Genomic DNA, 108586 nt, shown 5'->3' on the forward strand with positions numbered 1-108586 from the left:
CCTCCAGCTTTTAGTTAGAAAAGCCTTTATTCCCCAAATTCTGTCGTGATGCATTATGCATGAGCTAAACACCCCTCTCCTGCAGATGCTTCTTGCCTCCTTTCACTTTTTTCTTCTTCTTCTGTGTACTATTCTTCTTTTTGGCTCTCGGTATGTATCCTCATCCTCTTTCTCTCCCTTTCTCCCTCTTCCTTTGTGTCTTAGTAAAAAAAATGCCCCCCCCCCCCCCGTCCTTGCTCTCTTATTCTATCCTCTCTGCCCTCTCGTGTTGCGTTGTTGAAACACTAATGGCTTGGTACAAGTCATTTCCTCCCTGAGCGCTAACATGATTACTCTGTTTTTGTACTGTGTTTCTGTATGACAAATTTGTTTATGGGAAGAAAAGGCGTAAGAGAAAAAAACCATCATCTAATGACCCCGCCGAACAGGCCTGCAGCACAAAGAGGCTCAAAGCATCAAACTACTTGCAACAAAAGTCAATCTCTTTAATTACACAGTTCTAGTCAAAGGCTTTGAACATTATGCACGTCATCTGCAACTAATGTGTCTCACACGGACATGAACGCGAGTGGAGCTGAATATTAAACCAGTGATGTGAAAACTGATGATGAGCTTCAGAAACATACTCAGGCAGAAACAGAAAACAGAGTAATGGATTTTAAATGACTATTGCATTCTCAAAAGCTTAGTTAATATCCCAAGTCTGATAAAGTGAACTTAAATTTGAAATCTGCCAGTGTAGATAATGTAAAAAAAAAAAATTACTTTCCTACGTTGCAGCTTTTACTCCTTGACTAGTTGACCAATGGCTGTACAGAAATGAACATATTTCCGTAGATTTGTATACATGCAAGTTGTTCACATTGTATTTCAATTTTCTTAATCAGTTTTTTTTTTTGTTAAAATATCTGAAGAGTATATTTTCTTGACAAGCAAAACTGTGTTAAGTATTAAAATATTGTTTTCGGAAAATACTCTTCTAATTAAATATATTTTTCAGATTGGCTAATTATGTTTTAAGCATAAATATAAATATATTCAAGTTTATAGCCTATGATATAAAAATTAATCTTTTATTGGGATATCAATAACATTTTTTATGTAAAATGTCACTATTAAAGGTTTAAAAAAATATGAACTGGGTCTATAAGTATAAAAATATGAACTGGGTCTAACACACTCTCCCCCGTTTTTAATTTAATAACACACATTGTATTTTGGAACATATGCTATGCATGACAACACTTTTTGTCATTGTTATTGAAAGTAAGATGTGTGGTGTATTAGCTTTATCAAATAGTCCAACAATAGTAGTTCTCTTAAGCACATTCATACACAAGATCCTGACTAGATTGAATAGAGCATTGAGAAAATATATTGAAATGCTGCAGAGCCCCAGCGGTTTGAATGTTGTCTGAGCTGTATTCATACTGCCAATAGCGGATTTGCACTTTAATGAAGTGAATGGAGAAGAGGAGCAGATAATGAAGGTCAGGTGTGTGTGAAGGGTTAGTGTTTGCACATCCAAACAGGCCATGCTCCAGGGACCCTTAAGAATGCGATTTGCAGGTAATATCACATGCGTAAAGAAGGTAAGACTCAGACCTGCCAAAGACTGAAATATTTAATATAGGAAGTAATGCATAATTCCTGCAAGAGAGATTTCATTACAAACCAGTCACTACTCCAAGCCTTGTCAGGCCTTCACACCAGGTGTAATAATAAAAACATTAGCCTTTTCAGGAGTGTACATGCTTCATAGACTGACATTTTTCAATATGCTGTCTTTATGGAAATTAAATCAAAACGTTGACGTGTTATATATTTATATAAAAAAATAAAAAATTTGAAATGGTATCATCAACAGGACCCCTGCAGACCCTCATGACTGTTAGGTCAGGTTAGGTCTTTTAAAATATCAAATAATTTGTCCTTTTTGTGACAATACATGGTTCATGTTGTAAAATGTGATGTGACTCCCGCAAACCTTAATGAAATTTATGAATGGATAATTCATAATAATTTTAAGAATAAATAAATAAGAAAATATATAAAGAAATATTTATTTATTTATTACCTGAAAAAAAATTTTGTTATAAAAAAATATATATTATTAAGATGTGTGCACTCACATACAGTTTATTCAAGATGTGAGGAAAATTGTTATTGAAAAATAAAAGTAAAATGTTATTGAGTCAATACATTTAAACCTTTCTATAAAATGGTATTTAAAAATTAAAAAAACGTGAGTACATTTCTAAAAACTTGGATTATATTTAAAAATCCTTTTCTTCATTGCAACACTCTTATATGTCATTGAGCCAGGCCCCGTCTTAATATACAGTTAATTAGCTATTAAGATTGGTCTATTTACCATAATCATTTGGTCTGCTAAATTATATATATATATATATGATAAATTATATATTATATTTATATAGCCTATATTATAATTATATAGAAAAACTCACACGTTTGTGTAGTGCTGGTAATCCCTACATTGTTGGGACAAAATTTCTCCACAAAGACAGTAATAATGTTTGACCTTGTGGAGAAATTTGTTTGATCCCTAGGAGGAAAACAACTTATAAATCATACTACATGATGTTTTTTGAAAAAAAAAACTTCTTTTTTTTCTGTGATTGGTAGGTTTAGTGGTAGGTTTAGGGTTAGGGGATACAATATACAGTTTGTGCAGTATAAAAATCATTATGTCTATGGAAAGTCCCCATAAAACATGGAAAGCCAACGTGTGTGTGTGTGTGTCTACATGTGCTCCCAGCTGCTCCCTATACAGTTTGCATTCTGAGTCCAAATCCAGCTGTTTCATCACTTGTAATTTGAGTTGCACTAAGTGAACCATTTCCTGTTCACTGGGACCGCTGAGGTTTGAATCTGTTCATATGGGCATTGGAAGCTTGGGTTCATTCCAGTTCAGTTCATGGTGCCAAAACAACAGTCGAACATGGAGCAGCTGAGAGACAAATGGACAAGAATGAAAGACAAAGGACTGTAAATGTGACAAGCAAAATGTTGTCATGAAGATTATGTTTGACATGATCATGTTTGCTCAATTCCTCTGTCTAATGGAAGTACATTACACTGAGAAGATTCATCATTCATTAGTAGATTCAAGGATGGATCTACCAGACAATCTGAATTGAAAGAATATGAACAAATCTTTATCTTCCTGTCCTTTTAAGTGCACTTTTCTCTATAGATATGGAATGTAAACTTCATGTAGTACCCTGTGAGCAGGTTGGTTATTTAGATAAGCAATAATTGACAACAGGCCAATTGAATTCTTACAAAAAGATTGCACATCCGAGGTGGTAATGTGGCCGCAACGCATAACGAAGGCTTGAGCCATTGGTATGCAGTTATAAGAGAAAGAGAGATTGGTTTGTTGGGTTGGTTGGTTGGTTGGGAGGGTTGGTTGGTTGGTTGGTTGGTTGGTTGGTTGGGAGGGTTGGTTGGTTGGTTGGTTGGTTGGTTGGTTGGTTGGTTGGTTGGGTTGGTTGGTTGGTTGGGAGGGTTGGTTGGTTGGTTGGTTGGTTGGTTGGTTTGTTGGTTGGTTGGTGGGTTGTTTGGTTGGTTGGGAGGGTTGGTTGGGTTGGTTGGTTGGATGGGTTGTGTGGGTTTGTTGGTGGGTTGGTTGATGGGTTGTGTGGGTTGGTGGTTGGGTTGTTTGGTTGGTTGGATGGGTTGTGTGGGTTGGTTGGTTGGTTGGTTGGTTTGTTGGTTGGTTGGTGGGTGGCAGGGTTGGTTGGTGGGTTGTTTGGTTGGTTGGGTTGGTTGGTTGGATGGGTTGTTTGGGTTTGTTGGTGGGTGGGGCTGCGTTCAGCCCCGACAAAACGTTGCACAACGTTTTTTAAACAGAAACGGTGATGCATTGAACACACTGTTCTGATGACGCAAGAGTTGCAACTATGGCAGCTGAGAAGGCCATTCTTTGTGTTCTTTGTGAAGAATTTTCGGAGCCTGATGAAGTCGGTATAAATATGTGTTTAATACTACAAAATATGCCCGATGTTACAGTTACTGCACTTGCCGCCCAGAACAAAAGAGAACATCCCAATCGAGTGAAGGGATTACTGAAACTGAAATGGAAGCACACATCTTACCTAATTCAGACTAAAACACATCTATTTTGCCTCACATACTGACTTTATTTGTAGTTCATACTGTTTTAATACCCTGTATTTTATTTCTCATTTTTATGAAAAGCACTTAATTACCATTGTTTATTTCTATACCAAATGTCATACACTTGCAATGAAGCTAAAAATATAAACAACTACATCATTATGTTGATATCCTATATTTTTACAATAAAACTTACGACAAACATGTCTTCTAATATCCTCAGTTGTAGCTGCATCGAACACATTTGTAAATTACTTTCCTTGAACCCACTGTGCGAGTTCCTTTGCGTGCTTTATACTGCGTGCTTTATATACATGCTGCTGCTGATTGGACTGCAGTTCTGACACACGTCAAGTCAAGTCAAGTCATCTTCATTTATATAGCGCTTTTAACAATGTAGATTGTTTCAAAGCAGCTTTACAGAGACAAGCGTATAATTTAAGGTAACAGAGATTGTTTTGGCTTTATAGCGGTTCTTTAATAAAGTTATTTCCGTCGCAACGATCATTTGTTATTAAATTAGGGGCCGCTAAGACGACACCATTCTCTCTACACAGACTTTAAACGCGAACCTGTGAGAAACGCTGATGGCGTTCACATGCGGATTTAGAATTGGTTCTATAGTTATGTGCGTTTGAATATATGTGCGCAGGTTTGGAATTCCCTACAGACCAAGCCTAAACAAAGTACTGGGCTTTCCTTATAAATTTTGATAGAGAATTTTATTTTATTTTGTCACTTCGGGTAGGAACGCGAAACGAAATTTCCCGACAACGCCTTATCTGTAGAGTGGTAAAGGGATCCTCCATAGGGGGAGACTAGTTGGCACTTCAGCACTGCGTTGTCATCGGGTCCAGGTGAAGGTCCTTCATCAGATCTGGGTACGGCCTGGATCCGGCAGGCTGCGGGAAAACCTCGAGATAAACACAGACACTAAAATTAGCGTAGATGCCATTCTTCTCATGATGTAACGAGTACATCAGGATTTATGGGAAGTGTTCCCGGTTCCGGCTGACCTAATCTATGCAGCCTAACATTGAATTACAGAAGTCTATAATGTATTATGTGAATGCAAGGTCACACCCACCAAACAAGAGAAAACGTATCTCAAACCCCATTGCACACTGGTGCACACCGTTTCCAGGAAACATGACGTTCAACCTGGAAACCGTAGCAAAACGTTGCGCACCGTTTTGAACTTGAACATGCCCTTGGTTGACGGGTTGTGTGGGTTGGTTTGTTGGTTGGTTGTTTGGTGGGTGGGTTGTTTGGTTGGTTGGATGTGTTGTGTGGGTTGGTTTGTTGGTTGGTTGGTTGGTTGGTTCGGAGGGTTGGTTGGTTGGTTGGTTGGTTGGTTGGTTCGGAGGGTTGGTTGGTTGGTTGGTTGGTTGGTTCGGAGGGTTGGTTTGTTGGTGGGTTGGCTGGTTGGTTGGTTGGGGGGTTGGTTGGTTGGTTGGTTGGTTGGTTGGTGGGTGGGTGGGTGGGTGGGTGGGTTGTTTGGTTGGTTGGTTGGGTTTTTGGTTGGTTGGATGGGTTGGATGGGTTGTGTGGGTTGGTTTGTTGGTGGGTTGGTTGATGGGTTGTGTGGGTTGGTTGGTTGGTTGTTTGGTTGGTTCGGATGTTTGGTTGGTTGGTTGGTTGGTCGGTCGGTCGGTCAGTCGGTCGGTCGGTCGATGATTTTATCCTATCATTTATTTATTTGCTTGGTCATTGTCTTTGTGGGTTTTGGTTCTTTTGCTTAGGTTAAGGACCTTTGTGATAACTGAAGTTATTTGGCGAAGTGATAAGGAACTGTAATGCGGTCAAGATCTGCCTGCTACTTTAGCTGAGCGTTCACTGAAAAAATAATTGCACACCTTAGAACGTTCGTCAACCAATCAAAGTGTTCAACAGCCCAGTAGTATAATAAAAAGTGAAAATTTTTGGAATGGCTGGGTATTTTTAGTGGAATAGTGTTATATCTTACATTATGGGGCACACAAATAAAATATTGAACTTTCAACACCTTGCAGGTGTTTAAACCCAATGCGTCCCTTGAGTAAGATTGAAATGTTTAATGGTTTGTTTGGTTTGGAGTCTGTCTGGACTATTCTTAGCCACGTCTGGGGAACCTCTCAAGAACTTTTTGGTGTTACACATGTGTGGCGCTTTCTTAATCCCCCCTGTTTTATTAGTCTTTGGCAGGTCTGATGAAGTTCTTTAGAGTTTCAAAAAAACAGCACAAACAGTCGTGGGATTGTTTGGGATGTTGCTAGATGAACAGCTACAACACTGTCATTCCTGCTAATGTTTCTGTAGAAAGTGTTCGGTACAGAAGTTCTGCTGTCAGATCATGTTAGTCTGGATGATAAATTGAAAAATGAGCAAAGAGACTCAACATGTTGTAAGTGTTATTCCAGATGTTACTCAGAGGAAACAATGACCTGCCACAAACATATTCAGCTGTGTGTCTCTTTCTTTCTGCATTTTGGTTGTTTTTATGCATTTTTTATGGTGTAATTATGCTTATCTTTTGGCCCTGTGGACTTTCAGAAAATACACTGTTTTAAAACCCTTTTTTGCACTGTTCTCAACAGTTAATTTAAGCTGAGCTGATACAGTAGTGGCAAAAAGTGATGTCCGGAGGGGATATTTGTTTTTAAAAACCCTACAAGTTCTTTAAACTATCAAAATATGAGGAAACATATTTTATATTTTTTAAATATGGGGAAAGCACAAGCACAGGTATTTATTTGGCAAAAAAAAAGCAAGCTACAGTTTTATTTTATTATGCAAAAATTGCATAGAAAAACAAAAAGCTCAAAGAAAATACATTGACTACAATATAATAAGTTCTGAATGTTTTATTGCTTCTCTCTAGTTTTTGCATGTGTTCATAATTTCTTTGTATGACAGCCTGACCAAAAAATATGGAAGTGCAATTTGACACACACACACACACACACACACACACACACACACACACACACACACACACACACACACACACACACACACACACACAAACACACATATTTGATTAACAGGATATATTTGTTTGACTTATTTATTATTGCATGACATGACATTATATATATATATATATATATATATATATATATATATATATATATATATATATATATATATTGTTTTCCGTTTTTATTTTATTTTAATTTAACATTAAATTAAGTTTTTGTCATTTTGTTATGTGCTTTTGTCATTTTGTTATTTTTTTTAAGTATTTCTGTATAGATTTAATTAATTTTATTTCAGTTTTAGTAACTTTAGTACTTCAACTTAAACTTGCCAAGGCAACTTTCCATTAAGGTTTTCCTGTCCAATGTTTTATGTTTATTGTTTAAACTGATACACACTGATACACACTCAGTTCGTCCCATTCCATCGTCCCAACAGCTCGTCCCATTCCAACTATATACAGGAAACTACAAAAGTGTCCCTAAGTCCGTATAAATGAAGTACCTCTGCCAACGCCCATGTTTCAGCTGCAGCCATTAATGACTGCTGTGCTCTGAGTGATGCCCTGCTGGTCCAGTCCTGCTCAGCCTAATGGACTGGGCCTGACCTGGTTTCTCCAGACCTATATTCTTCTGGGAAAATGCTTCATCTGGCAGGGCCCAATCCTCCACAGCTGCAGCACGAGTGTGTGTGTGTGTGTGTGTGTGTGTGTGTGTGTGTGTGTGTGTGTGTGTGTGTGTGTGTGTGTGCACGCCAATAGCCGTCAGCATGAGTTGAAGTAAGAACATCCTTCAGGGGATTTCCTTGAATATGTGTGATGGAAAGAAGCTGTAAAACAAGTTTGCTTTTATTAAAACAAGTTCCTACGTTTACACTGTTGCATCGTCTTCGTATTGCATGACATTACCACAAAAACATTATATTAAAGCCATAACACTGCGGTTAGCTCAATTGATAATGTAAAATTGGGTTATTTAACTAATATTTACTAACAATGAACATTAGCATATTTATAAATAAACAATTTTATTAATCAAGAAATTCTGTGTTTGTTCAATGTGTGTGCATGTTTAAACCTTACTGTAAAGTGTTAGCAAAATTAAAAATGATACTCCGATTAATCACAGTTGCTCTGTGTATTTTGCATTTTTATCTGACAGTCCAGAATTTACATTAAGTCTGTCTGGAAATTTGTTTAAACGAGTATAGCATGATGAGTCAAGGTTTTGGAGCAGGTGTGGGTTCATTCCCCTGGTGCCATGAGAGCAGTTCCTCGGGTGAGTATTTGATCAGGGATGTGTTGCTGTTAAACATGCATTTCTTCCAGGTGTGTGTAAGCGTAGGCTGATTGGTGAAGCGTGTGACACAGGAGCTCAGGGTTGATAATGATGGCTTTGATCAGGAGAGCACTGGATGTGTTCTCCTTTCTGACAGTGGAAGACTAGAGAGAAGGAGTTGGTATGCCCTTTTTCACCACCTCCGGTGGAGAGGCTCTGTAATCCTGTAAAAGTAAATAAATAAATAAAAATATGATATAAACTTGAGTTAAACTAAATACATTTACCCGTAACAACATATTTTGTCAGGTAACCTAAAGTATGCCTCATGTGGTAACATGTTGAAAATATTATTTAATACAGTTTTTCTCAACCTTTTTGACTCCATTTGTCCACAACAATATTTGAAGGCCCCATGTATTTTCTAGTTGTTTGTGATTTATTGGATAAGAATTAAGGATTAGGATTTTTTTTAAATTGTCGACCATCTTTTCCTCCTTATTGTTACGTATATCTGAGTTAAATGGAAAAGAACAAAAATGAAAGTAGGACTTGATTTGGTTGATTGGGAATTGATTGGATTGTTGGATGGTTGTGGTTTGCTCTTGCTGTGATGACATATGATTGACAGGTCTTCCCGCCCTCACACAGAGAAGAGAAGTCCTTATAAGAGGGAGGGGAAGTAATTTTGATTAAAGATTATGAGGGCACATGAATGTAAAAAAAAAAGATGTGCACGGATAAATGATTTAAGTTACGATAAATACTGCAAGATTCCATAAAAAATTGAATTGTCTATTTTGATATCATGGGGACTTAAATATGTAATACTCTCAATATTTACCCAATAAAATATTTAAGAGTTTTGCATAACTAAGAAATAAAATAAATTCATTATAAAAATGACCATGGAGTTTATGATTTTATTCATTTTATTTGACTTTTCCAAGTCTAGAAATTGCACTTTTAAAATTAGGCTTTCGTATATATTCAAGAATCCTTGTTCTTCAAAGAAAAGCACAAGTTGTATGAAATATTTGATTTGTTTTGGCTTGTTTTACAGTAATGCTTGTTTTGGCTTATTTATAATAATTTTAAGTCATCTTGAGGTCTCCTTGGAAGTTTGCTGAGGCCCCTGGTTGAGAACCACTGATTTAAAAAAAAAAAAAAAAAAAAAAAAAAACTTGACTACATTGGGTTACACCAGCGTTTCTCAAACTCGGTCCTGGAGGGCCACTGTCCTGCACAATTTAGCTCCAGCCCTGATCAAACACATCTGAGCAAGCTAACCAATGTCTTCAGGATCACTAGAAACTCACAGCTAGGTGTGTTTGATCAGGGTTGGAGCTAAACTGTGCAGGACAGTGGCCCTGGGTTACACAAACAAGTCATTTTTGGACTTTAAGGTCTATTTAAAATAGCTCCTTATTAAATAAAAATTCTGTCATTATTTACTCCTAACATATACTGTTATTATTTCTGTAAAAAGAAAATCACTTTCTCTTTTCCAGACAACAACAGTAGATATGGTCTGCCAAAACAAACAAAAAGCTCACTATAAAGCCAAATAACTATTGTGCTATATGTCAGGCCTTCTGAAGTTATGTGATAACTTTGCATGATGAACAGACCAAAATTCAGGCCATTTTTCTCTATTAATATTTACTTCCGCTGCAGCTCTCAAATCAAATATAGCATCTACTGTATGGTGCAGGTTGAACATGTGTGGAATGACATGAGTGTCAGTAAATAATGACAGAATTGTCATATTTACCTTTATTGTACCACATTTTATAGTACATGTAACGGTATTAATTATTGAGATTTTATGTTACTCATTTCTGTCATTTTTATTTATGTTTTGACCCTCCCCTCAGTTTTCCAGTCCGCTCTCCCAAATTAAAGTCAAAGAAAATCAATGTCCCCCAGCACTTTATAGACACGCTATTGATCATCCTCCCTCACCATCCTTACCAATTATCTTCCAGATTATTCAAAAACCCACAATTTGGTTTCTCTATGCCTGTAGGTCATTACTCAAGGTCCCAGTGTAAGACCAACAGTCTCCTTATGTGTAGCTCTTCTGTGGTTATCTATTCAATAAACAATAATGAGTTATACACACAAAATATTTTATTTTATTTATTTTATTATGCAATACTATTATAGTTCTTAATATGTATATATTATAGTATTTATATATTATACAGTTTAATGTGTTTTTTTGCATTTTTTATTTATTTTGTGATTATACAATTTAATAAGATTAATGTAAACACACATATATATAGACAGCATTTAAAGGAGATGTCTGACACTTGCTTCTCTGTTTATGCAGTAAAGTGTAAATCAGACAAAGGGAAGGTTGTCTTAATGAACGAGGGATGAATTTTGAACTAAAGCGAGTGCTGATGATCGGCTCACTGTGCTTTCTCTCTCTTTTGTTTCTGTCTTCCCTCAGATGTGTAGCGCCCCCCTCCTGCTTGTCATACTGCCAACTAGAGGCATCATCCACACCGCGGATCTGTCATGCTGTCAGTGCAGGGGTTCAATTAAAATCCAGGTTTGAATTAAATGATGGCACCACCAGATTTTAAGAGCGATCCCTCCGGTTCATTTATTTCCCAGCTTGACCTTGGTGCAGTGACCTTTAGATGAGCAATAGGCAGCTCTTGCAGTTTTTCATTTCGACTCTCTCTGTCATATTGTGCCCTTCTGCGTCTCTCCCCCGCCTGTGCTGTCAGTGTTTCTAAAGACACAACACACACAATAACGGTGACATCTCTGGTTGAGGTTCATGGCTGCCTCTGGTCCACATCAGAATTGATTTCTTTGTTGTCTCTGATTCCCAGTCATACCTCTGAACCTTGAATCAGCCAAACCTTTTTAGCACATCATTCTTGGGTAAATTACAATTTTTCCGAGAAGCTTTATCTCTTTGCGGACGTTCCTGCACTGCTTTTCTAAATCGTAAGATAAATAAGGTTTTTACGGCAATTATACAGAATAAAAGGGAATTCCTAAGCTGAGAACAAAGAAGGCAGTGCAGCGTAACTCCTTTAATACGGATTTCCTTCATTTCCACACAGACAGAATGATTTTTGACCTATCTGACCATCCTTCTACCATTTTTTTATTGTTGTGGAGATGTATTGATCTACATCACATGGTGAAATTGGCTTTGGTTCAGTCGAAAAACCCATAGTGGTATGGAGAGGTCAGAAAGCCCCCGGCAATTTATTCGTGTTGGTCAAAGGGCACGGTGAAGAGCAACCTTTTGTTTGCGCACCTTTCAAGTTAAGCTCACGTCTATCAAACAAGCCCCCTCATCCATTGTTTGCACTGTATCTCATTCAACTAGCATTTCGTACTGGTGTGCGACAGTGTTTTTTGGTGAGGGAGACCTAGAGCAAAATAGTCTCAACATTGATGACCTTTTTCTAAATTATTCTTGTTAAAATTAATTTCGATATTTTTTGGAGGGCATGTGCAAGTATTTGAAGAGAAATGCCTATCTGAACAAAATATGTATTGATTTATCAAACCTAAACTACCATAAAATGTCATAAAATTTAACCATAAAAATGTCACATTTTCGGATTTTGATTGAGACATACTGACCTTAAAACACAGTCATGGTGCTCTGCAAAGAGTCCAGACTTTGATTTGGTGGACAAAAGTTTTATAACAATCATAAAAAAAATGTTATGATGCTTTTAAACACACACACACACACGCACGCACGCACGCACGCACGCACGCGCGCGCACGCACACACACACACACACACACACACGATTTGGTGGACAAAAGTTTTATAAAAATCATAAAAAAATGTTATGATGCTTTTAAACACACACACACACACCCAGTGGCGGTTCTAGACCACAGTAACTGGGGGGGCCAGGCAGGGGCCACTTGTGCTTTTAGGGGGCACACCTTTAACATTCATCTTAACCTATTTTCAGAATTATTTCAAGTCATTTTTCACCATGTCATGCATGACTGCAATCTCTAGAAAAAGCTAATAAATTATATTAGCTAAGCTAATAAAACAATTTCAATTCAAATGAATGTTTCATTATGTTTAATTGTAGTGTGATATAATGATCAATAATAACACATTTTTAGCATCTAAGCACATCTAGGCACTTTTTTTTACACCAGGGGTGGGCGATATGGCAATAATATCATATCACAATTTTTTTTTTTCCAGGAAAATCACGATTTTATCATGATTCTTTTTTCATGTTGGTTTTACTATTTTGCATGTGACTGAGCATTACAGCCAAACTAATGTCCCTATTTTAAAAGCAAAGCCTTATAGGTAACAAAATATTTTTGTTACCTATAAGGTCATATAGGTCATAACCTATAAGGTTACCATAAGGTCACCAATATATACCTATATTTTTGTTACCTATTTAGGCCAAAGTGGCGAAAATAAAAATCTTTGTCACTATTTTCTTTGTTATTAAAAATTAAGAACAGAGATACATATTACACATACACAACTTAATATACAAATGAAATAAACAGTGCTTTATTTTTTCAGCTATAGGTGTATTTAACAGTAGAATTGAAGAAAGTAATTAAATGAACAAATATGAAAATAAAACACAACAGACTTAAAGTTCTCAGTCAAGAGCAGTGAATGATTTCCTCTGTGTGTTTTGTTGTTTTATTAACATTAAAGGGATAGTTCTCCCCCCAAAAAGTCATAATTTACTCTCTTAAGTTGTTTTAAACCTGAATAAGTTTCTTTCTTCTGTTGAAAATAAACGTTATTTGAAAGAATGTGAGTAACCAAACAGTTGATGTACCCCTGTGACTTCCATAGTATATTTTTTTCCTATTATGTATGGAAGTCAATGGGGACCAGCAACTGTTTGGTTTTGGGTGAACTATCTCTTTAAGGACAAGCGGCAGCATGTTTATTATTAGGGTTAACTGTCTCTTTAAGAACTGCACGCGACGCGTCTAATATACACGCATATGACAAGCAGATTTTAATTAATTTTCTCTGTTTGCTTTCACTTTAGACATAACCAACTTTGTTTATGTAAACATTGTCTGTATTTGACAGTATTAGCGCAATATAAGATTCAAAAGATAACTTAGTCCAGTAACAGGCTTTTAGTGCATGTGCGCGTCGAGTGTACGCGCTCAGTAAAGCGCATATTTGAACAGCGCATCAGCAGCGAATGACATGTTTAACCGGCAAGGCTTTAAAGCACATGCAAATAATGAACTTTTGTGAACTGCAGTGTCCCGTTCCTCTGCGTTAACATTTGATGTGAATATACGTCGTGCTGCAGTGTAGCCTATAGATGAAGGCGCCGCAACTGATAAAATGCGCAGTTGTTTGGTGTGATTTTACGATTCCAAATTTAGGGGGGCCAGAGGGGGGGCCAAGCTTGGTGACACGGGGGCACTGGCCCCCCCGGGGCCCCCCCCCTAGAAACGCCACTGCACACACCCACACGTTGGATTTTCATGTTTCATGGGGACTTTAGACACAGTGAAATCTTTTTCTCTAAAAGAAAATGTACCTTTAAAAATATTTATATATGAAGACTCCAGATGCAAAAGCCTCTAAGTGCCAACTGAAATTTTCTTCTAAAATGAGCATTTTTATCAAGCTTGTATATTTAAGTTCAGTAATTTCACTTTAATGACAATTAATAGATAATTATCATTGCCATTAAAGTGAAATAACTGAACATAAACATACAAGCTTGATAAAAATGTTCATAGAAGAAAATTTCAGTTGGCACTTAGAGGCTTTTGCATCTAAAATAACCAATAAGATGTGTACATTCACATGTATTCATAATAAATACATTATCACTTTTTACCTGATGGTTACTCAACATGACAGTCATTCAATTTAAAACTTTCTTGAAAATGAAACGGCATAAAAGTTTCCCACCATAAAAATAACAAGTTAATTCTTGATGTTTGGGAGTTGCTATTGCAGCAATAATGAATCACACGTTTAATTCTGCAACATATTGTGAAATCATATTGTTTTCACAAGATTTATTGCAAGTGCTGTACAGAACCACACCAGCGTTTCATAGCTCATCTATGACAGCAACCAAACCATAGACCCATGGAAAGTCTAAATCACATATAGTCTGTTCGAATGTGTGAAACGCGGAGGCAGTTTGTACACAGCCTTATCATTTGTCTCTTTTCCTGACAAAATTCTGTATGTCATTAGTTTCATTTCATTCGGTTGGATGTACTTTAGTCCCATGGAAACCTCTACACTGCCAGGAATAAGGAATGACTCAAGGTGAGGATGTCATTATGGGAGTATTATATCTGCAGATATGCTGCGGTGAACCTGTCAGGATTTATAATGTGCGCATGAGGGCTCCTCTGACACACCCCGGTCTCATCATATTTCCTTAGACTATTCCGGATATCATCCCACTGACTGGCAAGAGCGTCTGCATTTGGGATGACTTACACATACAGTGCAATTGAGCATCTTCTGCCTGTCTAAGATGAATACAGACTGTAAGGTCATGGAAACTCTCCAAAACTGCCATGGGACATCCTTCAAATTTAAGTGAGAAAGACACAGTCTCCTGTTCTTTAATTTCATTGGAAGGTCACCTGTCATGTAGCAGCAGCGATCACATAATTAGGTCGTTTGAATCATTCTTAACCTGTTTAAATGACTCCTTTGACCCTACAATGACATGCCAGCATGGCGGCTGACATGCACCACATATGTCACATTGTAGATTGATTTCTCTTTTATGCAGCAGTAAACTAAATATTTGTTACATTTTTTATTGTTGTCTAGAAACTAGTGAGTATGACAACAGCCTTTATACTTAATTAAATGCAAATGATACGGTGACTTGAACATACAGCTTCTATAATGAGAATGTTTTCAATTTTTTATTACATTTATTTTGATATTTTCTTGGTGGCATAAAGTCAGAAAGGTCAACGTGATAGCACTGTCCTGATGTCAAAACACACTGAAACATTCAGGGGAAAAATTATAAAATAAAAAAAAAGGGAAATTACATCATACCTTGTGAAAAATACTTTTAAAAAGAGTTTATTATTACAGAAATAATATACTTTAAAAATATATATAATTAGTTTAAACTATAAATATATAGTGTAAACTAAACGTAGGCCTTATGATTTCTGACACTTAATTGCATGTTAATTGCAAATTGATTATATTTGAACTTAAATATAAAATACAGCTAGAACATAAAAGTGCTTTTTTTTACCCAATTAAGTAGGACTTAATTGTACAAAGTAAAAATTTATATGTAATTTCATAATTCTATTGTCTTTGAAATACAGCAAGCATTATGGTAAAGGTCTATTCATTTCTATTGAAACTTGTATGTCAGGTACGGTAACACTTTATTTTACAATGTCCTTGTTTTACATGTACTTACAATAGTATTAACAGTTAATTATGCATATTTACATGCAACTAACCCTCAACCAAACCCTAATCTTACCCTAACTCTATAGTAAGTACATGTAGTTGCTTACTCAGTACTTAAATATATAATTACACTGTAACAATTGACACCGTAAAATAAAGTGTAACCTCAGGTACTTATACAAAATATATTTGTAAGTACACATCAAGTACTTTACATGTGCTGTAGTTTGTTAGTCAACACATTAAATTAAACATATTTTTAAAGCATGACAAAAGCGTGAAAATGATTTAAAATGTACTTTAAAGTAAAAGGTTGTGTGTTAAGTTTTTTAAGAGACAAGAAAGTGTACTTTCTTTAAGTACACTTAAGTGACATTTTATTTCATTATTATATGCAAGTACAGTTTTTTTTTTATATATATACTAGTATACTAGTAATATTTAAAGTACAATACAAGTACACATTTAATACAATTAAGCACACTTCCTTTTCACAATGGCACCCCATTTGATTATGTGTCAAGGTCAGAAAGTCTATATATCAGATATATTGTTTTATAACACGCAGGGCAAGGTCAGGTCAGGCAGTAAAAAGTCATGTGGTGCGACTGGCCAAAAAATAAAGGGTAACATGGGGTAAGATGCTCCCCGGGGCAAGATGACCTCTTGATCTTTGAAAAATAGTGATCTACTAAGACATTGACAAAGTTTTTTTTTGTGTGTGTGTGTGTGTGTGTGTGTGTGTGTGTGTGTGTGTGTGTGTGTGTGTGTTTGTTTCTGAGGGATCTGTGGACAAATCAGTGTTTTGGGATTTGTGTAGTAAAAGTAATAGAATTTGCAAAGAAGGCCACAAGTGACATAGTTATTGTAATGAACTTATTGTAATTAATGGGGTTATTACTGAAAATGTCCATGAATTAAGTGGCATGACATAAAGGCTTAAGGAAGTATGGTAACCCTCCCAGGTAGGGGCCCAACTTACCCCTCTTTTAATATTTGTCATTTTGTGCTATAACTAAATTAGCAAATGTTTCTAATTGGGCTGGGTATCGATTCAGATTTCCCTATTCGATTCCAATTCACAAGATCCCAAATCGATTCTATACTTGATTCTCGATTTTCGATTCAATGAATTCAATGATTGTATTTTCACTGGCCGCTCCACAAAAAATAAATAAATGAATAAAATAGTAATTATTTTTGTTGTTTTTGTCTCATGTATCCTTGTATTGTAATAAATAAGGTTATGACACCAAAATTGATACCAGTGAAATTTAACAATTCTCGATTCCAATTTCAATACTACAGCTAAAACTATATATCTAACTAATATAAATTTCAAAGATTATTAAAGACAGTCAATAGTAAAGCAAAGTAAACAGTCATTAATAATAATAAAAAAGAACAAATAATTAAACTACTGTCACATTTATATTCAGTTTAGCTCAGTTCATGGACTTTTATTCCCGCACTTCCTAGTTGCTATGGTCACTGTCATTATTAGTTCGTTGAGTTCAGCTGTGTTTGATTAATCATCTTGTTTGAGTCACTACTTAAGTTCTTCCCTCACAGTCTGCTGTTCAGTCACGTTTATGTTTGTGGGGTTATCATTAAAACTTTGTGTTGGATTTGAAATATCCCAACAACCACAACTACAAGCAATACAACAAATGACTAAATACAATAAAACAAAGATACAACTGAAATAATCAGTGCAAAGTTTTTCAGGTACAGTAGGTCTAACAGTGGTTTTCAGGTACATAAATTGAATAAAGTAATAAAATGTAAAAAAACTGCATATAATCTTTACTGTACAAATTAAATAAAGGTTAATCCTTATTAAAGTTACAAAAAAGTGGCTGCTGTCACTTTAAGACTAATGCAAGGATATGATACACATTCACTTAAGCCATAACCGACTATGTGGCAGGCATTTTGAGATCAATTTATGTGAATTTGTCCGTTCAAGCACAAGGAGATGTAAAAGAGAATTAATTGTATTATTTACACGCTGTCTGAGATGCGCAGATGTGTGCGCTTCGGATGTGTGTGACAAAACTTCTCACACGCGAGTTCTCTTTCGCGTCTTCTTGCGCTTGAATGCTAAATTGGCAAGGCTTGAAAAAGTGTGCAAATGATAGACTTTCGTGACCATGCGGCACTGGCCCGATCGTGACAGTGACAATTCCTTCAACTGTCTGGAACGTCTTTCACGCTTAAAGGCACACCAGCAACCGCCATTGACTGAATAACAGAGTCCCCGCTGTAACATCGTTCAAGGTAAATAAGAGGATGACATCTAGTTGAGAAGACTAGTAATAAGATTAAAGCCAATTAGATAGTGTCTTCAATGTTTGTGCGTAAATAAATACGGAAAAAAAACTATTTGTGGCTTTTGAGAATCTATACTGAATCGACCACATTTTAAAAACCGATTAATAAAAAATCATATTTTTGCCCAGCCCTAGTTTCTATTTATTACCTGTGCATTGGCTGATGCATCATCATCCAGCACATGCTAAACTTATCTAAATATTTTACAGTTTAAAAGTATGCTAAATCAATATTGTTCTTAAGGGGGGAAACTTTTTACTTGATTGCACCACATGAGATTCAATCATTTCTTTTCTTGAAAATGGTATGAAAGCTTTTCAAAAGCATATGCTTGGCACGTGTTTTGAACTAGATTTTTCTAAAGATTTTCCCTTGACACTCATTTTATTTGGCATTGACCTTCACACTTGTGACGGCCAAGTATTTAATTGATTATTTAATTATTAGTGGATTCAAGACCATTTCCATTCTCCTCACTCTCCATCTTTCCCTATTCAAACAAGAGCTTTGTCTTTGCTTCTTTAAGATTAACATCCAAGCGTTTTTCAGTCATGATTCATATGACATGTCTCATCCACCAACCTTCCAATTAAGATGGTTGTTAACCATTCAGATACCACACAGTTCTGGATTTAATAATTCTTCTTTATGAGCACATAGTATGGAAGCCTTGGTCTGGTCCTAGTGTCGTGAGTCATACAAGCGCTGTATTATTCAGCACATCATAGTGTCTGTGGTGGGACATTCCAGAGTGTAAGCGGAGATAAACTGAGCGCTCAGAGAGAAAGCAGACTTAGTTGCATCCTGTTGATGGGCTACAGAGTGTGAACTACTGTCATACCAGGACTTTCATCCTTAGTTGGGCTTGGATTAACCTGTCATCACTTATATCCCAGAATATGCACTCAGCCACATGCAGTTATTTAAGAACACTGAGGTGTTTTTCTGACCTCGATCTAGTCAATAGGTCCGGTCAACTATGAGTTATGTCCTTTTTTGGAGGGATATTGAATATGTGTTAGCTTTGGCCACACTCAAACTCTATGTTCTTGTTCAAATTCATGCATTGAAAATTGATTCTGACACTGGATATTACAGTAGCCTCTTGTGAGCAAGTGAGCATATTTTTCCACACAGGTACAATAATGCGAATCATCTGGGGCCATGCCAAAATTATGGCTATAAAAGAGTATGAAACTCTCATTTCCCAGCCTAAAATGTTGAGACTAAAAGTAGGTCATTTGTAGGTTAATTCGCTCTAAAAGTGGTTAGGAAGGCACATTTCAAAACCCTGAACACTGGCTCAAACAATGCTGTGAGTTTGAGGCGGGGCTACTTGTTAATCCAACCAATGGCAGGTGAGGGGAGTGTTCAGCAAGCTTTCTTGAAAACATGTATTTATTTATTGCAGTTATCAATTCCGATCAAGGCTAATATTGGTGCAGAAGTGAAGTGTCTAGTTAAGATTTTTTATTTGTTTATATTTTTATATTTTCAGTCATTTTATTAGAATTTTTTGTACATTGTTATGTGCTTTTGCAATTTTTCTTATTTAATAATTTGTTCTTATTATTTAAAGATATTCTTTATATCAGTTAGTATAGTGCTGTAACAAACATATTTTAGTTCATTTCCAAGGCAACATTTACATTAAAATTTTCATCTAAGTACATTTTATTATATTTTATTTTATTTTATTATTTGTTATATTTTTATTTCAGCTTTATTTCAATTAACAAAAATGTTTTTTAGTCATTTTATTTTTTAGTTAACAATTACAGCACTGTTTAAACCCCAACTTGTCTTATGTTTCCACCTCTTTCTCCTCAGTTTTTGAAATAACTTTAAAATGTCTAATGCTAATTCCTCCCATCAGTTTATTGGATAACATTTAATTGTCTACATGGACAGGCTCTTTTGGTATAATCCATAATTGACATTTGAATGCTGAATTTGGCAGCAATTTTAAACAAAATTATCCTTTGTTAGCCCTTCTTTCATTTAATTACATACAATTTATACCATGCGACCTGTCACACTAGCCACGATGCTTTATTAGCAAATGAATTGAAGGTGTTATCTGAGTAAAGTACCCCATATTTAAATCGTAAGTTGCGAATTAATATGCAGTGCCCTGCTTCAGTCCTTATCATGTGAAGTGCTGGTGTTCTTGTTAATCAGGTAAAAAGCCCTGACAGGAGTCTGAAGTGGACAGCTGGTCCAGTTTAAAATTGTGCTGAGATTCACATTTGAATATGAAGTAACGGTGATTGTTTTACTTCAGATTTTTCTCTGAGCACGTCCTCGGAGTGATTTACAAAAACAACAGGGATTCTGTTTTAATGGAAAAGTACCATTGATAGGTTGTTTTTTGAGTTTTTAGTTTTTAGTTTTTGATGAGAAATCCTTCATCCACAAAATTATGTATGGTTGTTTCTTTCCAGAGGAGAAAAAAGCAAATCAGAGAAAACCAGATCTGAAAAGGGTAAATATTGATGTGGACATAGTTTCGCCATCATTACCTCATCAGTTTTCACAAACAGAGCGAAATGACCTCCACTCTTTACTCGCTGAGAGGAAAAAAAGGTTGATTGCTATAATGTATTTCCTCAGTATGAGGCGTATATTCACCACGAGTGGAAAGACTCTGTTTGCATATCAGTCTTTGCTGTGAGAATTAACATGAGAGCGGCTCAGCTGGGCCTGAAATCTTTGTTAATATGCAAAGCGGATTTCTGCTTGCTGCGCAGTAGCTCATCAAAGATATCATCAAGCTCAAAAAGCCTCTATCCAATCCTGTAATGATTGAGCTATGTTAATCTGGGCTCTCTCCACTATCAAGGACAGAAACAAAAGGGAGAGACTGCAGGGGTTTCCCCCTCCAGATGAGGAGGCGCTTAACCGAGAGGTTTCTGTCATTTAATTACCTTGGACGAAACTAAGGCTATACCTTTTTTTTTATTTTTTTTATTATTACTATGGCTGTACTTTGTTGGGGGAGAGATGGATGAAACAAAAGGCATTTGCATTATTTAAAATGTTAATTGAATGTATTTGTGATGCCTAATAAACCAAATCCGTTTATGTTTTCCATTGACAATTTCACATTTGTCCCTATTTTAAATGCTCACCAGACAGTGAAACAGGAAGCTAATTATCTATACCACAAAGGTGCTTTATTGGGGTGTGTGTAATGTGGAAAATTGTGATTTATGTACTGAGAAAAGCTTACCATAATGCATGTTGAGGATATATATTTAGCACTGATTCAGAAACACTGTGCATTTCTTTGTTTAGTCTAGGCTAACAGAGCATAAGCTCAGACATGGCTTCTCTGAAAAACTAGAATCAGCAGGGCTTGTGTCATCTTCAGATTGTTTAACATACAGTATTTTATCATCTTATATTGATATGAAAAAATATGTTGCATGAATTGTACAAAAAACTTTTTGCACTAAAGCACTAAAACTATCATCATTACAACTATCATCATTTCCCAATTGAGCTTATAACCAGGTGTAAATACCATCTAAGTAACTATTATAGAAGTGTATTCCTGCATATTTTTGAATTTTGTATATTTGAATTGGTCTTCATTTCACGTCTGGATCCTTGGGGTCTGTTATCTGGAGCCACAGACGGACTTTCACTGCCACCATCCTTTCAAACCCCCCTTCATGTTCCCATGTCTGAGTAACTGGCCAAAATGTGCTGATCTGACTGTCTAGTTGAGCTGCCTCAGTAAATATTTAGCCTGAGCAATTCTTACAGAGCCATTTGGCGTAGTTTTGAGAAAGGATTTGGGGAGATTTACTGAGGCTTTTGTTTAATATGCATTCAAATGTAAGAACTGATTCCGTTCTGCTACACCAGGAAGAGCGCTTTATCCCTTTTGTTTCCATTCGAGTGCAATAATTAAACAATATTTTTTCTTTCAGTTCAACTTGTTTAACTAGATTAATCTGTTTACGAGAGAGCGTTCATAATACAATTTCACAAAACACTGAATTATATCCCTTTAGGGGCAATGATACTTAGAAGAATACAGTGAAAGTACAATTTCAGCCATAATACAGTCACGTTTTATCACTTGACTTCAACTTTTCATATTCAGTTTCACATGTGTAAAATGAATTAACTGCATTAAAATAGAATAAAATATGATGCTGTTTTTATATCATTATTGATTACATATCTAACTGGTCTATCTTCAGATCACTGTCCTCCACCTCAATATCTTCTCTTTAGCAAACAAAGCTGATGCCGTCTAAATTCACACCCTGCTAATTCAACATGATCCGTGTTCAGATAATTGGTGCCAATGTCGCAGAGAGAAAAAAAGGACTAGATAACGTTCTGTCTTTGCCCCATACAGCCCGGAGAAGCTGCGCTCTGATTGGCCGTTAACCTCAGGGGGCGTCAGAGACGGCTTATGTTATACTCTATGGACCAATTACTACTGAAAGAGGAGGTGCTACCCAGGTGTTGACCATTCACAGAGGCAATTTAGGTAGCTTTGCATCATTTGAACAGCACTAATGCAGTAAAAACAAGTGAAGGGGAACTCAACTCCAAAGCTCAGAGGGGATGATATGGAATTATGGTCCTGCTTCGGTGCTGATCCTGAATTTAATCCCTGCTTCTGGAGGAGACCTTCTGGCTTCTGGAAATAAATGCAGATGTATTCAGCTTATTAATTGCTGATGTGGTCATGTGGTAATGTTTGCCTAACAAAACACCCTGAACGATATATATGGAATAAAAATAAATTTAAAAAAGCTTAAATCCGGCTTATTCATGACAAGCTGTCTTTTTTACCGCCTCAAATGTATGTTAATCTCTTTGTAAATAGGCTTAGCAGAAAGCGTATGCTCTCGAGATAATGTCAAAAAAAAAGAGTCTATGGAAAGAAGTAGCTAGACGAGAAGTTCTTCATGAATAGGTTGGAGATATTTAACTAGTTCTTCACTCACTATAGTTAAATCGCTGCAGGCTCCTTCCTGCTGAATAAATGAATGCGGCAGTACTTAGGCTGTGAGAGAGTGTACGGTGAAGCACTCTGAGTTGAGAAGCACTCACATGGTCTACAGTCTAACTGCTTCATCATCACACCGCAGTGAATAATTCAGCCACTTACTGCTGGACATACTCTACTCACACACACACACACACACACGCACAGACAAGGGAGTATGTGTGAGTTCCTGTAGAGTTCATAGTGAATAATGAAGCAGTGCTCTCCTGGATGGCCTGTCGCAGAGGGCTTTTTCAATGAAAAAAATGCAACGTTTGTGACATGAATTTAATTTCCTCGCCATTTTGTCTGGGTGAATTCGAGGACAAAGGCCAGAGAAGGGGGACTTGCACATGAGCAGACATGATTTGTGTGGAAAGACGTTGAAGGCTGAATGCGGGTCGCTCCTGCATCCTTACATTGGGGTTGAATGGAAATGATCCTGATTTTATACCATTTTTCATTTATCTTAAAATTAGGGCTGTCAATCACTGAAAATAATGAATTGAATTAATTACATGATATGCTAATTAATTAATCTATTTATCCAGAATTAATTGCATATATCAGGATTCGCTGAGAAAAGCCCCCAAGCGAAGATAATTCAGACTTTACATTAGTGCATTTGGGCAAAATGGAATTAGAAGTCAGTATATGGTTTGTTTTATTTGCATATGATTGAACTGAAAGGGATAGTTCACCCAAAATTTTTAATTCTCTCATCATTTACTCAGCCTCAAGTTGTTCCAAACCTGTATGAATTTCTTTCTTCTGCTGAACACAAAAGAATATATTTTGAAGAATGTCGGTTGATGGGCACCATTTACTTCATATTTAATTAAATTTTTTCCATACTAAGGAAGTCAATAGGGTCCATCAACTGTTTGGTTACCGATATTCTTTAAAATATCTACTTTTGTTTTCAGAACTATCCCTTTAAGCCTGAAACGGTTGTTGGTGTCTGTCAGGAGCAGCAATAAAGCACAAGACAAGAGTAGCAAACCTCATCCATCTTGTTTACCTTTCACTTCCATTCTCACACATATTACATCATTACAGCGCTTTTCAAAATAGTAGTCACAATACAATTCATGCATGAACAAAACAACATTTTACAGTTGAGTTTGACAATCTTTTTGAAGGTGCGGCCGTCAACATTTTTGTTGCTCCATTATCTGTTGTCAATTGTGTAGCAAAGTGCTCTTCAGAAGTCGCTTTCAAATCAAACAACTTTCCAACTACACCAACTTCAACTCATTGCGAATTCTGCATAGGGAAATCTTTAGCACTCACATGAAATTCATATGAATGTTATTGGAATGATTAGTGGAAGGTATAGGCTGCGCTGACTGTGGACAAAAACATGAAGGTGGTACTCAAGCATGAATTGCTCTGATGGTTGGAAAATTCATTATTACAGAATTTACATATGTCTTGAGGACACGATTAATTACATGAATATTTACTGGCATTATTATATTTTATGATTAAATAATGAATCACACTAAATTATCATGTTAATTTCACTGTGCAACTTAATTTATGTACCATCTGAAAATGACAGTCTGTAGGAAATTGAAAATAGAAATAATTTCCTAAATAATTTCAGGGTTCTCACAGAAGGTAAAATTAAGAAATCATGAATTAAAAGTGCAGAAAAGTCATTAAACATTTATGTTGTAACTGTATATATATATATATATATATATATATATATATATATATATATATATATATCTAATATATATATTATATATATATATATATATATATATATATATATATATAAAATATATATATAATATATATATATATATATATATATATATATATATCTTTCTGAGGTAAATGAACATTGGCATGTAAAATGATGTGAGAAGCTACAAAGAAATACAATTATTTGTCGTGTTTATAATTTTGGAAATAACTGCAGAATAAATGTTATTATAAATAGTGAGAACTGTTCTTAAAGAAAGAGAAACAGACTAAATCTAAGCGTATCATAATATGTCATTTAAGGTATTGCAGAAGGTATTTTCCCTGGAAGATATTAGGACTCACCTTGACCTTGAACCTCATGCTGGAGCGGTCCAGGCGGAGCAGAAGGCACCTGTCTATATACTGAGAAATTCTGCTGTCTGTGTTTATAGCCCTGTCTTGATTTATGGTGCCCAGAGGGCTCCTGAGCCCAGTGGCTGCCACCGCTGACCTCCCACTATAAACCTCAATCACAAAGACATGGCTTCATTTGGACAGGAACAGGAAAACCTTCCTCCTCCACACCCAGCTTTAAGGTACATGTGAACCTCAGCAACTTTTTACAGTCTCTCAATCATTTAAAAGGCATTTTATCTCTGCCCTCATCTCACATTTATAAAACATACAAGTGAAATGCATATTGTAAGTCCCAAGGTCCCACTGTTTGCAACAAGGCCATACAAACAATGTGCAAATACTACTGAAAAAGTCACCTTGGGAAGAACACTAGCACACCTTGAGCATGTCAATACAATGAGCAACGTTTCCAAAATACTAAACACTGCGATTCAGTCTGAAACAGTCAGTTTCTCCCTATAGAGTTCTGCATAAACAATGTCTTGTATGAAGAAAAAAATCCAACTCACTTTTTTATAGATATATATTTTTGAATGGCATCCCTTGGTTTTTCACATTTAAAGAAATGTCATAAAATTACAGTTTAGATGATAGGGTAACTGCTTAGCATACTAAATGTAACCCACCATCCAACTAACTGGCTAACTAACTAAATAACTTACTAGCTAAATAAATAAGTGAAATGCACTGATTCAGGCATACAAATTAAACCAGTTGGATAATCATTATCATTTTTTAGAAGGTCCGATAAAATCATGCTTTATTATGCGGGGAAAAAAAGAAAAAAAAAAGAAGAGAATGGAGGTACAGTGTTAGTACTTATATTTAGGGACGCACAATATATCGGCCAGTGTATCGGTATCGGCCGATATGTTCATTTTTAATGTTATCGTTAAGCCTGATTAGAAAATTTGTCCGATAAATAATGAATTATTTTCTTCAGCTGAGACACCTCAGATGTGCACTGGTCGCCATGATGGTTTTGAATTGCTTGAAATATGATTGGAATCATTTCAAGAAAGTAAAATACAGTTTAGTGCAACATGTGCAGTGCAAGTCTGTCACATAAGTTACATAAAATTATAATGAGAACATTATAATTGTGTGCTTGGGACATGGCTTTTAATGGTGAGACTTTTGTTTTTTAATCCGTCTCTCAAATATTATAGGCTTATAAAAATTTGGATTTAAATTTAGATTTTTTAGCCAATATATCGGTATCGGCTTTCAAATTTAAAGAATTATCGGTTATCAGTATTCTGCCAAACTTTTCATAACGGTGTATCCCTACTTGTATTCATTTTACTCTTTATGTAAATGCAGAACTGTGACATTTATGTATGTCAGAGGAACTACATACATGATTCATGGCCCAGACAGTTCAACCACTATCATTTGCTCTGTGTAATAAGGTTGGGTTAATGTGAGTTTGAGAGAGAGAGAGAGAGAGCGCGCGTGTGTGTGTGTGTGTGTGTGTGTGTGTGTGTGTACTTGTACAACTATCTTTGTGAGGACCAGTTTGAGTTTTAGACCATTGGAGTGAGGACAAAGAGAGTAAAGTGAGGACATTTTGGCTGGTCCTCACTTTCTGAGACCCCTTTAAAGGCCTGTTTGAGGGTCAAGACTTGGTTTTAGGGATAAGGTTATAATTAGGTTAAGGGTCAGGGTTCGGGTCCGGGTTAGGCACTTAGTTGTGATGGTAAGGTTATAGCGGCTATAGAGATTGCATTGTGTCAATGAATGTCCTCATAAAGATAGATGTACAAGAATGTGTGTGTGTGCGTGCGTGCGTGCGTGCGTGCGTGCGTGCGTGCGTGCGTGCGTGCGTGTGTGTGTGTGTGTGTGTGTGCATGTGCATGTGCATGTGTGTGTTGGGGAAAACCATACAGTTCTTTGAGTTGTATACTCAGGAAGCCAGAATAGACAAATGCCCAGAAGTGTCCCAGACAAATGCAGAAGATGTTCAAACATCTGTGGTCACCCTGAAGTGACCATAAATATTTTCAGCATGGCTGCTGGTAGTGTCAGCAGCGCCCAGGTGCACAGCCTCAGGACACAATCTAAAATACAGCACTGACAGCAGCCTGAGGAATCCCAGCTTGAGTTTCACTCTTAGACATCAGGGGGATGGTGGAAAAACAACATCTAACTCATCTAACACATGCTTCTTTTTATAATGATTATTATTATTTTTAATTATAGTACTTTGTCACATTGCCTTGTTGCATGAGAGATGACCTATAACATCTTAATGCAGAAAAGTAATGCCATAAATGTTTTAATATACGGTTTGGAATCATACTAAAGAGTATTGTGTAATGAGTGCCAGGCAATTTCTTAGAACTGATTTATAATGCGCTTAGAAATGCTGTTGCGTAACAAACTCGTATTATTGTCTCAGGGATATATTACTTGTTCAAAGCCATACGGCTCACTGTGGACTGTTGTAAAAACTGCGTTCTGACCACAAGATATCGTTGTTTACGGCAGAAAAAAACATTAATCCTATTCCTTGTGGTCACATGCTTACTGGAAACTCGTCCAGTCGATCAATTATTTGATTAATGCATGATTCATAGAGACCATAGAGATTTATTCATAGTCACGGTTGGGTCGCAATGGCTGTCCAAGGCATTATAAACAGAATGAGAGGGCCTAACCTTTGAAACACAGGGGACCCTCACAGTGTTTGGCAAAGGAAGTGAGAAACACTGCGATGTTCAGCTCGGTCAAGGCAAAATAAATATTTGGGTAAGTCCAACACTTCAAGAATGGGCTTTTAAAACTGGTAGCACAATAAATCCTGACAAGTAAACAAAGTCCTAAAGAAGCTATTTAAGAGCCATCGTTTTTAGAACACACATTACAAAGTGCACACTTACCATATAAAACATTAAAAAAAAACAAGTTTCTTAGCCCATCCATCCATCCATCCATCCATCCATCCATCCATCCATCCATCCATCCATCCATCCATCCATCCATCCATCCATCCATCCATCCATCCATCCATCCATCAGTATGAGACTTATAGACCAAATGCTTTTGTCAGGAATTTAAAAGGCTAAAATATCAAACTAGGTTTCTCAGTTTATATTTCAGTGATGTGTTTGATGCAAGTCTTGATCCTTTAGCTGGCAGGTGCAGGTTTATTATTTGTCCTGCTCAGTATCACCAAATCAGGACTAAATGCTGGCACTCTCTTGTGCTGGATTCAGCTCAGACCATCTCTTTATAGCCAATTTATCTTTAAAAAGAGGTTTTCAAGCAAGTTTACTCACTGCAAAATGGCATTTGTTCAGTGTCTACACTGTCTCCAAGGAATAGAATGATCCTCCGATCCAGACCATGGATTGTGATTGGAGCATGAGTCTCAGACTGGTCTGGCAAATCATTGCATTCATACCCACCTTAATTACTTCTCTCCCAGCCAGACAAGAGAATCTTAAGCCAAATGGCTGCAATTATGGTTTAATCAGACACCCACGATCTCTCCATTTAGTAAGAGGTAGAGGAAAGGGCTCTTCACTAATTTGCAATTCACCAGGGAGTATAAATGTAAATGGGCCATCATTCACCCAGTACAGAACAAGAAACCATTATGTGTGTTTAAATTGTCAAATATGCATTAATATGTCCCAATTCTTAGCAGCTTAAATAGCAGATTTTGCAGTGATATCACATACATAATTATTTATGGTTTCACTGGTTTAAAATAGGCCCAAATGTTCCTACATACTGCAATTATTGATTGAACTGAACAGCTAGACCTCATTTACACCTATCATTTGTACATTAATAAATTCAGAACGGTTTGCATAATATTAAATATTATTTGACTATATTAATTGTATAATAATTTGTCAGTTGGAAGTAAATAAATAATAAAAAAAAATTGATAAAACGTATATTTCATATTAAATACCTAATTAATGTATGTAATGAAAACTATATTAATTACATAAACATTTATTTTTTTAAATAATCAATTATTTAATTAATACATAATTAACAATTAGTTAAAACATTATATTTCATATTATAAAACATTAGTTATAAAACAATTGATAAAACATTTATTATATTTCATATTAAATACATAATTAAAGTGTATGTTATGTAATAAAAGCTATATTAAATAATTTGTTTATATAAAAAATACCTTTAAAATACCTTTAATGCATATTATGTACTTAAAAATACCCTATTAAAGTATATAATGAAAATTATTTGATAAAAATGTTCATTTAATAGTTAATTTCTTTTTAACAAATTGTTAAAACATATTGTTTCATATTAAATACCTTATTAATGCATGTAATGAGAACTGCATGAATTAAAGTGACATTTATTTATGTTAAATACATGAATAATAATTAGTTAAAAATGTTACTTATATTTCATTTAAAATATATAGGCTAATTAAAGTGTATGTAATTGAATGACAGCTATATTAAACAGTTAAAAATTCAATAAATGTTTTTTTATAACATTTCATATTATTAAACATTAAATACACCTAAAGTGTGTAATGAAAATTATATATTTTCATATATACATATATCTTTTTTCTTTTTTTTTTTGGTTAATTAATATTATAAATCAAAATGTGTTAAAACATGTTTCATATTAAATACCTTAAAATATGTAATGATAATGTGTGAGTCTATCCACTGCTGTGAAGGTTTCAAGCACATTACATTACAGACAAGTGCAATGTGAACTCAGTTCCCTCAAATGACCAGTGAGAACACTGTCTCATCCACAGTCATAAGCCTTTGTTTGATTACAAAGGCTCATAAAACACAGGCTGAAGTTTGTCAAGCTCAACTTACACTGCAAAGCTTCAGGCGGGCCCAAAGGGTGGAGCAGTGTGAATTCCAGTCCAAGCCCCCGGTGCGCCACCACTTGTTCTGACATCTCACCGACACTGTCTGAAGATCATTTGGGTGACCCGCTTTAAAACTTAAAACAGCAGTCTCTGAAGCAGTCAGATGCTCCCGCTGCCAAATACCAGGAGTTCGTCTCTGAAATTAGCATAGTCTGTTATGATCATCTCAGCACATCATTAAGACGCATGATGCATGTTTGTTTAGCTTCGCTTGTCCCCATGAGAGCACAAGGTGTACGGGGGTGTTCAAACGCTTCTGGAAGACCTCCACAGCCTAGCAAAACAACAAAGAGACTGCTTGCAGAATCTGTAATCACTCCAGCCAGCGCACATTTCACAGGCCTCAGGTCAAACGAAAAGAATTATAAATCAACCTGCCTTTCATTTTGAAACTTTCACCAGCATTTCCAGCCTCTCTTCCTCTGCCAGTCAGGATCTTCCACACTACCTGTCATTCCCGCTTTTTCGTTTAACTCTTTCAGGGTGAAGTCATAAGATGCTACTAAACTCTAGTCTTTCGATTTACCGCCGTCTAAAACATTTGCATAAATTATCATTTGCCGAGAGCCATAAAGCATGAGTATGGTGTTTTGAAAGTGATACTGTGCAGTTTGAGAGTCACAGACGCTGAGTAACAAATGGCTCGGCTGCAGTGCATTTGGATTTAAGCTTTTGCCAGAAACAAATGATATACACATGTGTAAAAAGGAGATTCAGAGTGAGGCAAAGTACAGGAGTTTTGCTTTTATCAGAGTTTAACGTGATTAATAAACAACCCCCGTCTTAAAGTGAATTCAAGGTAAAATGCTAATGCTGGTGTTGTTTCCGGAATTAAACTTTAGTTGTCTGGGAGACTGGACTACAGTTTTTTTTTTTTTTTTTTATGTTTTTTATTTATTTATTTATTTTCACATCTTCTGCAAAGCTAAAACTGCTGTAACGCTGACTCAAAGAGACAATGTCCTCAATTTCACTTATTGCTCCAGAATCATTGATTTGAATTGACAGGCTGATTAAAAATTCACTTCTATTAATTATTTAGGCTGTTATTTCAGCTATCAAATCCTAGGGAAACTTACGAGACCATGTCAGCTTGTTATAATTAGCAAAGTCAAGCTAAAAACCCTGCTTTAAACTAAACACGTGTCCATGTGAATTTACACAAACCTGATTTCCCATGGTGCATTTGTTTCTCAGAATAAGCTACAAATGAATTATAAATAAATAATGGTTGCTCAGCAAAATCTTAGGAGATTTTCTAAATACACTTATTCATCAAGTTCAAAAAATGAACATATTTTGCTATGAACCGAAACACACAATGAAATGTCTCGCTTTAATTCGCCCGCAGGTTTCATAGACGGAGCCATAGAGGGAAAACTCATAGAGGACAGAAAAGCAGACGCAGGAACCATAAGGGAAAACTCCCAAATGCAAAACAACAGCGATGAGAATGATTTCTGAACAGAAATAGCAGTCCAACACAACGTACACACTGACAAGACCCGTCAAAGAAACTCAAACAGGACTGAACTTAAGTAGTCGAGATGATGATGATGAAATCAAATGAATAACCATGACAACTAAGGCGAGAATGGTGCAAAACACAGAATCCATGCGGTGTGACAAAAATAAATAAATAAATGAGTGAATTATAAAGAAAATGGAGAGGAAAAAAAACACATTACAGGACATCAATACTATTAACTAATAACTTTGCTACTTTACCAGAGTTATTAGTTGTTTTGCTGGAATACAAGAGCTGCATTATATACTGGACATGTCCAATACAAAAGAGGTGGGAAATTCCATCGTCCCATGCTGTCTGATCCGCTTGCTTATAGTGCAAAAAGGGAGTCCAAATTTTGAAAAAGTTTCCCTTTAACTACACATGTCAGTTTTTCCAAGGCAAGGTTGCTGGTCATTTCTTTAAACCATTTATTTGGGAAGGGTGCTTGGGTCTCCTTCCATTTTAAAGCAATAGCACACTCAGCCTGAAGAAAACTAAAATCAATTTGTTTGTGCTTTCTTGCATTTATCTCCAAATTTACTGGGTATGAAAAATAATTGGGAGCAAGAGGGATATTTTCTTCAGTCAATTTACCAATCATAAGATCAATCTCCTTTCAAAATCCCCGAGTATTTGAATATTTGGATTAAACTTATGCAGTCTGACGAGGGTAATTTAGGTCTGCAGGAGCCAATTTTAATGCAGCAACTTGCACCAAGTATTGACGCTGTGGTTTTGGGCAAATAAACAAGATTTCGATCAATCCTTATTTAGAAATGTCTTCCATGAAAATCATTCTTCCATGCCAATAAATAAGATAACAAACTCTCTGATCCCTCAGTATATTATAAAAGAATGACAGTTTGCCCTTATCCCTTAAACGTTTTAAAGTGTGATTTTCTAAAGTTGGCAAGCGGGGTTCTGAATACATTTTCTTTTCAGAATGTATCAAACGTTTGTAAATATACTGTATATATATATATATATATATATATATATATATATATATATATATATATATATATATGTGTGTATGTATGTATGTATGTATATAAATGTTTCTGAGGGATATCATATTTCCTCATCACATTGATCTGTATTTTATTGAATTTATCACAACCAAAAACCGGAAACAAAAGGTGGCAATAATACCGCTTCTGCTGAAGTCTTTTGGCTAAGAGCTCTCTAGTGCCAGCTGTGAGGAGTTCTGCTCGAGTCATTCGTTGGCTCATCTCCCTTCACGGAGCCAGTGACAATGTGGCATGTGTTGAGGAAGTGGGCAGGCATTGCTCTGCTCAGCAGCCCTTTGGGAGGCACACTTGTCTCAACACCAGCCTCCTGGACCTGACAGACACACACACACACACACACACACACACACACACACACACACGGATATACACACCTCCTGTCTCTGGTGACTCATATTCCAAAAAACTTGTCTGATGAATATCAAGACACATTATAAACATCTTCCTCAAAAGCTTTACTGACTGACGTTGTATAAACTATGAGTCTTTACAGTAGACTTGCTCAGTTGGTTTGCTTTTGAAATCAGAGCAGAGTAAACCGGTGCAGACTGGTTATTTTCATCAGAGTGCAAACTATTCCCAAAGGGTCAGAGGAATTTTGACATCTGCCCCGGCACACATGGGAGCACAGATGTGTGGAGAACTCCTGAACAACAAATCCCACATTTCCTGTGTTTTACAGTAACAGGGGTATTTGCATTTGGTGATTGGAGTTCTGGAAAATAGGTTACAATCCCAATAGACATGAATTATATGCAAATGGGTCTCAGGCTATTGCCATTTTTAACTTGCTAATACAGAAAATAAGATGGTTTGGGTTTTAAAACTACTATTTTCGATGTCTGTGCTTTAAGGCTTCAGCAGTGTGGTACATTATGGGTTGTGGGTAAGTCTATTGGATCATAGTGTAATCTGCCCACAGCAATAAATCAAATTAAGTTAGCGTGTAAATATTTACTGATAAAATGCATTAACTACAGTTAGTTTCGGCCATTGATTTTAATTGGCTGAGTGGAGTTCCTAGAGTGCTGCTTTACAGTGCAACGACAGCATTGTTTGGATCTGTAACGTCTAAGTCTTAGGAAGAAGGTGTAGGCAGATTCAATAGTCCCAAACAACAAAGTTTAATAAATGAGAGCTGACAACACAAAACAGTGTGATAACATGACAATACCGGACAATGAGGGAGAGGAGGTGAGGAACTTAAATACACAATGGTGCTGGACATAATGACAAACAGCTATGATGATTGGTAAGTTTCCATGGAAACTGATGAGTGCTGAGAAACTTGAACAAATGAAACATGTGACTGAAGACAAACACATTTCAGGGACATTTCACTGTTTGTATTTCAGCCTTCAAGTGGAGTCAAAATCGGATTTATGAGACCAGAACACATGAATAACCAAGCAAAGTCTAGTAGTCTTTTACTAGTGGGAAAATGGAATTGTAGATTATACGTGAGTTGCCGAGTTTTGATGTTTGAAGGTCCATGAAACGTGGTGGCAAACAAGTCTGTTTTAGTGACTGTTTTAGTGAATTTTTAGTGATTGTTTCTGCAGTTTACAGTCTTACGCTAGTAGGAGCTGAAAAGTGACTGTCTTAAAAGAGTCATTTAATCATTTACTCACCCGATTTGTTAAAAAATGTGATGTATTCAAGTGCAAAACACCTATATCGTTGATTCTGTTTTGAATCCCTTTGGAACTACTTTCAGTGGCAGAGAATAAAGACACAAAGTAACACATCTCATAGCAATACTGTGTTTAAAATGCAAGTTACTCAGCTATTAACTTCTTGTTAATTGAACTGGTAACAGAATGAAGCAATATCATGCTTGCAGTAGTGCTGTTGGTCTGAAAGCGTGCTCTTGCATCTGTTTCACATTTCATTATAGATGATTGGTTCAGTTGGTTGTGTTCAGTTCACAAATCAAAGGTATCCAAGACTGCCAAATCTGAGTAACAAAACCAACCCACTGGCCAATTAAAACTAGTCCAATGATCAATAAAACTAGCCTAAATACCAAAACTCTAAATATGCCACTCCTATAACTACAATACATATTTTACTGTCACTGTTATGCATTACGCAAAATCTCAACTTGAACATCACTGTATAGTAATCATAAACCGTCTGTTTTCGTAATGGATCATCTTACCTTAATACTGAAAGTAGATGATCAAAATCCATCAGTGGGGGTGAAAAACCTTCATTTTATGAACTACCGGTATTTAAAAAATAATATATTTACAATTTACAATTGGAGAGACCTGTCAATCCATGAAAACAGCCACACACAGGCTCCCTACCAGAGCCCTTCCCTCACAAAAATCTCAGCCCAGTTTTATCATTGGTATATATAAATTGGATAGGCTAGAGTAAAATATTTCAACACAAGCATTTCTGTCAAATATAATTTATGCAATATGTCAAACCTTTAACCTGCAGGGGGGAAAGAATCTACCCTTGGCAACACTTTTAAAAAGAAAAATGCAGACTTAACAACCCTGAAGGTATCGTTGAATTTTTCAGAATAATGATGAATGTCTCAGCAGTTTTTGGGAATTTATCAACAGTATAAAACCGTAAGCAATAAACAGGTCTCACACAATATCTGTCTAAAGCCATTCTATGAATAATGCCATTCTATAATGCCATCTATTGAATTGTGTTGAGTTTCTACTAGGGAAAGTGAGCTGAAATCCACTGGAGAGTAAAATATACGTGATGAATATGTTTGTGAACGCCACAGCTCTCGGTCAGATAGCGATGAGAGTATGTGAGGCGTTATCGCCAGTGGCCCATAAAGTGGGGGGATCTTCTTATGGCTGCGCATTACAAACTGGAATTCAACATCACCATCGGCATGATTGTGGTCATAGTCAAACAGTGAGTATTAGTAGTAACCGATACACCACTGCTGAAACATAATCTACTGTACACATCTTGCATGCTACGACGTGTATAGTCAACCTTGAAATGCTCTTACATGTTTTCCTACATTATCTCTGCAGCCAAATTCACATTCTGCAATTTCTCAAGTGTTCTGCTTCATTAATGGAAAAACAGTGATCTCAGCCCTTTCCTGATCCAGATTGACAGCTGTCTTTATGCCGCTGTCATTACCCAGGCGATGGTATAATGCACACAGATTTGGTGCCTGCACCCCAAATGACAGCAATCCAATGTTGCGTCTAAAAGAGGTATTTAATATTATAATTACGACAGAGACCAACCCTCCATACAAGTGCTTTAAGAAAAGACGCTTGGCTCATAGTACTGAGCTTATGCATTAAACATGAAACCCATATGTTGGGTTGTGGAGACGGGTCTCCCAGGAGGCAGCAGTGGATGATGCGCTGAAGCTGGGGGGTGCATGAGGGGGTTTCTATTGATGCACCGGGCAAAAAAAACAAGTATTGAAGTTGTCAGTTGAGAGCTATTTGCATATCTACAGAGTCAGGGGTTTGTTTTTATTCAGACTGTGATTTTACTCAACTGAGCACCGACACAAAGAAATATAGACGAATTTGTGCTGTGGGCAGTGGCCTCAAATCACTGATAGATAACCCTGTTTGTTCAAAAATGCACTGGTTATGTGTTATACATGAGATGTTTGTCTTCTGGGTATCATGGAATGAATGGAGAACAGAAAAAGAGAGAGATTAGATGATAGAACCAAGTGTTTGGCCAAAATGCTGTGATGAAATTTATCTTGCTAACATGTACTCCCTGAAGACATTGACAGATTTGATGTTGTGAGTGCCTTTTAACTGCCATTTATGTACTGTAAGTCACAGCCAAGACTTCAAAGGGATAGTTGACCCAAAAATGTATATTCTGTCATCATTTACTCACTCTTATTTCTTTCAAAAACCTGTATGACTTTCTTTCTTCAGTAGATATTCTCTCTTCAGAAGATGTTTTGAAGAACAAACAAAATTGGACCCCATTGACCTTCATTATGGACAAAAACAGTCAAAATGCCTTTTGAAGTTTTTCTTTACTTTTTGGGAGAACTATCTCTGAAGCAATTTCACATGAGCCACACATGATTTGACCACATGTAATCAAAGACCTGCTGATATTCAGTATAACAGCATGTGAGTGTGATGTTGCTTTAATACAGTTCAATGATTAAGAAGTTAATAATTTAGTAATTAGAAAGTTAGTAATTTAAATTTCAGATAAAATTAGTTTTTATGTTTTTTTCTGTCTAAACAAATGTCCCCCCCCCCAAAAAAAAGCCAAACCATCAAGCAAAATATACTTCGTTTTTTACACACATATATATTGTATGCGCACAGTGTTTCACATTCGAAAAAGAAATGGATGTGATATATAGTGGAAGATAAATTAGATAATAGTTCAGACACTAGACAAGGATGAAACTTCATGCTATCAAATAGAGTATACTTTGAAAGACTATGAGTTTGGCTGTATGCATGCGCTAACGTTCGCATCAAAACTGAGGAACACTGTGGGCTTTAAAGACAGCATGTAGCATTTGCAGTATGCAAATCCTTTTACTTCTGCAATGTGATCTATTTCTGAGTCAAACTAATTAAAATGGAGCTTGATTTTATCCATTAGCAATAGATTGCTGCAGGGAAGATCGTATGTTTGATTCCATCGCCCAAGTCAGTGGGTTTTTTAAATTGGTTTTTGGTTTGCCTTAAATAAGTTCTGTGTTTAACACATGCTTAAGATATTTGCACATTTTATTCTATCACTATTTAATACATCAGTAATAATAACCAGTTATGATTTTTTTTAAATCTTTGTCACACTTTAGATTAAGGTCATACCTTGATCTAAAGTGTGATAAACTAACTATTAACTATGACTTTTGCCTCAATAAACTAACTACTGCTTATTAATAGTTAGTAGTAGTTGGGTAGGATTAAGGGATGTACAATCTGGTTATGCAGAATAAGGCATTAATATGCACTAATAAACAGCCAATATCCTAGTAATATGCAAGATAATAATAGTGAGGATTGGACACTAAACTTAAATGTTACCAAAATCTTTTACTGGTCTTGAAATAGGCGGTTGCTAACAAGTGGCTAAATGGGATGGCAACGGTTGTCGGGGACTTGAAACTTCATCACACCAAACAGGATATCCCATCTACTCACCAGCCTCATTGTGTTTGTCATGCTCTTCCAACTGTTCTAGCTCAAACTTTAATGGAAAATGTTTTTTTTTTAACGATAAGACTTACAGTGTTGTCGGAAGCTTAGTGATGATGATGTTGAAGTCATGTGACTGTGGTGTAGTTAGTTTACAGCCTATGTTAAAATATTTACTTTTGCCAATTGGCTTTAGAATTCTTAAAAGTTTTGCTCATTTGTCAAGATTATCTAGATGAACAAAAGTAGCAATCATAAACTTTTGTTAGTCACAGAGCTTTTGGTCATAGAGAGAGGATTTTGGTCGACGGAACAGGGTGATGCTAATGTGCAAAATTACAACAACAACAACAACAACAAAATCAATACTGCAGCGCTCTGTTGATTGGGTGGTGAAAAGTAGGCATGGCCTTCCAGAACAGAGTAAGCTCTAATCCGGATGAATGAAACCCCACTACAAGAGATCCTGGAGCTAAAGAACACATTTACAGAAAAACTCGCTCTAAAATCACCCTGCTTTAGCTCTGTCCTGCAAAGTTGAGAACACCAACAAAGCGGAGTCATAAAAACAGTAAAATGCAGTGAATACAAAACATAAGCACTCTTGGACTTCCGCCTCAGTTTAGACTACCGGAACTACAGTAACTGTAGAATAGTTGTTGCATGGCATTTTGATCAGCATGCAGTGACCATTTTGTGAACTTGCCAAAGGAACATTCAATCCCATTTGGAAAATCACATGTCCATGCTGAATATAACAGCACTGGATGCATTGCATATTTTCAGTAATTGCTTTGGCTGAAGTGGTGCTCATTGAATGCTACTGTCCACAGCTTAGAAGGATTTCACTTTTGCCAGGTGCTGTTGCTAAAGCCAACACCTGCGGAGTTGTGTAAGGCCCTCTTGTGTGAATGTGGTAAATGCCTTTACTGCCAAAAACTGAGCAGGAATGCAAGAGATGTGCCTCATTAGCTTTTTCTTCAGCTGCATTTTTTTTTCCGGATTTCTATGTGTGCGCTTAAGAGAGAAAGAGCTTGTGTATTCGGTGAAGCCCTCCAGGAGGAGGCATATGAGCGGCCCAAGTACACGGGTGCGTGCTCGTGTTTTTGTATTAGCGAGTGTGCGTCCGCCATGTGCCTGCCTGTGTGTGACTGCGGTGCGAATAGCCCCACAGTACCTTCTAGAGGGACCCTGCCGCAGCACAAAGAGACCCTTGTCTTGAGGTGTCACAGAACAGTATGTATTAGACACCATATTAAATGTCCCTTAAGCATAGAGGAAGTCTGACGACGGGTGAGGCCATGCCAGGGAGCCACCAAAGAGGCTTTTGACAGTGGCCAAAACAGATGGCTGGGAATGGAGAAACAAGGTCAAAGAACACCGAACACACTCTCTCCGCTCTTTTCTCCTCACCACATTCGATACGATTGAGCATCATCTGATGTTTGCCTCTCTTTTTAATTAAAATGGATGATTTGGAATAGGAGCTTCGTTGTTTTCCCCCCAAAGGTGCTTAAGGGGGGAAGTAAAGATAAAAGAGAGGCTTTGTGTCTGGCCGCTGAATGAAAGGAACCACTGTGTTGACTGCTCGGAACAAGACCAATCAAAGATAACCTGTGTTCGAATGATAAGCGCTACACCGTTGGTTCAATGACATGTATCTACATGGAGGTTTGATAACTAGTGGTAACATGACCTTCGGGTGGTCCCATCGGTGTGATTATAGTCGCCACAATGCATTCAGACCCTCTTACGTGTTTTTCAGCTCTATCTGCAGTAATCAAACGCTCTCCTGATCCTTTACTGGGTGATTTGTTGGGTGCGATCATGATAGTATTTCAATGCCTGTCGATCACAATCATGGAAACTCATTAGAATGGTTCATTTAGCGTGCTTTGTTTAGTGTGCTTCTTTCCATGCTGTACATTAAACACAGCAAGAGCCTTTACAAAATGAGGTGCAGTAATTACTAATGGTAAAACGAATGCCGTAGGTGATTATACACCATTTATCCTTGTACACGTCAAATTAGCGTCAAGTCAGTGAGCCTGATGTTTTGTTGGATCAAAATATCCAATTTCTGAAGTAGTAACAACTAAAGCAAGATTTTGCAGGTCAACCTCAAGAGTCATTCTGACAGTAAGACGTATTATACATTAAACATGTACAGCTGCAGAACAAGGGTGACTGCTGGGACACGGAGAGGCTGTAAGACTATGCCGTTGTCCTCTTACCGTGAAGGGGAATGGCACAGGGCTCGCCTTTTTTCACTGACTGACATGAAAGTCTCAGGCAAGTTCAGCCATGTTGCCTTGATGTTGTCACTGAGTTGAAATGTTAGGGTCAGCGCTTTGTGGGAGTTGGGTTCAGGCCCTGGCCCTTCCTCTTGCAGCTGTGTGGAGGGTTGTTGTCCGGAGCTGGTATGCTCTCAAGCTCGTCTATTGACGTATTAGGAGAAGCCAGCTGGCCAGACAAAGCACAGTTAATAAGACTGGCCTACAGCCCAATGCCCTACGGTACTGATAAACAAAATCCGATGTATATTTTGTTGAAATGAGGCATATTTTGTTCAAAAATGAATGCGTAATTAAAAATGTAGATTTCATATTGCCCCTAAAGACAGCTGTGATCCATAAAGCACAGGCCTCTGCTATAGAGGTTTGGGATTAACATTTCCAGCGAATTTCATGGCTAAAAAAGGTCCATTGTCAATTGTCAATATAGCGTAACAATGTATAAAGCACAGTTCACACAGAAGTCACTTTAAAGCCAATCAGGTTTCTGTTGGTCAGCACGGATAATTCACATGACCAATTTGAAAATGAGCTAAATCTACGTGGGGAATAATGCCTATAATATTTTGCAGGAAAACGTTAGATGTGACCATGCTGAAAATGTGTACATTTTAAAAAAGAATAAAAAATTGGATGACAAAAAATAAAATAAAATACAGATTTCATTGAATTACCTCGGCAATCATTTGAATTTGATTATTGACGCGGTGCTAATTTTTATCCTATCTGTTAATTTATTCAAAAATACATTCAAAATGCAATTCGCACATTCGGTGACTTGAAAGCACTTCTTTTATGATGAGCACAAATGTCTATATTAAAGTTCATATTTCTTTAGGGAATGATTTTTAAGAAAAGGGTTAATGAAAGCTTGCATATACCATCGATCAAATTAGCTAATGACAATTCTAATGTCTACTTGATGCCTCACAGAATTACTTTGTGGTTTGTAGGGGCACTTAGAGGTTATAATAGTGACTTGCCATTGACCTATATTCAGATGTGCCAGAGGGGACCAAGCTGAGGCCCTGACACATCTGAATGCATGCTCTCCATGACCAATCAATAAGCCATTATCACTGCACTCTAAGACAATACACACTCTGTGTATCGTTTAGGCTTATGGGACACCCGCATTAGGACTTCAATATCATACTCATGCAATTGATTTAGGTCAACTTGTTTTCCTCACCTTAAATAAAAAATGTTTTGGCTTTTGGATAGTAATTCTATAATCCGGTTCCCAAGCAGTGTCACACTAAAGTGAGAACCAGGCCACTGTTAAGACCCCCCCAAAAAACAAATCCCCCTAATCCTGAGGCTGGCAAAGTACTTCTTACACCTCGCCTGATTTTTGACTGACCACTTAAGCCGTGGAAGAAAACGAATTGGGTTAAAGGCAGGCTTAAACCTCCACGCTTCACACGCTGCTATCCCATTAAACTGCTGTTCCAATACTCTAATCAACTTACAAACTTACTGCTTTGCCCTCTACCACAAAAGCAACAAAACACAGAAGAATTTCCAGTGTTATCGTTTGAATCATCCCTGCGAGACGTACTGTATAGCGCAGCATAACCCAATTTTGTGTATTTATGAAAATGGGTTCATGTTTAGTCTCCTGCATTCTCTTTAAATTGATTTTGTATTGTGTTGACACTGTGGACCTGGTCTTGGATTTCTAACACTGCTGCTCCCCTGCTGGACACCAGTAGTGCTGCTTTCTCTACAGTAAGAGGGTGTTTGTGGCCCTATAAATAACACTTTCACTGCTATCCAGCACAGGAAGTACGTCTGTATTAATGTCTTGTGGTCTTAGCATGTTATTGCTAAAAAGCTGATGATATCATCCTATAATTGGCTCAAGTCTGATTTTCAATTAGAATTTTCACATAAAATATGCAGCTTTAGATTACACCCTTAGAACTGTTTATATCATCACCAACCTGGACAAAACTAGGTTAGTCCATAATAGTCTTACTATATTTTACAATAAACATTATTTCAGTTAGGCTCTATATCTCTTTAGTAATAACATTAAACCATAATAATACATATTTATTATTTGTGCCCTTCCAATTTAGTTTTTGTTAGCTTTCACGGGTGTAACTTTCACTGTGACTTTAAGTGTGGCTTTTTTGTTGTTGTATTTTTTATTGTTTTATTTTTTATTCTGTTTTATTTTTTAGTTTAGTTTTAGTTTTGCAGTGTTTTTTTTTTTTTACATGTGTATCTTAAAAATAATAAGTCAATGCTGTTGCGTTCTCTCTCAAATGTTTTGCGTTCCCCCAAGAAACTTTGCGCTCCCTTGCAAAACCTATGTGTTCTTCTTTTGAGATTCTCGGCGGAATGCAAAAGTTTAGCAAGGGAATGCAAAACCACTGACACATTTTTTTTTTTTCATCTCTCTCTCTTTTTTTCTTTTTTTCTTTTTTTCTTCACCATGTCCCTTTAGGGGCTCCGTACTAATACTGTAGGCCTATATGTGCACCTGAACACTTTTGAATTGAATGGTGTATTGAAAAGAATTGCACATTCTTTAAGTTTAATGAAGGCAAGTATAAAAGGTTTCTAATCTTATAATAGACTACCAGGTATCAAAAAAAAAAGAAAAAAAAAAAAGAATGGCTACATTTTTTTTTGCTAGCGATTTTTCTTTTCTTTTAGATAGTTTTGGAGTCAAATTAGGTTACTTTTTCCCCAACTGTTTGTTTATTTCAGTTAATTTTCATTTAGGTTCTGTTTTAATTTATGTTAACTGCTACAGGTTTCCATATTGCTCTCCAGCTTTTAAAGTTAAATTAATTCAATTCCAAATATAATAAAAACAAAGAATTAATTAGGCTACCTCTTTAATAAATGATCGGTGTACTTGGGTGATGTTACTATGGTACTATTTGGTCCTGGTATTCAACTCAGTTTGTTTTTATTCTCAAAAATATAAAGGAAACCCAAAACTCGTCTATTTTTCTCCCTGCTGAAAGTGAGAGCTCTTGCTGTCAATCTGCGGCTGGGTTGTATGGTTTAGGAGGAGGGGTTTTGTGTGTCGGTGTGGGCGGGGTTTCCGCTAAACTCTGGGTTAGGTTGATTCACTATCGATCATTGGGGAAAGACAGGGCTAGATTTCCTTGTGGCGGATAAATCTGATGTGTAGGCAACATGAATCGGGCGATCGCGGGGCGCAGATTAATTTTAGCACGTTTACAGCTTTCTTTTGGACTGATTATCTTCGCCGATTAGATAAACGCATACAAATGAAATAGCTGTTTTTTTTTTCCTCCCGTGTGAAGTGTTTTGGATCGGACTTGCCAAAATTGCTACTTTGTTTCTCTTATGGACGGTGTGTGTTACCTAAAAAAGTAGTCGCGTCTTAACAGAGTTCCGCGTCCCGTGAAGTTGGGAGAAGCGAGGCCCGATCTCTTGACCCGTGGAGTACTCTTGAGTCTCTCTGGATGGATGGATGGGTATGGGGAGAGCAGGATCTTACTACCCCGGGGCTGAGCGCCTCATCTCTCCGGTACTACATCTACTAGTGCTCTGCACCCTCTCCTCTCTCACTCGCATAGGTAAACATGCTCTTTCCACTTTTATGCATGATTCGTTGGACGTTAACTGAATCTAGGCAATATTAAAACACCTTTTATAAGTAGCCTTTGTGTTAGGAGCTGTTTAATTTAAAATACTAAATAGGATTTACGTGCTAAATTATGACAGTGCTGGTTAATATTCAGGTATGTCCTTACAGAAAAAAAGTGAATTATAGTTGTTTATGTGACGGTTTTACAGTCTGAGGCAGTGTCCTTCATCCATCCGTGTCTTCTTCTTGCACACTTGTATCTTTATTCCTAATAAATGTAGTGCATTGATTTACGCGTCCCTTTGCGCTTCACTGGATTGGTTGCTTTTTAAAGGATATTAAATATTTATGAGTGATCGTAATATTAATTAATTTCTTGTTTTATGCACAAGTTATTGTTTGATTCGGTTTTATTTGTTGTTTGCTTTTGCCATTGTGATAGCAGGCAGCATGTTGTCAGTTGCAATAATATATAAGTCATGGTGATCATATTTGTTCGCATACATCTAGCTTTTGATATGTTTATTTATTTTTTATTTTATTTTATTTATTTTTTTGCGGTAGCCTATTGAATTATATATATATATATATATATATATATATATATATATATATATATATATATATATATTAAATAATCCATGTACTGCTCAGTTAGTGTAATCAGCATTTATTAGTTTATTTATTTACGTACTCACTTAGAAGCCTAAATTCAGTTAGTTTGGTGCCTTTGACCACTTTGGACAAGTCTTAAATGATTTCGTTCAAAATGGGTTGGCTTCTGAGTGTGAAGACTACACATTTGGTGCCCTGTTTTCCCCTTGGCACCTTGTCAAGTGCTCCACTTTGGGTGTCCTGGCCGTAGACTGTGTTAATGCCATTGTGAATTAAGAGGATATGGAATGCTGCTGGGTGTCCATTGAGCAGTCACACCTTCATAATTAATTTAACATGGACCCCGGCCGGGCAGACAGGCATTATGCACTACACTATTCTTCAATGAAGCAAAAAATATGAAATAACTCGACCTAAATATGTGTTAAACATAATTTAAGGACATTTTGAATTAATACATTTTTTTTATATATATATTTATATATATATTTTTTTTTTTTGAAAATGAAAAATCCTTAGTGTGACCATTCCAAGTGTTATTGTCCCTTTTGTGCTTTTAAATTTATAATGCTTGATAGGCTTCAGTTTTCTACAGATGCGTGTTTGTTTCCCCTTCAGTTGCAATATAATAAAAATATAATGTTATATAATAAATATTGTTATATTTTTCGAACAGCAGTCTATATTCAGTAATCTTTCATTTGGCAAGAAAATAATTTAAGAATACAAATCTTGAGTAATTTTTGTCTAACACAACTGCATGCTTGTTCTTTGATTTCATTTTTGGATATTATATCTGGCTGTATCCTCTCTCAATTGATTTAGTCCCAAATATACATCTACCCCTTGGTGGTATTTGATTGGATTATAATCTTGGCAGAAGCAAAAGACAGTTGCAGCTGTTCGGTTTCTTTATTTTTTATTTATAAAAATAAATAAATATCCTTTCTCTTTTCTCATGCCTGGAATAGTGCTTTATTGTTATAGGGTTTGCAGGATTTTACAGGCTACCTGTAAAAAGGTGCCTTTTAAAACTTGTTTAATAGATGCTTTTTGTGCTTAACTGTGACAAATCATACTATAATACTGACCAGAACCATGATGTTCTTTATTTGTCTCGTGCTGTAATAAGGTTACGAAATGCTTGAAGTCACAAATAAGAACAAAAATGAAAGGCTGACAAACTAACATATTAAACCAGATTCCAAAGTTCAGTGCGATACAGTGTGAGCTTTGAATTTAAGGCTGGATATGTCATTTAGACATTGGGTCTTGTAAACCCCCCCCTGCTTTCTCCAGATCTTCACGTTGACTCCTGGAGAAGGGGTGGGCCTGTTGACCTCTCTGCCCTGGCCAAATTCCACATCTTGAAATTTCACTCCGCACACACTCTTTGGGCCCCTCTACAGCTGAGAATGGCTGCTCAAACGGCCGGCCACCCTGAGAAAATATTTCCAACGACTTAATAGCAACAAGGGTGTGCACTGTGCTCGAAATGAGACGGATCACCCCAACTGCAGGATCGCAGAAATGAGCTGAGCCTGTGAAACAAACATTGTGTTTTTTCTGTCCTGTGTTTTACTGTTCACTTGGTTTTATGGTCTTGACAGGAATAATATGCAATCTAATAGCTGTTTAATCATTGAAATAATTTAATTAAATCTAATTTGAATATTAAAGACATATTATGAATAAAAAAAGTATTTTTATTTAGCTTTGTAGATATTTTAAACACGAATGGTTTCCCTTTAAAATGGAGTCAAATGATTATTACTGTCAGTTACTGCCCCTGAGCATTTGTTTATACCACATTAGCTAAAGACACAGGTAAGTGAGACGTTTCAGGGTTTAGGTTTAACATTTGTCAGGACACTTAGACATTCTAACACTAAGTGTGATAGTCTGATCCCCCCCCCCCCCCCCTCGTCTGCCAGTACTAGCTTAGGATCTGCTGCCCCCAACTGGGTGTCCCCTAAGACATTCATCGGAAGTGTTTTGCACAGAGAGTCAGAAGGATTCAAAGTTGTAAATAAAGTTGTTCTTATAAGAAAATACTATTTCGGTCTTTCTGCTTCAAAATTTCATGTCTAATACAATGTGTTTCTTGCCATTTCTTTGTAATTAACTGTGAAATTTACTTGCAATTTCGGAGTTAAAATAGTTTGTTTTCTTCAAATGCTCTTTTTGAGGATATGGCTGTGAATTCAGTTGCACTGGGTCACTTACACCTGGTTTTAAGGGGATTGTCTGGTGACCAAATTGCATTTCAACAAGCAACCAGCAAAAACAACTAATCTCCAGGATTGCTGTGAATTGGATTATGGTTGGGTGGTTGTTTTGTCACTTTAGTTCATGCATAAACGTCTAGTCTACATTAAGATTACACCCAGCTCCTCACAAAATAGCCTCCCCTAACACCTCACACCATGCTGCTGAGACAAACAATGGAGGCACATGCGTTTGATGGGCGGCGAGGTCACATATGGCCAGTGGGACTCCAAGAAAAGCCTCTCTGTTTCTCTGTGATATGTAGGACATACCTACCTAATACGGTTACATTTGCAGCACAGCCTTTGTCGTTTCATACCCTTGCCCACTTACCCGGGTCACGATTCTTTATTTTTCGAGCAAACCGCTATTTGTTCATTCTTCGATATTACTTGCTTTGCATCTGCTTTGAGCATCCGCTCGGACTATAAATGGGAATGTGCCGGAGATGGCTTTGTCTTGCATGCCTTGCCAAGTATTTGAGGGTTTTTTTTTTTGTTCTGGTACAGATGTCACTGGAGCCTTGCCTGATAAAACACAGCGGGAGGTGGATGGGAGCGGGGACTGCCTCTTTCCTCTCCCTTTCCAGCCAATGTCTTTCCAGCACAACATCAACATGGCTTCGGCCAGGCTACCGTATTGTCTTACAGCATGTTTCTGAAACACAATCCAGCCTGTGCTTTGTCATGCCTCCTTCTCCTCCAGCGCAACGCTGATCGGCCGATCCGCTACAAGCAATCTGCGCAGCAGCGCGTCATCCGATAATCAAATCAGATGCATTTGAATCCACTACGGTGGGAGTTATTGGCGTGGCAGGCAGAAATGGGTGGCCCTGACTGTGTAAGATAGAGTCATCACAAGCGTGTTAATGGAGAGGCTGCAGCTGATATCAGATTAGGACGGCCTCTCTCTGAGCTAATGCAATTGGGCCGCACTCAAAAGTGAGGCATTAAGACTCTAAGTGATGCAGTCGTCCTTTTCTGGGAGATGTTTTTCTGCTTGTGCCATGTCATTGGTGGCTAATTAAGGGCGGCACATGACATGATGGGTGTATTTTCGACAACAAGTGTGTATAAAATAGGGCTGGGTTGAAAATATTGATTTCTCGATTTTAATCAATTCTCATTTTGATGAACCAATATGATCCCAAGTATCCATCTTTTAGTCTGTGCTGTTGATGGGTGAACATAACCTCACTAAACGTCATTTAACGTGCTTGAATCGCAACTTTTGATATGAAACAAAGTCTCAGCTTTCAAATTGTCAATTTTATCACAAAATGCAATCAGTGAATGCCGTTTTATTGTAGTGTGAAAGATCGCTGTAGTACATCAGTACATGAACCAATCACCTCTTTACTACTAAAGCATGAAATAAACAAGAATGAACATCAGAAGGTATGTTGGATGATACAGTACATCTTGCTGAAATGTATCATGTCTCCGATATCAATAAAACAGCTTGTAAATAATGTGACGCATGTCACGCATTTACCTCAGAAAATCCTTTCAATGACCATAGAAAAATAACTCTAGAGAGGACTATTTTGCTAAATATATGCACCATATTACATATTTTTACTTAAGCTGCCCTTCAATACTTAATGTATTGGAATAAATTCATCATGACTTTTTTTTTTTTTTTAATGACAGCCAACATTTAAATGTTTATATTTCAAAGAAAGAATTGGAATAGAAACAAAAATTATATATAATTGTATATATAATAATAATATATATTATTAATCTTATTATAAAAACTGCCTTGCAAGTTTTTGTGCAATTTAAATGTTTTTACACAAATCAGTTGATATATCATTGATACACATGATATATCGGCCACCATATCGGTATCGGCCGATGTATGTTCATTTTTAATGTTATCGTTATCGGCCCGATAAGAAAATTTGGCCGATATAAAAAAGCCGGTAAATAATGTAATATTTCCTTCAGCTGAGACACTTCAGATGCACACTGTGTTCACCATAATGGTTTTTGAATTGCTTGAAACATGATTGGAATCACTTAGAAAAAAAGTTAAAAAAAAAAACAGTTAAGTGCAGCATGTGCAGCACAAATCTGTTATATAGCCAAAATAAAATTATAATGAAAACACTCCTGTAAAAGAATGTTGTGTATTCGTACACCCGTGTTTTAGTGCGTTGTTATGGGATAATCAGAGTTACACCTTCATGATTAGCACAGTCAAGTTCGCTTGTGCATTCAAAGCCTTTTGTTTTGTGCAATTGTTAGTTGTAATATTATGTTTATTTTGTGTATATATTCTGTATACAGGTAGCCTATATATGATTTATCTCCTGTTGGATGCGTTTGGTTAAGTTCATTAAAGCGGTAGTAAAGCGGTGATCATCTTTAGCTTCAGCGCACGCAGCTGAAACAGCAATGCACAACATTACTATGAATGGCACTGTCATATTATAACATTATAAAGAGAACACTGTTGTATAAAACATTGTGAATTATTTGTGTTTAGTTGCCGCGTTTCTGTGCATTGTTACGGGGCACAACAGGATTACAAATTCTGACTGGCATGTAAAGAATTATCGGTTATCGGTAAATGTCCATATCGGTGCATCGCTAGTACCACCAACTGACAGGGTTTCCTGTATAGTTTACAACATTTGTTGAGAGAGATTTGTTCCCTTGAGAAAAATGTACGTACTGTACTTGATATATAGAGTGAGTGAGTGATATATTGAAGTGAGATTAGATTTGATTCAAATCGCAAGCTTGTGAATAGAAATCAAGTCAAAACCTTAAAAGTGTTATTGAATCGACATCAAGTGAAGCGAGTATGTAGTATTCAAAGAAAACAATTTTTAATTGTTACTCTTTGACCACCCTAATGACACTTTTAGGAGGTAAACAGTTGCATTTAGTTTGCATGCCATGACTCTTTTGTGCTTACAAGCACATAATGCTGCTTTTGTGTGTATAACAGCGGGGTCAGAAAAGTGTTTTTCTCATTTGAAGTGCCGTTTTATTTGATTTTATTGCGGTCATAAGCATTCTCCTTTGTAGATAACAGGAGGTTTCACACACTTGTTGAGCAGACTGTTAATGTTTCTAGACCATAATGTAAAACACACATGGAGTCACGTTGTGAGGAAAAGCACAGTCCACTAGCACACCTTATTATGGTTAAGCAGTTTAAACTGGTTTATGACACGAGCCACAACAATGGCTGTTAGAAGATTCTAGCTTGTATTTGTACTCCTTTGTTCATACAATGTGTTTAATTGGTTAAGTCAGTATTCTTTTAAATGTCTTGTTTAAAACACATGTGTCAAGTTCTTAGAAATGTAGTCTTTGAATTCATGTTGGTTTCATATGGTTTTGAAACACTTTTATACCATTTTAAAGACAAATTTCAGTTTAATGACTTAAATTGCTGAATGACAGTTTAAATATGTCATGTAGTGTAACCATCAAGTACAAAGTAATAACATGCAACGTTTTCCTTACAACGTGTGGATACATATGATATGAGTGAACCGAAAAAAGATTGGTGTATTTTTACTTAGAAGTCGGTTGTACATTTTACAAACAATTACTCAGAAATGTGAAATTTTTGAAGTTCTTGTAAGACATACTCCAATTATCCTTGTTTTATTCTAAACGTAAAAAAAAATTAAAATATTTTTTTTACAGTGTACACATCTTTATCATTATCTTCAAAAAGGATTTAAAAAATGTTTTTCAAGGTAAAGATTATGTTTACGAACATCAGCAAATCATGAAAATAAATAAAAATGACATAAATATGCTTTTTAATGACAACTAACCTTGCATGTCTTTAAAAAGGTCACATTATTTGATATTTTAAAAGACTTGTTGACTGACAGTCTTGAGCATAATGTTTTTGTGCATTGTGTATCTTGATTACACCAAATGACTTTGATAAGCATTTTTTTCAAATATTAATAATATTATAAAAACTGGCTCGCTGTTGTTATTTTTTAAATAAATAATCATAAAATACCATGGCAAACTTTTTAATTATTATTTTTTTAAATTCATTTAATGAGTTTTTTTTCTCTCTTCATTATGGAATCAGGATATGCTGTATTAATCACAAATTAAAAACATGCTCATCATTGAAGAGGTGAATTTTTGAATTTTTGAAATTGGATTTGTTAATTATATGTACGAGTTTCATTTTCGAATAAATTAATATTTATTCAAATTCGTTTTTTGAAATGGAGATTTTTCAAAAACAATGTCTCCTTTCTTTTTCAGGTGAGAGCCAGGTCCAAACTCCACAGTGCCGCATCCAAAAGTGCACCGGTGACTTCGTCTCTCTCACTTCCCATCTGAACCCTTCCCTGGATGGCTTTGATACTGAGTTCTGTAAGGCGCTGCGGGCGTACTCCGCCTGCACCCAGCGGACCGCCAAGAGCTGCAGGGGCAACCTGGTCTTCCACTCTGCCATGCTGGGCATCACTGACCTCATGAGCCAGAGGAACTGCTCCAAGGATGGGCCCACATCGTCCACCCATCCCGTCATCCCCATTGAGCCGTGCAACTATCACAGCCGCCATCACCAAGCATTGCGGCCTGGGACAGGGACAGGGGTTCCAGAGCTCCCAAGAGCGACCTATCTGTTCTGTGGCCTGTTTGGGGACCCTCATCTTAGGACTTTCAAAGACCATTTTCAGACATGTAAGGTTGAAGGGGCATGGCCCCTCATTGATAACAATTACCTGTCAGTGCAGGTCACAAATGTTCCAGTGGTATATGGATCCAGTGCAACAGCAACCAATAAGGTGAGTTGTTTTTATAATTATTTAGTTTTAGTTTTTTTATGTGGAGAACTATTTCTTTTGAAAAAGAACTGCCTCAGAAGTGTAGCATATTTATGCTGCAAAACAATAAAAAAAATTAAAAGGTTAGAAGGACTTCACTATATGGTTTAGTTATTGTTAGCTAAAATTAAAATGAACATTAAAAGTAATATTGGACCCCAATGAGTTTCGCTGTATGAACAAAAAAGCACTTGAGATATTTTTCAAAACATTATTCTTTTGTGTTCTATAGAATAAATAAATAAATAAATCTGAAATAAATGTTAACTTATATGTAATAAAACTTGAATAAAAATTTGAAATGTTGCTTTGACAATAATGTGAATAATGTTTAAGTACTAAAATTAATAAAACAGAAAAAAAAAATAAAGCCAAATAGATTTGTTAAAATCCTAATATAAAGGACAAAAGCACATAACAAAATGACATTAAAGGGAAAACTGAAAATCTAAAAATAAAAACTAATTCCAAATATGAAATACTAAAATGGTATATAAATAAAACTAAAATAGCACTGGTTCATTGAACTAACAATAAACAGCATTTTTTAAACAATTTAATATCTAGGTTAATATTAATTGAAAGATATATATTTTGCTCATTGTTAATTCATGTTTATTTTTTATTTTTTTTAATATGATAATTTATACAAATGTTAAAAATATATTAATATATTTACAATTTAACATTAAACAAGATAAATAAATCCTGAACATGTTTTGTTCTTTGTTATTTCAGAGCTAAAAACTTTTAGATGAATTTGATCATATGAAATTGTACGTTTTTCTTATTTATTTCAAAGAAAAATTGGTAATGTGTACTGTTACACAATGTAGAATGATAAAATGTAAATATCAATCCACATTTGACTGAACAGGCATACAGTTTGTTTTGTTTCATTAATAAGTTTAGCTTTTTTTGTTTCACCTTTATAAATCACAACATTCTGCGTTGTTATTATCTTTGTTTGAAGTGTATGATGTCTCTATATACATGACTATATGATAAGATTATCAGAAAGAGCTGCAGATAAGACCAAATAACTTTCAACTTTGACCAAGTATTCACAGGTGCAAGTTAAACAAAGCAAACGGCTCTAGTCTTATGACTAACACTTGTGACCAACATGTCTGTGAAATTCTAATATCATTAATGTCTGGATGCAGCCTGCGCTGTGGCGTGACCCATAATACGGTGACTTTGAAAGAAGCCTCTGTCTTCACTTTTTTCAAGTCTGGGGCTTATAGTCAAACACTCAAACACACGTCCGCTTACACACACACACGCAGACCCATTTCAAATGTGCTGATGCAGAATATTGACTGCTAGCAGCGTGTTTACAGATTTTTGTAACGTGAAACATCTGGAAGCTTGAGAATATTACAGCCTGAACAGATTCGTCAGATACACATCGATTTTTGTCTTCAAGTTAAAACAGTTCAGCTCATCGTTGCACAGATGTGGCTTCAAATGCTAAGTTTGTCCGCCCATGCTAATTACCTCTCGTTTGACCCCTTGACCTTGAAGGTGGGGAGCCATTATTAAACATTTGCAAGTAATTATTAGCATACACCGCTTAACTGAGGCCTTTTCAGCTGCCTCACCTTATGGCCAACTGGTCATCATTTTTCATCCTTGTCCTGTGTACAAAGCTGCTATTCATCCACCGCTAATGTAACGCCACACTTCTTGTTAGCCAGTTCTTTTGCTTCCCACAAATCTTAGAGTTTCACAGTCTGAGGACTGTATACTGGGAGCATTTCATGGTTAACACTAGCAGGGCGAAAAGGGTTTGCGGATCTGTAAATACGTGTAATATTCTAAAGAACTGCACAAATCCACATCTTGTTTTACTGTGATAGAGTAATTCTCGTTTTCAGTGTTGGGCGTAAAACCACTTTTGTTCTTTAAATGTGAATTGTGTTGTTATTTTCAGCATTCGTAAAAATTCTCATATCCCGGTTTATTATGCAAAGAGTGTAAATAGGCCATTTGTGCGTTGATTGCTCCAAAAACGAATACTGTGGTGTTATCAAAACACTGCTCTGTTTGTTTATGCGTCCTGACTGGACCGACCGAGCAACTGACTCAATAAATGACGTGAATTTGTGGCTAGACTATATATTTGTCCAACCAATGGCAGATATGGGGAATGTTCAGGAATTCCTGTTTGTTTTTATTGTGGTAGAGATTTATTTAATGTATTTTTTTTTGTGAAGGATTATTCAACGTACAGCAATAGTAATTAATTAACAAATAACAGCCATTCAATAACAATAAGCTTTGGCAAAAAAAGAAAAGAAAAAAAGTTAAATATGGACAACAAATACAAACAATAGTACCACAAGATACACAGAGTAAAAACAGAATTGACAGTTAAATAAGTAGGTAATGTATACATAAGGTGTAGCATCAGTTGAATATGATTGAACTGTAAGTACTAATACTTTGCATGTTGTTGTTATTATTATTAATGACGGTAATAATAATAATGCAATTTTTTATTGTTGTTTTCTAATGATTATTTATTTATTAATATCTTCAAAAAGCAGAAATAAAACAATAGTTAAATGATTGATATTGGTCATAAAGCAGTATTGGTTCATCTCAACTATTGATGCAGAATATACGCACTTCACTGTTACTATATGGATTATTCACCATCAATTGTGATCAAATGGAAGTAGCGCTATATCTTTTATACTGTATTTTGAGTGAAACAGAATACTAAAAAATTATTTACGGGATTTAAGAGCGCTAAATTACTAGAGAAGTCCTGCATTTACAAGTATGTTGTGTCGCTGGAAGATAGTTAGGGCATTTTTATTGAGTAAAAAAAAGAAACTAGTGCTGCCAATAGTGTTAATCACAATTAATCGCATCTAACATAAAAAAGTTTGTTTATATAATAAATGTGTATATATACAACTTTTTTGTTATTAAAAAACAACGAGCCACAACCAGGTGAGAAAAAGTAACGCAAAAGTAATGTAACGCATTACTTTTCTTAAAAAGTTACTTATTAAGAGAGTAACGCAATATTCCCAAAACTATATATATATATATACTGTATATATATATATATATATATATATATATACACACACACATATAAATATAAACAAACTTGTATGTTAGATGAATCGATTTGACAGCACTACTAGAAACATGAATGGATGACTTGTTCACAATAAAATCAATATTGCATTCAGAAAATAGAAATAGGATAAATTTGCATTTCCTTTTTATGACTGAGTTGAGTTCATGATTGAGTTCAACCATGCTCTCTGTTCTTCTTTTAAGGTCACAATAATCTTCAAACCTTACCAAGAATGCACGGACCAGAAGGTCTACCAAGCCGTAACAGACGACCTTCCAGCCGCCTTTGTGGACGGCACCATCAGCGGGGGCGACAGCGAAACCCGCAGCATCTGGATCCTGGAGAAGTCTCCCGGTCGACACGTAGAAATCCACGCCGCGTACATCGGTGTCACCATCATCGTGCGCCAGCAGGGCCGTTACCTGACGCTAGCCGTGCGTATGCCAGAGGAGCTCGCCATGGCCTTCGATGAAACGCAGGACCTGCAGCTTTGCATGAACGGTTGCCCCACATCAGAGCGCATCGACCAAGAGGGACATCTTCAGATGCCCATGCTGGGACTCCAGCAGGCCGGCTTTCAGCAGCAGGCCAGGGTCGAAGCCCAGAGGGGCGTCTTCACCCTCGAAAGCGCATCCAGGAAGTGCAAGGAGCAACTGGAGGTTAAGGACATCTATTTCCACTCCTGCGTGTTTGACCTGCTCACCACAGGAGATGCCAACTTCACCACTGCCGCCTACAATGCCCTAAAGGACATGGAGACTCTGCACCCCAAGAAGGAGCGCTGGCATATTTTTCCGAACTCGACCGCTGGGCTGAGGCCGTTTTCATTACTCCTCAATGCACTGCTAACCGGCTTCCTCATCACTGTGCTTTTATAATGTGTACGGTGTTTTGATAACTGTTTCGAAGAAGAAAAAAAGATGGAAAACAAGACTGTAAAAAATCAGTACTCGGGGTAAAGGGTACTTTGTATATACTGTCTGTGTGGAGAATGAATGTTAGAATTCGAACCTTCATTAGACTGTACATTTTGTGTAAATTATGTTTTCAAGAGAGCTGAATATTGTAGATTTTTGTGAGTGAATTTTGTGAGATTTCATGTTTTTGTCCTCAGGAGAGGAAATCTTAATGGAAGCACTTTATTTTTATTTTATTTGTTTTTGTTTTTGCAACTAGAAAACAGTGTTCCACGGAACAAGTGCTCAATAATCTTTCTTGGTACACTCAGCGCGTTTTCTTTAATACATTTCTGTAGGTCTCTATATACAAATGGTACTTACCTCACCATTGTAGAACCGTGTTAAACAGTTTCACGATGTGGCTGGCATAGTGATTTTCATAGACATTTAAAGAAGGATCATGTTGACTAGACATTCACTTTATCTGTATTTTTAGTTCTAGTACTCAGAACTGTCGAGTAACGTTGATCAGCAAAAACAAAGTGAAGAATTCAGGCGAACGCAGCAGTCGTAGGTTGAAGTGCACTTAATTCAGAAATGGGAATTTGTCCGTCATTGACCTTTGGAATTGTATTGGAAGTTCGGTCTATTTTTAAAAGAATGACAATCAGAATTTCTTTCGTTTGGTACGAAATCTACCTAATGTACGAACACAAAACATCAGTCCTGAAGAGTGCATTTTAGAGACACCAAAATATTTATGCTAGAAGTTTCATCTTCTTTCAGACTAATTTCAGAGTGAGTGGCTCTCATTGAGTGAACTGGAAAATGGATGTTGCATAAGTGCTAAAGTGGGCCATGTGTCTCATTCCTGGTCACTCAAACGAACTTCCAGAATGGCTCCTCTCAAGATTACATTTATTAGCTTTGTCCCTTTGCCAAACAAACATTGAGTGTTAAGTTCCCTCTAGTTCTTGTTTTATCCTTGACCAAAGATATGACTCAAAACCAACACACTTATCAGAAATTTTGCCAGACATACTGTGGGCTTCCCTGTAGATTTTGTTTCCCAAAAATATTGGTATTGTCGTATGTTTTGCAAGATAGTGCCATAAATCAACTCACCTGACTTGGTTTTAAAAACCAAAAGTATGTTCAATGGAATTGTGATTTGGCCTCACATGCATTTTAACTTGAGCCTTGGTTCTTATGCTGAATGCACATCAGCAGTGATTTCATTGAGAGCTTCAAAGCAAATGAAGGATATGCAGAAACACTTATGTCTCTATTTGCTTTGAGTGTGGCATTTGGCCTGATGGACACATAATTCATTTGATAGAATTGAATTGTATACCTTCTGGGCCTTACTGTCGAACTGCTACAGGAGCCATGCCAACACTCCAGATACGCACGTTTCCATACCAAGACTTGCTACTGTAGAGACGTCATTGTTTAACTACTGCCAGTGCTGAAGAGCTGCTACAATACTGTGACGAGTGTAATCGATTGTATTTGGAACACTGGGAGTTTCGCAGGCAGTGATTGGCCGGTTCCGAGGCACGATCATTTGATTGGCCGAATGGCCTAAATCAGTGTACAGTGGGATCTTGTTTCCCCCCCCTTAAAAACCAGAACAAGTCATCAGAGTGCAATTAAGTAACTGCAAAGGAAAGCCTTCATCCTGTGTTTTTTTTTTGTTTTTTTTTTGCATTTCGCATTTGATCTTGTGATCTCTTATATTTGTTGTGAACATTGTTTTTGTGAAGAGTGACTGCTCAATGTTTATACTTAAATTATTTATGAAATATAGTGTCTTGTTAGAGAAGTTAAGCTCCATACTCTTGCTGTTGAAAAACGTTTGAGATGTGATTGTACTGCCACCTAGTGGGTCACCATTGTTACATCAGTGTTTTAGTATTGTACGGATGCTGTTTAAAAAAAGGAAAAAAAAGAGGAAAACATGTGTTATTTAAAACAATAAATACATAAATTCCTTTGGCTTTAATATTTATTTGCCCCCACAAATTTCCACTCTCTCTTTTAAAAACAAAACAAAAACAAATTTCCATTGTGGCATAATCATTCATTGCTATGTACATTTACATTTATTAATTTGGCATATGCTCTTGTCCAAAGTGAGAACAACACAGCATACCATACCAAAAGCATAGTGTAACATTATAGCAGAGATGTAAACATGCAACCAATGTAATTAGACAAGTGTTCCTTAATATAATTGTTTCTTTTTTTCTGTAATATACACTACCTTTCAAAAAATTTGGGGTCAGTAAGATCAGGGTCAAGAATATATATATATATATATATGCACGATTTCCACAAAAATATTAAACATAGCACAACTGTTTTCCACATTGATAATAGGAAGACATTTTTCTTGAGCAGCAAATCAGCATATTATACTGATTTCTGAATAACCATGTGACACTGAAGACTGAAGAAAGGTTATATTTTTAAATAAAAAATTGAAAAATTATTTTAATTGTAATATTTCGCAATATTACAGTTTTTACTGTATTTCTGGTCAAATAAATGCAGATTTCTTTCAAAAACATTAGCAACGAAAAAATCTTACCAACCATAAACTTTTGAACTGTAGTGTAATTACAAACAATTGTGAAATAAATGCACACACACAAAAAAACTTTAACTTGATAAAGCACTTGAGTCACATTCAAGCAAATCCCCTTGATATAAACACACTTCATCAAAGGTTACTCATTGTCATTCAGATCAACAGTTCAACGGTGTTACATGAGTGGAAGATGACTTTACAAAGCCATGGCCTACATAAACAGCCTTGTAGTGCAGCTCATTTGTTGTATTGTGAATGTGATGTGGTTTTGAGCAGCTATCACACTGATCTGCCCATATCGAAGCACCTGTGTCTTTCGGTCTGCAACTCATCGAGACGCTCATCAACATTCCAGGTTCTCATTTACATCAGCCGGAGTTCCTTCAGCAGCGCGTCCAATTAAATCTGACAACCGTGACAGTTGTGTTTGAAAAGTCTGCAAATTTTGCAGGAGAAAAATATGACAGGTTTCATTTTAATTGTGAAAAAATTTAAAAGTTGCCACTGTTCAGACATTGCATAAGCAGTAATATGAGCGCTCACCACTTTATGACGGCTTGCGCTGTCATCAATGTGTTGAAAATGGTGATTTTCAGGAGGAGAATTCTGAGAGCTTGAATAAATATTAGATCTTTGTTTGCTCTCACTTCTGCAAGTAGAGAAAATGAATTCAAAACAGACACTAAATTGAATTCTTAGGATTAACAAATTGCCTCTTACTGTACCTTCCAATAAACTGCTTTGATGGTCCAAACAAATATCAGACGTTTCTTCATCATCAGCTCTTTCTGAAATGCATTTTACAATATAACATGTTACAATAAGGTCCCGTTAGATAATGCATTACCTAAAATTGACTAACAATGAGCAATGTGTTTGTATTAACTAACAACGAGCGATAAATCTTAAAAAATTAAATTTAACTAAGATGCTTCAGAAGTATTTTCATTGATAGTTCATGTTGACTACAGTAATGATCAATAAGTTATGGCAACATGTTTTTACATTGCTTTAACTCATCAAAATAAGTTAAGCAAATTTAAATTTGTTAAGTTATACAAGATTTAAAAAAAATTTTTTGTCAGTTTAATGTAATTTAAGTTGAAATGACTTAACGTCCAAGTTTATTGTACTTAAAAATTTTACGCAGCAACTTTTTTGTGTTGTGGTTACTGTGAGTGGTTAACTAATGTTAACAAATGGAGCCTTTTACATAATGCAAGGATCGTGATAGTAATTTACCAGTCGTCTCCTTTGGGAATCCAGCATAGTGTCTGTGCATTAGTTGATCGGAGCCTCGGTGACTCACAAAGCAAGTGTAGGACGTCCACTCACTCGATGCCACAGAGATAAAAGACATTGCGCTCTGAATGCCATTGTGTCCTTGGAGTAAGTTAGAGACTGCTGGATTAGTTCCTCTGGTGCCACTAGAAATCCAGGCCACCTCCATCTCTCCTTGATGAACGTCATGAACCACACACACCAGTATGGTCAAGCCGCTTTGATCAGTGTTCAGATGAAATGGTGGAGATAAAATGACATATGGGACCGCATCTGATCCCACTTTAGAGACAAGAACAGTATTCATAGAAGTTAGAAACAGTAGTATTAGTATGCATAGATAGTTACTCCAACTTTTTTGAAAGAAATTGATACTTTTATTCAGTAAGGATGCATGTATTGATCAGAAGATTATTTCAAATAAATGCTGTTCTTTTGAATTTTCTATTCTTCAAAGAATCCTGGGGGGAAAAAAGTCACGGTTTCAATAAAAATATTAAGGGAGCACAACTGTGTTTTAACATTGATAATAATAAGAGCAGCAAATCAGCATATTAGAATGATTTCTGAAGGATCATGTGACACTGAAGACTGGAGTAATGATGCTAAAAAATTTTGCTTTGCTATCACAGGAATAAAATATGTACTAATAGAAAACAATGATCTTGAATTGTAATAATATTTCACAATATTTCTGGTTTTACTGTATTTTTAAAAATAAAATATATGATTAGTTTATTTCAAAAACCTTAAAAAAACATATATATTTAAAAATATAGCCCAGTTATTGCATAAATACATGTATTTAAAATTATATTATCTAATGAAGTGCCTTACTTGAGCTTTGTAATTGCTAAAAATGTTAGTAATTGTGCTAGCCTTCCTATAAACTCTACAACTTACTTGTAAAAAGCATGGTGGTGAGGAGGGTGGGAAGCATGTTGATGTTGTTCAGCTCTATGAGTTCAGCCAGGCAGTGAAAAGGATTATCAAGTTTCAGTCATGTGATTTCACACCCGCCATGGAATCTTTCCATCGGTGTGTTGCTGTGCCAAAATACTGTATGGCTGTGCTAAAATGAGAACACAAAGGCCTGTGCCGCTAAACACGCTGATACACTTAATTTGGCATCAGGTTTCATTCATTGGGTAGAATAACTCACTTGCAATACAACAACATTCAAAAAGAGTTCAATTCGCGTATTCACCTCACTCCGAGTTCATGATCATTTGATTTTCAGAATTTGTTGGACAAAATATGTACTTTAATATAATGCAATAGACATAAACAATGTTTCCCTGGTGTGATATGTTGTATTTCTTGTGAGAATGTGATGTAGAGTGTTTCCAAAGATTCACACCTGTTTTAAGTTGGTTACTTCTGTGGTGAGAGAGAGATAATATCAACACCAACGGCTGTACCGGCTGGTTTGTACATCTGGATGAAATAAAACTGCACTTTCAAAGAATGTTTTGATCAGGGATATGCTAAAGATGCTTGATCTCTTCTAAACGTTTTTTTTTTTTTGCATGAAACAAAATAGCAGAATGAATTGGCCAGTTTCAAATCTTAAGTATTAATAGAAAAGCTTGAGTCAAGTCCTCGAATGAGACCTCAGGGCCTCAACTTATATACCTGTAAATAAATATCTCTTTTTTGTTTCATTAAGTACACCAAAACAATTATGCCTTTTATTATTCATATATTCATTATTGTGAATATAATATATTTTTGTCTAATAATTTCTAGTTTGATTATATCAAATCAAATTTATTTTCCACACACATTTATTATTTTAATTAATCACTGAACATATGAAAGACCAAAAAAAGCAGAAATGTCCAAGTCATCATCTCAGATTTGAGTACAAGAATTGGTGGTACTTGTTGGTGATTATAATAGTAATAATGGTAATAATATAGTAATTTAGTCATAATAAACTCTTTACAATAAGGTCTAATTTGTTGACAATGGTCCATGCTTTAACTAAAATTAACTAACAATGAGCAATATAACTTTACAGCATGTTAGTAAAAAAAAAAATTCTAGATCAATGTTCATTATCTAATGTTAAAAGATACAACTTTTGATCTTAATAATGTATTAGTAAATGTTGAGATTAACATGAATAACTGTTAACAAATGAAAACTTATTGTAAAGTGTTACCATAATGATAATAATTATAACGCTCCCTTGAGGAACACACACAGGACTTCTTGGTGTCGTCCACTATGACGATGACAGCCTGTGTGTGCTTTTTCGGGCAGGTCTCGATATCGAGACAGTCCTCGAGGGATGCTTATTGAATTTGTTGACTCAGTGATTGCTGCATCCGCAGCCCCTGTCCCAGCGAAAGTTAGGCCAGAGCCCATTGCAGACAAGGAGCCCGAGCCCACCACAATCCCAGCGCCAGAGCTGATGCCTGAGCCAAAGATCGTCCCGGAGCCTGAGCCCAGTGAAAAATCTGACCGTGAGCTGGCAAAATCGTGGCACTTGGGAGTGCTGGTGGAATATGAGGGGATGGAGTGGAGCCCTGTCCCTTCTAAAAAGGCGGATGTAAAAGCACAGAACTCAGCACCCCTTATAAATTTGGAGGAGTGTGCTACTGGTAGCACTATGCCTGTTTCGTCATTCGGATTATTGATGTCTTTGATGTTCCCGTCCTCCCTCCCACCTCCTCTCTCTGTTTCGCATCAGCTAGAGAGGCCCGTCCTGAGATGTCTGAATGTCCCGCGTCAGCCAGAGAGGCCGTTCCAAACCTTTGTCAGCGAATCGTCCCTCTACCTCTTTAGCTCAGTCAGGCTCCACCTTCCCTTTCCGGCTCCACCTCAGTCCTCCGGCACCCTGGCTCCACCTCGTCCACTCGTCCCCACGGCTTAGCCTTGGTCTCCAGGACCTTCTGTGTCGCACGGTCTCTTTGGCTCCGCCTGAGTCTCCGCCGCCATCAGCTCTTCCTCAGCCTGTCGTCCCCCTGGTTCCACATGCCAAGACTCTACCATGGCTCTTCCCTCCTTCGACTCCAACATCCTGAGATTCCTGCTGGGTGTTCTGCCATGGCTCCTCCTACCGTTGTCTTCTCCCTGGACTCTCCCGCTGTTGTCTCCAGCCCTGCGTCCACCTCCTTAGCCCCCTCCCGCCCTCCCCGTGTTGGACTTTGCATATTAATGTAGTAAGGCGTTACATAGTTGCGCTTTTTTGAGATGGGGAAATGTTACGTGTGATCTGGTCTCGTGTTTGCTTTGGGATGATTTTCCACATGTTTAGTTCTGTTTCCTGTGTTTGAGTTTGTTTCTATGGTTTTTCATTGATTTGAGGTGTGTATTCATAGCCTTGTTTTTTTAATCAGTCTTGGTCCGTTCTCTTCTTACTATGTTGGTTGTTTCGTTCATGTTTTTGGAGATAGTTTGTTTTGTTACATTTTGAGTTTGTTAATAAATCGAATTACTGCTGCGACTAAATCCAGCCTTTTATTTTACCTTGCTGCAACCACTCGCTGACACAGACATGACCTGGCTGTTTGTACGTGTTGATGGCTCTAGGTCATTCCTCTGCTCGGTGGCTCGAGCCCCGCTGTGTTGTCATTTGAATACAGATACACAGCCAGACAGCACATACTCCGCAGCTGCTGCAAACCAGGAAATTGTGGGCAGGACAAATGAAAGAGAAAATGAAAGCAGCCGACACAATGAGACAGCTGAAATTCAGGTAAAGACACAAAACTGAACGGTTAAAATGAGTGTGTTCTTCAGCAATGCTGTTAGTAGATGCTTGTCCTACTTTACAGAGACTGCATTATAGTGTTACAAATGCATACCAGTATAGAGCTAGAAACTGTGTATAACAGCAGATGTCAATGTATTAACATGAACAGGCTATCACATTACAGAGTGAGGTCAACAGAGAACGCTCAGCGCTGCTCTGTTTTGCCATGCATGTTATTTTAAGAGCATTTGGTTGTTGTCTTTTATTTCAATTAGCATTTCGAACATTCTAGCATGTGCTAGAATGTTAGGGTTAGGGTTAGTGCTTTGCCAATCGCACGTGCTCACTGTGAAATGTAAAGAAATTATGAAATGTGCATATGGGCCATTCTCCAATTAGAGAGGCAAATGAGAGGCAGAATTTGAACAAAAAAAAGGTTTAATATGCTATATTCAGTAAAATGTAAGCTTTTTGGTAACACCACATACTTAAAAAAATTCAAAAATGTCACTCTTCAGATCAACCATCACTGATCTTTACACACAGAAAGTATAGTCAAAATTTTATTTGCTCTTCTTAAAGGGTGATATCCATTTTTGTAACACCATTGACTTGAAGTTGGACGACACAACTTTTTCTTAAAATATAATAAATTATGTATTTTTCAAATTTTACATTTGAATTAATTTAAGTGTACATCTTAAAATCTATGTTCGCTTTATAAGCAGTGTTAAAAAAAATTATATTGTTGCAATTACATCACAGGATAGCTCTTTGTTTAAAGTAGGAATATGTAGATTTTGTTAGTTAAATATCTATTTTAAAACATAAATGTATCTTTTATCAGTGCTCAAGACGGTTTTACCTTACAAAATACAAATATGCATACATTTTATGATATTTTATGGTGGTATTTAAAGTTTAAAAAGAGGGACACTTGTTACAGCAAATGAAGAATAACCCATATACAGTGATTTATTGTTATTAAAGACAAAGAGAACTTCAAATATTTACATATAATTTACAATTTCACCTTTCTCTCCACAGGGTACAGTGACTGCCAATATCTAACCATTCAAAAATATGAAAGTTCATCAAATGCAGTAATTCCAAAACCAATACCCACAAGTTAAATTTCAATATGCATCTCTTGTTTTTAACCCTGCTCTTTCTGGAGTCACACTTTTGTGTCCAGTCTTCTGAGAGCAATAGTCCTGTTGGCAATAACATGGCCACAAACGGCCTTCCTTTTCCATGGAGTAAAATGCGCCTGCCAAACTACATAGTGCCTGTACATTATCATCTGCTTATTCATCCCAATCTCACCACATTGAGGTTCAATGGATCTGTGAAGATTGAAATTGATGTAAAAAACAACACAAACTGGGTGGTGCTACACAGCAAGAACCTTAAGATCTTCACAGCCACTGTTCTGGATGAGCATGAGGCCCATCTGTCAGACAAGGTGCTCTCTGTGCTGGAATATCCTCCACATGAACAGATCGCCATCTTCTCCCCAAAGATTCTGACCTCTGGGGAAAAATACTTCCTGTATTTGGAATTTGGTGCGCCATTAAGTGATGGGTTCTATGGATTTTATAAGAGTACATATAGAACAAAAGCAGGAGAGACAAGGTATAGTTCAAATTTCATAAATCATACATATACACATTGCAAATAATTGCTAAATAATCAAACTTTCTCCCTTAAAGGGTCCTGGCATCCACCCACTTTGAGCCCACATCTGCCCGAATGGCCTTGCCATGTTTTGATGAACCCACTTTCAAAGCTAATTACACTGTCAGAATAAGGAGGGGTCCGTCACATATAGCTTTGTCGAACATGCCATTAGTAAGCTCATCTCATACATATACTACCAATGTACACTGTAAAAAGCATATATATATATGAGAAACTATTTTGAAAAATGATTTTGCAAATACAACATGGCTTATCATTTTAAAATTTAGAAAATATCCTTATCTTTACTTTATAGGAACAAACTGTGGAAATCGGCAATGGTCTGTTTGAAGACCAATTTGAAGTGAGTGTGAAGATGAGTTCATACCTGTTGGCCTTCATTGTCTGCGACTTCAAATCTGTTAGTGGGATAACTGCAACTGGAATTAATGTAAGTAACTAAAACTTAGAAAAGGTTAAACGATATGAAGTGGAAACGTGAACACAGCAACTTTTTCTGCTTTGTATGAAGTTTTCATCACAGGCTCTCAGGTGAGAAAATCATCTTGAATCAGCTGTTTTGTCTTCTCCCAAAGATTTCTATATATGCAGTTCCAGAGAAATGGCATCAGACGCACTATGCTCTTGAGGCTGCTTTGAAGCTTTTGGAGTTTTATGAACAATATTTCAACATACTTTATCCCCTGCCAAAACTGGGTAAGTATATCTTGCATTTTCCTTACCTTTTACTTCTAATGTTTCAGTGCATATGTTACTGTATATGATGTGCCTTTGGATATTTACATTGTAGTTTATTTTATGATGTGTGCCAGATCTGATAGCTATTCCAGATTTTCAGTCAGGCGCTATGGAGAACTGGGGTTTGACTACTTATAGGGAGACCTCTCTTCTGTATGACCCTGACATCTCATCAGCCTCCGATAAGCTCTGGGTTACCATAGTGATAGGACATGAGTTAGCCCATCAGGTTGGATATAAAATATATTCTTAACTTCATCTGTTATTATATTTAAATTACAGGAGTATTACTTGTAAGTCCATTTGCTATTTTTTTTCCCCAGTGGTTTGGAAACCTGGTGACTATGGAGTGGTGGAATGACATATGGCTGAATGAAGGCTTTGCACGATATATGGAATTTGTCTCTGTTGGGGCAGTATATCCAGAGCTTAAAATTGTATGTCAGAGCTTCAAATATCTCTCTCTATATATAATGTATTGGGTAACGTAAAATCCAGTAGTCATTATTGAAAAATAAACCACAATGAGTAATCAAGATGGTTTCACCCTGAGGTGGCTTATTTGGCAATATTGACCCTGTACATTATCCATCTTATTACACAGCTTTATAATTTTACCTATATATCATCTTGAAACTTCTGCCAAAAAAAAAGAAGAAAAAAAAGCTAATTATAACCCAGCTCACAGGGAACGTTCTCAGAACTTTAGCTAACGTTCTTCCAGTAACATTAATAGAATGTTTGTTCAAAGTTACAGTATAATGTTCTAAAATTATTATACATCATTCATGGAAGGTTTCTTCCTGAAAGGTTTTAGTCTGACGTTCATCAAAAATAACATTCCCATAATGTTTGCAAAATTATAAAATGGAATGTTTCCTTAACGTTCGCATAACCAAGATAAAACATTTTCATAACTTAATATGAACATTAGCAAAGTGAATAAATAAATATCAACACTAATATTCTGTAGACTAGCTTGTTTTGAATAGGGTCTCACATGCTTTATTTTACATGTTAGGAGGACCACTTCCTGGACACCTGCTTTGGAGCTATTGGACGGGATTCTCTAAATTCTTCCAGGCCGATTTCCAGTTTAGCCGAGAACCCTACTCAGATAAAGGAAATGTTTGATACTGTGTCATATGACAAGGTAGGAAAATGTTAAATGTTAAAACATTATCACTATTGCGGGTGAAGATGAGTGCCAACTCTGAATTATTTATTAATGTTTAATTTTATCCAATTACTTTATTATTGAATATTTTAGGGAGCATGTATTCTCCATATGCTGAGGCATTTCTTGACAGATGAAGGCTTCCAGAGTGGCATAATTCGGTATCTTCGGAGGTTCAGGTACAGCAATGCCAGAAATGAAGATCTGTGGGACAGCCTTATTAAAGTATGTCACTTCTTCATCCACTGCCTTTTTCTGTCATACATTTCAAATTTAGCATCAAAACAAAAACTCATTCTCTCTTCACGCTCTGTACAGACTTGTTCTGAAGAGGAATTTACAGCAGGAGAACACTGTTACAGCAGTACTCAAGCTACTAAAAATGCGGTAAAGTGTCACATTATAAATAAAATATTAGATTTTTGCTATTTAACATTCACAGCACTCCATAAAACAGAATAGACACCACGGAAGACATGCTTCAAAGTGTTTGATGGTGATACCTAACAGTCTGAAAAACTCTTTGTTTAACTCTTTACATTATAGTATCGTTTTGCTGGGGAGCACGTAGACCTGAAGAAAATGATGTACACTTGGACTCTACAAAAGGGCATACCACTGGTCACAGTGAAGCGGCAAAAAAGGAAACTTTATATTGGGCAAGAACGCTTCTTAAAGATAGTCCTGCCTGATGATCCCTCATGGCATTCACTTCAAGATGGGTAACAACAATACAGAATCACATGTATACATACACAGTTCTCGCTGTCTTTTGTGTTTTATAGTTATATGCCATAATTATAGGTAAAGGCAGTGAAATGTCTCTGATATGACTCTTCGTAACAGAAAAATATTATTCTCCATAGCTATCTGTGGCACATCCCTTTGACATATAAAACAAGTCACTCTGACCATGAGATAAAGCACATTTTTCACACAAAATCAGGTAAGATTTGGTGAAAAATCATTCTCAAATGTATATACTTTATATATAAATATATATATATAGGAAACTGGGTCAAGTTGCCACATGAGAAAGTTGTTAGTTACAAGGATGTTGTATCAAGCTCACCCGTACAGTCAATAACTTTTTCCACCAATCTCTCAAACCCAGATGTGTTGACGCTGGATGAGGAAGTAGACTGGGTGAAGCTCAACACTGACATGAATGGATATTACATGGTTCATTATGATGAGGAGGGTTGGAACGCCCTGACGGAGCTTCTGAGAGTAAACCACACTGCTCTGAGCTTTACGGACAGAGCCGGTCTCATTCATAACGCCTTCCAGCTAGTCACGTGAGTTTACTGTGCAGGTCCACTGCTCTCATTATAAAGCATGTCTCATCAAAAGGAAAACAGAAGGAGCATAATTGTATTATCCTATGAGCTCATTTGTAATGTTATTTATTTTCATAATTTCCAGTGCAGGACGACTGTCACTAGACAGAGCTTTAGATCTGATCAGTTACCTGAAGTCTGAGACCCACAATGTTCCTCTCCTGCAAGGGCTTGGCTATCTTCAATCATTCTACAAGCTGATAGAAAAGAGAAACATAGCTGACGTTACTTATAATTTGAAGGTATGACACAAACATTTCCTGGAGTCTAATTTCATTTACTGTCCTCATTCCTCCATCCGTCAAAGAGTCTTTCATTTCAGCAAGGCCGCTTGCAGAACCACACGTTGAGTTCAAATGAGATCCTCTTGTCTGAGTTTATTTCATCTTGTATGTTTTCATAGCTATGTCTGGTTTTGTCCTGCAGACGTACATCTTGCAGTATTTCAGAGATGTGATTGACAAGCAGTCGTGGAGTGATGATGGGACGGTCTCAGACCGGAGACTGCGTGAAGAGGTTCTTTCCCTTGCATGTGATTTTGGTTATCCACCGTGTTTGGAAAAGGCTAAACAGCTCTATGATAGCTGGGTGGAATCCAATGGTACAATCAGGTGACTTGACAACACAGGATTTGTTTCTGCAATTATACCCTCCAAAAAATATCAAATTTTTATCATTTGAAATGATTATATCAGCAGATTTCTTAACACCTGACTAATGTTTTACAAACTATACAGCTTACCAACTGATGTGTCTGAGACGGTTTATATGATTGGAGCCCAGGATGACAGCGGTTGGGCTTACCTACTGGAAAAGTATGGTGTTTCCATGTGTGAGACAGAGAAGAGCAAGTTTCTCTCAGCTTTAGCAAGCAGCAAGGACTCTGAAAAACTATTAAGGTACATTGTTATCGACGCATTTAAACTAGAACCCCCACGGATCGTTGTATACCCAAAACCGCCAGTGAGTAAAATACACATGACTACTGTTTTTAATCTGGTTTTATTTTTAACAACAGGGAATTCTAAATAACACAATTTTAGTAAAAGTCAATAGCCGCGTTTCCACTGTCGGGCCAGGGCCGGGCTAGGGCTAACAGCGAGCCGAGCCGGGCCAGTGGCCTCGGGCCTCAAGCACCGGGCTTGCGTTTCCACTGCCGGGCCATTAGCCCTGCAGCGCTGCCCTAAACCCCGCCCTTAACACGCCTTCCTGGATCAAACGTCATACAACCCCACCCATTTCAGCGGGAATTATGATGTTCATTCAGGCAGGAAGTTAGAAAACTTAGATTTTAAGAAGATAGCATGTATTAACTCACCGTCCGCGGCTGCCATAGTGTCCCGACTTGTCTCTCCACTAACAGAGGGACGGTGACCCAGCACACCGTGTCCATCAAGTCGAACCATGGAAAGTTCCTTCTCTGGGCACCGCTTTGTTCATTGTGTGTTTTAATCGCCTTGTACTGCGCCCACAACTTTTTTATTTTTTCCCGAACTTGAAGCGTTATTCGCTGAATGCTTAGTTCAGCAACGATGTATTTTATAACGTCCTCGTTTCTGCACACGCCGTCAAATTGACGTTGTACCCTTTCTTCTGCCCAAATGCTCAGAAGAGCTTTGGTATCTTCGACAGACCAGTACAGGCGATTCTCCATTTCAGCGTTTAATTTTCGCGATATAAAAAAGTGAAATGTGCATCTTGCTGCAGACCATAACTTTCCCTAACACCGATAAACTCCGCCTTTTACCTTGACCACGCCTCTAGCCCGAGCTGGCCCAAGGTATTCGATGGGCCAGAAATCCTGGCCGTTGGCCCCGAGTAAGCCCCGATCAAGCCCCGGAAGTGACAGTGGAAACGCGACTGGCCCTGGCACGCACTAGCACGGCCCGGCCCTGGCCCGACAGTGGAAACGCGGCTAATGACTGGGAGACTTTTTATTGAAAATCTGTTATGTACATTTGAAAAACAGCCATGGGTAAATTTGGTTACACTTTATTTTAAGGTGTCATTGTTACAGTGTAATTATATATTTAAGTACTGAGTAATATTAAGCAACTACATGTACTTATAGGGTTAGGTTAGGATTAGGATTTGGTTGAGGGTTAGTTGCATGTAATTATGCATAATTGACTGTTATTACTATGGTAATTACATGTAACATATGTAACAAGGACACTGTAAAATAAAGTGTTACCGTAAACTTTACCCCATGGCGGTTCTAGTGTTAAAAAAGTCATATCCTGATTTTGTGTGTTAGGTTGAAATCTAAATTAGGTTTAACATCACACAATGCCTTGTATTTCTCCATTTTTTTCTGTAGATTATTACAGCTTGGAATGGATGGAACTGTAATAAAAACACAGAATTTACCCAGTCTCATATACATGGTGGCCAGAAATCCAATGGGTCATTTTCTAGCATGGGATTTTGTGAAGAAACACTGGGATGAACTAGTAGAAAAGTAGGTGCAATCCACTGCTTCTTATTTAGGTTATAAAGCTGTTATATAGCACTAGTTGTGGTTTGTTCATTATGAATATAAGATACTCTTATCTCATTATCAAAGGTTTCCGCTGGGATCTTTTGGAATCAGAAACATCATTGTTGGCACTGTAACTCAGTTCTCGTCCACAGAGGAGCTGAGAGAGGTGGGTTGTTTATTTGTTGTTTAGAGGGAATGATCATCTAGTTTTGATGGTTCATTTACAGTGTTTTCATTCTTTTTGTGTTAAGGTTGAGGCTTTCTTCAAGTCCATCACAGAGCAGGTATCTCAGCTGCGTATCACACAGGTAGCCACAGAAAACCTGGAGAAGAACATTGTGTGGCTCAGAAGGAATCTAGAGACCATGAGGACTTGGTTGCAGCAAAGACTCAATTAAAACGTAAAAACAGATCAACATTTCAGACTAGTATTATACTAGTATAATGGTTTTTTGGTATATGAATCAGTGGATACTGATTAGCAACTCCATATGATTTTCCAAGTTTTCTATTATTTTGCCCTTTTTTTAGATTGTATTTTAATTATATTGGGTAACGGCTTGAATAATGCATGATGTGTTTGCTTTTTCTAGTTTACTTTTTTAAACAGCTTTGCAGTTTCAAACCACTAATGGTTTTGCCTTTGTGTTTTTTGCCTTTGATATGTCTCTTGACAGCTGTGCCACATTTTGTAACTAATGTTAATAGGAGACTGCCTATTAATTAGTGGCACAAATCATACTTGAAAATGCTGAAAATGAATGAACGGAATAAGGTTTGGAACAAAAAAATAATAATAAACATGTTTTATATATAAGGGATGATGTCATCTTAAAGCCATGGTCTACTCTAGCCTATAAACAAAATTGTGTTCTTATGAAACATGACAATGACAGGAAAGGGATTAAATGAAGTATATGAACATTGTTTAAGATGACAGTGCATTTCATTTTAATTTAGGCCTGCTGATAAAACATTTAGGACATTTATCACTTGTCCTCCACTAAGCTTTTGTTATTATCACAATCACTTCCATACATCGCAAAGTGATGTATCAGTAAGAATAATTAGATCAAATAACTAGTAAATAATTTGGAATTGATTCAATACACTATAGAACATCGCTACATTTTGCTTCAGATCAGCTTTGTCTACTTCGTTATCTGTCATGCTCAAAACTGTTGAACGTTGATTAAATATCATAAGGTATATCATCCAGACATTAAAGGGGTGTTAAGCTGCATTTTTATTTTATTTTAAATATAATGTTCTTTGAGGTCCAGTTATAAATGTTAGCAAGATTTTTAAATTAAAAACATCCTAATTTAGAAGTAAAATGCTGGTTTCTTTCCCGTTTTTGACCCTCACTTTAAAGGTAAATGTGATTTGATCCAAGTACAAAGATCCTGGACAACATCTTTGTTGATCCTGGAACAACATTTCAATCAACCAATCAGATTTGAGGGACAAGTTTACAGTTTACACCTATCACTTGGAACAAAATTCCATCCTTCTGTCCTTTTAAATGTCCACGTTAAAGATCAATATCTCTACTCTCCATAATTAAGGTAGGCCTATTATGCTGTGGTCTGCAGCACTCATGAGTCATGGAGTAGTTCAACAAAAGCCTGCATTCAGAATATTTAACAAGGAGATATTCAAGGAAACATAGGTGATTTAGCAAACTACATAAAACTAAAATGAGACAGAACACGAAACACAGGGAACTAAGGGCTTATATATGCAGAAATAGATCATTAACAAAACTAGAAACATGTGCGTAACTTAATTAGGATCCATGGATCCATAAACGTATGTTCTGTAAAGGGAATAATTGTTTAAGGTCTGGAGTTACCTAGACACATGTATATTGGCCTGCATCTCGCACTGATCCGGAGACAACCATAGACCGACTGTCTAACAAGGCTCTTATGGAGTAATACTGTCATTGACTAAAACGTCAGTAGAAAAGGCTGTCTGCCCATGCCAACTGGGTCATGATCTGAAACAGAACCACATTATCACTTGTCTGACTGACTTACAAGTTGACTCATATATGCTAGACGCATCATCTTGGAGGGTCTGAACTTCTTCACCCGCACTACCCCCTCCCCGGTGCGCAGCGGGTGTGTCCCTGAATCAGAGAGCGGCTCCGGTTCTCCTCCTAGGACAGGTTCTGCGCTGGTGACCAACTTCTAAACAAAACAAACATCTTTTCTCAGACATGCAATGTGGAATGGGTTATCTCACCAAAAACATGACATATGGATGGATGAGACCAAGAGGGCAAATGCGGCCTATCAGAAGCAGCCTGTACGTTAGTGCAGTCAAGCACCCTTTCCAGCATGCAGAGCACTCGATCTGACGCACCTGTGTCACTCAAGGCCACGTGTGTGGGCGCTGTGGCGATCTGAGGCTTTGTGGTCTGGGCACTGGAGATGCATGCTGCAGGGTTTTCCACAATAGTAGTCTCTGCGTGGCTGACAGCAGCGGTCGCTACTTAAAAACTAACAGTCAGGAAGAGAGTAAGAGTGTGGTTTCTTTGTTCTCAGCTCCCTTTGATGCTCATCATGGCTTCTTGCACCTCTGACGATGACCACTTGGTGATAGGCTTGTACCTACCCTTACGGAACAAAAATATATGGGAATATACATGCTTCCCAGCATGCTTTGCTTCTGACTGTTAAAGTAGAGCAAATGTTAAAATTAATTGTTATTTAATGTTTTGCTCAATATTAATATAGGGGGAGATCTGTTAGTGTTTAATGTTAATTACTATGTTTTAAAAGTAATGGCTGTTCAATCCTCAGCACAGTGATAGTCTATTGGCTAAATACTTTAGTACATGCAGGTGTGCTTGTGCTTTTGTTAACTAGCTTGAAAATATGAAACATTTACAATGTAAATAATAATAAATAAATAGAAAAAAATATATATATATACATATATATATATTTCATCTTTCTCTATATATGTGAGTTTATGCTGCATGAGTAAATATATCTGCAATATAACACATACATTATGATATATTATCACATTCTTTTCAATTTATGAAAAGCAGCAATTCCTTATGTATTATCAAGTATATTGTAATATATATTATTTACACAATATATCATTCTGTATATTTAAAAATATACTGTTAAACCATTTAATATATTGATCATTCATATATAGGGAAATATATTTTCTTTTCATAAGAGTAAACAGGTTAGAAAGGGTAACATCAGGGCAGTTTCTAATAAACATCACAATTTCCTGTGAAATGTTCTTCATTCGACCATTTCTGCTGGTGATTATCAATGATTCCGGCCGCGTTATTGAGACGGACCAGTAGTCGACAGGGCTTTCTTTGGCAGCAGTGTAGAATAGAATTCTGCCAGTGGAAGACAAGACTCTGGGCTCTCACTGAAATAGCGTAAGAGCATTTTGTAAATGGTTTTAGGGGTAACAACCATGTCAGGTGAAGGATTTCTTTTAAGCCCTACTTTGACAATGTTTTCATTGCAAGTTTGATCATTTTCTTTACATCATACAACACCATCTGTACTGATTAATTCTTTACCCCTCCCCAAGACTGGAGTAGACATATTACTTAGGCTACCCAGTTTTAAGCAGCACAACTGTTTTCAACACTGATAATGATCAGAAATGATTATTGAGCAACAAATCAGCATATAAGAATACATTTCTGAAGGATCACTGAAAAAAAAATGCTGAAAATTCAGCTTTGATCACAGGAATAAATACATTTTAACTATATTTACATAGAAAGCTATTTTAATTTGTAATAATATTTTGCAATACTGTTTTTTTACCGTATTTTTTTATTGAATAAAAGCAGCCTTGCATGGTGAGCAAAAGAGACTTGTTTCAAAAAGGATGTCGATTAGCACTGCATTATTCATATACTTTATATTGTCAATAAATAGCTTGAGACACAGTAACACTGATACTGCCAACAGTCGTGTAATGTATAGGCCTAAACATACACATTAGCGCTACATAATGTTTAGATCGCCTCGTTTTGGATAAGAATAAAACGACAGGAGGTCATACATAGACTATATTGACTATCTCCTTGAATTTAAATCTAGATGTATTCACACTGGCCTCTGCGTGAACACACTACGTCCCCCGCGTATTCTACGGCCATTAGCTGTATAAACAGATAAGTCAATGGAATTTCCCCATAGAGAGCCAAGTAAATGTGAGAGTGAGCTCCTTTTACTGTCGCTAGGAGGCAATATTGCTTTACTTCAGTTCACAATACACTCAAGCCAGCCATTTAATAGCTGTCAACAGTGTCTGGAAAAAAAATTAACATACAGAGTATTTAAAGATTTTTAATAGAATTACCTTTTCCCTTCCTTTCCCAGATAGGCTAATCAAAAAAGACTGTACAATACCAACTGCATCCAGTTGGTACTAAATTGTAAATAGCCTAATAGCTTAATAATAAACACATAATTACAAACCACATGTTATTATTTTTATACCTATTTATTAATCTGGTGATATGGTGGTTCATCAGTATGGGATTGTAACTGTGTTCACAGTAGTACTCCTCAATAAACAGACAGGCTGCTGTAGAAAACAATGACCCAACTATTTATAACGGTTCCACTGCACAAATGTGCTGCACACTGCAAGCTCTTGAGAATACACCAGCCTATTGTTGTGTTTTTTCAGAGAGTGAAATTGTTTGCATGTGATTGTCCAAATTGCTGAACATTGACGCTATCACAGTTATTCTTGTTGAGCATGGCAGTCTGTCTTAGCGCATGGAATCTGCAAACCATATAAATCATCAGGAATATGGAGCTATTGGTATGAATTAATCTCTTTATGAAATCTTTTTTATATGTAGATTTTATGTTATGTTTCATTGGCTAAGTTTTAATCAAATTTTTTTGATCAAAACAAATATTTGTTTTACTCTCTATATGTGTCTGTGTGATTATATGCGAAGCTGTCATTAATGAGGATAAAATGATCAATATACCAGCCAGTCAGTACAGTGGCTGTATTTCTTTAGGAGTGCACCAGCAGGAGTGCTGTCTTAAAGGGATAGTTCACCAAAAATAAAAATAAAAAATGTCATCATTTACTCATGTCGTTCCAAACCTATATGACTTTCTTTCATTTGCGGAGCACTAAAAGAGATGTTAGGTGGCATGTTAGGTAATCAGAGTTAGATTTATTTCCAAATCTTGGTGAAGCTTCCCAATCCCTCACACAGAAAAAGAAAGAAAGAAAGAAAGAAAGAAAGAAAGAAAGAAAGAAAGAAAAAACAGGACACAGATAATAAAATAAGACAAGTGATAAATTGCGTGTTTGGAAATTCCACATGTTTTTTTCTATATTGACTATAAAGTAATTCGGGTTCGTAACAGCATGACGGAATGTCCATTTTGGGGTGAACTGTCACTTTAAACGGGGCAGCTGAATGGGGAAGTAACACTCGTGTTGCTTGTTTCGCAGCAGTGAGTGCTACTTTCAGCTTGTGTCTGCTGTTATATCGAAAAACAGTGTTCAGCGATGGCTCAATAAACCGCTGATCGATCATTTTATTGCTGTGAAGTGACAGAGCTGTAGATCAGGATAACAATGCTAAGCTAGCAACAGTTGATCTGATGCGTTCCTGCGTTTAGTGAATGTGTTACTCTTCACCTCTCTCAGGATTAAACATCCGCACTTTCAGCTGAAACAGGATTTGTTTTTACTTCAGACCTACATTTAATCATGGATACATTTGAAAGCGGTAAGGCTGCAGCTAATATGGACTCTTCATGAGGTCGTGCACCTCAAAAAAGTTATCGGCTAACATGCTACAGCTAGCCGCTTCGCTTTTTATGTATTATTATGCGATTTAATTTCCTCACGTAACTTACTGCTCTTGTATTGTGATAACATGTTTTTTATTATGGTCCTTGATCTGTGCAAATTAATTCAGAGTTAGTTATGGAGCTGGCTTGGTTTGGTTAAATAAGCAAAGATACCATTTATGCAAACTTCAAGCTGGCTAACTGACATATTCAAATAGCCATTCGTGCATAAGCTGCGACAGGTCATGACAAGATCTCTGATTAAATTAAATTATATCATTGTTTATGAGGGGAAGTGAATAATCAGTTAATTAGATCAGTGATTTATTTGTTTTGGTGACTGTTATTCACGTGATGTCTCAAAATGTTCTGCTCTCAGCATCCACATTTGACTTCATATTCCCTTTAAGTCATCATCACATCTGATCTGACAGGCTACGTGCATCAGACCTAAATCTCCAGAGTCCCAGGGTTCATGCTTTGCCCAAAATCTTGTCCTAATCTTTGCAAGGTGACATTTGCTGCTTTGTGTTTTTTATGGTCTCGCACATGTGACACACTGGCCAGCTGGTTGTCACTTTTTAGTACTGTCTTTGCTTATCTCATAGTTTAGTTGACGTTAGCTTAAAATAGTTTGTTTTCTGTCAATGACAGCAAAAGCAAAAAAAAAAAAAAAACCTGTTCTTGTTGACGTCCTGAATGAGAATTTGCCTGCTAAGGAAGTTTCGCTCACCAAAAAAAAAAAAAAAAAAACTGCCAAGATCATATTATTTGACTAATTTATTCACGCTTTTGTTTAAAGCAGTTATTTTACAAGCATCACGATTTTTTCATGTCTTACAATTAAGCACGATCTAATTACCGTAACGTGCGCAAAACAGCACACAGTAATGAGAATCACTACTAGAAATACTTGTTTTGTAAGTTGTGGTAATGATAATTTGAGTGCGATTAAAGTGATTTAAGTTACCATGAAATCAAATATCCTATAAATGTGTTTATTATAAAAATTATCTATCATTTATCAGTGTACATAATTGCTTTAAAAAAAATGTAATTAATTTGCCCATGTAATCTTTAAAGTCAGCATTTTGATAGTCTTTTCTTCCTTATTGTTGTAACGTATATCCCAGTGAACCGGCTTTTCAAACAAGAAAAACATCATTTTGTCTAGCGGGAATTGATCAAGCGGGAAGGAAGTCGACCGGAAGTTGAAGCCGGCCGCGTGCCACCATCTTGTAGCAGAACTTCACTTGCGTTAGCATTCCATTGACTCCCATTCATTTTGGCATCACTTTGACAGCGAATAACTTTACATCTGAGGCGTTTGAAGACTCCATTTGTCCATTATTTATTTCTAAAGAAACACGACAATGTATAAAATGCTCCATTACCTTGTTGCTTATGTTATGGCCCCGTAGAAGCAGTTTTTGTAAAAGTAGGCTAACGATTGCGTCATAACCACGCGACTCTCCGTCGCACAGTAGAGAGATTACCGTATGGACGGGAGGAGAAGCTCGCGGGCAATCGGGGAGACGTGGAGGCAAAATGACAAAATAATGAATCAGAATACCTAGCAAAAGTTTCTCCTGCTCCAAGCTCATGGACAGCTCCTACTCACACTCTCCGTCTCTGCAAGTTTCGGAAGGGACTGATTCAGATTTCTCATGCCACAGCCACTAGAAGACAGACGGGTTGCTCACGTCACATCTACGTCGTCAAGCTCTGTTTGAGTCGGTTTGAGTCTGCGCGTCAGGAACGGAAGTCCTAGAAAATCGCTAAAAATGGGCTTCACTTGTCTCAATTGAGTTCCAATGAGATGGCTCTGTCCACTTCTTATACTGTCTATGGAATTGATTGGATTGTTGTTGTTTGCTATTGCTGTGACAGGTTGTTCCCGCCCTCGTGCCAGTAAACACGCCATCAGAGAAGAGATGTGATGGTCACATACATTTAAAAAAAAAATTTGCATAGATGAATAATTCATAATAAACACTGCAATATTCCATAAACAATAATTGTCTATTTTGTTTTCACTTGAAGTGACAGCAGCCTAATATCCCTGCTGCCTTCTGTGGCATTAATGTTAATCAATCAACAAAAGACAAAGAGAAAATCACTCACTGCTTTGGACTAAATGAATATATTTAATTCATACATTTAACGCAGAGTTTTATTTTTAAATTTGATTATATATTTTTCTGAAGTTGGATATTAGTGGAATATTAAACTTTTAGACTTGCATGATACAAATAGGCCTATTTCATTTAATAAACAATGATTTAAGTTTGTTCGTTTTTATTTTTTTTATTACTTTGCTCAACAACTTTTTAAGGACTTCTTTTTAACTTGCATTAGTTTGCCTATAATATGAGGGTATGTTTACACGACATTGATGTACAAAAAACTGAAACGTTTTTCCTTTTTGGTTTTTGAAAAGTTTCGCGTACAGGCGACAATGCTGTCAAAACGCTCCCCATTCACACGGATCCATGAAAACGATAGTTGGTGATGTCACTTGTTTGTAAAGAAACACTAAGCGCACATAGCCTACGCATTCTTCTACAGGGCGGTGAATATAAAAAGTAAATCTATACTTTGCTGGAGAAGCATGAATTATATTGAGCAGCATAAAACAAAGTATAAATGTTTATGCTGTGGAATCAAAATTGCTATAGTTGTGATATTTCACTGGTATCTAAAATGTTGGTAACAAAGCAACCTCATTTCCTGTAAAATACACCTTGATGTATATCGCTATCATGAAAACAAAATTACTCGTATAAGGGTTTGGTCATATCCTATAACTCTTAATCATGTTAAATAATCGTGATAACAATATTGACCAAAATAATTGTATTTATGATTTTTGCTCTAATCGTGCAGCCATACCCTCCAGCATCCTGTCATTCACATGAGATCACAGGAACAATTCATTGATCTTATCAATTCCTGATGGACAAAATAATTTTTTTTCTCATTTGAGAAGTCATTTCACTCAGATATGTCACAACAGGAAAGAAAAGATTATATCAACTTCCGCTCCATGCTGACTTTAACTGATATAGGCTAATTATGGCATCTTAAAGCAGATAGTCTTGAAAAAATAGGCAGCATTTTAATCACATATGCAAAATATATTATTCATTTATGAAAATAGTTTCTGTGAGATTTATTAAGGAACTGTAGCAAGTGTTTGCTTATGTGCCTATGACTGAATAGTTCACAAACTGAACTGTGCTAAACAATAAATCAGGCATGTTGTTGTTAAAAATAAGTTGACTTTCAGATCACTTAAAGAACAGTGTTTGTCCAGCAGACCTGAGTTTGACCTCAGGTCAGTAGGTTGGACACATTAGTTGTTTCAAGCAATGTGTTAAACAGTAATTTGATCACTGTTAACTCAGACAGTGCCTTGATTTATTTAATTCATTTAGTCTAATTCTCTGTGGAAGGAGTAAAAAGAGGAACACTGCGGTCACTTTATTTTCTTGACAAATCATATGCAGACAATAGTTAAGCAACATTGAATTGAGCATGAAATAGGTTATGCTGTACATTGGTGACAGCCTTTGGCCATGGGTGGAAGTATTTACTGAACCGAATCTTATCGTTTGTATGCACAGAGACGCATGGTAATTTGCCTTTCTTTCATCTTTAGTTTGACTTTCATTTGTTTTCTTCCTTTTACACTCTGACTCAAACCACTTATGTAGGCTGACTACAAAATCACTCAACTTTTCAGAAAAGCTCTTGGTTGTTTTAGACGGCATCGCGCTTGTAAACAGGAAGCCACTTCCAACTACCGTGCTTTCGTATTCACTTGTTTTTCTGTTGCTACTCTAACCTACAGAAAGAGCTCCCCTGCCAAGGAACATGATTGAGAACAGCATGTTTGAGGAAGAGCCAGATGTGGTGGATTTGGCGAAGGAGTCCACTTCCTACCCCATCGACTCAGATGATGTAGTCTATGAACCCCGCAGCTCACGACTTTTAGTCCGAGGCCTTGGGGAAAACGACCTGGATGAAGACGAGGAAGACTACGAATCCTCCGCCCGTCTTCTTGGCATGTCCTTCATGAACCGTAGTTCCAACCAGCGCAGCGCTGCCTCATCCTACACCCGCCACCAGCCTTCTGGATCGTGCTCAATGCCTTCAGCTAAGACCACGGTGGTAGGTGTTCTCCTCCTGGTTGTGGTGGTCTCCATATTCATGGTCATTTACTTCGTTCCAGGCTGCACTTTCACCAAAACGGGGTGCCCAAAGACAAATTCAACCATGGAGAAAATCTATCCAATTTCTACAAGTAAAGAACTTTTCCCATGGACAGAGTTGAGGTTACCATCCAGTGTGCATCCTGTGCATTACAATATTTCACTCTATCCCGACCTGAAGCATATGACCTTTCAAGGCAGTGTGTCAATCAAAGTGGAAGTGTTACATGAAACGAAGATTATTGTCCTGCACAGTTCTGATATGAACATAACCAAGGCCACTTTCCAAGATAAAGTGGTCCACGTCCTGGAGTACAAACCTTGGCAGCAGATCGCCATCAAATTTCCAGAAGATCTTAAGAAGGGGCAATATGTTTTGAACATTGACTACACAGCAAACTTCTCCAACAGCTATGATGGCTTCTACAACAGCTCTTATGTTGACACAAATGGTACAAAAAGGTATTTGCAGTCCAATTCACCTTTGTGTAACCTTCTGAATCCTAAGGATAAATTTGAATGAACTAGTCTGCTTAAGTGTGTTGATTGATAGTTACTTCTACTTATCTTTATGCCTCTCAAACACTTCTTTTAATTCACTTCATCTTTCTTCTAGAGTTTTGGCCGCTACTCAGTTTGAGCCCTTGGCAGCCCGCAAGGCTTTCCCTTGTTTTGACGAGCCAGCTTTTAAATCAACTTTTCTTATTAAGATTACCAGAGAATCCAAGTATATCAGTCTTTCAAACATGCCCAAGGTAGTTTTGTTTGTTTGATTGTTTATTTACTGTTTTTTCCCCTTTAAATGAAGTGGCTAATACATAAAATTGTGTATGCTCTTCATATGTGGTTTATGAGGACACAAATGTGTATAATGACATGGGTATTACAACGGAAACATGGTTTATGAGGACACTTCAAAATGGCTTAAAAAACATACTGAATGTTTTAATGCAGTACATTTTCGGTGATTGGTAGGTTTAGATATATATAGGGTTAGTGTAAGGGGATAGTTTGTACAGTATAAAAACCATTACGCCTATGGAGAGTCCACGTAAACCACATATACAAGTGTGTGTTTGTGTATACACTAACGTTCAAAGTTTGTTTATTTAGTTTTTTGAAAAAAATGAACTTTTATTCAGCAAGGATGCATTAAATTGATCAGAAGTGATAGTAAAGCTAAATAGTAATAGTAAAGGTAGGCCTAGATAGTAAAGTAAATTCTATGTTAGAAAATATTTTTTTTTTTTCAAATTGATGCTGTTCTTACATTACCTTTTTATTCATAAAGTATCATGTTTTTTTTTTTTTATCACGGTTTACACAAAAATATCAAGCAGCACAAAATTTATATTACATATTGATATTATCACGTCATTGATAATAATATAGTAATTGTTTGTTGAGAATCAAATCAGTATATGATATTAGATTTCTGAAGGATCATGTGACACTGAAGACTGCCAGAGTAATGGCTGGTGAAATTCAGCTCACAGGAATGAATTACATTTTAAAATATATTACATTAGACGATGGGTATTTCAAATTGTAATAATATTTCACACTACTGTTTTTACATTCACATTACTGTTTTTAATGTATTTTTGTTCACGCATGTTCTTACATTCAGTCTTGGTGAGCATAATAGAGTTATTTTAAAAACATAAAATCTTTCTGACCCCAAACTTTTGAACAGTATTGTGTATATAATATTTGTTTTATAAAACCTTGTCAGATTTTTTTAGATTTTCTTTTGATAATTTTATAGTTTTGTATTTTTGTTTGAATTTTTTTTAGGTCAAAACCACGGATTTAAAAAATGACTTTCAAGAAGACGAGTTTAAGAAAAGTGATACAATGAGCACTTACCTGGTTGCATTTATCGTGGCTGAATTTAGTAGTTACAGCAAGAATGTCTCTAATACTACGGTATGTATTCTTCTCAAAATCGCTGTCTTGTGTTGAAAATATTCTGGAAACACAATGCATTATGGTATAGTTTGTTTTTATTTTATTTATTTATTTTCAAATGTTGTGCAGGTGTCTGTGTATGCCGTTCCAGACAAAAAGGAACAAGTGCATTATGCTCTGGACACAGCTGCAAAACTGTTGGAGTACTACAATAAGTTCTTTGAGATCGACTACCCATTAAGCAAGTTAGGTAAGACACCTTTCCTTACAAAAACTCTTCAAACAGGGATTATTAGAATCCTAGAATAGCTGAATGTACACACTAATGTAATTTTTACAAATAACAGACTTAAAAATGTTTAATTGTGTTGCCTTACATGACCACGTTTTCTTTCGAAAATCAATAGATTTAGTGGCCATTCCTGACTTCCTCGCTGGAGCCATGGAGAACTGGGGACTAATCACATTCCGTGAGACAACTTTGCTAGTAGGGAATAATTCCTCCCCTATAGACAAGCAACTGGTGACTTCTGTCATTGCTCATGAACTTGCCCACCAGGTAATTCACTTTATAAATAAAGCAACATTCTCATGACAGGGTAATAATAGTCACGTTCAAATGGTTTATAACTATTACTGGTAAAAGCAGACATTTGGCACTATCAGGACCCACAAATATTGCCCCATTGCATTGTTATACATTTTATATATATATATATATATATATATATGTGTGTGTATATATATATGTGTGTGTATATAAATAAAATGTATATAAATAAAATATATAGAATATATATATTTGTAAATGTGTATGTATATGTGTGTGTGTACATAAACATTATTTAAATACACACATTATATAAATACACACATATGCATATATATTTTTAAGAAATATTTGCATGTATATACTGTACATATATATTTATACATCATTTATATTATATATAAATAAATAAATAAAAAATATATATACATGCATATTTTGTGTATTTATATATACAAAATAATCATACACAGTACACACACATATATTTTGTAAACACAAACTTTTATTTTGGATGCGATTAATCGTTGCCCAGCACTAATAGTAATATAAAATACAAATGATAAATCGGAAATGAAGTCTTTCAATTCTAATAAAAAGAAAAGGCAAGTCAGACATGCTATGTTCATTATGTTGTTTTTCTCTTCAGTGGTTTGGAAATCTAGTGACTATGAGATGGTGGAATGATCTTTGGCTGAATGAAGGATTTGCAACCTACATGCAGTACATGTCGATTGAAAATGTGTTCCCAGACCTTGACATAGTAAGTTTTAGACTAAATTAGGAGAAATTCCCTTTGTTTCTTTCAGTACGTTATTTTTTGTTGTTTGAATGTGTCATTTAAATTTACTTAGTAAATGTGTCTTTCATTTACAGGGCACTGAATTTTTAAATGTTCGATTTAAAGCACTAGCCAAAGATGCATTGAACTCGTCCCACCCAGTGTCTACTGTCGTGAGCACCCCAGAGCAGGTGGAAGAGATGTTTGACTCCGTGTCTTATGAGAAGGTATATCATACATTACGTATTGCTTGTGAAGTGGCTTAATTAACCCTCTTTTTGAAAACTGGTACAATGTAATCATTTTCATTGATTGTTATTGATTGTATATCTATTCTCATAACTTGTTTCTTGATCATGCAAGGGTGCTTCAATACTGCTGATGCTCAGTGCAACCCTCACAAATGGGGAGTTTCGAAAAGGAGTGATTGAGTACTTACTAAAGTATAACCGATCAAACACAGAAAGTGAAGATTTATGGAACAGTCTTTCTCAGGTCAGACCTTTTTTTTACTAGATTGATTTTAAAATGTCTGAACAGTGATTGTTTTTCAACATTTACGATAACAAAGCAAATAGTTTTTTTGAGTGTCATGCATACAGTTACTATACTTAATGAAAAAGCAACTGGGCTGACACCTGAGCCATGTTTTTATTAGCGTACACTGACATCCATGTTCTCCATAGGTGAGCAAACAAAATGTAAGTGTATCTGAGATGATGAACACTTGGACTGTTCATAAGGGCTTTCCTCTGGTCACAGTGAAGAGGAATGGCACTCAAGTGACATTGTCGCAAGAACATTTCCTTCTGAATGCTGAAAACAGCACAGACGACAGGTAGAGGATTTTAACTGTAAACATTGATCTAAAAATGTATTGTAATGAATTGGGGCGAGATTAGATCCATTTGCTGTTGGTTAGTAATGTTCTTTAGGCTCTTTTTGCTACTTTTGGTATCATATGTTCCGGAAAATAAGTTGCACTTGACTATCAGTTGAACCGGGTCAAAATTGTGTCATTTACTCATCCTCGTGTCGTTCCAAACCTGTAAGACTTTCATTCATCTTTAGAACACAACTGAAGATCTTTTTAATAAAATCTGAGCCAGTTCTGTACTCTCCATTGACAGCTACCACTTTGACGCTTTAAAAAGTTAAGAGATTGTAAATCTAATCCAAATGAATTGAGTGGTTTTGTCAGAATTTTCTGAGACATGATCACTTTATATGATGAACAGATTTAATTTAGGCTTTTATTCCCATATAAACATTGATCAGTGAACATAAACAGAAGCTCAAATGAACCTGCTTGACAAACGAGAACAAACCTCTTGAAGCTCAAACGTGCTGCGTAACATGAGAATGAACCTCATTGGTTCTTGAGGAGCTCAAACGTGCTGCGTAACATGAGAATAAACCTCATTGGTTCTTTTGGAAGCTCAAACGTGCTGCGTAACATGAGAATGAACCTCATTGGTTCTTTTGGAAGCTCAAACGTGCTGCGTAACATGAGAATGAACCTCATTGGTTCTTTTGGAAGCTCAAACGTGCTGCGTAACATGAGAATGAACCTCATTGGTTCTTGAGGAGCTCAAACGTGCTGCGTAACACGAGAATGAACCTCATTGGTTCTTGAGGAGCTCAAACGTGCTGCGTAACTTGAGAATGAACCTCATTGGTTCTTGAGGAAGCTCAAACGTGCTGCGTAACACGAGAATGAACCTCATTGGTTCTTGAGGAGCTCAAACGTGCTGCGTAACTTGAGAATGAACCTCATTGGTTCTTGAGGAGCTCAAACGTGCTGCGTAACTTGAGAATGAACCTCATTGGTTCTTTTGGAAGCTCAAATGTGCTGCGTAACAGGAGAATGAACCTCATTGGTTCTTTTGGAAGCTCAAACGTGCTGCGTAACATGAGAATGAACCTCATTGGTTCTTTTGGAAGCTCAAACGTGCTGCGTAACATGAGAATGAACCTCATTGGTTCTTGAGGAGCTCAAACGTGCTGCGTAACACGAGAATGAACCTCATTGGTTCTTGAGGAGCTCAAACGTGCTGCGTAACTTGAGAATGAACCTCATTGGTTCTTGAGGAAGCTCAAACGTGCTGCGTAACACGAGAATGAACCTCATTGGTTCTTGAGGAGCTCAAACGTGCTGCGTAACTTGAGAATGAACCTCATTGGTTCTTGAGGAGCTCAAACGTGCTGCGTAACTTGAGAATGAACCTCATTGGTTCTTTTGGAAGCTCAAACGTGCTGCGTAACAGGAGAATGAACCTCATTGGTTCTTTTGGAAGCTCAAACGTGCTGCGTTGCTGTCAGTGGAGGGACAGAAATCACTCAGATTTTATAAAAAATATCTTCATTTGTGGTTTGGAACGAAATGAGGGTGAGAAAATTAGAATTAAGATTTTTGGGTGAACTAACCCTTTAAAAGAATAAACAAAGATCGCATTACTCTGAGAAATAATGTAAAATACCAGTACATAAACGGAACGTTTACAAACATTGTGGCAGTAAAGACATTTATAAAGATTTCTATTTCAAATACATACTGTTCTTTTGGACGTTTTATTCACCAAAACATTTTTTATATTGATTTCCGCACAAAAATTAAGCACCACAACTGTTTTAACATAGATAATAAGAAGAAGAAATGTTTCTTGAGCTGTAAATCAGCATATTAGAATGACTTGTGAATGATCGGTTGATACTGAAGACTGGAGCACAGCTGTGGCCAAAAGTATTGGCAGTGAAAATGTTTTCTGCTTTAGTTGTGGTGTTGATTCACATTGTTTCTAGATTATTGTACAGAGTAATCAGATGAATTTTAAATAATTGCAACAAGCTTCACAATACACAAAATATAATTTCACTAATCATATCATCAGCACATGGGAAAGTGTGAACAAGTACTAGTCATGTGAAATCACTCCTATGAAAGGCTTATTATCATTAATTTCCAGTATACCATAGAAACATGAAAATATAAACTACAAATACTGAAGTATAACTTATTATATTATAGTATAATTTATGTCACTGCCAATATTTTTGGCCAATGGCTACTGAAAATTCATCTTTGACATTACAGGAATAAATTACATTTTAAAATATATTAAAATAGAAAGCAGTTATTTTAAACTATAATAATATTTTATAATAATTCTGTTTTACTGTCTTTTTTTTATCAAATAAATGCAACCTTGTTGAGCATAAGAGAACTTTGAACTGTAGTGTTTGGCATGAGATAGAATAGTCTTGTTTGTATTAAGGTTCCAGAGGTTTAAACAAGCTCTGTTATAATGATCTATTAAAACGGCAAGCTTTACTTGAAGTCCGCCTCTCTTAATGTTTAATGTTAATTGATCGACTTTTGTGTTCCATATAGCCGCTTGTGGCATGTTCCCCTGACATATGTGAACGACAGCTGTAGTGTCAGCTCCTGCAAGCAAGTGTTTCATCTCAAGGACAAAACAGGTAAGCATTGTCCTCAGGACCGAGTGTATGGGCATAGACCGATGATTCCAACTACTGGAAATGATGATATATTGTTTGTTGCTTTAAATCTTTTCCAGCCATATTAGAGCTTCCAGGTAAGGTGAATTGGTTGAAGTTCAACTTCAGGAGTGATGGCTTCTACATAGTGCATTATGATGAGGAGGGATGGAATGCCTTGATTAAGGCTTTGACTGGGAACATGAGTGTCCTCCCCTCTGAAGACAGAGCAGCTCTCATCAATAACATCTTTGCTCTCTCCAGGTAGATCTGATTTTAAATGAAAGGTTAAAGTTATTAGACAAGACTTTAAAGAGCTGATGCTTCAGGATTCCTACAATCAAGGGAAACCTGACATTATCAGGGAATCATTCATTTATTATTATTATTTATCAATAGTTTTTATTGTTGTGATTCAGCTATAAAATATTTTTATTTGATAATACTGCTATTTGCAATTGCAGTCTCACAAAAAATAATACACAATTTTTAAATAATTTAAAAATATTTTTTAAATAATTATTCCATCATGAACATGGAGAAAAAACACAATGATTGGTGTGGGAACTGAGTGTTGTACATTTGAGAATATTTCATAGTGATGTGATAATACTGTAATACCCATCAAAACCAGCATGCTATATATATATATATATATATATATATGTATATGTTTTAATATTTTTTGTCAAGAATATTTTCTGCAGTGTAACATTAAATGATTTGTCCTTTTTTATTTTATTCTTTTTTGAAATTCTCTACCATTCAAAAGTTTGAGGTCGGTAAGATTTTTATGTATGTTATGCTTATCAAGGCTGCATTCATTTGATCAAAAATACAGTAATATAGTTGAAATATTATTACAATTAAAAAAATTGTCTTATAAATATATTGTTATGCTATATTATCACCAAATATGGGATTAAATCTTTCAATTAGGACAGGTTTTGTATTATTTTTTTAAACTGACTGATTGTCGGCCTCATTGATCTGAGCTTATATTGGTAAAAAATGACTATCCATTGAAAATGAATGGGGGAGATCGAAATTTAGAGAAACATTTAGTGTTCAGGAGGAGTTAACATCATGTTCATGTTAACAAATTTGCATGTGTACTCGCAAAGATAATAGCCTCGGACCTGTGCATGCTTGGATACATGCACACACACACACACACACACACACATTCATGTACACAAACAAACTGTTTATAGAATTACAGGATTTCTTTTTCAGAGAGATGAACGTTATCCTCAGATCAATGAGATCTACGATCAATCAGTTTAAAAAAATATATAGGCTATATATGTCTATTTTTGGGATGCTTAATTATGCTTCATCTTTCCTCCAGATTGGGAAGAGTGACCTTCAAGCAGGTCTTAAACCTAATGGATTACATTAGAAACGAGACCGAGACGGCTCCTCTGATTGAAGCTCTCTTCCAGCTTGATCAGATTTACAGATTGCTGGACAAAAGATCAGAATTGAACTTGGCGTCTAGAATGACGGTAGGAAACAACGTTCATCTACAACATCTTATGTAGCTGTTGTATTCAAATGCCTCTCTTTTATCTTAGGACAATGTGTTTAGTTCTAAAAGTTGTTTGACTTCAATCTTTGCAGAGTTACATCAACGAACATTTTGAAAGTTTGATGGAGAGTCAGTCATGGCAACCGGTAACTTCTGTGTCGAAGATGATGCTTCGGTCTGCCCTGCTGGAGATGGCATGTTCCCTCAACAGACCCAACTGCACAACACAGGCCAAACATCTGTTTGATCAGTGGATCCATTCCAATATGACTATTCCGTAAGTTTGAGTAGTGATTGACCCGCTACCCTTGACTGAACAAGCTCAATTGCTCTTCACTAACTGATAACTAGTCTTGTTATTTAAAAAAAAAAAAAAGGCATTATTGTTAGTCTGCAAAGAGAAGGAAAGAGACATCGTCTAAAGTGCAGTTTTTTCTCTTCTTGTTATATGCTGTGTTGTATTAGGATTCCCAGTGATCTCATGAGAACAGTCTTCAAAGTTGCTGCCCAAACAGATGACGGATGGGATGTGCTTCTAAACACGTATAAACACTCCATCTATGACGCAGAGAAGCACAAGACACTGGAAGCTTTGGCCAGCACTCAGGATGTACGGAAAATCATTTGGTAAGGCTGGACGACATGTTCTGTTGGGAGGGAAAATCTTTTGAGCTGTCAGCACATGCAATACTGAATTTCACTTGGTTTTCCATTTTAGGCTTCTGAAGAATAGTCTTGATGGAAGTGTGATTCAAACTCAAGACTTTCCTTTGGTGATCAACACGATTTGCAGGAACTTTGCTGGCTACCTCTACGCTTGGGATTTTGTGAAGGAGAACTGGGAAAAAATCACTCAAAAGTGAGTGGTGAACTTTTCATATTTAAAGAATCAAAGAACCCCTGGAGGAGGAGGAGGGTTACTTAAATATTTGTTTTTAGCAACATTTTGAATCCACACACATTTAATGTAAATATTACACCTTTTAGTCTTTACATGCATGTGCATACACTGATTGTGCATAGGAAAGGTAAATAAAACAAAATAAAGAAAAATATATATTTTTTAAAATGAAAACACCTTAAACAGTGTTTGTTCAGAGAATGTTTACACGACAACGATGTTCTAAAAACAGAAACGTTTTTCCTTTGCATTTTGTTGCGTACAGATGCCAGTGTTGTCAAAACGATCCCCATTCACACAGATCTGTGAAATTAACTAAACTAAAGTTGCTGTATTCATGCCAGGCCAGTAGTTGACGATGTCACTTTGTAAAGAAACACTATGCGCCTATAGACTGAACACGTAATACGCATGCACATGGCAGTGTGTTAGTCTAACTCTGTTAGTCCAAAATGCCATACCTAGGATATCCAGAACCACCAAAGGAGGGAGAGCATTTTCACATTTGGCTCCAAAACTCTGGAATAGTCTTCCTGATACTGTTCGTTGCTCAGACTCGCTCTCCCAGTTTAAAACTAGATTAAAGTCGCATCTCTTCAGCCAGGCATTCATATAATCCTACAGTTCAAACTACAATCCGGCCTCTAGCTCATAAATGCCAGAGGAGAACTGGCCCCCGACTGAGCCTGGGTTCTCCCAAGGTTTTTTTTCTCCATTAGGTCACCTGATGGAGTTTTAGGACACCATTAGGTCACTTGATGGAGTTTTTCGGTTCCTTGCCACTGTTGCCTTTGGCTTGCTCAGTCGGGGATATTTTGGGGATATTTAATTTAATTTTATCAATCAATAAATTCCTCTTGAAACAAACTTTGTTGTATTATTTTAATTTAATACTGTGAAGCTGCTTTGATACAATCTGTATTGTGAAAAGCGCTATACAAATTAACTTGACTTGACTTGACTTGACTTGACTTGACTTGACTTGACTTGACTTGACTTGACTTGACTTGACATGGCGTCACCGTTTTCACAAATGCACATTTTTGTTGTTTGCATGGGGACGAAACAGTACCGTTTTCAAAAACATGCACTTTGAAACTCGTTTACAAAAGCTTGTGTTTTCAGGCCCCCAAAACGCAGTTGTCGTGTAAATGAACATCCAAAACGCATAAAGTTTTCCGTTTTTAGTTGAAAACGGTGTTGTGTAAACGGCCCTTTAGTGGAGAAAGGTCGTAAATGTTTTAAGGCCTAATATAGAAAGCAAGATTTTTATAATGAGGTGGTTTTGCAAATGTATCAATTAGTTAATTGTACGTTAAAGCATTCAATGTGTAATTTAATGTTTTCCCTTTTCCATTTTCTTTATGTAAGGTTTCCTCTCGGATCCTTTCCCATTCAGAGCATCATCATGTCCGTAACCAGTCAATTTTCCACAAAAACTCATCTCATGGAGGTCTGTTCATCCCAAAAAAAAGATCATATATTTGTTCAAATGAAAAAGTCATGTTTTTGTACTGAATTATCTTTTACCCTTCTCGTCCAGGCCCAGAACTTCTTCAGTTCTCTTGGGGCGAAAGGTTCTCAGATGAGGATCGTTCAGGAGGCCATTGAGACCATTAAGCAGAACATGCGATGGATGGAGAAAAACTTGATCATGCTCAATTTCTGGTTGTAGTGTGAGGAGGAGACGGCTCCTCTCTTGTGCCTCTCACTCCCTCAGGTGATGTCACCGGGCACATGCAGGTGTGAGTGATATAACCGATATTACAGCCAGAGCCATAAATGTACAAACGTTAGGTCAAACTCAAGACAGAAGGGCAGAATTACTTGGATGTAAAGGGCCGTTTAAAAACATCTCTTTTCAGGGCGTCTTATAGGGAATTTTCCAGTGAACTGTGACCTAGCCAGAAGCTTACTAGATATCTGCCTGAAAACATTTAGCCTTTAATACAAGCTATGTAAATGAACACGTCTGGATATTAAGTGTAAAGCAGATGTATTTTCTTTCTTCCTTTAAGTTCTGAGTGAAAGCGTAAAGTAAGCAGCATATGATTTCCTGTGTCATAACTTGGGCGTTGCTGCTGGGAAAAGGTTGGCGTGTTTTCTTTCTGTGGTTCATTTGGAGGGCCCCAACTCGGTATATGTATGGCTCTGGCCTCAAGCACTATTTGCACTATTCAAAAATTCACCTTGCTCAGGGCAAATCTGGTTGTTGTTTAAATATCATGATGCATTTATTCCCTTTTACTTAATGTCGGTGGCTACAGACCAAAACCTCCCATCAGTATCTCTTAAATATGCCCTTATCACGCAATGCCAAAAACAATAGTTGCCTAGTGAAATACTGAAATCATGCGACAAGAGATGCGTCACAACAAGCCCCTTTCTTCTAGGTATAAAAGTTTTATTTATGTATGTGCCGGTGATGTTTTTAATCATTTGCATAGTCTGCAATGCTTGTAATCCAGCACTGTGTAAATGTTATTGCCTGACAAATGTTCCAACTTTCATCCTTTGCACAAGATGTATTTTAAAGTTTAATTTTAGAGTTGAGTGTGTATATTGTGTATTGTTTGTGCAGGCTTGCCTATAGGTAAAATAGAGTTTGTTTGTCAATGGAAAGATTAAGTTAGCATTTCTGAAACATAAGTGTGGATTTTATTTTGGGTTTTGCCATGTACGTTCTGATGAAGCTGAAATATTTTAGTTTTAAAGTTTAGAAGAGGCAAAGAAAATGTAAACTCATACTCGTTTTACCCATCTGATTTGACAAAGAGAGATATATATATATTTGTTAGCAAGTTTGGAGAAGTCTGTGTACAGAGCTTTAGTTAAGGGTAATTCGCTATTGTCAAAAAAGGCCTCTAAAGTCACATCACTGATGGAGAGTTGTTCGATTTTTCACTCCTTGCTGAGCTTCACTGGTTGCTACTGATTTTGTTTTACTCTTCAAGGATTGAAGGTTTTTGTTTGTGTGATGTGTTTTCTTCACATATTTTCCTCACCGATTTTCTAGCTATTCAGGAATTGTTTTTGCAGAATGTTTCAAATGCCTTTAGTTTGTCAAAAAATATGGAGTCAGTATCACATTCTCGCACAAATGCATGCGTCAAGATGCACATTTATGCAAATTAATTTATTTCATTTTGTAAACTCACAATACATGCCACAAATACACACACAAGTTAGCTTTATTTTAATATATTATCATGAGATGATGTGTTGTGTGTGAATATTTGTGCATTTTTATGCATGCATTTCTAATATCGTTTTAGCTCCATACAGATTTTTAGTTCTTTCCATGTGTGAGTGTGAAAATCTGTGCTCACTGTGACTAAAGCTCACATTAATACACTTCCAGGGTTTTGTTTATAGCTCAGTGCTTTGACCTCATAAAATGTCAAATATGACTGGTACATTGTAATACAGCTGGTGCATTGTTATTATTTTGTTTGTAGTAGTAATATTGCCCTTGATCAGCAGCTTTATTCATATATTTGTGATAGAAGTGAATGATAGTCTTTAAAGGACAACGGCAGCATTGTTACACTGTAATGGACACATCTAATGTTGGTTTGGAGCGTTACAGTTATCGATGAATGTATTCATGTTTGTTACTATGGATCGGTTTAAACAGAAACATTATGATTGTAATACCCATGTATCTGAATTCATCTGGATTTATAAAATGGTCAATTAAACACAATGACGTGTTAAAAATACAGTGTTGAATCAGTTTTCTGAAATTTGTCACCATTTCAGCTGTCATAATTTAGGATTCATATAACCCTGTTGATTTCTGTGATGTCCCTCATGAGTTGTTTTGTGTTATTGGCTGTCATTCACAAAATAAGTATCCATGTAATATTTTTTCCCCCTGAAGTGCTTCCGTGTGTTTGTGACAGGCTGCTTAATAGAAATGCTATTTTTGCAAGATTCCAGATGTTAAACGGTTAAACTTGACATAGTTTAAAGGAGAAATATGCTTGCTTGTGAAACATTTGTTGTGTTAAATGACTTGAAAACCTTCTAATGCCTGAAGAAAAAATTGATTTATTTGCTCGACCAGGTTGCAGGGGAAATTGTCTTATTTTATGTTGTTAAACAGCTTTACACTGGGTTTGGGCTCTATGTTTTTAAGATGTTGCTTAATGAAAAACCACTGACCCATCTTTATAAAAGACCAAAAAGGAAATAAAATAAAAATGTGTGCACAAATTCCACAAGTTTTCTGTCTAGATATTCAGTAGATGGCACTGTTCTCTCTCTTGTTCTCTTGTTCTTTTTTTCCAAACATTTATGTGCAAGAAGAATACATAATGTGAAATAAATAAGGACTGTTAATAGAAAAATAAAAAACATAAATGCATACTGTGTGATCCATATAATGTTTATTTGCATTTCTAAATATTTATATGTATTTATAGTGATATGATTTTTGTTGGAGCTGATGTTTGTTAAATGAAGTAACAACTGGGTGAATAAGAGAGCTTTCAGAATTCCAGGTTTTATTTTGGTGTTGCAGGAAGAGTTTTGCTAGTGTTATTTTAAGACTTAAAGTAGAGCACAATAGCTTAGTTATTGTGAAGCATAAATAAAGTTGGTCAGATGAGTATCTAAAATGTTTGGCATGCTACAATTAAGTGCTTGACCTATTATTTACTGGAAATAAATCATCATTTGAGGTCACGAGGAACAATTCATCACTAGAGGCAGTGTTGGCATGCTTGCTTAGTTACTTAGTTTGCTTTTAATAAAGTTGCTTATAAATATGCAATTTTGGAGGCCTTGTTTCCAGAATACATTAGTGTATTGGGGCTTATTTTGGTTAGGCTATTGTGGCTTCACTATTTGGTTATATGCTGGCCACAAGTTCAACTGCAACTTCATTGATGAGCCAGACTTGCTCTTTCCCCTGAAGATGACACTCCATTTGTGTTTTTTTTGTGATTTAAACATCCACTAGCAAACCACAGTTCTCTTCTGGCCTCAACTCACCTTTAACTATAATACAATGTATAATATATAGCCCTCTGTCTGTAGGGAATACCAATACGGCTGCTCGAACACCTCCAGCAGCTTCACCATCTGCTGGCAGTAACAATATTGGGTAACGCTTTAGATGACAGCCCGGAAAGTGCATAATTAAGACAAATTTACAGCGCAACTTTCGGTAATTATAGTGTACCTATAAAGTACTAACATGTAAGTATAAGGGAACAATATATAACGTTTTGGGAATAAAGTGGTAACAACCTGGAGAATTAAGAAATTATTTAGGCTATACTGTAAGTATTTTAGAACTATATGGGTACTTATTCTACTATTATGATACAGCAGTCTTACATTTGGGAGCAATTAAGGGAGCACATACACTGCGTACATTTTTGTAATAATAGTGTAATACATATTGTATAGGCTTTTTAAAATTTTATACAGTAAAAAAATTATACAGTAATTATTTTTTTATTTTTTTACAAAAGTGGAATCTAAAACTATTGCAACTTTTGCTTACATACTGGGGAAATATACTCTTGTTTCATGTTACAGGGTAAGTACGATGAAAATACATTACATACACACATGGGCGTAGATTACGCGGGGGACGCGGGCACTTTTTATAAAATGTAAATTCGTCCCCCGCACTTTTTCATAGGGCAAGTGTGTCCACCACACCCGGTTTTCGCGGGTGTGCATAGCCTACATCGAGATTTAAAATCCAAAGAGTCAAGTCTATCTACATACGTGACTTTCACGTTTCCATGGTAATCAGTCACTCGTGCATCACGACACGCCCATGCTCGCACCCGCGCCCAATCCATTTTTTTTCATAGAGGTTGCAGTGAGTTCAAAACGACAACAAACTCTTCAGTCTTAACTCGATCCTTTTTCACGAAAAAGTCAAGCGCTGTAAGTAAGTTGTCATGTGGTATCTGAATTGTGTTGCACAATGATGAATAACTCTGCCTATTTCTCTTGTTGAATAATTAACAAGTTTCGTTGTAAATTGAAAATATTCACTACCCGCACAAACGTGCGTTTATTTTCAATCTTTTTTTATTCGTAATGTCTTTTATTTTCACAGATGTTATCAAAGCCCTTCAAATTAGAATAAACATGGTGATTGTTAGCCTAATGCTGAATTTGTATTTTCATGCATTAACAGCCTGCTTGAATCAGGCAGCGTTGTAACATGTGTAGGCTACATGATGACAAAATTTAAGTTCTCTTGAAAAAGCCTAACCAGAAAGTTTGAAGTAGTTTTAAAAGCTTGAAGTTTGAAGGTTTTCAATTGGAAAGTTTTAGTTTAGTAAGACAGACAGGCAGATAGATAGATAGATAGATAGATAGATAGATAGATAGATAGATAGATAGATAGATAGATAGATAATAAATAATATTAATAATAAATAGGGAATCACAGATAATGCAAGGATGATTCTGATTTAATTTAATTTAATGTTAAGTGGCGATTGATAGCCTATAGTTGATAATAATACACTGACGGTAACAAAGTTTCAATTTGAAATGAAAGATGGAGCATAGGCTACATTTAATAAAATTAAGGAAAAAATGCCCTTTATAAAGGTAAAAAACTTATTCTAATAAAAATGTTTTCCAACAGTGATGTAATAATTGTAGTTTGAATAATTGTAATGTGATGATCAAATATCATAGGTTTGGGCGGTTGGCGGGTGGATTATTTATTTTTAACAGCAGATTCGGGTGACTCAAAGTGCACCAGATTAATGCATTTATCTTTAAAATGTACACATTTTCTTCCAGGGGGGCATGCCCCCCGACCCCCCTAGGGGTACCGAGCTCCACCCACAAACACATAGGCTATATGATGGTCTATGAAAAATACAAATTTCATTATCTTATTATTAAAATGCATGATCAGGATTTTACCACTTCCGCCTAGTTTTGAGCCAGGAAAAACCCTGCATGTGCAATATAAAGTAATGAACATCGTTCTTTCTTTCTGTTTTATTGCTTTAAAAATAAATAGCATATTAAGCCAATTAAGCAAAAACCTGTCAACAAAAGTCTGAAAAAAACTGGTATTACACTTGACATTCTGTCCCCCTCACTTTTGAAATGATGGCTACGCCCCTGCATACACACAATCTAATATCACTAACTCTGAAACCTTTATTTGTTTATTTGAAATTGGAAGGAAGGAAAAGGAAGAAAAAGGAAGGAAGGAAGGAAGAGGTTATGGAGACAGAATGACAGAGAGAGCAGAGATGAGGTAAGGAATTAAAGGTAAGTAGGCCTATGAGTAACACTTTATTATGATGGTCCCTTTTGAACTTTGTTGACTATAAGTAACGTTGCACCCATGTGTGAACTAACTCTCATTAGAGTATAAGTAGACTCTGCTTAATATCTGCTAACTCTTTATTTTGTTGGTCCCCCAACAGACATTACTAACCATAAGTAACTTTGCAAGTACATGCACATTTTTCTAACCCTATCTACTAATACTCTACTAACACTCTAATGAGAGTTAATAGACATGTAGGTCTAATGTTCCTTATAATCAACAGAATGTGTTAAAGGGACTATCAAACTAAAGTGAAACCGGCCTATGTAGTTTCTTCATTCACTGTGACCTATACCTGCACTGGATGGCCAATTTCACATCTATTTTGTGTATTTTCAAAATACTGTATATGTAGGCTATTTAAATACATTTTTCCACAATTTTATTTAATTTTTTTATTTTAAATACATTTCCATGTATTTATGCCCATCTCTGGACACGGTCTCTGCTGACATTCAGGGCTTTGTTGTGGTCGTGTCTAGGTGCAGATCCACCATCTGATCTGGATACAGACCAGATCCGGCTGACTACAGTAACCTCGGGATAAGGATGAGACGGACAGACTAATATTATCGTAGATGCCATTCTTCTAACAATGTAACAAGTACATCAATGGTTCTAGAAAGTGTGTTTTTAGTCTAGATTTACTCGGAACAGAGTGTGTCTGCTTCCCAAACAAGGCTGGGAAGACTATTCCAGAGTCTGGGTGCCACCACCTGCAGTTGATTTTGATATTCTAGGTTTTATCCACTGGCCAAGATGTTGAGATGATGTAAGTTCAAGTGTTCTCTTTTTTTTAAATAAGTTTGGTTTTAGTTAGTTATTTGATGTTATAAAAACAGGAGTGTGAAATCATGATTATTTTGGGGAGGAGATTGGAGCTTTAACTTTAATTTCTACATTTCCATAACTGTTGATTTGTAATTTGTACTAACCCGATTCTGCGGGAGTGTGCGCGGGGTCTTGATACTGCGGTTCCACTTCACGCTCACTACTGCGCAGACTCGGGTCCCGAATCAGCGTAAGATGTCAGCGCTATATTGGGACATTGGTGCCTTCACTTTTCTACAATGGAAGAGAGTGAGGGTGCATCGCAAATCTTTTTTTTATAGTCTATGGGTCTAACATACATGTTGTTGATTTTGTTAATTTAAGTTTAATAGACAATTTTTTTCATCTTCTATTGCAAAGAATGAATGCAATAGTTGAATGAATGAATATAAGTGCCCTATAGTGGCCAGTACAAAATACAGTAGCCAGTACAAAATACAGTAGCCAGTACAAAATGTCAAATGGAATTTAATACTTACACTAGATAGCATTACATAAAGCTATCTTTATGGGAGTAGACTCATTTAAAGTAATGTAATTATCCGGTTTTAGACAGGTTTCTGTCAAACACAGCACATCTAGGTTAAGATCTGTGATCATATAATTTAAAGGGATCTGATATTCAGCAAACTGAGCTTTATCATTTGTTCATCTGTATTATGTCTGTTTTTAATTTGTTGAACATCATTACAATTTTTAGCCTAAAATGGGTTTGGGAGTTTTTTGAATTTATAAGTTAAGGGAACAGGCACGGTCTCCATATGATGATATCTAGGTGAAAGAGTCTCTATGTTTTGGGATTTCTCTGACTTCTGTGACGTGAGACTGCTAGCAGACGGTCGGTTTATCCAGTCTGTCTGCTTACTAATCTGGGCCCCAGTTAGTCAAATTTCAACTCTAAGACTATGTGCCATATTACTAGCGAGAAGAGCGATACCATCCCAGGAGGGATGAATACTATCTCTTTTCAACAGGGCAAGTTTGCCCTAAAAACTTTTCCATTTCTATAAACCTATTAATGCCACTTAATGTATTAATATATATTCGCCCTCTGTAATCATAGTTTGTGTGAAAAGGGACAAAAGTTGTTGCCATTTTAATGCCTCGAGTGTTCATTTCAACTGGAAATGGCAACGTTTTGCAGAAATGGCATGGGATTGACATGACAGACATGTCAGATGGTCAGTGACAGATAGTCATCATTACTGTTTATGAAAAAGCAAATGTGATCACAGAAATTTCTAGGTTGTATCTTTATCTGATGGAATGCAGAACAGATCGTCTCATTGGCCAGTATCTCATCGAAAGTGAGAACTGTCAAGCAAAGATAATATCAAGAACAGCCACGTTTCCTCAAGTACAGATATGTGCTTTAAAAAGTAGATAAACTACATATAGAAATATAAATTGCCTACACTAATACACAATACTAATATACATTGCCATTTTATTTTTATGTTATGCAAAAGAGAGGTTTTGGAACACTGTTGCATGCAATGGCCTTTTTAAGGGTCAAATAAGTGTGCATGTTGCATAAGAGCTTTGTATCTGAGATCTTTGGTAACTCATTCTGGAGATTTTAATCTTCAGATATGTACTGTAAAAGCTTTTTTGATCCTGCTTCTGGTGTTGGCGCCACACAATGAATATCACATGATAGATTGTTAGTGCGGTTTGCAGTTTGGGAGTTCAGCATCAGGACATGAGCTCTAGGCTACTGTGATCGCGATTGAGACTTTGAAGGGAACTAGAATTAATAGACTAAAAATAAAAAAAGACTAAATTAATTATATATCTACCCTTTTTATCATCTGGAGCAATGCAATCAGCTTCAGACCTCACATCTCCTCTACACTAAAGTTCGGTAACAATTTATTTTAAAGTGACACACATTACTACATGTTCTTGCTATAGTAATAATAGTAAATTATGCATAATTACAAGTAACCAACCCAAAACCAAACCCTAACCATAACTATATAGTAAGTACATATAGTAGTTAACTACTCGGTACGCTACTTATTTGAGTAATGTAGCTACGTCACCTTAAAATAAAGTGTAACCTAAAGTTCTATTTATAACAACCAGGCATGCTGGTTAGGGGAACATTAAGTAATGTGTAACAGAAAATATGATGATCTATAGGAAATTATTGGGAATTTTTAAAAGTATTTTTAATGTATTATGTACATTAAAACATGTTGTTTCTATTGTATTTTATGTACAATGTACACATAACTGTGTAATATAAACATTTTGTTAACTGACAACAATTTTTGTTTCAGAGTTCACTTATTCATTTACATTCAAGTATAAATGAAAATATAGGAATCAGTTTCCTGACATTTTTAACTTTAAATATATATTATTACCTAAATATCTGTTAAAACATGATCTAATAATATTTTATTAAAGTTATTATGAAGTGTTCCATCATTTTTATTTAAATAAATCTATAATAAAGTAGGGTAAATGTCTATATTCCAAAAGAGACAGACTGAAAACTTTAATGTAAAAATATATATATTTATTAAAATATATAAAAGTAATTTTTAAAATAAGACAAAGCTGTTACAGATTATGAAAACATTGGAATAGTGCAGGCTATCTCATAATACATTCTCATGTATCCGTATTTCCCCCATGCTGCTTATGAACATATACAAATTAGTTATATCTTGAAAATGTCATGACTGAAAACAAGTATGTTTCATACTTGTAATCTGCCTCCCTGCCTGGAAGCTAAAACTTGACTAGCTCATATATTAGAATTTTGACACATTGTTGAAACATTTTGGCAGCAGTACATCAAAACTAAATTTTTTTTTGCATTCTTAATTGTGTGTGTTCTTCCTGTTGTTTTGACATTTCTACAAAGTAAATCATGTCTTGTGTATATGAGTACATACAGTACAGGCCAAAAGTTTGGAAACATTACTATTTTTTATGTTTTTGAAAGAAGTTTCTTCTGCTCATCAAGCCTGCATTTATTTGATCAAAAATACAGGGGAAAAAAGTAATATTGTGATATATTATTACAATTTAAAATAATTGGTTTTCAATTTATTATACTTTAAATTATCATTTATTTCTGTGGTGCAAAACTGAATTTTCAGGATCATTACTCCAGTCTATCACATGATCCTTTAGAAATCATTCTAATATTCTGATTTATTATGAGTGTTGGAAACAGTTCTGCTGCCTAATATATTTGATGAATAAAAGGTTCAAAAGAACTGTTTTTTATTAAAAATATAAAATATTTTCTAATAATATAAATCTTCTTTACTATCACTTTTTATCAATTTAACACATCTGACCCCAAATTACTGACCTATAGTGTATATTGTTGTTACAAAAGATTTCTATTTTTAAAACATTTGCTTCTTTTTCTTTTTTCTTTTTATTCATCAAAGTATCCTAAAAAAGTATCACAGGTTATGAAAAAATATTAAGCAGCAGAACTGTTTCCAACTTTGATAATGAATCATCATATTAGAATGATTTCTAAAGGATCGAGTAATGATCCTGAAAATTCAGCTTTGCATCAGAGAAATAAATGATAATTTAAAGTATAATAAATTGAAAACCAATTATTTTAAATTGTAATAATATATCACAATATAAAAAATTAAAAAAATCTGTATTTTTGATCAAATAAATGCAGGCTTGATGAGCAGAAGAAACTTCTTTCAAAAACATTAAAAGTAGTAATGTTTCCAAACTTTTGGCCTGTACTGTATATATATATATATATATATATATATATATATATTATTGTTTTATGAATAATGCATGCTTCTGCTGAGGGAAAAGTATTTGTCACTCTTTTTTTGAAACTGGCAAATGTTAAAAAAGAAAAGAAAAAGAAAAGTAAAAAGGTGCTCATTACCCTCAATGTTTAAAAATAGAACCGTAGCTATTTCTCTGTGACATTTTCTTTGAGCAAATAAACATCATGTGAACCATTTAAGGGACATTTATAATTGAGTTAAATTAAGTTCAATTGCCTCTGAATTCTTATTTGTTCCACTCTGTGTGGTTTCCTCTTGCTGAACTTCTACAGTGCAAGCGTCCAGAGGCTCTTGATCTGTCTTTTTCATTGCAACTATTATTTCCTCTTTCTTCAGCTGTGATTCTACATCTTTCACTTGCATCTGCTCTTGTTTTTTCCTTTGTTTGTCGATTCTCTCCTCTTTCTTCATCTTCCAGAAGTATATCAGGTTTTTCTCAGGATATGTGACTTTAGCAAGAGGCAGTTTATGAATGGTTTTTGTCTCCGTAGTGATCAAAAGGAAAGTGAGGGCAGAAAGACAGAAGGGCCAGGTGCATGATGGGAGTCCAAACTGTTGAAATACCATATAAATCCATTTAAAATCACACACATTTTTGTACAAATTTGATGTTTTGGGTTTATAATACTTACAGTGGACATCACATTTGCAATTGCCGAGCCGAGATATGCACAGAAGAATGCTACAGGAAAACAATTGTAATTTCAGTGATTTGCCCATTATCATAGGAAATTGTTGTTACATAATCAGGAAGGAAAGGAAATATCTGATATGAACCTACCACAGGCCACAGCCAGAAGATGTGTCTGCCATGTGAGAGCGTAGAACATCCCACCAATGGCAATGCAGGCCAAAACACAGTTATAACCCCACAAGCCAAAGTAGATGTTCTGGAACGGTGCAGCAAGAGCAAGACCTGAAAGTTACGTTAAAGTTACACCTTAATCGTCAATCTTAAAATGTCTTAATGCTGAGGAGATTTATTATTAAACATTCTAATACACTTGTGATCTCTTACCTGACACCATACCAACTGCTGATCCAATAGTTGCATGTGCTAATGTTATGGGTGAGGAGATGAACAAGGCCATCATAAATATCCCTCCCGTCCAAGCATTGTCGCACCCATATACCTGTCCAATCCCCACAGGGATTGAGGTGAAAAGCTGTAAAAAAGGGAAAAAAATATGATTATATTTAATATATCATATTCTTCTGCAGCAACAGCTATTTTCAACATTGATATTAATAAGAACCACAATCAATAGTTGAACACCAAATGTTAGAGTAATTGCTGAAAATCCAGCTTTGCTATCACAGAAATAAATTACATTTTAAAATATATTAAAATAGAAAACAGTTATTTTAAATTGTAAACTGTTTTTACTGTATTTTTCATCAAATAAATTCAGCCTTTGTAAGCATAAGAGACTTCTTTCAAAAACATTTCAAAATTCTTAATTATTCCAAACTATGTATTACATAAGATTTGCCTTTTAGAAGATAATCCTGCCTTAGAACTTTAAACTTGATATTCAATTTGAACAGAAAATCTGGAATTTCCTGCTAGATTGAATTCCATAATGTCAGTTACAGTGTCTCATGATTAACCTGCTCTCTTTAGTGTCATGTGATATCCTTCTAGAAGATTCCTAAACAGAACTGTTGCACAATCGCCCTTTCTTGTTCCGGCGGAGTTACAACTTTGGGACAGCTTTCACTTCTTTGATTTTGGTCTCATTTCAACTTGTTAGCTCTTACCTTCGCATAATCCAGCTCAGACCATGTCATGTTATCCAAGGATGTGCGTGGCTGGATGAGAATCTGCGGGAAGTGATGATTGTAGTGGCCTGTAGCCACCATATGGAGGCACACTAGTATGTTGAAAGGAAGGGTAAAAACTGGCAGATCCCACCGACTGTTGATGGAAGCCAAGGCACTGGACACTATGGGACTGGAGAAAACAACACTGCTATAATTCTATAATTCAGAACAAGTCTAAACTGGTGGTTCTCAGCTGCTGGGTTGTGGCCCAAATATCGGTCACTGGGTTAAAAATAAAAGGCATTGTGTATAGTTTGTAAAACCAATACACTTTTAATAGAGAGGAAAAATGCTTCCAGTGTCTTGGAGGTGTGTAAGGGTGTGTGTCCAATCAGATTCATGCGTCACTTGGAAGCTATGCAGATAGATCATTTGCACGACACTTTCTGTGCCATGCCGTCATCCTCAAAATTGAAGAAAACTATGCAGAGTAAAAGAGATTTTGCTTGTTTTTAATGACATGTTTGTTTACTGTTGTATGATAAATCATTTTGGTATTGTGTTGGATCACCACTAGATATCTAAAATAAAAAGCACAATTGGGTACCTTACAATAAGGTTCATTAGTTAACATTAGTTAATGTATTAACTAACAAAAATTAACAATGATCATTGTTAACATTAGTTAATAAAAATACAGCTGTTCATTGTTTGTTCATGTTAGTGCACAGTGCATTAACTAATGTTAACAAATACAACCTTTGATTTTAATAATGTATTAGTAAATTGAAATTAATATGAACTAAGATTAAAAAATGCTGTAGAAGTGTTGTAACTAAGGTAGTTAACAAATGTGAACTAATGAACCTTATTGTAAAGTGTTACCCAAAATTGGCTGAGAACCACTGGTCTAGACTAGCAAAAAAATATATGATCCCCCGTGTAAAATGTCATGAATATTTATATTTGAACTAATGAACTAACATTTATATAAATACAATCAGATAAGTCAGATAAGATTTTGTTCTGACATAACCCTGTTCAGAAAATGTTTCAATTTTTGAACATTCTGTTACCATGTGAGATAACTTCAGTATCATATGACACACTTCCACTGATGGAACATTCCATTTGCGTGTGTCGCAGTTATCTGCCTTTGAAGGATCTAAATTCCTTGCATTTTAGGCCCTGTCCCAAATGGCACCCTAAACACTCCCGGTCTTCCCATGTGTCCGCACGTTTGTGACATAACGCCACTTTGATTGTCAGGTAGAAGTCTGTTGCGGTATCACTGCAGAAACCACTGTTGTCTGCACACTAAATGACTGAGGATCACAGACTAACAGACTTTCAAGTTATTCTGGACACAACAAAATTGTTGCAAGGAGATGCATGACAAATTAAATCAATATGTGTTCTAAAAATGTTTTGATATCCACCGATTGGATGTATTCATAGTCAGAAGCTAAAAAAATTTCCTTTTTTGATACAAGTCTAAATTAGCCGTAAATGAACTGAAGAACAAAGAGACGAACTCACCATGCCATTGACATGAAGATATTGGGAAGAAGCAGCCACCAGTACCAATCTCCTGCATTTGAGAAAACCGCCATCAGAAGACCAACCAAGATGCCGTTATATCCATACAGGCCGGCTGCGATAGCTCCTCTGAGGGAAATATAAAATATTGATTATAATTCTGAAACCACGCTCAAACATTTAGAGAATTAAAATGTAAATGCACTATAAGTCATCGCCTAAATACCTGTTCTGACAGAGGATGAGTGCAGAAATTGTAGCAAACAGAGTGCCAACAAAACCATTGAGTGCCCACCATCTGTTCTGAAGGATCAGTCCAGCAAAGATGATCAGTCCACTGAGAGGGTTGTTCACAAACATCACCTGAGCTGCTCCACGCAGCACCCAGTCCACAATCTGGAGCAAGATAAACTGCCCTGCACAGCGTAAACATGTGAGAGTACAAGTGGGTATAAAGAAAATCGCCATAGAGGTTTGCATAGAAGATGGAATACAAAACTGTATTTACATTGTCTTAATCCTTACATTGTCCTTAAGTAATAAAATAATGACTTTTCTAGTATAACTTGCTACTAATATCCATATCTGTGTAATATGCATATTTGTAGTAAGGTATTAAAGGTCAAATTGGAAACACATGTTTGTTTGTCTCTTGCTTTGTAACTGTGCATTGTTTTTCAGTTGGGTGTGGATCACTCATTATACAACTCCCTAAAGACAATGTGTACGTACGCGGACTAAAAAAATACCAGAACAGTTTAATAACGGCACAAAGTTTTAGATTATGACAGTTGTTCAGTCATCTTTGTGGTGAAAGAAACAAAAATGTTAAGTTGAGTTAGAACAAGGCTTTTCCCTGGTTGAATACGATCATTGATGATTTTCTAAATTACTTTTGTGCAAACAATCTCCTACTAACTACTCACTAGCAGAATTAATGTTGTTGTTTTTCCTTCTTTCTAAATTTGGCTCCTTATTGAGATCTAAACTAGCTTACTCTTGTACCTTTCATCCATTCACCAAACGCAGCCATATCTCCAGTAATGTAAGAGAGCCATTGGGTGAGCTTTGCTTTAAACTTCTGATGTGAAATTGGCCTCTCGGGTCCCTGCGGCTGCTGTTTCTTCTTCTCTGTAGTTTCATGGACTGGATTTGCCATGAGTGGTTGCAGCTCCTGTAAATATCAACGGATTTCATTGTTATAATACTGATGCTGATGAAAAAAAAAAAGGCTTAGGATTCATATTCTTTGCAGGGGTTTGTTTACATTCTGGCTCGAGCATGACCGGATTTTCCTTTACAAACAGGAAACATCTCACCTTTGTGTTTTGAGCACTGGAACAATGTGAAGTAGAAGTTCTGCAGAGATGTAGGCCAGCCTTCAAATAAAGAATTAAATATTATTATTGTATTTATTATTTAATAATTCTATAGATACCATCATACTAATTTAGAGAGAGAGAGAGAGAGAGAGAGAGAGAGAGAGAGAGAGAGAGAGAGAAGATCTACCTTAGTTAGTTGTGTTCCAGGCATATATGAAGCCAGTTATAGAAGCAATGAAGTCAACCCTCTGATGGTCCATAAAGCCACTACTCTGATGGTTTTATAGTGCTGGGCTGCATGCGCTGCTCCACCTCTATTCATGTAGCGCTGATGCAAATGAGTGATAGAGCCTCCTCTCATTCCTTCTAAATTCTCTCTGCGTTCCTTTTGCAGGTTACTTGAGCACAGTTCACTACTTGAGCAGTGTCACCAATTTAGCTTTGTCACTCTGAGTCTGATTGGCTGCTAAAAGCCATCAAAATAATGCTTTATGGCTTATGAGATATACATTGGGTATGACTGATATAAATTGTTAATATTTTTATTATTTTTTTATTATGCAGTTACTGAATAACTGAAACAAACACAAATGTGTCTCAATATTCTCAAGCAGATCACATAGACTAAATATGGATTAACACATACTTGAGGCAAATCGTAGCTTGATAATCAGCTTAGTTGGGATAAAACAAAAGGACCTCTGTTGTTCAGGCCACTGGCTGTTATATTTATTAGCTGTTCAAGTGCATTTGTGAGACATAACTGTCAAAAAGGAGACCAGCAGCTCAGCTCTCTTCATGTTGGAGTTATATTATATTAGTACCATTCAAAAGATTGGAGTTGGTAAGTTTTTTATTGTTTTTAAAAGATGTCCCTTATTCTCACCAAGAGAACTGTGTAAACTATTTTTACTGAATTTTTTTAATCAAATATATGCAGCATATATTTGATTAAAAAAATATAGTAAAAACAGTTTTAATATTTTTCAAAATGTAATTTATTCCTGTGATGGCAAAGCTGAATTTTCTTCAGTCTCACATGATCCTTCAGAAATCTTTCTAATATGCTAATTTGTTGTTCAAGAAACATTTCTTACTATTATTAATTAAAATGGTTGTGCTGTTTAATATTTTTGTAGAAGCCATGATACATTTTTTCAGGATTCTTTGATGATTAAAGTTCTGAAAGAATATAAATTATTTATCATTTTGATCAATTTAATGCATCCTTGCTAATAAAAAGTATTATTCAGAAAGGATGCATTACTGAACTCTGATTAAGACCTTTGTTGTGGCAAATTCAGAGTTCTTTTTGGTTCAGGTCTCAAAGAAGTTTCTCAGAGTCGAGGTTCCAGGTCAGAAGAATTAACTTTATTGACAAGCAACAAAGTGAGAAGCCAGCTGGTCATGAGGTTATGCCCAGTGTTCATGTCTTATACTTTTTCTTATCACTAGGTGCCCAAAGGGCACCCTCATATCTATCTCTTCTTCTTTGTCACTCCTTGTGGCCTAAACCAAACATCTCCACCACCCTTTGACTGGAGTGGAGTAAAAGATCTCACCTTCCTGTTGGATCATCACTCTGAAGGGATATATTATTTTAAACATTTGATTTCCAGTATAATCAACGACTCGTAGACGACCTGATTCTGGGTCGGGGTTTTGCGCGTGGCAGAGCAGCTCCATCGCTGCGATCCATTGAAAGTAAGCCCTCGATCCAAGTTTTTGTCGGCCTCCGGGGAGCTCTGGTTCCCCGAGTCGGGCGGAGGGTGGACCTAGGTGGGGGTCCACGGCCGGGCCCCTGGTTCCCCGAGGCTGGCAGAGGCCGGAGAGCCTCGGCCTGGAGGGAACCAGGGAACCCCCGCCAAAACCTAAGTCGATTACGGGGTACCAGTGGCTCGGTATTTTGCGGAATTTGCATAGCGTAAGTCCGCCCCACCTCGTGGGTATATAAGGAAGTACGCTGGCAACATGCAGATATGTTTCTTCGTTGAGGAGCCGAGACTGAATTCCGGCGTTCCAGCGGTACAGCGGAAGTGGCAGGGAGACGTAACATTACATACGTAACCGAGACGTTCCCTTTCGTGGTCACTACGAGTTACGTCAGTGACAACGAATGGGGTTCCCAGTCTAATCACGCCACCTCGGCTGTCTTCCAGTGCCCTGCGTAAGTCTGAGCTTCCTGTCGTGAGGCTAGCACGGACGAAGGACTCCTACTTAACACAGGAATACCAAGGTACACTGGGAAGCATATCTCAGTGGAAATATGCAATTATTGCCTGCCCGAATGGGGGGGACTTAAAGGGATACTTCACCGTTTTTTCATATTAAACTATGTTATTCCCTTAAC

The 108586-nt window shown here is 36.4% G+C and overlaps 4 protein-coding genes and 1 long non-coding RNA gene across 5 annotated transcripts; 3 read left to right on the plus strand and 2 right to left on the minus strand.

Moving 5' to 3' along the window:
- The first annotated feature begins 43224 nt into the window (after positions 1 to 43224).
- On the plus strand, positions 43225 to 58069 carry rgmb (repulsive guidance molecule BMP co-receptor b). The gene is made up of 3 exons (XM_082168686.1): positions 43225 to 43706; positions 50860 to 51386; positions 54729 to 58069. The coding sequence occupies exons 1-3, from the start codon at positions 43601 to 43603 to the stop codon at positions 55401 to 55403; spliced, it is 1308 nt and encodes a 435-aa protein (XP_082024812.1). The 5' UTR covers positions 43225 to 43600; the 3' UTR covers positions 55404 to 58069.
- LOC309498151 lies at positions 55932 to 60355 on the minus strand. The gene is made up of 5 exons (XR_014205860.1): positions 60202 to 60355; positions 59260 to 59580; positions 58743 to 58805; positions 58561 to 58666; positions 55932 to 58453 (listed from the first exon to the last, which is right to left on the minus strand). It is a non-coding gene; the product is annotated as an uncharacterized lncRNA (long non-coding RNA).
- Positions 60356 to 62851: 2496 nt separating this feature from the next.
- On the plus strand, positions 62852 to 71776 carry erap2 (endoplasmic reticulum aminopeptidase 2). The gene is made up of 19 exons (XM_082168665.1): positions 62852 to 63004; positions 64049 to 64636; positions 64714 to 64852; positions 64998 to 65132; positions 65278 to 65398; positions 65515 to 65669; positions 65764 to 65877; positions 66462 to 66593; positions 66711 to 66842; positions 66936 to 67004; positions 67164 to 67339; positions 67484 to 67563; positions 67732 to 67915; positions 68043 to 68199; positions 68384 to 68568; positions 68695 to 68856; positions 70278 to 70418; positions 70524 to 70605; positions 70691 to 71776. Exons 2-19 carry the CDS (start codon positions 64143 to 64145, stop codon positions 70835 to 70837), a joined length of 2805 nt encoding a protein of 934 aa, XP_082024791.1. The 5' UTR covers positions 62852 to 63004; positions 64049 to 64142; the 3' UTR covers positions 70838 to 71776.
- Positions 71777 to 75872: 4096 nt separating this feature from the next.
- lnpep (leucyl/cystinyl aminopeptidase) lies at positions 75873 to 94025 on the plus strand. The gene is made up of 18 exons (XM_082168659.1): positions 75873 to 76206; positions 80124 to 80946; positions 81101 to 81239; positions 82282 to 82413; positions 82525 to 82645; positions 82803 to 82954; positions 83595 to 83708; positions 83822 to 83953; positions 84090 to 84221; positions 84413 to 84564; positions 87118 to 87206; positions 87305 to 87488; positions 88576 to 88732; positions 88848 to 89032; positions 89221 to 89382; positions 89474 to 89614; positions 91028 to 91109; positions 91200 to 94025. Exons 1-18 carry the CDS (start codon positions 76188 to 76190, stop codon positions 91329 to 91331), a joined length of 3048 nt encoding a protein of 1015 aa, XP_082024785.1. The 5' UTR covers positions 75873 to 76187; the 3' UTR covers positions 91332 to 94025.
- Positions 94026 to 100329: 6304 nt separating this feature from the next.
- On the minus strand, positions 100330 to 106522 carry slc14a2 (solute carrier family 14 member 2). The gene is made up of 10 exons (XM_082168683.1): positions 106424 to 106522; positions 106234 to 106293; positions 105920 to 106088; positions 105141 to 105330; positions 104915 to 105043; positions 103373 to 103565; positions 102630 to 102777; positions 102393 to 102527; positions 102244 to 102293; positions 100330 to 102163 (listed from the first exon to the last, which is right to left on the minus strand). The coding sequence occupies exons 1-10, from the start codon at positions 106445 to 106447 to the stop codon at positions 101798 to 101800; spliced, it is 1464 nt and encodes a 487-aa protein (XP_082024809.1). The 5' UTR covers positions 106448 to 106522; the 3' UTR covers positions 100330 to 101797.
- Positions 106523 to 108586: the final 2064 nt, after the last annotated feature.

The sequence above is a fragment of the Leuciscus leuciscus genome, assembly GCF_965113295.1.
Source record: "Leuciscus leuciscus genome assembly, chromosome: 5".
Lineage (NCBI taxonomy): Eukaryota > Metazoa > Chordata > Actinopteri > Cypriniformes > Leuciscidae > Leuciscus > Leuciscus leuciscus.

Bases quoted from the DNA above. Each gene is read 5' to 3' on its own strand.
- rgmb (XM_082168686.1), top strand. From the start codon at position 43,601: ATGGGTATGGGGAGAGCAGGATCTTACTACCCCGGGGCTGAGCGCCTC. The intron at 43,707-50,859 runs GTAAACATGCTC...TTTCTTTTTCAG, and splicing joins CTCCTCTCTCACTCGCATAG to GTGAGAGCCAGGTCCAAACT. The intron at 51,387-54,728 runs GTGAGTTGTTTT...TCTTCTTTTAAG, and splicing joins GTGCAACAGCAACCAATAAG to GTCACAATAATCTTCAAACC.
- erap2 (XM_082168665.1), top strand. From the start codon at position 64,143: ATGCATCTCTTGTTTTTAACCCTGCTCTTTCTGGAGTCACACTTTTGT. The intron at 67,916-68,042 runs GTGAGTTTACTG...CATAATTTCCAG, and splicing joins AACGCCTTCCAGCTAGTCAC to TGCAGGACGACTGTCACTAG. The intron at 68,569-68,694 runs GTGACTTGACAA...CAAACTATACAG, and splicing joins GAATCCAATGGTACAATCAG to CTTACCAACTGATGTGTCTG.
- lnpep (XM_082168659.1), top strand. The intron at 84,222-84,412 runs GTCAGACCTTTT...TGTTCTCCATAG, and splicing joins TATGGAACAGTCTTTCTCAG to GTGAGCAAACAAAATGTAAG. The intron at 88,733-88,847 runs GTAGGAAACAAC...CAATCTTTGCAG, and splicing joins ACTTGGCGTCTAGAATGACG to AGTTACATCAACGAACATTT.
- slc14a2 (XM_082168683.1), bottom strand. From the start codon at position 106,447: ATGCCTGGAACACAACTAACTAAG. The intron at 102,294-102,392 runs GTAGGTTCATAT...GTTTTCCTGTAG, and splicing joins TCTTCTGGCTGTGGCCTGTG to CATTCTTCTGTGCATATCTC. The intron at 102,164-102,243 runs GTAAGTATTATA...GTATTTCAACAG, and splicing joins TTGCAAATGTGATGTCCACT to TTTGGACTCCCATCATGCAC.